We start from the raw sequence: 144,179 nt of genomic DNA, 5'->3' as shown, positions 1-144,179 counted from the left end.
TTTGACACAGTCTGGCACCCTGCACTACTCACCAAACTCTCTTCCCATGGTATTCAAGGCCATCTCCACTCATGGCTCGCAGACTTCCTCTCCTGTCGCAGTCAACGTGTGGCCCTAAATGGAGTTCTTTCATCCCCTCTTCCTGTGCAGGCTGGAGTTCCTCAAGGTAGCGTTCTGGGCCCTGTTCTTTTTCTGGTTTTCATCAATGATCTCTCGGACTCTCTGGAAAATCCTCTATTTCTCTTTGCCGACGACTCCACCCTCTGCCGTACCATCTGTCATCCCTCAGACCGGCAAGCAGCAGCTTCTTCACTCACTGCAGATCTGGATAAAATAACAAACTGGTCCAACACGTGGAACATGTCTTTCAATCCAGACAAATCTCACACTCTCACTATGTCTCTTCGAAAGGACCGTTTACAAAACCCCCCCATCCACTTTCTCAACAATCCTCTGGAAGAAGTCTTTTCTTTCAAGCTTCTAGGTCTCACTATCTGCCATGACCTTTCCTGGGAAAGTCACATTTCCAACCTCGCTTCAAAAGCCAGTCACCGACTGGGAATCCTCCGTCGTGCTAAGTCCTTCCTCGGCCCTCTTGAGCTCCTGACCACTTACAAAGCTTTTGTCCGTAGCCTGATGGAGTACTGCTCTCCCCTCTGGGCTGGTGCTCCTGCCTCCCACCTTTCTCGGCTTCACGCTGTCGAAACCAGGGCATTTAAGATCATCGGCATCTCCCGCAATGAAGCTGAGTCTTTGGGCCTCTCACTCAATCACCGCAGGTTGGTCGGTGGTCTTTCTGTCTTCTACCGACTCCTCTCCAGCCTTGCCCCCCCTGCTCTCTCTGCGATTTGTCCCCACCACATTTCCACAGGGCGCTCAAGGTCCGCCAACAACCCCCTTCTGGTAAAACTACCAGAATCTTCACTGCTCATCTTCACTCTTTCATTCCTCTTTTTTCCCGCCTTTGGAATAAACTTCCTCACTCTATTCTTTTCCATTCTTCCCTCCAGGCTTTCAAAACAGCTGTTCACCACCACCTCTTATCTTCCCCCATCCAAATCCTCGATCTTTTCTACCCCCGATAATCCACCCAAGCCCACTTCCTTCATTTCTCCTACTTTCCTTCCTGAAAGTCCCTGAAATGTCCATCTTCTCTTCGCCATGTTCCCCGTCCCATCCCCCATCCCTCTCCCTTCCACAGTTCACCTAATGTGTCTGTTCCCCACTGTTTTGTCCCTTCCACTCCCGCCCCTCTTGTCTCATGCCTCCTTGCTGTGAGTTGTGTGTTAGCTCTCATACGAGCCTCGACCAAGGTATACAAAAAAAAAAAAAAAAAGGACAACTCCACTCTTGTATTACCAACTTCCTCCACTCCCGGAGACAACATGTGGCTCTCACCAGAATCCTTTCTTCTCCTGTTCCTGTCATGGCTGGAGTACTCCAAGGCAGTGTTCTTGGTCCCATCTTATTCCTAATATTCATCAATGATCTCACTGACTCTCTGAAAAATCCTCTTTATCTCTTTGCCGATGACTCCACCCTCTACGCTCACATCCCTCATCCTTCTGACAGACAGGCAGCAGCCTTTCCCCTCTCCTAAAACCTTGACAAAACCACAAACTGGTCAAACACTTGGAACATGTCTTTCAATCCTGAGAAATCTCTCTTTCAGTCTTTCTCTCTGTCTCTCTTTCTCTCTTTCTTTCTCTCTTTCTCTCTTTCTTTTTCTCTCCCTCTCTGTCTCCCTCTCTCCCTCTCCCTCTCTCCCTCTCCCTCTCCCTCTCTCAGGACAATTCCGCAAACCCTCCCATGTACTTTCTCAACAACCATCTCAGAGAGGTTCAGTCACAAAGCCAGATGCCAGCTGGGCATTCCCCATCAAGCAAATTCCTTCCTTGGCACACCTGAGCTTCTACCCACCTACAAGGCTTTCATCCACAGCTTGATGGAATACTGCTCTTCACTCTGGGCTGGCTCCCCTGCCTCACATCTTGCTTATCTTGACACCGTGGAAACAAAAGCTTTCAACATCATTGGAATCTCTCGCGATGAAGCTGAGTCTATGGTCCTATCACTTCACCATGGCCATTAGGTCACTGATCTCTTTGGCTTCTTCTGCTTCATTTCTGGTCTTGCACCCTCTACCCTCTCCGTGCTCTGTCCCCCACAAGTATCTGCAGTACCCAGTGGTCCACCAGCAACCCACTCGTGAAACTGCTTAAATCCAGAAATACTGCTCACCTCCACTCACTTAATACCCCCCGCCCCCCCCCCCCCGTGGAACCACCTTCCATACTCTTTGGTCTCATTTTCCTATCTCCCCGTCTTCAAGACAGCTGTTCACTACCATTTCAGGTCATCCCCCATCTCCAAAGCCATGATCTTTTTATAAACGTTAAACCACCCCCACCCTCCCAAAATTTTGCTCATGTAACTATCCTGTCCACCGCTTGTGTTCTCCGCTAACCCTAATTGTTACCCGCATCCCTTGTTTGTCTGTCTCCATATACCTTCTCCCTCCACCCTGTTATTGGCTTTTCCCCTTTCTCCTGCTGTTCCCTTTGTTATGTTGTGTCTGGTCTGTTCTTTGTTCAAGCTCTTCCATGAGCCTAGACCATGTTTAAAAAAAAAAAACATACCCTGCCTGTGAAGCACCAATCCAACATTTTGCAAGTCTGGTTAGGAATTGATCTCCAACTGGACAGCTCAAAGGTCAGAATGCTACCTCTGCAGTCTGCATCATTATGTCACTCAATAATACTACAAATTCTACAGTTATGTAAACTAGCGGGCATTCCTGCTCACGGGGCTGGAGCACCCTTCTTGGCCCACCTTCGGTGGGCACTGTGCTGTGGAATATTCTTGGCAATGCACTTGATATTTCTTGTCATTTTTGAAACAAATTTTATTGATCACTACATATCATACTCTATATCATAATTTTTTCATGGTTCGGGTGGCTGGCTTGGCATCCCAATGTCCTGAGTTTACATCCTGCTCAGCTGAATTAACACCAGGTGGGGTTGACTCAGCCTGTCATCCTTCCGAGGTTGGCGAAATGAGTACCAGCTTGCTGGGTTGATTGAGTGATTCGAGTATCCTGTGTTGGAGAGGGTCCAGAATTGGGCCCAGTAGCCCAGGAGACTGCTTGCGTAGCACCGACGCTCTGTACAGAGTATGATCCCAATCGATGGCTTTCATAACTTTGAGAAGGTTCCATTATATTGAGAAATATTATATGTAATATCGGATAACACCAAAGGCGGCGCTATTTCCGCCATACATGTCCATTCAAAAAGCCTGTGAGACACCGGGATGACATTTTACAGCTAGGTCGGGATTTTAACGCTGGCTGGACAGCTTGGAGCGAGCGTGCGTACCTCTCGGCTATCCCGCCGTGATGTGGAAATTCATTGTTTTTTAACTACATTTATATGGACACACACACGCACACGCACACGCACACGCACACACAAACACACGACACACACATCGGTGCATCGGCGGCTCATCTAACGTCAGGCTTGTCGTGGAGGGAGGTTAAAGTCCCGCGATGTCCCGAGCGGCTCAACTCCTGAGGAGATGTCATGAATTAATGGTGGACAATGCGTGTGTGGGTTGAGGAGAGATACCAGAAGCTAAGCTCTGGTAAAACCAATGGGTTTATTTCCTGTACCACAAACAAACAAAAAAAACAGATGATGTAATCACGAGGAGATGATGGCGGGTTGGGAGGAAGGGGAGGCAGTTAATATAATTAATTATATACAATGAGAATAAAAATGAATCTAAAGAAACTAAGGCACCTCACACCAGACTTAGTCACAGATGGGGGAAAGAGAACAAAAAACAGATTCAGCTCTGGCGGCAGTGGGGATGAGCAGGCGATGAGGAGGACGAGAAGGAGATCAACACACACAGGCAGGTCAACGAATGGGCTCTGGGTGATGAGGAGATGAAGCAACAGGATGACCATAATGGGCAGCATTTTTATACATGACCCTAAGCATGCTGGGATGTTATTTCCGTAATTAACACATGGGTCGCACCTACTGTATGTGGAAGCCATTGTTATCAATACATTTACCCGGGTTTTTCCATTTCTATTGTCCACCACCTGTGTACGTGTGTGTATGTATGTATATATGTCTATATATATATATATATATATATATATATATATATATATATATATATATATATATATATATATATGTTGTTCATCTTTCGGCTGCTCCCATTAGGGGTCGCCACAGCGGATCATCCGTTATGATCCGCAGACTGATTTGGCACAGGTTTTACGCCGGATGCCCTTCCTGACGCAACCCTGGTCGCCTCTTACGACACAGGGATCAGGATTTGGGTTTCACCATGATTCCAGGCTGCTCTGCACCCTGCCCAGTGCAGAGCCCCCGTCCTCAAGGGATCCTCCAACCCAAGCCTCCGAGTAGCCGGATTACAGGCGCACGCCCCTACCCCCGGTCATATATATATATATATATATATATATATATATATATATATATATATATATATATATATATATATATATATATATATATATATATATATATATATATATATATATATATATATATATATATATATGTATATATATATATATATATATATATATATATATATATATACATACAGAAACGTACATAAGATTATTTGGAATCCATAACTATTCACATGAATAACGAATCAAAACCCACATTGAGATTGGCATGCAAGCATAAATGAAGCTTTGTTTAAAAATCAGTCATTCCAATAAATAGATATATCAGAAGTGTGACCACTCCTCATTTTCATAAATGCCAAGGTGAACCAATGAAAAAAGCCAAGAATTCACAAGGTTACGGAAAAGCGATGACAATAGAAAACCTATACGCCAAGAAAACCTATAGGAAACCAAGACGCCAAAGTGAACAACGAATATCCAAGATCTTGTGAAAAAAGCCAAGGAGTGGTCACACTGTATATCAGTTGTAGCTTACCTCTAAGCCGTCTAGCCTGGGTTTGTATCCCAACCCAGCTATAAACTGTCATCCCAATGTTTCACAGGCAGGGTGATTCATCAATGTGTGTGGGAAATGAAGTGATGCCATCCCTCCTATAGGCGTTAAACTAGGTGTCCCATCAGCCGGCATTGGTTGGTAGACATTAAAGATCCCAAGGCGTTGTTGAAGAAAAGCAATCGAGCTATCACCGGCACCTTGAAAAAAATTACAAATTCCGACACTAACTTCCGAGTCCGATGGTGACCTGTCCAGGATTGTGGCCTCATAAAGTAACTGCTTCAGCAGCAGCACCGCCATGCATCAGGCATGGTACATGATGATTAATTGTAGCCCACTTTCGAGGAAGTGAGGTCTATCAAAGTCACTGCCAGCTGTTTCTGAAAGTTCCAAGGCTTCTTCATGGATATCTCACAGCATGAGGTTCACAAACATTTGCCTGAGGTTGCGGCTAGATGAGATCCAATCAACTCGATACCGATACTTGGTCTCATCCTGACTTATTTGTTCTGATGGTTTGTCCAGGGCTTACCCCGTACATTTTTTCTCGAATTCTCCATCTATCAATTAGCTCATTAGTTTACGAGACACTTCCTAAAGCAGTTGGATGCAAACACCATGCTTGAGAGTCGTGTTGCGTGCGGGTGTAACAAATGATGGAGAACTAAAGTTGCACTTCCATTTCAGGTGAATACCAATAAGAGAAATCATTGAATTGGTGCAATAATGTGGTAGAAATTGGAGCCAACCACATTCCTGAATTTGTGAGGACCACTTTAGTTTTGTATCTCACCATGTTATCTCAGGTCGGTAAACCTCCCTTGTCTGCACCACTGTCACCATAAGCTAAGTAAATTTTGTCCATTTTTTTTTCAACTTACATCATTAAGAGTCCCTTTGTTGTGCTGTTATTACCTCTCCTATCCTGTGTCAGTCTTGATTTGTCTTGTTCTCCTTTTTCCAATGCTCAATGCATGTGACTGTGCACCCTTGCTTTACTTTCTCTCTCCACTCCATCTCCAATCACGTGACTGAAAGACCCCAACATGCATTGATAAGCCAAAAAGAAAAACAAAATTTTTAGAAGTCCCTAAATTCAGTCCCATGGATCAGTCATGTTTGTCTGTTTAGAAATCTACTTGTTTCCAAAGATCTTGGTTAAAAGAGAAATCCAAGCTTGTAGGCCCATTTCTCAACCAAACGCATCAGTACGAGCACCAAAAGAGATCGGGGGTTCTAAGACATGAACTTCTAAATTTCGGAGAATCGAGTCATTTGCTTAAATCATCAGAGCGGTGATGATGACAACATATATTTTGTTCCAACAGTGATCATTCTTGACCACAAGATCTTACTGCACCTGAAGAAAGGAGTTGTAATCTCGATAGGTGGGTGTCAGATGGCATAATGAGGCTCACACAGAGCCCAAAATATCTCGGTTTGTTTATTTTTTTTATTTTAGTTTTGAGGATTACGTTGTGGTTTTTATTTTAAGTCAATCACCATTTCGAGATTTTGGTGTTGACAACACATATGGTGTTTCCCACACCATCATATCTTTGCTTCATGGAGGGCTGACATAATACCTGCCTTGGAGCTGTCTAGCCACGGTTCGAATCTTGACCCAGCAATAAACTGTCATCCTGAACTTTCCAATATGTATTAATGTGTGCTGTCCATTGGAAGAATCCATCTGTCAGTGCTGGTCGTTGGTGAACATTGAAGCTGCAACGGTGTCTTTCGCAAAGAGGAGGCGAGTTATTGTCAAAACTCTGATCAAAGTATAAAATTCTTGTCACCTTCAGTCGAACACCAGATCTGGCCATTTATCGGACTAATTGTGACTGTTAAAGAAGTGCTAGTCATTGTTTGTTCCTTTAGATTTATAATTAAAAATAATAATTAAACTAGAGTTCATAGAACACCTTACCCCGCGCAGTCTTGAGAAAAAAAAAAAGACACGAGCAGGTTCTACGATTGGCAAATTTGATTGGTCGAGATGATGCATTTTGTCCAAGTACTGCTAAACAGAGGGTTTTTGGAAGTGGAAAGAAGGCGATTTTTGTTCTCATGTTGAAGTATATAAGTAAATTGAAATAAAATAAAGTTTTAAAGGCTGAGGAAAAAAGGAACTTTTATTGGATGTTTACCATCGTTGATGCACCGCCTTTTACACCACCTTATTTAACACATTAAATTAGTTCTCTGTGTTCTTTATAACCACTAAAAGCAGTAAGTTTCCTGGTTGGAATGATTTTTTAGCTCACCTGCAATGTAGTTCCGGGGAGCTTTTGGGATGGTGTGTCATCCGTCCGTCAGTTTGTCCGTCCATAAACGCTTACAACTTGTCTGAAACTACACAAACGATTTTGATGAAACTTGACCACAGCATTCATCACCCGGTATGTACCAAATCTTATTCACAGCATTAAAAAAAACAAAAAATCAGGCCTGAAAGGGGTCTACGGGGGTTTCCCCCCAAAATAAGTGTTTGCTTTCTTCTCAGAAACTACACACAATTTCGATGAAACTTAACCACAACCTTCATCACCCGTGATGTACCAAAGTTTGTTCATGCTATTTTTTTTTAAAAAAATCAGGCTCTGAGGGGGTTTACAGTGGAGTTGGGGGTTTGCACGGGTGGTTGCCCTCCCAAAACGGTTATTTGCTATAATATTGGTTCATTGGTACATTTTGCTGATTCTGTCCCACATTGACTATTATCGAAATTCTACCAAGTGAGCACCCAGAGGTATTGCCCCTATTTTCTGTTTTCTTTGAATGCTTGGCACACAAGCAGAGTTTAAAAAAAGTTACCTTACTACTCTGTGTGCATGTACAATCAGAACAAGGTTCTGTACAATTTTCCAAAGTACTGCTAATTCGTGGTCTCCAGTGTTCAAAATATAACATTCAATTGAAATTGAGCAGCTCTTCGAACACAGACTGACGTCGGTAGACAGACAGACAGACAGACAGAGACAAAATGAACCGATTGTTTAACCCCACTTTTCATTTCTTGTGCTCAGAGTAATTACACTCACTCTCTATGCCACAAGTGTGCGATGCCATCAAACACCTTGTTGTAATCAAAATAAGCATCTGAGAGTTTGATGCTCATTTAAAGCCCTTTGTGGAATGCTCTGAAGATCAAGAGGTGATTTGTTTTTTCAATTCTGTATTTTTGTTGATGATTTTCTTGAACGTTTCTTCATCAGTTGCCACCTTAAGCATTGGCTCCATTTTAATTCACTTATTTGAGGTCTTCGATATGAATGAAGAACTAGTTTTGCTCATGAAGGCTGGTGTTGCTCTGCATCAGCAGGCAGGTAGAACAATTCATGGAATAAACAGGAAGTTGATTGAGGTGCTGTATGTTCACTGAGTATGCAAAGAGCTTTCCTCTGTTCGTCTCCAACAAAGACTTAACACTCAAAATGTCAGTTTCCCTTAGCTTCCCACGACAGTTAACATACCTCAATCAACTTCGTGTGGATTTCTTCCTTTTTTTGACAAATCTCTCTCTCTCTCTCTCTTTCTCTTTCTCTCTCTCTCTCTCTCTCTCTCTCTCTCTCTCTCTCTCTCTCTCTCTCTCTCTCTCTCTCTCTCTCTGAACTATATGGCAAACCCTCCCACATGCTTTCTCTAACAATCCTCTTGGGGAGGATCAGTCACTCAAACTCCTGACTCTCACTATCAGCAGCTGAGCCATTCCAATAAGCCTTCTTTGTCTATCCAAACTCAGTCAAATTCTCTATTTTTTCTTGTATCTTCCTGCTCTTTTGTCATTCTCCCAGTTGTTGGTATATATTTGTTGATATTTTTCTTTTTTGCAGTTGTTTGGAGCTGTATTTGTTGCAATTTCATTTTCCTGTGCAGCATCTTCTTTTCACACCTGTTTTTGGGAAATTCCTTGTAAGGTGAATTTGGGATAATTTTCAGGTTTGTTGTGTTCATGTTTCTCCATAAATTGGATACGATAGTCTGTTGAGCATTTCACATACTCAGCAAGTCCTACACTCGTCGCTCTGTTCACCTGGTTTAGTTCCATCAGGCCACTCCCTCCCTCTCATCTCGGCAGGTACATTCCCGGGATGCACTGGTTTTTGTAGAACATTTTGTGGATGGTCAGGAGTGTTCTTGTTTTGATGTCTAATGTGTTGAATTCTGATTGGGGCCAGTTTATTCTTCTGCAGCTGTATTAGAACACTGGTACTGTGAGTTGGTTGATGGCTTTGATTTTGTTTCTTGGGGAGAGGTATGTTTTCAGGATCAGCCTCATTCTACGTAGGTATTCTTTGGTAATTGTTTTGTGCATTTGTTTGTGAAATATTTGGTGGCCCTCTTCTACTCCGAGGTATTTGTATGATGCCTCGTTTTCTAACTGCTGTATTGTTGTTTCAAGAGCAACGTGTGTGTGTGTGTGTGTGTGTGTGTGTGTGTGTGTGTGTGTGTGTGTGTGTGTGTGTGTGTGTGTGTGTGTGTGTGTGTGTGTGTGTGTATGTGTGTGTGTGATTATGATTCATGTGTGCATGCCTATATATATATATCATGTATGACATGTAAGTATATAATATATAACTCTCTTTATAACCACTGACTGACTGATATTAAAGATCGGTGCCTTCCAGGTGACTTAGAAAACTGAAATTGTGCGTGCTGATGGACATCGAAACCAGTACACCAGAAAAAGAAATCACAGAATCGTCGGACAACATCCATAAATGAAAACATAAATAAATGAAGAAAAAAAAAATGAAAAAAATGCAGGTGAGCAACCCGAGACAATGGGGAAGCATGTTAATTTTGTGCCGATGGACTTCGAAGTATTGGACACAATGCTGGACGGGTCGATGTATAATATGTGCATTGTGCATATATAATATGTATAATAGGTCAGGTCAGGTCAGGTATGGGAGAATGCGCTGGAGCAGCACGTCACTGCGTCCACTTTCCGCCGGTATTCCAGGGGCCTCCCTCTGGCCATACCCCAGGCAGATGCTTGGCCCATCCCCATCTCCTTGAGATGCTGATCAACCTGCTGAAACCACGAGGCACATTGTCAGCCAATTGGCCTCCTCCACTCATGAGCTGCCCTCGCTGAGAGAATCTGGTGATCAGGATCAGCATCAGGAAAACGAGCCACTAAGCAGGTAACAAATCTTATTTGAGTCTCTCTCAGCAACCGCTCATTGGACACAAAGTCCGACCAGCGATAGCCAAGGATTCTCCGAAGAGACCTGGTACCAAAGAAATTAAGTCTCTGTCTCAAATCCCTGGTCAGAGTCCAAGTCTCACATCCATAGAGCAAGACTAGAAGCACCAAGGACCTGAAGACTCAGACTTTCGTACTCCTGCACAGGTACCGGCAGCGCCACACCCCATGATCCAGTAAATCCATGACTCCCCAGGCCCGACCCAGATGTCTGTTGACCTCTGGTTCAAAAAGCTCAATGAAGCGAGTTAATTCTGGTTATGTTCCCAAATTGTTTGTTTACTCAATATAATTCTCCAAATAGTAGAAAAAGATGTTTAATGCTTTGGAAATTTCACATTTTGTTGTGTATATATGGAGAAGGAGGGAACATAGCATTGTTTGCTTAAAGTAAATATGTATATCAGCTTCGTTATAAAACTTGTTATTTCTTTAAATTATCAGATTTCACAAGAGATTTCAACACTTATTTAGTCCAGACGATATCCGATCCTCAAAACTGAAATATTTTGATGACATACTTTTATTCATCCGTGAGAGTGTATCGTGGAAACTCGTATCATGTAATGCATGAAATCACTCCAAGCTCCTAATTTAAAAACTATAGCACTTACAAAAGAGATGTATCCAGCGATTCGTAGCTATGATGAACAGGCGTTCGATAATATGAGTGAGAAAAGTGAAAAAAAAAAAAAAACTTTATCGTTAAGAAATCATTGCAGCCTGTTCCAAGTCAAGGCATGGTTGAGCAGGCCAAAAAACATGGCGGCTTCAGACCCCAGCGATGTTACCCAGGAGTTGCCTTCAGACCCCAAAGAGCAAGGTGGCCGAGGATGCACCTGATAAAGGATATATTTAATAACGCCGTTAATTATCTTCAAAAGGGGTGTTTTAATTTACCCAAACACCCAATCTTGAGTCATGCACTTCCTTGGAGTTTTCTTTGTATGCATGCACATTTTTAGACTGCTAGGTTTTATGGTTTTGAAGTTATGGAGGACACACACACACACACACACACACACACACACACACACACACACACACACACACACACACACACACTGCCACTTATTAGTGTAGATGAAACTCTATATGCAATCAACATTGGGGGAACGCATGAAATATGTAATGATTTTTTGGATTCGACCCCTGGTTTATGCCCCATTGGGTCTGGACTTGGATCACAGTGTGGTCAAATCTGGAAAAAAAATTTTTAACCCAAAATTTGATATTAGGTCATTCCTGGTGGAACGTTTTTGCCATCTTTTAACTTTGCTCTAGGTGGGAAGCGTTGGGATTTGCAATGGCGTTCCATCGACTTTGCTGTAGTTTTTTTGGTCTTTTTGTCTAGTGTTCATTCAGTGAAACTGATAATGATGATATCAACTATAGGGGTCATTTTTCATTTGTGTCATTTTTCTGCACACTCTGTTTGTGGTCTTTTTTATTTATTTATTTGTATGTGGCTGGTGGCTGCTTTGCTGCATCATTTTCTGGGTGTGTGGTGTGCTGCTGATGCAGCACCCCCTGTTCCCAGTAAGTTGGTACTAATTTTGCTGACCTCAGAAGGATGAAAGGCTTAGTCAACCCAACTGGTGTTAATTTTACGAGCAAAAATGGGCTCAAACGCAAGACCCTAAGATCTTAAGCCAGCCACCTTAAATGTTAAGCTAACACCAGGCTTGTTTATCATCTCTTTTTCGGAGTTCCTTGGTTCAATTGCTGTTTTGTACTTTGTATATTATTGGCTGTTCTTTGCTTTGATTTGGAACTGCAGTCATGAATGTGACTATTTCACTTGATACAGGCATCGATAGCACCGCGTGGTGAGATAACCTGTCATGAAGCCTCTCCACACATCGTAATAGTCCGTATCTTGGTCTGTAAAACATATATGCACAAGTTCGTCATGGTTCCAAAAGTGATTGAAATTACCTCGTAGTGTGAACATTATGAATAGATTCCGGTTGTTCAGTAAGCAGGAAAAGCAATTTACACCTTGGTGAAAACTCTTGCATCCCACACTGATCAGGATGGCAGTTTCAGCACCAAAAGCAATGCATGTAGAAACCTTTCGCACAAGGCCAAGTTATCAAACCCACTGCTGCTCCTGATAGGACAAGGTCCGAATCTGGAGTTCGTGTACGATGGTTCTGGAGAAACTGGGATCCGATAGGTTAGCCGACTCATTTTATACTTGTGTTTGCTAATTGTTCCCATTTAAAGGTGGAGAGCTTTGCGAGAGCCTGCACCTTTCATTATGCATGTACGTGCACATGTGAATGAAGCTTTCTCTGTTTGCGATGCGGAAAAAAGTTATGTGCTGATACCCTCGCCAAGTTCTAAAATTCCTGCACTAATTTACAAGGCCATTGCATCAGTGTGTTTCGGTGATGATGGAACAGAGACCAAATTTAAAGTGCATTCTTGAAATGCATAGTGTGCCGCGTCATCTTCAAATAACAAAGGTTCAGCCTCAAAACCATGAAACCACAGATGAAACTTGTTTTTCTTAGAATGTCACATCATATTATGCTCATTTTAATTGATGTTGGTTGGGCAATGGACTTGGGCCCACTTTTTTGAGAAGATACTTTCTGTATCAATGGTTTTCTTGGCTGTTAACGTGGTGGTAGTACTTGTGTCCATACTCTTTGTGTCTGTTTACCCTTCATCCGTTATCCTCCACCTATACCTGACAATCATGGACCTATTGACTGTGCTGTGCACATTTGTTTGCCAATATCGAATACATAGGCATTGCATTAAAACTGTCAAATAATTGGTAGGCACCGCAGGTCCATTGCTATTTGAAAAAGCACCACGGGTGTAGTAAGTCATGAACTTAATTAAAAATCCTTGTTTATGAACTGCAGTACAAATACTGATGTAACATTACCCAATTGTATAAAAATTGATTTTATGCGCTGACTGTCGATTCCACTTATTGATCACCGACTACTATTCGTCAAAGCTTGGGCTACTATGGAATTTAGACCCAGATGGGTTCACCTGCTTTCTGTTCCCATCTGAGCACTTGCCTTACAATGCTTTTACAGCACTTTCATGTCCCATATCCTGTATTGTGATGATTTAAGCATTGCCTCCTTATGTTGTTGTTACCCCATGCATGTGAAGCGAAAAGTGGGGTGTAGCAATTGGTTCACATCTGTCTATCTGTTTTGTCCATCTGTCTGTCTACAAATGTCAGTTTATGATCGACGATCAACTTTTTTTCAATTGAATGTTTTTATTTTGAACACGAATCGGAAAACGAACCTGTAGTTTAGCAGTACTTTGGCTCTGAAGTCGTCCCGATCACACATGTGCAGAGAGGAGTGAGATTAAAAAAAAACAAAACATTTTATTCTATCTGCCTGTCCAGTTGTCAAACAGAATTGAAAATCAATCCAAACAGGAAACTTCCTGTTTTTTAAGGACATCACAATGGACACAAACAGGCACGAATAACTAATGTAACATGTTAAATAAGGTGGTTTAAGAGATGCTGCATCAACAGTGGTAATAAATTTCGACAACCTTTAAAATCTTTATTTTATTTCAACTGAATTATATACTTGGACATTGTAGAACATAAATCGTCTTGTTGAAACTTCAAAAACTTTCCGTTTAGCAGTACTTGGAAAAATATTCATGCCCTGATGGCAGAGTAACTATGACACAAACAATGAGAATCAGAATTCGCACTATCTCATGCCTTGGGGGCAGAATAACAGTTTGAAATTCTGCATTCTGACAAATATGGTGGTGCATGGTGCTGGCACCTGTTGTGCAAGGTTCACAAACAAAACAAACATAGATTTTGCTCAGAAACACAGAGAAAGAGTCAAAAAGGCCCTTCCTCTGTCCTTTTACATAGAGCTACATGCCTTTATGGCAAAGAATATATATATATATATATATATATATATATATATATATATATATATATATCCCAATCAAGGTGTGCAAAGTTGGTGGAGACCTATCACAACAGACTCCCAGCTGTAATTGCTGTCAAAGATGCTTCCACCAAGTATTAACTCAAGGGGGTGGACACTTATCCAACCAAGATATTCTCGCTTTGTATTTTTAATTAATATTCTGAAATTTGTTGAATTTCTTTTTCACTTGGAAGTTGTGGGTTACAATGTGTAAATAAAGGTGGAAAAAGTCTGATTTAATGTAATTTAATTCCAGGATAAAAGGCAACAACAGGTGAGAATTTTGAAAGGGGGTGTAGACTTTCTATAGGCACTGTGTATAGATATTCCAAAGACAATTCACATTTTCAATGCAGACTTTGCTGCTTGTATCTCTATAAAAATGCAAATTTATTTTCACATTCTCGAGTTGACCCAAAAGGCACACGCCCTTCCCAGTTGTGTACTCAATTGCAATAAACAGGGTGAAATGTGGAGATGTAGTCGCACCAATCGGTAACTCGTCAGTGACAATCTGTAGTGTTATTGAAAGTTGTTTTATATGACAGATTCCTTCCTGACCACAGTGACACATCTTATGCATTTGAGTCTTTTCTTTATAGCCTGAATTGTATGACTCCCATCATTGCAATGCCCATTTTGAATATCATTACAAAGACAATGATCAACATCCTCCTTTCTCAACAAGTGCTCATTAATATCATCTAATCAAACTTTTTTTTTTCTATTTACTGTATATTCAATCTGAACAAAAGTATTTGCATTAAGTGGATCTTGCAGCTTCTCTGTTTTACCAGACAAGCCAAATTCCATTCTGCTGAGTGACAGAAATGGATACAAGTCTATTCGGAACAGATTTCTTGTACTTCTGCTCCAGTAATTTGACTGCAGTGCAATCCTACGGAGATGTAGAGGGCTGTATCTCTTCTAAGCTCATGTTTAATTGCCGGAGCCTATGCAACTGTTTCGCAAGAAGAGCTTTTATAAAATTTAAATTGTTCCGAGATACCCCAGAACCACAAACAGGTTCATGTGTGGCAGGCATTTCTTGTTGGTCAGGATGCTAAAGGCAGACCTAATGGAATCGGAGTTGTTGTTACCCCTCTTGTTTTTATGAGGTCAAGCCCAAGCAGTTGTCTAATAATTTTGGTTATTTCATATTTGTAGTTTTATGTAAGTTGTTGATTGAATAGTTTGAATTGGGAATTGTTAAATCATGTTACATATGTATGTTTAAGTGTGGGTATGCCCAGCCACTTCCAATTTACCTTCCATTTTGAGTAAATTTATTGGGAACGTCTCTAACACTAGGTCTGCATTTCACAGGTGCTGGACTCAGGCAGCAGAACTGCTGTGCTGTCAGGATGTTGTGAAGCAAAAAAAGACAAATTTTGTAATGCTTATAAGCATGTGGCCGACAAGCCCGTGTCAGCGTGTCAAGGTAAAAATAAATCTCAAGACTTGGTTGTACCATGCCTACGGCACACAAGCGATCACGTAGACACGATCTGAGAGACTGAACGTGTGGGGTTCAGCACCCGTCTCGGGGCCCAGAAAGCCCCAGGGTTTTTGGTTCTCTCTGGTGCATTCTCAACTGTTTTGAGACACTATTTTATAACACCGATCCAGTCGGTTATTTTCCTAGAAGATGGTATATGAAATAGTCCATGTAAAAAAAAAACATAACATACTGTACCAAAGGTCATGGTGTTTCTCAGTTATAAACCAGAAACTGATTTTTATCTTGCCTTGTGCTTTGTAATAAATGTGATGAAGATGTATTATCTTTGTAAGACAACCGAAGTACATATAACAGTTCACCGTTCACAATAATTGTTGATTTGAACAGTTCTTTTGGAGGTTCCCATTCAACACACGAAACCTTGTTCGCCAGTGTTACTTGTATCATGGATGACAGCGTACCATTTGCATGAAGACGTGAACGGGTTGGTTGTTTTCTGTTGGTAATCTACAAATTCCTCTTGCGGATTATCCATTCGTGCAAGTTGCGCAAGTTACAACTCATGTAAACTGAAGCAGGTCTGAGTAGTTTTGCACAGAAATTACACCGAGTCAAATGTACACGCTTCCTTCCTTTCGGAAATCTTGCATAGTTGAGGACACCATCATCGAAGGGCAATTTCTCTAAGGCTTGAAAAGAAACTTTCACAGAAAATGCTCTCACTTTTTGCAAGAACATCCTTTCATCAGCAACACAAACATCACGTTTATCAAGAAAAAAATTTTTTTTCATTAACTGCTTTGTTACTGTTCCAACTGTGAGTTTGGAGTCATTGAAGTGGTTTCTGGTTTGTAATATTTTCAACGTCCACCTTTGTGATATCATCTACTCTCGTGATCAAAAATATTCGCACCCTTGCAGTTTTTTCAAATAATGCACCATTTCTTCCAGAAAATTGTTGAAATTAATATATATATATATATATATATATATATATATATTTTGGTGTCCACATATTAGTGTGGTATGAAGTGTTCTTAAAAGTGGCTCCCGTAGAATTTTCATGCTAAAATTTAATTGGGGTTAAACTATAGGGAAATGATGGGGTTCAAATTTTCCTGGCCTTGGGTCTCCTTCCAGGGGGGCCTTTCTGTCCTCTCACCCCACCGGATTAGCCCCGCTTAAAATGAACTTACTTTCATAATCTTAGAGTCGTTTTAGGGGCTTTCGATGAGGCTGAATCCATTTTTGACACTTTGAAAGTGACATATACATTAATTGACCACCTGTCATGGGCAATGGAGGTGGGGGTTCCATCAATGGAGGTGGGGGTTCCATCCAATGGTTCCATCAATGAACCCTCGCCTTGTAATAAACTTGCGCTTATCTTGAGTAAATAAGAAATCAATGTGTCCGAGATTAAGAGTTGCTTGGGGGATTTTTTTTTTAATGAAGATGAGTCAATAAATGACACATCCTGAGCGATCTGTACAGTGTATCATCAAGGGACCTGACCTAAACTGAACCGTCTGATGAGATGATCCGGCGATTTTTGCACAAGTATGTTTTCCATCCTCATTGGATTGCATTGTAAAACAAACCCAATAATAGAGGTGTCCATTGTGATTGGTATTTTCAGCTCTTATTTCATATGTATGAAATTTGGTCTTTGAGGAAGATAGAATCTCTTTGAGAGACATGGGGCAAGCCAATTGAGAGAGGTGTCTGGACAGTCTGCTGAAACCAATCTTCCTTCTTTGGTTGATGCTTCACCTGACGATCAGTTCGAGTATTTTGAATGAGGAACTGGCAAGCGACGTCAACAACTTTCTCTACTTATTCGTTGCGAATTCCAGAAACTTTGAGAACATGACGGCCAAAGAGGAGATGAGTGAGGAAGAACTGGAGTAGCGGAGGATTATCAAAGTCTTCAAAGCCATCGATGAATGGCCAGTTTCGGTACTCCGTCATCTCCTCTTGTAGAATGTTTGCCATGCTCTTCAAGTGGTCACTTGTGTCATCATTATCCAGCATCGCAGAATGAAGTTCCATAGCAATGCTAATTGCTGTTGGGAGGACGAGAATGTCTGGCTCATTTTTGCGTAGAATTTTGATGAACTGGACATTAGGAAGCCATTCAGATATAAGTATTTTCAGATGCTTGCAGTAGTTTTCTGTCTCATTAACCTCAACCTGATACTTCTTCAAAATTGACAAGTATGCATCATTCACCTCAGCCATGTTTAGGGTAACATCATAGTCAGAGAGGGTGTTTTGAATGGAGAGGAGCAGCTGTTCATCACATTCAGAGTGAATGAGCTGGGCATTACTGTAATGTAATGGCGCGAAAGTGTGCTGTGCATAACGCAAGCATTTCCTATGATAGTGCTTTTCAGGAGCAGAAGCATCTCTGGTGCTCTCTTACTCAGATACACAAGTTCTTACATGGTCATCTTGAGTATTGCGTTTTATCTTCAGGAAGTTTTCACCCATGTTGTCCGAAAAAACGTGATGAAGAGGTTCTGAAGCATCGTTCGGACAAAAGCTGCAGGATGAGAACAAACATACCTGTGCCTTTGGTGTGGTTGTAGTCCTTTTAGGACGGGAAAGGACGTGGTTGTTGTCCTTCCTTCCTTTTAGGTGGGAAGAATCAGTTGCACTGGAAGGTTCCTGGGCCCCAGAACATGCAGGGGAATCAGGCCGGGTTAGTTTACCTCTGAGCCTTTCAATCATGCTTTTGTTGACGATGGGTTTCTGAAAGTCAGTATGATAACACACAGATTTGTGCTCCGCTTCAATCAAGCTTCATATCAAGCTTCATATCAAGCTGACCCAAAGATAATCGTTGATTTCAGCAAACAATTAGATCTTCAATCATATTTGGGTTATTCACCAGTCTCTTGCTTGAAGTAGCACCGTCATTGCAGATGATGCACACAAAGATGATGCAGATGATGCACATGATAGAATATTAGCATGTTCCAAAAGTTCCTCAAAATAAAACAACATTCCTAAAATTGGTTCATAATCAGTGGAGATAGACATGAGTTCAGTCCCAGATGGTGGGCTCCCAGAAGACAGGTTCGCTCCAGAATGAGATCTTGGGACAGGGAAATTTTAACCCCATCATTTTTCAATATCTAGACTCCAAATCAAACTGAAAATGCAAAAAAAATCAATTTTAGCACACAAATCCTACAGGATTACACTTCACACTATATGTATTTCTTTGGTTTGCAGTGGAACTAAACAAAAAAGCTGAAAAAAATTACTAAATCTTAGCTTATTTCACACACAAATCCTAAAATGGCCTGCACAATATTATTGGCACCTTTTAGAAGTTGTTAGAAATATTTCGATTTCAAGCAAGTGATTCTCCTTTACTTTGGAATTGAACTCCCCTGTGGTGAGTTGCAGGTGCCTGCAATATAAAAATCACTCAATCAACCAGTTTGAAAAGAGAAAAGGAGTCATTCTGTTGTTTTGTGTCATTGTGTATTCTGCTGGAGTTCATCAGGGGTGTGTACTGGCCCCCACACTTTTCAGCGCTTGTATGGACTGGATTCTGGGGAGGATGTCGGAGAGATCAAGCTGCGGTGCATCGTTTGGAAATGTCAAGATATCTGACCTTCATGTCACAGATTATGCAGTCATCTTTGCGGAGACTCTGGATATCCTTTTTGGGGCCCTCTGGGTGCTGAATGAGGAGTAGGAGCTGCTGGGATTATGGATTTCCTAGGTCAAAACTAAGATCCAGGCTTTCAATGACATCTTGGATGCTGCCATCTTGTCTGTACCTGTTTGTGGCGAGGATGTTGAGGTCACGGAGAGATTCACTTACCTCGGACGTTTGTGCTGGACGTCAGCTGCGTCAGGTACCATAAAGGTCGTTTACACCTCGTACTTTCTCTTACCTTTCTAGCTATTCTAATTTCCTTGGGTGTGTGTGTCTGATGGCACCTGTAATGTTTGCATAAGATAAGATTGTCGAAGTTTGTATCAGGTTAGCTCTTCACTGTCTTCCTTGGCAAATAATTGTATTTCTTTAGTTGCACCTCACAAATCCTTGCTTCCACCTGCTGTCCATATTGCTGCGTATTAAAAGCCTTCATTGTTCACATTCCCGTGTCCTTGCCTTAATAATAAATTGTTTATATTATAAATGCACCCAGCTTGTTCTGTCTTTTTCTCCATTGGTCCAGCAAAGTCCATGCACAGGTTAGCCGGGAAGTTCTACCCCACTAAGTTGCTCTTATTAGCCAGTGCGTACTTGGCACCTATGCTCAGCTGCCCCGATACGGTACGTTAACACAAGTACACATTGAGGGCACAAAACTCGCTTGGTCCAGTCAATCCACCGGAAACAGTCACACGCGAAGTAGTGTAACCCTGCCAGGGATGGCAGTACCAATCGGTGTTCATGGTTGCTTCGCAATCTGCCGGCGCGCAGAGTTATCTGTGCCCGGCAGCTTCAGGACCGGGTGTTCGGGAGGATTCCAAATGTTTCCCCTCATGCTCGAGCTCGAGCCCCGGATCTATCACAATATATTGGTGAAAGGTGGCAGATTGAGCACTAAACTCATAATTTATTAAAGCCTAACATTTTGAGAACAAGCTAGTTCTCTTCCTCAGAGGCACTAAGAGTGGTGCTGACACCACGTTAAGTTCCATTGGGGATGGTTTGCATTGTGGATTGGTCCAAGTCCTCACCAATCACAGTTATTCTTCCGCTTTTGTTGATGTAATTGATTGTATTGTGCTTTGTATGTGGGATACTAATCTCACATACAAAGTCCCACTCAAGTATATATGTATGTGTATATATATATATATATATATATATATATATATATATATATATATATATATATATATATATATATATATATATATATATATATATATATATAAATATATATATATATATATATATATATATATATATATATATATATATATATATATATATATATATATATATATATATATATATATATATATATATATATGCCTGGTGTGTTTGCGCAGTGGTTAGGGCAGTGGCTTGGGATCCAAAAGGTCCTGAGTTCAAGCCCCGTTGGGCCACTGAATTAATACACCAGGGGGTTGACTCAGCCTGTCATCCTTCCGAGGTCGGCGAAATGAGTACCAGTGTACTGGGCCAGTGTATACCCCGGTTAAAATAGGTGTACCATATCCCTGTGTCGTAAGAGGCGACCAGGGTTGTGTCAGGAAGGGCATCCGGCGTAAAACATGTGCCAAATCACTATGTGGATCATACGGATGATCCGCTGTGGCGACCCCTAATGGGAGCAGCCGAAAGAAGAAGATATGTTTTCAGTTTCACAAATACTGTGGCTCCACTTTTTAAAATCTCAGAAGCCCTGAATATCCACTCAGCCATAAAAAAAACTGTGCATGTAGAATTGATAATGTAATTGTTGAAGGACTGCTCTAGAGTTAATTCCAAGTGCCTTTTTGGCACGAGGGATGTGCACTATGTAGAATACCTGATTGCAAGTTTCCACATAACATAGTTGACTCATGGAATAACCGTTCAGCATGTGCAACTAATGCACCCTTGGCTGGGTTTTAGATGTGACATGAGGCATTCTGAGCAAATTTGAAAGTCTCTCCGAGACACCAGCATGTGGATCATCCAAAAAGCACACTTTGATTACATTATTTAACAATCAATTACAATACCACGTCTGTCAGAAAATGAGAGGAATGAAATCACCGGACACCTTCAAGCAGGGTCTTCTCTTAGTCATGTTGCAAGGCTCTTTCATGTGAGGAGAGGAATGGTTTATCACCTCAGAAGATGTTATCAAGCCATTGGATCAACATGAGATATGCCAAAAAGTGGACATCTGAGGAAAATGACTCCTGCTTAGGACTGATACATTCACATGACCCATCTACACAATTGGTTGCAAACTCGCCAGTGTATTACAAACACACTCCCTGGACTTCAAAGGATAAGTGTTAACGCCATCTTGAGGCGTCTCCATGATTATCGTCCTGTTCAGCATCCAAGACTTGCACCGTGACAGATCAAAGCATGCTTGCAGTGCAGCCCGCTTATACACACACACACACACACACACACACACACACACACACACACACACACACACACACACACACACACACACACACACACACATATATATTATTGCGGGCCGGGGTCGGTGGCGAGAACGACCGCTTGGTGGGGGAGGTTACGCCATCTCCCACCAGACTCCCCGGAATTGTAGCCCGTCGCTCTGGATAATTCCGTGAGCTGGCGGGTTGCTGAACCGACCATGGACGCCAATATCTCAACCGCGTAGCGTAGGGTCTGTTTGTCGAAAACCAATTTACCTAAGTAGCTACGCGATTTAAACTACCGGGGAAGCCACGCCCTCGGAACGCGTGGTCGAACCGGATTTACTCTACCGGCAGCGGTAGATTCACACTACCGACTACCGCTTTGCCACCTATCTTTCCAGCTCGTTGCAGTCGAGCGGGGCCTGCCCAGGACATCCCGGCTATAATAGACCGATTACCGGGGATGAAACCCCGCTTATACTCAGACCCGGACCATGCTAGACCAATGTAAGAAGGGACAGAAACGGACTGGGAACATTTCTAATAAATTTATTAAGAGTAAATAAAGACAACGGCAAGACTTGGCGCGAATAATCAAGCAGGGAAATATTTACAATAAGCAAAAACACTTACTCAGTTCTACTTAAAGACGGGTCCACACGCAGACACACACACAAAAAGAAAAGAAACCCCAGAGTCTTTATTTGACCCTCGCAGCCGTGAAGAGAGACAAGCTGGGGGTCAGAGTTCGGTGGTACCTGGTCGTCGGAGGGAAAGCGTGCTCTATAGTGCGGCACCTGCCAAAGGTCGTCGGTTTGGTCCCAGTCGCACGTATGGGAGTCGTGGCTCATGGCAGAGCTCGCGTGGCGAATAGTCGGGGTCCACAGAACTCCTCTCCCCGTAACAGCCACCGTGAAGAACGAACCAGACTGCTCACGGCCACCGTGAAAACTCCTCCTTACTCAGAGAGTCTCGGAGATATATCTCCTCCCACCACGGGGAGGGGCTCTTGGCGAAAAACGCCTCGCTGTCCGCCCCTCATTGGACAGGGTCCTACGGCCCACCCTTCCGGAGCGGGGCCTTGGCTCCTGCCGGGAAACCCCAACCGCTCTTTCCACGCGGGGTCAAACTTGATGAGTAACAGTATCAACATTGCAAAGGTACGTTGGTGGTGCAGCCGGTTGGCGGTGGATCGTGACGGGCCAAGGGGTCATGCAGATGGCTTGTTGGTTGTTAGATGTAAAGATTTAATAACCCAACTAAAAGAAGTCGCAATGCGCGTTTTTGATTCTCCCACTAGACAAAAGGAAAGGGATCTGACTACACATGTACTTAATGGGATAACTGACTTTTGGGACCTGCATGTTGAATGCAAATGGTTTCCAGATCCGTAACAATATATATATATATATATATATATATATATATATATATATATATATATATATATATATGTATATATATATATATATATATATATATATATATATATATATATATATATATATATATATATATATATATATATATATATATACACACACATACATGAGAGCAGTCAGGAAGAGATTTTCATATATAATATGATGATCACACACGTGTGGTGTACTTTGCAGATACAGTATGTTGTACTGCCCGTGTGCACTGGTGTTTCTATTTTTTGTCCACTATCTCTATGTTTGATGTTGTATAAGATATCCCACAATGCCCTGCATTTTTCAGAGGGAGGTATCCATTAACGATGGTTGGTCATGTGTCGGTGTAAGAAATCTGGAGGAATAGAGCTTTCACCTTAGTTCCCGTGGATAATACGCACCCAAAATTTTGATCAGATATTTTTTGGGAGAAAAGTGTGGCTTATACACAAGTAATTAGAGGTTGTGTGTGTGTGTGTGTGTGTGTGTGTGTGTGTGTGTGTGTGTGTGTGTGTGTGTGTGTGTGTGTGTGTGTGTGTGTGTGTGTGTGTGTATGTGTATGTGCATAACACACCAAAGACGACCCAAGTGTTTTCAGTTACCAAAGATGAGTATGAAGATAAATAAATAAAAATCACACATCAGAATAAGTTGAAATGTATACCTGTATTCACTGGTGGCTTACCTCACTTAATCCAACTTGTCATGCGTTGGTTTTACTTCAAAGCAAGGGCTCTCACAAATGATCTTGCACTGCAGGAAAGTACTCAGTGCATTTTGGTTTGTGGCTTTTCCTGAACTCAATGTGGATCTTGCGAATCATTGAGAAGGCTGAGGCACACTCAGTCAACAATACTGTTGGACAGGTAGAACAAGATGTCATACACTTTGGTCAGCAGGGGAAATCTGGGTAAGTTCAAAGATGTCTTTAAAGCCAAAACCTCCAGCCAGAATATGTTGATCCTTTTCAGCTGGTGCTCATTATCAGCCACAGACACAGTGTCATCATCAAGAAGTTGTAAGTCATCCCACTCTTCTTTCAAATCTTCACCATCAACTGAAGGACATCATTTATCTGCCAGCCTCAAAATACGAGTGCAGTCCATGTCTGCTTTCTTGGTGGGGTCTAGAACAATCAAGTCTGATAACACGGGATCATTGAAGGGGAAGTTCTGCATCAGCTTCAGAACAACTCCAGCATTGAATCCCCTGACGTCACTGAATAATCTCCTCCGAATTCTGTGGAAATTAGGTTTTCATCATATTGATATATCCTGACAGTCATCTGAAAATACATTTCGTCACATAATACTGAAGCTTATCGTGTTTCGTTTGGACGAATTTCGCAATCACCTTTTATTTTGAAGAAGGCAATCAATCTCAAGCAAGGGAACTCCAATCTTTGTTTCATCAGCTTGAAACACTGCATTGAAACTGTTCAACACTAGCAGTATGGGCTGCAAGAAATGTTGAGTCAGTTTTGTAAGTGCATCTTGTAATCCTCCTCCGTGGATCTGTTTCCTTGGTTTCTCAACATCAGGGTGGCTGGCAAAGTAGCTCTTCAGTGCAGGGTACTGACTTACAGTTCTGTACACACCATTTCCTATGACAATCATCTAGTTGGACAATGGTTCAGAATTTCCTGCTGGTCAACCTCAGAAGACAACTGAAGCTCTCTGTAATCTGTCGTTTTAAAAAAATTTTTAATTGCACTAAAAAAAAGGAAGAAAATGTCCACAAACCAATCATCCAGAGGAACAAAGATTTTCTTCATGGCAGATTTCATACACTGGTTTACAAGATGACCGATGAAACCCAATTCTGAACGGCTTGTGGGTTTTCTTCTTGAAGCAGGAAAGGACATTGCAGTTGTCACTGGCAAACCCAATTAGGTTCTTTCATGGTATGCTGTGTTGACTGAAAGAAAGAATGAAAAATAGGTAAACTTAACAAAACAGTCTTGCAACAAATGTATAAAGCTTATAAATAAATAAATGAATGAAAGAAAAATAAATTCATTTGTTTTGTGTGCAGCCTATGGCTGTTGGTTTGCATCATTGCTGGGAGCATGGCTATGTCACTGATGCAATGCCCCCTGCTGGTGAGGGCAGGAATCTGTAATTTGTTCAGGGTACTGGCGATAACTCACCGACTTGTCATGAAGGACACTGTGGGATCTTTGACATCCACCAACAAATGCCAGTAGACTGGACACAGTTTAAGATCCATCATAGGGATGGCACACACATTGCTGAATCTCCCTGCCTGTGAAACACTGGGTTCAAAACAAGGCTAGACAGCTTAGAGATGAGTGTGTGTACTCCCAGGCAATCCTGCCAGCCCCAAGAAATTAAAAAATAACAAGAGTGAGATCGGTTTTGCAATACATGTCCCCTGCCTGGTGTTGGCTTCGTGATTAAGGTGGCTGGGTTGGGGCCTTAGGGTCCTGAATTTGAAGTCTGTTGAGTTAACACCAGGTGGGGTTGACTCAGCCCATCATCCTTCTGAGGTTGGTGAAATGAGTACCAGTGTTCTGGGGTTATAACCATTCAGGATAACCTGCATCACAGTGGTGACCAATCCAGGACTACTCCTTGGCAGCCCGATGCACCTTTACGGCATGAAAGGACTGGTATTGTTATTATTACATGTCCCATACGGGCCCCAATGAATGTTTAGATGATAAAAATTTGTTTGTATTTAACGCACACTTAAGCCAATACCGGAACCAAAGTGAGGAAGAAGAAACTCTCTCACCCAGTTTTGGTCTATTCAGCCAAATAAAAGGAGAAACAATTTTCATTTTCTGATATGTTTTGTAGACAAGAAACAAATAAAGACAACTTGGATAACAAACCTGAGATAAAAATTAGTTTGCTTTAACGCACTCTTGAGCCAATACTGGAAGCAAAATAAGAAGAAACTCTCTAACCCACAGTGTTTCGTGCTTTTCTTGGCTTTATCTATTCATATTAAAAATATAGAAAACATGTTTCTAAAAATATAAAAAATTTACATAAAAATTCATAAAAAAAATAAAATGACGCAAAAACATGCGTATGGCTTACGTGTATATATAACACATTGTGGGTATATACCTGAAATCATTCCAATTGCACTGGGTCATGGACTAACACCCTGAGATAAAATAACCTGAGATAAAAGAAACGTAAGGTGTTGAGTCGAGGCCTGCCAATCTGTGCTGCTTCATGCAATGGCGGTGCATTGTTCTATTAGGGTGGAGTCAGGCCAGCTGTCCAGCCAATGTGTGTAAAGCATTGGGGTGGAGTCAAGGCAGCTGAACACTGACTAACGTATAATATGTGATATTTTCTATGTTTAAAAAGGGCATAACTCTAAAAAATTGATGAAACGCCCTGAAAGTTTTCTGTAACTTATCATAACAAAGCTATGTACCAAGTTTCAGTTAAATATGTTGAAGGGTATGGGGAAGAAGTCTGAAAAAACACAGGTGGGATGGATGGAGAGCAAACCTATCGTCCCCTCCAGTTAAACTGGTAGGGGACTCATATTAAAGTATAAAAAAAGTCTCGGAGGTATGTTTAAAATCACAATATTATTCAAAAAGAAGGAAAAAAATCCTGTTTAGTATTAAAATTTCTCAAGTGTAAAACCACACTGTACATATTGAAAAAATATGTTGAGCAGTTAATTACCAAGATGGAAGAAGATTGTAATGTGATGTATAAATACAAAATACTGAACATTTCTTGGGGGGGGGGGGCAACAAATTCCAACCAACCTGAAAACAGATTCAGCAGCATTGGAAATTTCTGTTCTACCTGGCACTGCTGGCATGTCCACGATTCCTGTCTTGGCAACGTTATCCTCTTCGAACACACAGGTGAGGATTTTTGGCAAGGCATTTTGTCTTATTGTTGTCGTTGATTTTGTCTATCAGAGTGAATGGTCCTGTCTTGCATCTGTCTATAACAGGAGCTGTACAGGTGGGTGCAATGTTGTCTTTGACCTCTTACAATGATAAACCTTTGCACCTTCACTCTGGGAACATAGTGTGTGTGTGTGTGTGTGTGTGTGTGTGTGTGTGTGTGTGTGTGTGTGTGTGTGTGTGTGTGTGTGTGTGTGTGTGTGTGTGTGTGTGTGTGTGTGTGTGTGTGTGTTTTAGACCTGTGAAGTGTTCAGTGATGGGTGCTCATAAGTTGTGCTCCACTATAAACTGGTAAAAACAGCATCTCCGACTTCTCATGGAAAGCAACTTCTGTTTTTTTGTTATTCTTCTTGTGTAACGTTTAGTCATCGGTAGTGAACATTTTGATGGTTGTGACTGCTTGTGGAGAACAGTGGGTTTTTTATATTTTTTTCTGCTGGAGGCGGTGGCATTTTGATGGATGGCTTGAAGACAAAGAATGTTGTGTTTATGTTCGATTTCTGCACGGAAGTGACAGGTGGGTACACTGTACACATGCACTTTTGCAAATTCTCGTTTTCTGTGAGTGCATAGCGTTGGTTGCATTATATGCTCAGCCTTCATTCAGTCTATTATTGATTTACTGATTCAACATAAATGAACCTTTTTCATTTTTTTTATTTCATTGGCACAAAATAAGTTATTCAGACGAATTCTGCAATACAGCCTTATTACCCGAAAACAAAGGAAAAGCCATACTAAATACAGGTAAACCCTTTGGGTTGACAGGTAAAATGTATATTTATAATAATAAGTGTGTGTGTGTGTGTGTGTGTGTGTGTGTGTGTGTGTGTGTGTGTGTGTGTGTGTGTGTGTGTGTGTGTGTGTGTGTGTGTGTGTGTGTGTGTGTGTGTGTGCCTCCTCCATAACTCCAAAACCACGAAAACCTAGGGACCCCAAACTTTGCATGCACACGAAGGGAACTCCAAGGAAGTGCATGAATGAAAATTGGGTGTTTGGGTTAATTTAAACACCCATTTTGTCGATAATTCATGGCCTCATTTAATTACCCTTTATCAAGGTGTCATCCTTGGTCAGCCACTGAGTCAGCTCACTGGAATCTTAATTTGCCATTTTGTTTGGCCTCCTCAACAATGCCTTGACTTGGAACAGGTTGCAATGGTTTCTGAACAATAAAATGCTCATTTGTTTTTTTTCCACTTTCCTCACTCATATCAACGAATGCCTGATTATCATAAATATGAATTGCTGTATACATCGCACTTCTTATAAATGCCCTGAGACGCCAGTATTCGTGGCTTTATTTCATTTCCACATGCGATAACTTCTAGAATCTCTTAACGTGAGGCAAATTTCAAAATGTAAACAGCAGAATTGACCTCAGCAGCACTTTCCACTGCGAAAAAAAAAGTGTTCATTTGTCCAATTTGGACATTGTTCGAGACTCTGAGCATCTCAGGGTGGTGTTCAATCATGACCAATTGGTGATCGCTAATCGCTTGTCAAGCCTGCCATTCTTTATCAACCGTTTCATTGTAATGCTTGATTTAGTGCTTAAGCCACTTGGCAAGTGCTATACAAGCTGCTTCATCATCATTGAAATTGATCTTTGTCAGGCCGTTGGTCCCATGATGATGGATTTCACAAGGTATATTGATACAGTATTGCGTCAGGTGCAAACAAAACTTCACTGAGACAACTTTGTAGGGTAAACGCGAGCACCCTGTGGCACCTTACAGCAACACCAGACTTGCATGGACATTTATTCTATTAAAAGTGGCAACATCTCAGATTGATGACATAGAATGGGTGTAGACTCGGACATGAAATAAAAATCATCACTTTGAATCCTCGTCCTCAGGTTTTACTTTCATTTTTCACTTTGTTGAAAGGCTCTCTAGAGAGATGTTCATGTGCCATGTTCCTTTGCAAGCCATGGCGATACATGGCAAAACTACCCACACTGTCCCTCTGCACTGTCCCTCTGCACTGTCCCTCTGCTAAACGCAATCAAAAATACATTGATCGACATACGGTATTGTGCGGTGCCATGGCTGCCATTCCTGATCAACTGATGTTTGTAAGCCATGGATGTAAGAGACATAGGATGGCGATGTAAATGACTTTTTAAATCACTGTTGAAAATAAAATTACAAATTGACATTCACGACGATGTTAGGTAATAATGTAAATGAAGTACAGTACATATATAAACATAACATGTGTTCCGTTGTCTGAGTTAAATTTGACAAATGTTTAAAATGTAACATCCACCTCGGAGTGGGCATGCTGAATACTGCTCGGAGATGCACCCCCAGTAAAGGATAAATAGGGTTTCTGAGGCAGCCATTCAAATGAATGGGGGAAAAGGGAAAAACTTTCTGACTCAAGCCCAAAAGCCCAAAATAGAAGATTGATTTCCTCCCCCTCCCATACAAGCAAATGTACAATTGAGACTGACTCAAGCTCCAAAAGCCCAAAATAGGAGACTGATTTTCTCCCCACCTATTCCCTTCCCTCCCGTACAAGCAAATGTAAAATTGAGACTTACTGATTAAAGCACTTCTTTCCTTTCATATTTTCATTCCACTCAAAGAGCGAACCAACGAATATTTGTCCATGTTCTACTTTGGGGAATAACTTAATTTTCTTATAACATTCATTTCCATTGAGTATATTCACAAAGAAGAACCTGGAACTTGTTTTTTGGTTTTAAGTGTCTTTGTTGAGCAGAAATGAAATAATGAACTTCTCTTAATGCTCTTATTTGACCACCTCCTGAGCCACATATCATTTTGAGATTGCAGTAAATTGTTTTTCCATTGTTCAATTGATAACCATCAAAGTTTTCAGTCCATTCAAGGATATTAATTTTTTTTTCTTTACATCCTCCAACTTACTTCTAATTAAATTTATCTGTTTATTTGTTTTATCTACTTTTACCCCGGTTGTTTCTTCAATAAGACTTATTTGATATTTCTCACATTCTTTATGTTTTCCATTTAAATACCAAGGCTGATTACATCTCCACTCTTTGGTTTGGTTATTGCTTGGTTCTATCATTTATAAATCAGCAAAAAGATGGCAGTAGCCTGTTAAAATTCCCAACCCAATATCTTAACACATACTTATAACCATAAGGGAGACTATTGATTCCATTCTCTAAAATATATCTTTTATCATCAAAAGCTCTTAATGCTTTCTTATTTATCTCTTCTGTATATAATTGATGTTTATAACTTCTTTTGTATTCATTTTTCTGTACTCTTCCTTCTTTAAGGTTAAACAGTTGTAATAATGTTTAAAGTTTATTGTTTCCTTGATTATATTTTTCTTTATTCCCTTAAGCTTCTTATCACACCTTTCAATGTTATTATTATCAATATACGTAAAAGCATAAGACTTTGATCTCAATCCTATAAATTCACTCATGACCTTCCCACCCAATTCATCTTTAAACTTACCAATAACCTTTTTATCCTTTGATGAAAACAACACATCGCCTGACTTATAATTACTTGTATCATATATCTTCTTCTTCTTCTTCTTTCGGCTGCTCCCGTTAGGGGTCGCCACAGCGGATCATCCGTATGATCCGCATAGTGATTTGGCACATGTTTTACGCCGGATGCCCTTCCTGACGCAACCCTGGTCGCCTCTTACGACACAGGGATATGGTACACCTATTTTAACCGGGGTATACACCGGCCCAGTACACTGGTACTCATTTCGCCGACCTCGGAAGGATGACAGGCTGAGTCAACCCCCTGGTGTATTAATTCAGTGGCCCAACGGGGCTTGAACTCAGGACCTTTTGGATCCCAAGCCACTGCCCTAACCACTGCGCCAACACACCAGGCACTTTTGTGTGTATATATATATATATATATATATATATATATATATATATATATATATATATATATATATATATATATATATATATATATATATATATATATATATATATATATATATATATATATATATATTATCAATCATATCCTCATATACATCACTTGTCTTAATTTCTAATATGAAACTATCTGTATCCATATATAACAATGACACATTATCCTTATACTTTGATTTTAAATTATTGTAGTAATAGTCATACATTAACGACTTTGACAAGTCAAGAATTGATGTTCCTTTATAAATAGGTTTATCCATTTTAATACTCTCTTTTTTCAAATGAATAGCACAAAAGTTCTCTGAAAACACCTCCGCTCGTTCAAAACTTGGTCTATTAATTAACTTTGAAGCCTGTTTCTAAGATGTAGCAAGTCTTATGTTTTGTTGATTCCTAACATTTTCCATAGTCTTTCCAAATACAGCATGATTCATTAATTTATAAAAGTCCTTCTCAAATTCTGTTTTTGCTTCTGTTCTCCTTTTTGTATTAAAATCAAAATATTTCTTTAACCAATGACTGTTTAAATTTCAAAATAATCACTTTATGATAATCACCTAATAATGATAATCACTTAACCATTCTTTTCTTGGACTTTCTTTATCAGGGGCATGAGGTAGGTCTTTATGTTTGTTATGAAGTTCTTCTGGATATTTTAAATCAACCTCAAAATAATATCCAACTTCAGCTTCATCCATTTATTTTTGAGAGGAGACAACAATATCTTGTAAAACTTTTTCATAATGTTTTTCTTTAACACATTTAAGTTTTCCATAAGGTAAAGATTGAGACATAGCCCACCCATACAAATTGGTAGCATCATAATACATCAGGTAAGAGTTGTCCTCATTCTTATTATACTCAGGAAGATATTTGGTATTTGCTTTAGCATATCTCTTGGAACATACTTGAGATATTCCTCCTCTTTTAGCCTTATCTATCATTAAAAGCATATCTGTATCACTGATTAATTCCAAATTTTGTTTTGTAATTTTTAACATGGCACTCCAAGCCAACTCCGGGGCTGTGTAATTGTGAACGGGGTCTAATCCATAATAATTTTTATTATGACAGACTGTTCTATAAGTTTCAAACACATCAGCCAATAACAATACATCGGTTTAAGATACAAATCATGCAATTCTACATCACTGACTAAATCTATATCTTGTTTTGTCATTTTCAACATTGCACTCCAAGCTAAACCAGGAGCTGTGATAGTGGGCAGGATCTAATCCATAACAATTTTTATTATGACAGAGTGATCTAAAAGCTTCAAACACCTCAGCTAACAATAAAACATCTGTTTTTAGATACAAATCATGATATTCTCCAAGGTTCTTTATCTTAAATATTTTCCAAATTTCTTGTGCGTGTTTATATTCCTTATCACTTATCTCTTCTTCATAAAGGTTATTATAGAAACTTTATTTTGAAGGAAGTTGTGTTTCTTTAAATCTCATAAATGAATCCATATAACCATAAGGATAAATTCCCTTACTTGTAAGAATTTTCTCTTTACTTTGAATTTCATTCCTTGTTTCAATTTCCTCTCGAGTTAGAATTCCCTCTTTAATCAGAATTTCATCTATAATCAGAATTTCCTCTTTAGTTAGAATTTCATTCTTTGTTCGAATTTTCTGTATAATTAGAATTTCATCTTCAGTAAGAATTTCTTCATTAATTTCCTCATTAATTAGAATTTCCTCTTTACTTTGAATTCTCTCTTTAATCTGAATTTCCTCTTTAGTTAGAATTTCCTCTTTTGGAAAGAATGAATTAAGATTTGGAAAAGAGCCCGTGGAGCTTAGATTTGATGCGAGATTGGCTAGTGGTGTTCCCATAAACTTGTAAGAATCAAGAAACCGAATACGAGTTATAGGTTTTGTGAATATCATTTTTGTAAATGAAATATACTTTTGACTTGTTTGTTATGGCAGAAATATTCCCTAGTGTTTTTGAAAGTTCATTTATTAATAGATGTGTATCATAGTTGGCGCTGTTGTGAAGAAAGACTGGAATAAAAGAAGGTAATTTATAATTAAGATTACAACAGGAATGAGTGGGACCTCTATATTTACCAGTAAGATGACAATGATCCCTAACTTTAGACTCCTCAATTTCCTCCTCACAAATATGACAGATATTGTTCTTTCTAAATTCTAATTTTTCTTCTTTGGTTAATGTCATCGGTTCATTTGTTTCTTTCATTAATTTAGTTAGTCTTATACAATCCTTTTCTAATCGTTTTACAAACTCTTGTGAAGCATTTTTTCCACTATAATGTTCAAGTTTATTATACTTTTCTCCAACAGATGATTTGATATAATAACAGAAACCACAAGGAATATGTTTTTGATATTTATTTGTATATGATTCTTTTGGATTAGGAGAAGCAGTATTTATCTTTTTAAGGATACACTCAAAATCAGCGTATATCACAAATGGGTGCATGATAGATTTATTATAATCTTCAAAAGAAATCTTTTCACCAGGTTTAGGCATTGTAATTACAGCTGATTTATGATTACTACAATATTTTGAATGTTGTTCTAATCGTTCTTTTGTATGAAATGAATTAAGACATCGCTTACAAGGATATATTTTGTTTGCTGTTCTGAATACCTGAGAAGAGATTAATCTTGATAAATTATTGATGTATGTGTAATGTGAATTCTTTCCAACACTAAAATATAAAAGATCAATGTGTGTTTCTTCATTTTTATAGTTGTTTGAAATTTTTAATATTTGAACTTTGTTTGTATCCGTTAATCCATATACATTAATAGAAAGATTATTCTTTTTCTCAAATTTAGGAATATCTGTTAGTGGCATTGGGAATTTAAAATCTTTAATGTCCAAGGTATTCTCATATTTCATATATTGTTTTACTCTTTCTGAATTACATTTTGGTGGATGTAAGTGAGCAAGAACAGACCAGAGAAAACATTTATTATCATTATTCTTAATATTAACTGCCTTCTTTCGTTTTATTTCTTTTGGTAATTCAATATAAGAAGAAGCTTTAAGAGGGTTTGATTTTAGAATGTGTATATCTAAAAAGATGATTTTTTTAATATTGAATCCACTTCCTACCACTGTATTATCAACATCCTCCTCTTGTCTTGATAGTTCTTCATAAACCCCACTATTCAAAAAATCTTGAAATTATGTTATAAAATGAAGATCTGTTCTCATATAAGGAGTTTGTTCTTCATCTTGTCTTTTTATATTCATTTTCACTCCCATATAAAACTTTAAAGTTTTCATTTCTTTTAATGTCTTTTTAATAAATTTTTCAACATCAGGTTTCACTATTTCAATTGATTCAACTATTGATGATTGACCGGGTTCTCCAAATTGAAAATCCTTATTTTTATATGCCCTTTAAATGCCCCATCACTGTTTTCAATATAATAGTCTCCCTTTACTTTAAAGTCATTTTTCTTGTGTTTTTGTGATTGAAGATGTCTATTATAACTACTCTTCAAAACATCCTTTGAGCAGATATCACAATGTTTTCTTTCCAACTCAAGAGGAGATATTTTATGAAATAGATTAAATGTGTGTTTGTTGGTTCGGAGGTGTTTTCTATAATGTTTATATTCGTGATTACAAACATCGCAGTACGTTGTATTCACCATATTTATATAATAAAACTTTGCTTAAACTAAAAATTTCTTGATGAAAATTTCGTTTATTTTACAGGTGAATCTGTGCTTAAACTAAAATTTTCTTGATGAAAATTTCGTTTATTTTTCAGGTGAATCTGTGCTTAAACTACAATTTTCTTGATGAAAATTTCGTTTATTTTACAGGTGAATCTATGCTTACGCTAAAATTTTATTGATGAAAATTTCGTTTATTTTTCAGGTGAATCTGTGCTTAAACTACAATTTTTTCTTGATTAAAATTTCGTTTATTTTACAGGTGAATCTGTGCTTAAATTAAAGTTTTCTTGATGAAAATTTCGTTTATTTTACAGGTGAATCTGTGCTTAAACTAAAATTTTCTTGATGAAAATTTCGTTTATTTTACAGGTGAATCTGTGCTTAAAACCATTTTATCCTCCAACTTTTTCACTTAATAAATACAATGTTTCAAGACACAAAAGACAAGTTTCAATCAATCTCTTCATTTGTTAAAGATACTGAGAAATATGTCAAGGATGTAAAATTGAACAAAGATAAATATAACAACTATTGGATAAAAACAATTATGGTGGATATGATGAGATCTTCAATTTACTTCAGTGGAAGGGCTTTTAGTATACCTGGAAGAACATCAATTAAGGTATCTCTAACAAAAGTTTCTCCTCTCCTTCTGGCAATATATTCAAAACTAGAAAAAGCAATGAAACAAGAAAAGGTATCAAAAAATAAAAACCTTATGGATGAAGCTTTAGAAAGAAAAGATAAGACCATCTGTAATATGCAAGGAGAAATTTGTATTTTTTTCAACAACCCTAAAGATATAAATCCTGATGAAATAAAGGATGTTAATATATCAGGTGAAATGACATTTCGTTCAATTGTAGTTAAGGATCATTTTAAAATTACCTTTAATATAAAAAATGTAGCAGTTGAATCTGTTAATGAAAAAATGTATATAGATATCGATGGTAATGTTTTTTCTACTAATTAAATATGAGTCAATATTCAACTGAAGATTTTGAAGATTATGAGAGTGATTATGATACCGAGAGTTTGCATTCAAACGATAGTTATGAAAGTATAGATGATTCTGAAAGTATCGAAGATGATATCGAAGATGAATTTCAGTTTAAGTAAAGTTTTACTTTATAAATATGAATAGTTTACTCGATTTTGAGCCTCTTGAATTCCATGATTCTCCATATGACCAATTTGAGAATTGTCCTGCGTGTGAAAGACGGGGATTAAACACAGAGTCAAAAGCCTATAAACAATGTATATTCTGTGATTATCTTCTAATTAATGATAATCAAAAATATAAAAAGGAAAATAATTCTTTTAGATTTACACCAAAAATGAATTACTTTACAAGATTGATTAGAGAAATGAATGTAAAGTTCGAGGGTGATAACACACCTTTCCTTACAAGGGAAGAAACTGAACGTATTAGAGAAATGTTCAAAGGATTGTTGTTATATATTATTCATGGATGTGATTTTCAGGGAAATATCAACACAAGATATTGCATAAATAAAATAATGGATTATCTTGAAATTAAACCTGAACTTAGGATAAAATACAGAGTTTCTAAAAAAGCCAATAATAAATTAAATAACCTGTTTTCCAAATATATAAATGAATGATTTTTTACCCATTTGGGAAAATAAGATAAAATTTGACAACCATAAAAATCTCCCAAATTCATTAAGATGCCTCATAGTTGGTTCAAGTGGATGTGGAAAAACCTGCTTACTTTTAAAGATGCTCCTCACTCCCAACTTTTTAGATTATGATAATTTAATAATTTTAACAAAGTCGAGTTTTCAACCAGAGTATCAACTACTCTCACAAGGTTTTAATGCTGGTCTTCAAAAAGAAGATACAATCGGTTTATTTAAACTTCAAAAAAACCTAAATGATTATAACATTGAAGATATAATTCAACTATTTTGTGATACACAGAGATGTAAAAAGAAATCAAAACTGATAACTTGTATTCTTAGTGATAATACGGATGATATACCGTCTCCCCAAGATTTGGATAAATCCAAAAAGAACCTCGTTATCTTTGATGATTGTGTTAATGAGAGAAAGCAAACGGTAATGGACAGCTACTACACAAGAGGGAGACATTCTTCTTGTAATTGTATTTATCTTAGTCAATCGTACTTTCAACTTCCTCGTCGTTCCATCAGAAACAATGCTAATACTCTTATTTTATTCAAGTTAAATTCAATAGATATAAACAATTTTTGGAGAGACAATTGTTCTACATTATGTAGTAAAAAGGAATTTGGGGATTACATGAAACACACGACTGAAAAATATAAATATATTGTTGTGAAACAAGATGAGATATTAAATGATATTTTTCAATAAATAAATGGATGCGAAAGAAAGAGCAAGAAGGTTTAGGGAACATCAAGAGTTGGTTTCAAAAGTTGTAAAACAACAGGAAGACATAAAGAAGAAACGCAGACAAAAACTAACGGGTGCAGAAGCATTTGAAAGAAAACAAGAGAAATTTTTTAAACCACTTTTAAAAACTTCCCAAGAAAAAATTATAGATGTTTCCACAGTTCCCACAATAAAATATACTCCCAGAAAGCTCCAAATGTTAAAAGATTTCAGCAAAATGACGGAGGAAGAATTAGAGCATATTGGAGAATTAGAATATGATGATGAAGGATTATTTCAACAACTGGAAGAGATGAATCGACCCCCTGATTATATTGTGAATGCTCTTCAAAACAATGAATATTCAGTGGATTCAAAAACCAAAGCAGGACTCATTCCAACAGAACAACCAGCAATATTTCATCTTGTTCAAGAAAAGGTATTGATATTTAATGATGAATTAAGGTTCTTGAGTTCTGCTCAACCTCCTGTCAAACTAACTCCAAGATTAATGTTTCTTCTCACAAAAGATGGAAGACAAGGTTCAACTGTGAGGGATGAGTCAAAGTATATTGATAAACCATTGGATATGAAAAATAATGATGATAGAGTATATATTGATCTGCTGAACACTCTAAATTATAGGGTTATTCTATCTGGTAAAAGTAGGAAGAATGAGAAGGAGAAACACATTATTCAGGCTTTAAGTATCCTTGGTTCAGGTGTTAGTTTTCTTCCAAATGACCCATCACAATTAGTTAATAGACTGTTATTGTTGTTAGGCAGTAAGAAGACTGGAAATAACAATTGTTTTAATGAAGCATCAGCCATTTTAGACCAGTTGATGAACATGAAAATAATTAATAAATATCAATATAAAGACATTTTATCTCATATTAAATAAGATGAGAAGCACAATCCTTAGTTTCAATTTCACAACAAGCGACCACACATCTTCATTCCCATACCCACTACAACTTGACACAACAAAAGAATATGAAGCATCTTTATTGTCCATGGAAAGTTATAATACCTTATTTAATATAACCGAGAAAAATGACAAGTTTCGTTATAATCCGGGAAGTGGATACAAAACGATAACAGTCTCACCCGGAGCATATGAGATTTCTCAAATATCTTCCGAAATTGCTCGTCTTATGAAAGAACAGGGTGATGAACCAAAAAATATTGTTATAGACATTCAAAAACATACTTGAAAATCAACGATTAAAGTTAAAAATAACTACAAGGTTGATTTCACAATTGATAATTCATTTAGAGAGTTATTGGGTTTCTCCTCAAAAAAGATTGAAACTAATGGGACGTTTTACAGTGATAATGTCATTCAAATATCCTCAGGAATAAATTCGGTGTTAATTCACTGTGATTTGATTGATGGTGCTTATAATGATGGAAAAAAAACAAATACAATATTTTCATTCAGCGCATACTCAACCCCAATTGGTTATAAATTCAATATGGAACCCAAAAATTTGGTTTATCTCCCTGTGTCAGGAAAAACCATACACAGAGTAAATTTTAGGATAACCGACCAAGATAATCGTATGATTTCTTTTAATGGAGAAGTTATATCCATCAGAATTCACCTACGTGAAGTTTTCCAATAAATAAATACGATGGTTATTGTGAGCAAACACGAGTTGGGAAAATATAAAATAATTACAGGGGATGGGATGTTCCTTTCCCCATACTACAAGGGTGAAGGTATGTATCTTGGTAGAGGATACTATAAACCTAAGAGACAAAGGGGTGTTGGACATCAATTTAGAGGAGATGGGATAATTGATACTCTCATGGGTATTGGTTCAACTATTCTTAAACATAAAGATCTAATTGGTTCAACTGCTTCTGCTGTGGGAAATGTAGCAGGTGCTGTAAAGAGTATAAAAGATGCCCAGAAGGAATCTCATAAATTACAAGCAATAAAAGAAATTAAGAAAGGCAAAACTCAGTTGTCCCCCCAAGAATGACAGAAAATAATTTGAATACTTGGATCAGGGTTTCAAAAGTTTTAACATCTTTTTTTCCTAAATAAATACAAGTATGGAAGCAATTGATAGTATCTATGATTTGGATGATACTATTATTATCTCAAACTCCACTAAAAAAGAAGATTACTTCAAGGTAAATGCAATAACTGGAACAGACTGGAATACGAATGGTACAAAAAGTTTTGAAATAAATAATCAACAAACCTATTTGAATCTCTCCGAAAGTTTCTTGTTGTGTAAATTTAAATTCACTAAAGCTGGGAATAACACAAACGCTACACTTGTAAATGATTTCTTCTGGAAAATGTTTGATAGTGTGCGTTTGTATATTGGAACACAAGAAGTTGAAGCGGTTGATTATGTCTCTGCTGTATCTGAAATGATGAAATTTACACTCTATACATTCAGTGATAGAATGGGAAAGGGGTCTGTCGAAGGTTTTATTCCTGATATGTCAACGGGAACAAACACAGACCCTGGATATACTCAAAAGAAAGGAGCGTATAATGATGATACAAAAGCAGAAAATAGTTTTACTGTGGCAGTTCCTCTTAAAGGTATATTTGGATTTTGTGATCATGATAAAGTTCTGTATGGTCTTAAAATTAGATTTCAACTACAAAGGAATGATAATGAAAATAGATTGCTTTTTGGTGTTGGTTATGCTTTTGGTGATCAGAATAAATTTGTAATTGAGGAAATGAGTTGGTATATCAGTGAATATACTCCTAATCTTAAAACAGAAGAGATGTTGAATAGAAGACTTAACTCAAAGAAACCACTCAGTGTATCATACCTCAAAAGAAGATGTCAACACGTTAAACTCAACCAAACTACTTACACGTGGAATTTTGGTGTTCTGGAAGGAAAGTCACGATATCTGTGGATCATTTTTAAAAAGCCAGATGGTGATACTGCGACTGATAAGAATAATGCATTGAGTGATAATGCTAAGGTGAAACAACTTCGCGTTTCTCTAGATGGAACATTTTATCCACGAGATAGATTGGAAATTAATTGGGAAAAAAATGATTTTGCTGAAGCATACAAGTCTGACCAAAAGGTGTGTGAAAGTAATGGAAATAAAGAACCTATTTTGGATATGACAGCATTTAAAAGTTTGTATACAATCTATGCGTTTGACCTGAGCACTGAAAAGGAAACTATAAAGTCTAATCGAGTGGATACTTCCCTATACATTGAAAGAGGAGAGAGTGAAGAAGTTGATACACATTGTTTGCTTTTGGAAGAAACAGAATTACAGATTAATACAGATAATGGTGTGATGATTAGTCTCACATAATTTTTTGTTAAATAAATGAGTGGCAAAGTACCAACTGGGGTATATGTTAATCAAATCAATCTTCATAAACTATCATCTTGTGTTCAAAATCAAAAGCCTTGTACGATTAACGTTAATACAATTCAGAGAAAAGGAGCAGTAAGAATTGATGTTTTGCTCACAAGAGAACAGGTTAAAATCTTGAATGACACTGGCTCACTTAAAATTAAAATGACAAAACCAATGTTGAAAAAATATTCAATAAGAGAGACGAGTGGAGGATTTCTCCCATTTCTAATTCCTTTATTTGCTGGTTTAAGTGCAGTTGGAGCATTGACGGGTGGTATTTCAACAGCGGTGAAAACTGCCAACGAAAGGAAGGCTCAACTCCAGGCTCAAAAAGAATTGGAAAGACATAACAAAGAGTTGGAGAAACAAATTAGTGGAAGTGGTGTAATTGTAGATTTTGCAGAAAAACTTGAAGGTCTGCCTGATAAAGCGAGATTGTTAGTTGGAGATATGCTTTCTTCTATTGCACAAGCAGGTGTAAAATTAATGAAAAGAGGTAATGGATTATATCTTTCTAATAAATAAATGAGCATTGATGAGTGGTTTAAAGAATTTGGAAAGAATACAACATCAAATTTACAACTTGTCAAATATTGTAAGAAATTAAAAATTCATAATGTGGTTATTTGTATGAGAGATGAATTAACAAATGTGCCGAAACATACAAAGAATATTATTATGAACTTAGAAGATAATAATGGGAATGGTTCTCATTGGGTTTGTATTTTTAATAGTCAAGACAAATATTATTTTGATAGTTTTGGTCTTCCACCACCTGTTGAAGTCATAAAATTCTTACAGAATGGTGTTTATCAAACATTTCAAGTCCAAGAATTAAATTCCAAGTGTTGTGGTCAATTATGTCTGTATGTGTTATTTCAACTCAACAAAAATAAAAAAATTTATGATATTATTTTTAATCTAATATAAATGACTTATGTTGGTAAAGATGGTTCTATCTTTGGTGTATCCCAAGAACTGGATATTGATTTATCAAATTATTACACAAAGGCACAGGTTGAACGGCATAAATATAATATAACCAAAAATATTAACATAAAAAATGCTTATAAATTAAAAAATTATCCAAGCCCGACTGACGCGAATGACTTGGTGAGATTAAGTGATTTATCACAATATATATCCTTAAATAAAACGGCCGTGTATTCCAAAGATACAGAAGTGTTGATATTATCTCCAGGTCATACAGAATTCACAGTTTGAATTAAAATACATTTTTATAAAGAAGGGCATATCGTTTGTATGAGAATAGAACAATGGGGGTATGATATGAATGATTTAGGGTATAATTGGTCATTTAAAATTAACCTCGAAGACCTGGAACAATTAAATCAGTCTCGTAAGGAAGAATATTATCCACTTGGTATCGAGAATGAGTTTTGTGGGGCCACGATTAGTAAACAACAAATAAAAGAATTTAATAAGGGTAAATATAATAATGGTTTTGCCCTTGTTTATATCATGAAAACAGAAAAAACAGGATTATATATAATAAGTAAGGAAATACAAAATGATTTAACTATGGGAAGATGGGGAGGTGTTTCGTGCCATAATATTATTCTAACATATATTTCTAATACATAAATGACAGCAAGAAGGCTTCAAGAAAATTATCATTTCTGTATCCAAGCATACCTTCAAGAAAAGGGTATTCGGTATTTTAATAAATATGTTCTACAACATAAGAATGAGGTATTTTCAATAAAAGATTGGCCTTATGCTGATGTTGATAAACCAACAACTTTAGATTTAATTAGAATGTTAAATAATGAAAAAATTATAAAGTTAAGAAAAGGTAAGGCTCTTTTAGAAATTCAAAAGACATTTTATTGGTTTCCTGTTGTTAAAAAAATTATTTTGGATACAGGAATAACAAGAAATCCTGATGAATATATGTATGATATTCTATGGGGTGTAAGCGATTCAAGGATAATAAGGGATGAGGAAGGAGTTGAAGAAGAGAGGGAAGAGGAGGAGAGGGAGAAGAAAGAGAAGGAGGAAAAAGATAAGAGAGAGAAGGAGGAGAGGGAGAAGAGAGAGAAGAGAGAGGGAGGAAAGAGAGAAGAGAGAGAGAGGGAGGAAAGAGAGAAGAGAGAGAGGGATGAAAGGGAGAAGAGAGAGAAGAGAGAGAGGGAGGAAAGAGAGAAGAGAGAGAGGGAGGAGAGGGAGGAAAGAGAGAGAATGAATAAATATCAAAATACGGAAACCAGTGAGATTAAAACAAGATTAGGGGTATTAAAGAAAATAACTCAACCCACCGAGGAGGAAAACAAGAATTGACAAGTCTATTTGCAATACTTTCGACAAGACTATTGACATCGACAAGATATGGATTTTAATTCAAGTTTTTCATTTTTTTTTCTTAAATAAATGGAGGAGAGAGTGAAGGCATTTCTAAGGATTCTTTATGTTTTAAAAATTAAGATTCAAATGTGCATGTTGGAAACTAAAAATGTTTTTGCACTCTGCAGGAATTTTTCTCATAAATAAATGAGTTATTGTCTCAAATGTAAAAAGAAAACTAATACTAAAAATATTTCATATATTAAAAGTAAAAATAACAGGGTTATGCAAAAAGGTATATGTTCGGTGTGTGGTTCAAAAAAAAATCTATTTATCTCCAAACACAAACTAGGAGGAGATATACAAAAGTTTTTATCAGGAAGTAAATTTACAACTACTGGAATACCAGGGGAATTACATCTACCAGGGTATTCTTTCTGTGGTCCAGGCACAAACTTGGATAAAAGATTAGATGAGGCAGACAATCCTAAATCCTGGAGTGAGCCCATCAATAGAGTTGATGAAGTGTGCATGAGACACAATATTGATTATGGGAATACCACAACTTTGGAAGAAAAGCATGAAGCCGATGGAGAAATGTTGTATAATTTGTCTCTGATACAAAATCCAACTTTGAGAGAAAAAGTTGATAGGTTCATCGTGAAGAAGATGATCAGTGCTAAATTGAAACTTGGACTTGGAAATTCAAAAAACTTGTAAGCTCTAATGATGTCATTAAGATTGAAGAACAATTAGCTGATGAATTACATAAACCAATATTCACAAAGTTTCAGAGAAGGAAAGTTTATTCCAAGGAAGTAGATTATATCTGGTCTGCTGATTTGATTGAACTCAATAATGATAAGGGGTACAAGTATGCTTTAACCGTTATTGATTTGAGGAGTAGATACGCATGGGTTGTACCATTAAAAAACAAAACAGGTAATACTCTTATGTTAGCCTTTCAACAGATATTTAATAAAAGTAAGAGAAAACCTAAAAAAATTGTGGACTGATGAGGGTAGAGAGTTTTATAACAAGACATTTATGAATTTTCTAAAAAATAACAGTATTACATTATACAGTACCTTTAATGAAGGGAAGGCAGTTGTTGTTGAACGTTTTAATCGTACCTTAAAAGAGAGACTATATAAAAAATTCACACAACTCAGTTCACAACAATGGTCATCTTTTATTCACGATATTGTGGATAAGTATAATGACACGGTTCACAAGTCAACAAATATGAAACCATCAGAAACATTTATAAAATTAAAATATGAAAAAGAGATTAATGTTAGAAAACCTAAGTTCAAAGTTAGTGATATCGTAAGAATATATAGGTGGAAATCTCATTTTGAAAAGGGTTATACTAAACGATGGACGAACGAACTTTTTAAAATTGTTGATGTAATAGATATGGTTCCTTGGACTTATAAGACATATGATTTGGAAGGGGAAGAGATTTTAGGTTCATTTTATTCACAGGAATTACAAAAGACAAAGATAAATTGAAATTTTTTGACTCCGCCCCTTTTTGACTCCACCCACACAAAACCCACCCACATAAACCCCACCCCACACAAGCTCCACACAAACCCCACCCCACACAAACCCCACCCCACACAAACCCCACACAAACCCCACCACACACAAACCCCACCGAAGCCCCGCCCACATAAACCCCACCCACACAAGCACCACACACACAAACCCCCCACAAGCTCCACCCATATTCATCATATTCACACAACATGATGGGTCATTGGGGGAGCGCACCTACCCCCCCCCCCACCCCCCCTCCCTCCCTCTCCTTCATGTCTTGATTCTTTTTTTGAAATTCAAAATCAAGTAATTGTAAACAAAACAAATATAATTAATCAAAATTGAAAATATTAAATATTCATTTGCGAGAATGTATAATCTTTCCCAGCAATCTTCTTCAGATGTCTTGTGATTTTGAAACTCAGACACCATATTCTGTTTTGAAGCAAAAAGTGGATAATAATTAGGTTTTATAAAGATAATTACATGGTAATATGAGTAAGCCTGGTGTTGGTTCTAAGTTCAAGCCTCGTTGACCACTGAATTAACACACCAGGAGGCCGACTCATCCTTCCAAGGCCAATAAAATGAATTCCAGTGTACTGGCAAAACCGCGTCTAAACTAATGATGCAACCAACATAAGGCGACATTCCAAAGAGAGAGTGATATTAATAAAAGAATAAATAAACAAATAACTAATTAATAATTCAGAAACATTTACCTCCAGAAAATCATGTGTTGTACCAGATTGCTTCAACAGCTTATGTTGTGTGATCGAGCTGAAAAAAAAAAATAATGAGTCAAGGGTATAGATGGAGAGACAGACAGAGAGAGGTAGGTAGAAAGACAGACAGAGAGAGATACAAAGAGACAGACAGGGAGAGATAGAGAGAGACAAACAAACAGGGAAAGAGACACACACGCACGCACGCACGCACGCACGCACGCACGCACGCACGCACGCACGCACGCACACACACACACACACACACACACACACACACACACACGTGTCTCACCATTGGTTTAATTCATTCGAGATCAGAGGCCGTGATAAGACTTCGTACCAGTCATTATAAATGTTTTTCAATTCTCTTCTAAAATCATTGACCTCTTCAATAAGAGCATTCATTTGATGCACCTCATCGTGATATGTAAACTTCACTTCTTCCAAGGACCTGCCAGGAAAAAAAATATATTTTCGCATTATCACGATTTAATTTATAATCAATTGCTTCATCGTTCAAAGAGGAAACCATACACAAACTTACCAACTATGTAGTGAGCTGTTATCTTCATCGGAAGAGAGTGAGTCCATGTCTCAGGTTTTTTTTACCATTGGTACAAGATGACAAAAAGATCAGAGGCCGTGATAAGACGTCGTGTCAGTCATTAAAAATGTTTTTCAATTCTCTTCTAAGATTATTGACCTCTTCAATAAGAGCATTAATTTCATGCACCTCGTCATGATATGTAAACTGCTCTTCTTCCAAGGACCTGCCAAGAAAAAAAAAATATATCAGAATTATCACGATTTAATTAATAATCAATTGCTTCATCGTTCAAAGAGGAACCCATACACAAGCTTACCAACTTTGTGTTGAGCTGTTTTGTTCGCGGAAGAAAGATCGCTCATGTCTCAGTTGTAAAAATGAAAATCCCGTCTGGCAGAAACTTTGTCTGGCGAATCACTTATAAGGAAACGATGAGGAGATTGCTTAATCATTGGGTGTGGCCACAGGAAATGACGCTTCGGGCGAGACAGCTTGGAAAATAACTGGGCGATATATTCTCAAATTGTATGAATCATTTTTAAAACATACTTAAAATGCCCTAAAACGATTTTGATTAAACTTATGTTTAAAAGCCTGTTCGTGTTCTGAGATAAAATAGAAACACGAGGCCTTGTCTCACAGAATAGTTCCTATTTTTTCACAGCATGACTGTCCAAAAACACTTCCTCATTTTCACAGCACGACCGTGTCAAAAAAACACTTCCTCATTTTCATGGCACGAACTGAAAACATTTGAAACAAAACTTTTTTTATGGCGTGGTTTATGCACAAAAATGATTTGCAACTCGGGCGGTGGCCAGATGACATCATTAAGAGAACTTTATCATTTCGTTATGGCACAAAAGGGGTATCTTAAAAAATATAAAGATTCAAATGTTTTGTTTTTAAATCTTTTAGATGGGGATTATTGTGCAAATAAAATTAAACTATTGAAGGAATTTGAGAATGAACAAATGTTTATAGGTTCAATGAGTGAGCGAAACAATATGCATCGGTTATTTGATAAAGAGTGTCCCGAGGCTTAGACGTTTCAGATATTTCTTTAGAATCACCTTTGACAAATCTTTATCTTATTGCATGGGTTATTTGAAAAAAAGTGTCCCCAGGTTAAAAGGGGAGACAAATAAATATACCTTGGGCTAAAAAGGGGATTTATTTTTTAGGGAAAAAAAAAAAGAAAAATTTCATTGCTGAAAATCCCCCATTCATTTACATGGGGAAAAGTGAGCCAGAATCAGTATTCTTACCCTACGTGTGTGTGTGTGTGTGTGTGTATTCTTTTTATAGTGTTCCACATAAATGGATGATAAAATGCATGCAATTGTAGAAGATCAACCCCCAAATAATCAAACTGATTGAGAACGCAATGGAGCTCTGGAATACCACATTGATATTACAACACTTGAAAAGAAAGATCGAAGTACCAGGAGTGTAGATATGGCACGGGATCTTCCAGGGGGCTTCCTTTTTCCCTTGCTGTTTCCCCTGGACCCACTGAACACCCTCATTAATGAGCATGGACATGCATGTATCCTAACATCCACTAAGAGAACTTCCAAAGAGACAATGAATGTGACACATGAACTGTACATGGATGATTTAAATGTCTTCGCACTGAATGAGGAAAAATGTAAATAGCTCATGTCAGAACATCTTGGTATGTACAGCAGTCCATTGGCACATCTGCAAAAATTTCAATATCCCCGTTCCAGAAAACTCATGTTTGACCTAATGATGCCATCGGGCGTGAACATCGAAAACAAAGCATTGCGACCGGATATAGTACTTCGGTACAAAAAAGAAAAGATAGCATTGCTAATTGAGGTGTCTGTACCGAGCAATTTTGGCCTTAGCAATGCCGAAATCAAGAAAATGATCAAATACCAGGATCTCAAAAATTAAGTCAAAAATCTTTTGGAAGCTGAAGAATGCCAATATTGTACCAGTGAGTATTGGATCAATGAAAATGATAAAGAAGAGCCTCTTCCCTGTCGTACCCAACTGCTCCTGGACTCTGTCTTTTGCAACTGAGAAGGTGGAGAAGGTTCTTTCAACCCTCAACTGAACTGCAGCTGGATCGGACAGCATCAGCTGACATGCCCTAAAAACCTTCTCTGCAGCTCTTGCACACCCTCTCTCTCTGCCGTTTTCACCCTGTCATTTGCGCTTGGTCATCTTCCGTCTGCTTGGAAATCCGCCAACATTCTTGCACTGCATAAAAAGGTGCAAAAACTCATTCCCTTAACGACAGACCAATCATCAGCAAGGTCTTGGGATTCATCATCGCAGTTGTTATGCAATCCTTCCTTTTCACCAACAACTTCATCTCGGATCATAAATTTGGATTCAGACCAGGTCACTCCAACGTGGACATTCGATTCAACTCACCCAACAATGGATCGAGAATGAATGTCAGACATGAGATCAGGGACATCTTCCCAGTCATATCTTGAGCTTTCGATACAGTCTATCATCCTGCCTTGCTCTCCAAAGTCTCTGCCTATGGCATCCAAGGCCATCTCCACACATGCATTACTGACTTCCTCTACTCTCATAGCCAATGTGTGGCACTCAATGGAATCCTTTCATCTCCTCTCCCTGTCAAGGCTGGAGTACCCCAAGGCAGTGTTTCAGTCCCCATCTTATTCCTAATATTCATCAATGATCTCACTGACACTCTGGAAAATCCTCTTTATCTCTTTGCTGATGACTCCACTCTCTGCCATGACATCTCTCATCCTTCTGACAGTCAGGCAGCAGCCTCTTCCATCTGCTCAGACCTTGAAAAAAATCACAAACTGGTGAAACACAATTTTGCTCATGTATCCATCTTGTCCACCCTTTTCGTTCTTTCTTACCCCTCATCGTTACCTGCATCGCTTGTTTGTCCGTCTCCTTTCTCCCTCCGCCCTGCTGTTGGTGTTTCCCCTTTCTCCTGCTGTTCCCTTTGTTATGTTGTGTCCTGATTTGTTCTGTATAATCGCCCTTCCACGAGCCTAGACCATGTAAATACAATATAAAACAATGCCCCAACATTCGCGGAATTTTAAAGGAACGTACCCCATATGAATAGTGGGATCTGACAGTATTGTAGTATTGTTATGAAAAATGACTTCAGAGTTAATGAGGGGTTAATTGTTCACCAGTCATCTCTTAAAGAATGTTAGCATATGTGTTTGTAATCAGAAACAATCAGAAATGGATATCTCGTCAACTCCTCGTCACCCCAAAACCTGTGTCTCTTTGGTATCTCTCAAATAACCCCGATTGTCCTTTCAAACCATACGATTGAGTTTCAACATGGCGTGTCCATGTTTGGCAGCTGCAAACCCCCACACACGCTCTGGTGAGATGGTGCTTCTACGTGTGATATTTCAGCACTGCAGGAGCACATGCGCAACACTGGTGTGGCAGATGGAGAGACCATAACCTCAGTGTCTGAGAGGGGGTGTGGGGGCTGGTTATAAAAGGCAGCGGCACTTGCATGCTGAAGATATGCAGGGAGATGCTAGATGTAGGGAGAAACCATAGAGCGACATCAGACATGCAAGATGAAACATGCATGAGGAGACATGCCAGAAGAGACAAAACAAATCGGTGTAGAAGGGCCAGAATGGCGAGCAGGGTCGAAAGGGCAAAGCCTGCTATGAAGCATATTGGCGTCTCTGCTGACCTGAACGATCAGCCTGCGTTGCGCCTCCCTGTGTTCCCACAAAAGGGAAGACCATACACACCTCCATCACACAGTTCTGTCCACTATGCTGTTTGTTGTGTGTCCTTGTCTGAGTCTGCCCACGTGAGAGTAGTCCGAGGATAACCATTGGAACCGACCCTGTCAGGTTACGTGCACCGACATGCCACATTCCCAAGGAACATGTGGGGGAGGTGAAAAATAACAATGGGGAATGATTACGAATGCTAATTGCAGAGGTAAAAGAGGGATGAGGTTGACAAGGAGCTTCCCAGCCATCCAATCCCCGCCGTTACTAACTTGGGTTGCAAAACACTTACGCTAATATTCATTAAGAGATAACTAATCAAGAATTAACCCCAAAGTCATTTTCATAATATACTAGATGATCTCAAGAAAAAAAAAGAAAGCTCCAGTGAACTATACCGCTGAGGTTGTTTGCATTGATTTTTAATAAATTTTTTCGTTGCCAGATTTGAACGAAACTTGATACTGCACACCGCAGGAGAATGGTGAGTAAGGTGGCCCTAAAATTTTTGCGCTATCGTGTACCGTTTTGGCTGTATTTCGGGAATATATATATATATATATATATATATATATATATATATATATATATATATATATATATCACATACATTGATGCATGCATACATACATACATATACAAGATGAGAGTTTTAGTAATATATAGATAGATAATTGAATACATACATATGTACAAACACACATGCATACAGCACCTCTTGAATGCTGACCGTGAACCCGTGCCATACCATCACCCCATTGATTGAAAGATTTATTTTTATTCGGTAAAAACAATATGACAACACATAGAATACAGTACAAACAAAGGGTGTTTCAAAATTTTTTTAACATATCTTTTGGAAAATATAAGGCAAAATCGATGGAGGGAAAACAAAACAAAAGGGAAACAAACACAAGAGTTGATTTTGACCGAGGATAACCCCCAAAAAGCAGATTTCCTAAGCTTATTTCAATTCTGACCAACAAGGTGAGTCATACTGCACAGTTCCTGATCAACACCCAGGTCGAAAAACCAGTAAAGACCAGTAGCTTACTGGTCAACTGGTACCAGTTGAAAACCAGTAGCCAACTGGTACCAGTAAAGCCAGTTGGTTTCTTACTGGTTTTAATATGGAAATTGGAATAGAGTGATATATTACCAGTTGAAATACAATTGTATTTAATAACTGGTATCAACTGGGACCAGTACATTGTAACTGGTATCAACTGGGAGACCAGTACATTGCAACTGGTATCAACTGGGACCAGTACATTGCAACTGGTATCAACTGGAACCAGTAAGACTTTAACTGGTACAAATATGAGCTACTGGTTTTTTCAACTGGGAAATTGGAATTATGACTGAATTTAACTGGTACCAGTTGAAACCAATAGAGACCAGTTAAAGACCAATTAGAACCAATAGAGACCAGTTGAAAATGTGTACTGGTTTTAACTGGTTTTTTGACCTGGGCAAGGGGTGGGGGCCTGCCCCATGTCGACCTCTTTTCGGCCTCTACTCCACAGTTGAGGAGGTATCAGAACTGAACCCAGGAAATAACATACTAAGGTTAAAGTGCAACTTCCGGATTATTTCCTCCGCCACTGAAAGTGGATGGAGGTCATGTTTTCACACCCATCTGTCTATCTGTCTGCAAGAAAGATATATCAAAAAGTTGTGGAGGGATTCGGAAGAAACTTGGTGAATAGGTTGGGTGTGTTGCAAGGAGGATCGTGTAGAATTTGGTGAAGATCCGGATATGGACACGAGAATTTAAAATTTTCTCAAGTGATTCTTCAGCGTTGAGAGATTGGGCCAAAAACGATATGCAGCATGGTATTTCAAAAAGTTGTGGATGGATTATGATAATAAAAACTAGTTGTCTGAGTTGGTTAGGTGACGAGAACAAGGGGATTTGATTCTGGTTCAGGTCCAGATCCACATCCGGCCTATCAGTGGGATACAAAACATTAAGCTGTTCAGCCTGGCGGAGGTATTTGCTCTCCCGAGTGCCGTTGTGGTATTGCAGTCTGTGAAAGCCGGAGAGCCACCCACTGATAAATGTAGTATCAGCTGCAACAATGCTCTCCGCAGTCAGTCAACCTTCATCGGCTTCCGAAGCTTTTTCTTTTGGCCCGACCACTCTCTTCCCACCCCCACCATGCCACTGGAAAAGGAATCAATCCACGGACGGGACGATTTTCACTGGTCATATCTTATGTTTCATATTGCCCTTGTATGATGGACCAAAAGGACTCAAGCATTATTGGTTCACGAGTCATTAAGTGACCACTATTACTGGGGCAACTTAGCCTGATATAGCATAACAATTGTGCATTTTGTGAGGAAAGCACCAAATTTGGCACACTAGTAGCCTATCATATTATGAACAGATTTGGATATTGGGCCATCTCAAATTCAGCCGCAGATGGCTGTGGCAGCCATTTTCCACTGCCATCAAAAATTTTGAGATGGCCCAATATGCAAATCTGTTCATAACATGATAGGCTACGAGTGTGCCAAATTTGGTGCTTTCCTCACAAAATGCACAATTGTTATGCTAAGTTGCCCCACTATATATTCGTTATTGGTTCACGAGTCAGTAAGTGACCACTATATTCGTTATGGGTGTGTGTCTGTCTGTCTGTCTGTCCCGAGCATAGCTCCGTGGGTTTTGATCCGATCTTGATAAAATTAGGGTGCGAGGTTTATATCATGATCGAGTTGTGTTTTCCTGAGAATGGGTGTGCTGCGCCCATTATGGGCGGAGCCACGCCCAAAAACATGTTTTTAGGGGTAGCCAGTTTCAAGTTACATCTTCTCCGAGGGGGTTTGTCGAATCTGGCAGGCGTTTTGGTACTTGGTTATCCCAATGATACCTGCATAGCCCCACAGAGCTCGATTTTTCATTTTCGTCCCAAGGTCAAGGTCACAAGGTCACGAACTTAGAAAAATGTCAAAAAAAATCAATAAATTGGGCATCGAGCTCCTAGGGTTTACAACTGTTTCGAATGAAAGTTGGTATGCAGGTAGTGCTCTTCGAGTACTACAACTTTCATCATTTACGTTTTTCCCGATTTCCGCCAGTTTGCCCGTGGCGTCCCCTCGAAGGTCAAAAAATAAAAAAAGGCGAACTGTGTACATTGCTCGTGAACCATCGCCATCTCCAGACTTGTCATACTGATCGTCCTTAATTTTTCCTTGCATTTCCTTACTTGGAGTCTTTATTTGTTTATTTATTTATTTTAATTGCCACGTTCCTGTAGTAAACTGCAAGAACAGTTTATTTGTCAAAAGTGTGAGTGAAATAAAAAAATAGTATTTCATTATGCTGTTTGTAATGACAAAATAGTGCCTGAATGATGAGGATGGATTGACGCGCTTGTGACATCAGCCACAAAGCTTCGGGGCTAATAAGGTATGCAACGTCGCCCTCTCCTGGACATCTGATGCAAAACGACGCCAGGGGAAACAAAGTATCAGAAAGTCCCTGAAAAGGAATCAATCCACGGACGGGACGATTTTCACTGGTCATAGCTTATGTTTCATATTGCCCTTGTATGATGGACCAAAAGGACTCAAGCATTATTGGTTCACGAGTCATTAAGTGACCACTATTACTGGGGCAACTTAGCCTGATATAGCATAACAATTGTGCATTTTGTGAGGAAAGCACCAAATTTGGCACACTAGTAGCCTATCATATTATGAACAGATTTGGATATTGGGCCATCTCAAATTCATCCGCAGATGGCTGTGGCAGCCATTTTCCACTGCCATCAAAAATTTTGAGATGGCCCAATATGCAAATCTGTTCATAACATGATAGGCTACGAGTGTGCCAAATTTGGTGCTTTCATGCAGATGTAACATTTCTTAAATGTATTAAAAACGATTAACACCAAGATGTGTTGTCCAATAAATATGAAGTTTAGAGTTAATTCTATGTTCCAAAAGTGAATCCTACACCACAGCCTGATGGATGATGGTCCATCTTCATCCCTAATGACAGAATTCATATGGAGAGTGTAACCCTCCCCCCCCCACACCAAAAATTAGGGAAATTACAAACAAAGCTCGACCCCATCCATCCTGTCTATACTTTCGTTGCTTTGTGTTCCCGAACGAGTCTGTCTTTGATAAAATTATAACATCACAAGTTAATGATTAAAATACCACAATGACACCAATTCAGGTGAGATGTCGTATCATGACCGTGCACAGGTGAGTACACACGCAGGTGCACAAGGTAGCTGGTGTCCACCAAATTCCATATGGAACAGTATATTTATCCAATTCCCTTAGAAACCAGGAAGCAAAGTACAATTCAAGTCTGACAGGATGGTGTAGAGGAAGCATACTTACTTACCTATGAGCTGTTGAGCTTGGGTTCTGATTCCTGACCTATCAACTCTCAGATTGGGATTTGTAGGCAGGGCACCGTCCATTACACCATCCCTCAGATAGATGTTTGTTGAGTTTGTCCCTAGTAAAGTCTGGCCAAGTAGTGCTAATCAGGTTGTTGCTTCTGCCTCTGCTTTTGATCCCGCATGCTTCGTTCTTGCTCCTTTTATCCCAGGTATCATCCTTGTCACACACCCAACCACTCCACCAAGCTTTGTCAGAATCCATCCATAACTTTTTGAGATACCCTGCTCACAGACAGACAAACAGGGGTGAAAACATAACCTCTGCCCACCTTCGGTGGCAGAGGTAATGAAAGATGGGTGCCCCATCTGCTGGCATTGGTCGGTGGATGTTAAATATCCCACGGTGTCATTTGTGAAGAACAGACGAGTTATCGTTGGCACCCTGAACAAATTACAAGTTCCTTCCACCTTCAGTTGAACGCCTGGCCTGGCCAACCAGTTCGTGAAAAAACATGGGCCAAAAATGATCCCTTGCCAATCCCACAAGGTGGAGTTATTGGGGTTGTTAAGTAAGTCGTAGATGTAAGATAATTGAAACGGAGGGAAAAACTTGGTACATAATGCCAATAACACGTGATAGAATCGCATGGTATAAATTAAATTCTCCATTGTACGGTCAGGTGTTGACATAGTACACTGTGATTGGTTGTCACGGAAGCAATCAGAAAGTGCCGCACCTGCAGAAGGACTTCTTCGTTAATATGTAGCACAATGCTGTGGGGGGGGGGGGGACATCATTGGACGAGGGTGTAGCTGTGCCACTGATCCAATGCCCTATGCTGGTTAGGGCAGGAATTTGTTCAGGGTGCCGGAGATTGCTCGTCTACTCTTGGTGGAGGACACCATGGATCTTTTAACGTCCACCAATTAATGCCAGTAGATGGGACACTTTGAAGTCCATCCGAGGGACGGCGCACACATCGATTAATCTCCCTGCCTGTGAACGATCTCATCATGAGCGCACGTGATGCATACGGAGTCAAGTCATTGTTTTAGTCTGTTTAGCTGTCAACCACAATTTGAAAATCACTTTAAACAGGAAACTAGTTGATTTTAGGGATGTAATTGAAGACACAAACAACAGACACGAAGAACTAATGTAATGTGTTAAATAAGGCGGTGTAAAAGTCGGTATATCAACGGCGGTAAACTTCTGGGAAATAAAAATTCTACAACCTTTAAAACTTTCATTCAAAATCGATTGAATTATCTACTTGGACACTGCAGAACACAAATAGTCTTGTTGTCAATTTCATAAACCTCTAGGTTAGTAGTAGTTGGAGAAAAATATTACGCCATTTTACATCATCTCGACAAATTAAATTTGACCAAGTTTGAGCCCCGTTGGCTGCTGAATTTACACTAGGTGGGGTTGACTCAGCTTGTCATCCTTCCGAGGTCAGCGAAATGAGTACCAGTGTACTGGTAGAGGGACACAGCATCAGTGGCATAGTAGTTGTGCTTCCAACAAATGATACCTACCCGGCAGCGAAGCTGCCATACACGAAAACAGAACAAGGGTGCAAGTACTTTTACAGGTTGTGATTCGAGCAGCACATTCCATCGAAAAGAGAATGGATGACATTGTATCTTACTTAATTGTATCTTACTATAAAGTTTTTTTTGTGGAGCTGGGTCGTGATTTTGATGTAGTGCCATCCATGCGTTCACAACTGGAGCAGTTTACATGTGAATTATGTGGTCAGAATACCAACGATGTCGACGAAGAACATGACCGGTTATTCTGCCTCCACGCAACAAATGAAGAAGCTCTACCGACAAACAGAGGCGGTTCAGCACCACCTGGAAAGGTGCAATTATCAGGCAGCAATCCATCAACGTATTTCTGCCCCCATTCTATTTCGACATGGCTAGACCCTGTCAGTTGGCAAATTATCAGGAGGCTACTTTGGTCTTTAGATGATGGGGTGTTGAAGTTGGTGCAGCACAACACTCGTGTCAATGAAAGAGGTGCGAAGCCAGTTTATCGGTGAATTTTCAGCCTGCAGGACATTTAAGTTCACATGCACTGAACTATGTGCATGTCTAGGCCGTGCTGACTGTATGACCACGACGACCGATTGTTCTGCTTCTCTATGGACTCTGATTGTGACGCTTCTGATGATGGGTGAAGATGCGTTAAGGTTGTGGACGGATTCACACGAAACTTGATGGATCAGTTGGGTGTGTGACGAGGACGAATTGATTTGATTCTGGTTCAGGTCCGAATACAGATCGGTGTTAATCAGTTGGATGCAAAATGTAAACTGTTCAGCCTGACGGTGGAATGCGCTCAACTGAATGCCGTTCTACTTTACATTGTAAACTTGCGATATGAATATATTCAGTAGATTTTGATGCTTGAAGCTGCATTTAATAACTGCTACACATCCATTTGTCTCGTTCTATACAGTGTGATATACAATAAATAATATACACAACCTGTGTAGGCACCGAGGTGGCGGTGGAGTAAGGTGCTATGTTCATGCACCAGCTCGCTGGTATCCTTATCAGCGTGGCGACCCGTCCAGGATTGTGCCCAATATCCAAGGAGACTGCTAAGGGAGCACCAACGCTCTGCACAGAGTATGGTCCCAATGGATGGTGATGGAGTAAGGTGCTATGTTCATGTACCAGCTGATGGTGGAGTAAGGTGTTATGTTCATGTATCAGCTGGCGGTGGAGTAAGGTACTATGTTCATGTATCAGCTGGCGGTGGAGTAAGGAACTATGTTCATGTATCAGCTGGCGGTATAGTAAGGTGTTATGTTCATGTATCAGCTGGTGGTGGAGTAAGGTGTTATGTTCATGTCCCACCTGGCGGTGGAGTAAGGTACTATGTTCATGTATCAGCTGGCGGTGGAGTAAGGTACTATGTTCATGTAACAGCTGCTGGTGGAGTAAGGTGCGATGTTCATGTATCAGCTGGCGGTGGAGTAAGGTACTATGTTCATGTACCAGCTGCTGGTGGAGTAAGGTGTTATGTTCATGTATCAGCTGGCGGTGGAGTAAGGTGCTATGTTCATGTATCAGCTGGCGGTGGAGTAAGGTACTATGTTCATGTATCAGCTGGCGGTGGAGTAAGGTACTATCTTCATGTATCAGCTGGTGGTGGAGTAAGGTGCTATGTTCATGTATCATCTGGCGGTGGAGTAAGGTACTATGTTCATGTATCAGCTGGCGTGGAGTAAGGTGTTATGTTCATGTATCAACTGACTGGAGAGTAAGGTGCCATGTTCATGTATCAGCTGGCGGTGGAGCAAGGTGCTATGTTAATGTCCCAGCAAGCTGGAGAGTAATGTGCTATGTTCATGTCCCACCTGGCGGTGGAGTAAGGTACTATGTTCATGTATCAGCTGGCGGTGGAGTAAGGTACTATGTTCATGTATCAGCTGGCGGTGGAGTAAGGTACTATGTTCATGTATCAGCTGGTGGTGGAGTAAGGTGCTATGTTCATGTATTATCTGGCGGTGGAGTAAGGTACTATGTTCATGTATCAGCTGGCGTGGAGTAAGGTGTTATGTTCATGTATCAACTGACTGGAGAGTAAGGTGCCATGTTCATGTATCAGCTGGCGGTGGAGTAAGGTGCTATGTTAATGTCCCAGCTAGCTGGAGAGTAATGTGCTATGTTCATGTCCCACCTGGCGGTGGAGTAAGGTGCTCTGTTCATGTACCAGCTGGCGGTGGAGTAAGGTGTTATGTTCAAGTATCAACTGGCTGGAGAGTAAGGTGCTATGTTCATGTATCAGCTGGCGGTGGAGTAAGGTGCTATGTTAATGTCCCAGCTAGCTGAAGAGTAATGTGCTATGTTCATGTCCCACCTGGCGGTGGAGTAAGGTACTATGTTCATGTATCAGCTGGCGGTGGAGTAAGGTGCAATATTCATGTATCAGCTGGCGGTGGAGTAAGGTGCTATGTTCATGTATCAGCTGGCGGTGGAGTAAGGTGCTATGTTCATGTATCAGCTGGCGGTGGAGTAAGGTGCAATATTCATGTATCAGCTGGCGGTGGAGTAAGGTGCTATGTTCATGTATCAGCGGGCGGTGGAGTAAGGTGCTATGTTCATGTATCAGCTGCTGGTGGAGTAAGGTGTTATGTTCATGTATCAACTGGCGGTGGAGTAAGGTACTATGTTCATGTATCAGCTGGCGGTGGAGTAAGGTACTATGTTCATGTATCAGCTGGTGGTGGAGTAAGGTGCTATGTTCATGTATTATCTGGCGGTGGAGTAAGGTACTATGTTCATGTATCAGCTGGCGTGGAGTAAGGTGTTATGTTCATGTATCAACTGACTGGAGAGTAAGGTGCCATGTTCATGTATCAGCTGGCGGTGGAGTAAGGTGCTATGTTAATGTCCCAGCTAGCTGGAGAGTAATGTGCTATGTTCATGTCCCACCTGGCGGTGGAGTAAGGTGCTATGTTCATGTATCAGCTGGCGGTGGAGTAAGGTGCTATGTTCATGTCCCACCTGGCGGTGGAGTAAGGTGCTCTGTTCATGTACCAGCTGGCGGTGGAGTAAGGTGTTATGTTCAAGTATCAACTGGCTGGAGAGTAAGGTGCTATGTTCATGTATCAGCTGGCGGTGGAGTAAGGTGCGATGTTCATGTATCAGCTGGCTGGAGAGTAAGGTGCTATGTTCATGTAATAGCTGGCGGTGAAGTTAGGTGCTATGTTCATCTACCAGCTGGCTGGAGAGTAAGGTGCTATGTTCATGTACCAGCTGGTGGTGGAGTAAGGTGCCATGTTCATGTATCAACTGGCTGGAGAGTAAGGTGCTATGTTCATGTACCAGCTGGCGGTGAAGTTAGGTGCTATGTTCATGTACCAACTCGCGGAGAGTAAGGTGCTATGTTCATCTATCAGCTGGCTGGAGAGTAAGGTGCTATGTTCATGTACTAGCTGGCGTGGAGTAAGGTGTTATGTTCATGTATCAGCTGGCGTGGAGTCAGGCACTTTGTTCATGTATCAGCTGGCGTGGAGTAAGGTGTTATGTTCATGTCCCAGCTGGCGGTGAAGTTAGGTGCTATGTTCATGTACCAGCTGGCTGGAGAGTAAGGTGCTATGTTCATGTACTAGCTGGCGTGGAGTAAGGTGTTATGTTCGTGTATCAGCTGGCGTGGAGTAAGGCACTATGTTCATGTATCAGCTGGCGTGGAGTAAGGTGTTATGTTCATGTACTAGCTGGCGTGGAGTAAGGTGTTATGTTCATGTATCAGCTGGCGTGGAGTAAGGCACTATGTTCATGTATCAGCTGGCGTGGAGTAAGGTGTTATGTTCATGTATCAGCTGGCGTGGAGTAAGGCACTATGTTCATGTATCAGCTGGCGTGGAGTAAGGTGTTATGTTCATGTATCAGCTGGCGTGGAGTAAGGCACGATGTTCATGTCTCAGCTGGCGTGGAGTAAGATATTATGTTCATGTACTAGCTGGCGTGGAGTAAGGCACTATGTTCATGTACCAGCTGGCGTGGAGTAAGGTGTTATGTTAATGTACTCGCTGGCGTGGAGTAAGGTGTTATGTTCATGTCCCAGCTGGCGTGGAGTAAGGTGTTATGTTCATGTACCAGCTGGCATGGAGTAAGGTGTTATGTTCATGTACCAGCTGGCATGGAGTAAGGTGTTATGTTCATGTACCAGCTGGCATGGAGTAAGGTGTTATGTTCATGTACCAGCTGGCATGGAGTAAGGTGTTATGTTCATGTACTAGCTGGCGTGGAGTAAGGTGTTATGTTCATGTACCAGCTGGCATGGAGTAAGGCACCCAAATTCCAAATTCCTGCCCTAACCAGCAGAGGGCATTGCATCACCAGAACAGCCACACCCTCAGCCAATGATACTACCCTACATTCGAGTGCTGTATACGATCGTAGAAGAATTGGGTGAAGCAGTGGTGAGCCAACATTAGCTGTTAGTGATGGACATATTATGATTATGATGTACCATACTTGGTGCTGCCGAAGCAGTTTCTTGGCAATGGTTAAACTGGGTGGTTTGCCATTACTTTCCCAGCAGTCGTGCCGGCATGAATTTGGAATTTGTTCATGGTGGCAGAGATAGCTCGCCCACTCTTCACGAAGAACATCGTGGGATCTTTAACGTCCACCGACTAATGCTGGCAGATTGAACGTCTAGTTTCACGTCCTTCCGAGGGTTGTTTGCCTGAAAACCCTGAGAAGTTTTTTAGAATCGTTATAGAAATGTATAAGGTCGCCAACACCATGGTAAGGACAGTGAAAGGAGACTTACAACATTTTTTGGTCGAGGTTTGTGTCCACCAGGGTTCTTCACGAAGTCCTCTCCGTTTGTGATGGTGTTGGTTGTGCTGAGTGACATCAGAGACAGAACTGTGGGATCTCGTGTCCGCAGGTGACTTGGTCATATCAAAGGAAGAGCTACAGAGAAGAGTGTTTTAATAGTAAGAGAGCTTAGAGAGGGATTTCGGATTAATGGTAGAAAGATGGAGGTTATGGTGTGTAGTCATACTGGAGCAAGAGAGGATCAACATTGGTGAGCTGAAACAAGTGGACAAATTCAAATACTTTGCCTCAACACAAGAGGAAGAGGGAGGTTGTGAAGCACAAGTCTGGGACAGTCTTCTTTTTCTCTGCCTGTGAAACACTGGGATGACAGTTTATAGCTGGGCTGAGATTGGAACATAGGCTGGACAGCTTAGAAAAAGAGTGTGCATAACGTCTCGGCCCTTCTGCTAGAGTGGGACAGAGTGAAAGCCGCATGGATAAGGTGGATGGAGGTTCGAGGTGTCATCGATGATATGAGGATTTTGAGAAGTTTTAAGGTAAAAATCGACAACACAGTCTTCTTCTTCGTTTGTATGCAGCACAAGGCTGCAGTGCAGCATCTTTGGCTGAGGGTGCAGCTGTGGTGCTGATGCAGTGCCCTCTGCTGGTTCGCGCAGGAATTTGTCATTTGTTCAGGATGCCACCGGAAGCTCGCCGACTCGTCACGAATGACACCGTGGGATATTTAACATCCAACAACTAATGCTGGCAGATGGGATGGCAGACAACACAGCGATCAGGCCAGGCATAATGTATGGTGCAGAAAAATTGGCTTTAAGAAAAAGGGAAGAGAAGTTCCTGGAGAGGGCAGAGTTCTTTTTTTTTTGTAAACAAAGTCGAAGCTCATGGAAAATGGAGATCACAGAATGGATGAGAACACATCAGAAGAAAAGGAAGAGTAGAAGAGAAGGGCCTGGGGGACACCAACAGCAGGGTTGAGGGCCAAAACAGAGGGAGATTTGGACAAATAAGGGATGTGGGGAGGAATGAGAGATGACAATTCTCAGGTGGATTGTCAGAATATCACTCAGGCAGCGGTTGAGGAATGAGGAAATACACAATGAAAGCCAAAGTTTCAAATATCACAGAAAAGATTACAGGCCAGGTTGTGGTGACTTGGGCACGTGATGAGAAAAAATTCCGGTTCTGGGTTTGGAGCGTCGAGAGGTCTCCTTAGGAGCTCTCTGCTGACGATCTCAAAGATAGGTTTCTGGTCATTATTTGTCCCGTTTTAACTGTTTATTTTTCTCACCTACATGTTCCTGTGTGTTCCTAGTTCGGTTTTGTTTCAAAAATCGTGCTATTTTGTGAGTTTTTGGCGACGTTGTCTTACCGAGTGTTTGAGGTCGAGGCGTGAGGCTTGAGGCTGACTGGTTCCCCTCGGTGTACGATCGTTTTATTTGTTTTTTCTCCCCATTACCTTCAATTTCTATCTTCCCCACTTTCCGAACGTCCCTCATTTCTCCCAACTAATCTCTATTTCTTATCTTAAAAAATTTGAAATAAAAAAAAACTTCCACCTTTCTCCTGATTCTGCTTCTTCTTCTTCGCCTCTTCTTCCTCTTATTCTTCCTCCTCCTCCTCCCCCTCTTCTTCTCCTCGATTTTTTTCCACAACACTTCCATGACCTAATCTGTTGAAAACTCTCTCAAACATTCATTATAATAACAAAGACGATATCTTGTAATGCTTCATCTTCCTCTCTCACACATGTGGCACTCTTTACTGTATCAGAATGCACTACTCTTCTGCTATTTTAACAGACTGCTCTCATTTCGACCTCTCCTTCATTCGTTGCCGAAAAAATCCAACTATTACAGCGTTTCTTCTCTCCATTCTCTGAATTCACCTTTATTGCATCCATCAAGAATTGTGTTAAATCGCATCTTTGACCGAAAACTTTTAAAAATCCCAGTTTGCTATGAATGTTCGCTTTCCATCAACCATTCTTTTTTTCCAACTTCAGTGCCAACTCACCCCTCTCACCCCTCACTCTCACTTTCAAAGCAACCATCCCACTCGTCTTCCTCCAAGCTTCCCTCTCACCTCTCTCAAAAATTCCCTCCTCACCTTTGTCCCACCTTTCATCCCCATCACTGATCCTTCTCAAAGTTGCCCCCCTCTCATCCACAAAGCTGCCTTCTTCCACTGCCCTCTCACCTCCATGTCTTCACTCCACCTCCTCAAATCCTCAACTGCCTTTTTCCTCTCTCTTGTCCCCCCCCCTCTCCCCCAGCACCACAGAGCCTTTTCTCCTCCTCATCCAGCCCCTCCCCTAGATATTCTGCAATCCCCCACACTCTTTCAACAACCCTCCTTACCTCCCCTCCTCATCCCTTGTCCTACACTCCCCTCCCCCCACCCCCTGCACCCAAAGCATCCTCCCCTACCTCTTCATGAAAAGTGTGGACCTCCAATATCCGGGGCCTTTGCTCAAACCTTTCAGATCTTTCCATGCATAGCAGGTTGCCACTGACAAACCAGACATAATCTGCCAAACAGAAACTTTCCTCCCCCAAGACGTGTCTGACTCCCAAGTATCTCTCCCTGGTTACTCCCTCCTCCGGTATGACAGACCTGAGCCTCGTCCTGGTAGAGGAGTTGCTCTCTTCATCAAAGACTCTATTCCTCACTATCCATGCACTGCTCTCACCCCCCCACCCCACACCCCCAGGAATACCTCTGGCTATGGCTTCCCCTCCACTCCCACCTCATGCTTATATGTGTACTGTACCATCCACCTAACAGTGTTGACTCCATCTACACCTCACTATGCGAAAAAATGGACCATCTTCTATCTTCTCATCCAAACTCTCTCTTCCTCTTATGTGGCGACTTCAATTGCCATCATGCCAGTTGGCTGGGTGTGGGTACCTCTCTCACCTGTCATGGCACCTCAGCATAAGCTTTCTGCGACTCATTTGGACTGACTCAATCGGTCAACTTCCCGACCCGGATCTCAACCAATGGTACTCCATCTCTTCTGGATCTGATTTTGACAAATTTCCCTGACAATATCTGTTGCTCTTCCTCCGCTCCAATCGGTTCTTCTGACCACGTCCTTGTCAAAGTGGACATCTCTCTAGCTATTATCAGAGAACCACCTCACCACCGTCGAGTCTGGCATTTCACTCAAGCCAACTGGCAGGGTCTTCAAGCAGCCATCAAACTTATAGACTGGTCTCCTATTGCTACTTTCTCCAACATCAACTCATCCTGGGAATTCTTTCAAAGAAACTTGCTCTCCCTCATGCACAGATTTATCCCCTCTCGTCTTCAGTTGTCCTATCCTTCCTCCCGCCCTTGGTTTACTGAAGCTTGTGGCGAGGCAGTTGTCCTGAAACAACTTGCCTTTGCCTCATGGAAAGCAAACCCAACTGAGGGTAATCTCAGTTCCTTCCATAAAGCTCGGAACAAGTGTGTATCTACCCTCAGGAGAGCCAGAAAACAACATCTTTCTAATCTCAAGTCCGAACTCGCAAACCTCTCTCCCTCCTCAAAATCCTGGTGGCGTTTAATCAAATCTGTTTCTGGTGTATGTTCCCCCTCCATCCCCTCCCTTACCTCAAATGGCCGCACTGCTGATTCCACACGTGATAAAGCTGAATGTCTAAACTCGGTGTTTGCAGCTAAATCTTGTGTCCTAAACCCATCACTATCTCTACCCACTTTACCCAGTCGCACCCAACTGTCCCTGGACTCTGTATCCTTTTCTCCTGACAAGGTGGAGAGCTTTCTTTCAAACCTCGAGTCAGATTCTGCAACCGGTCCAGACGGCATCAGCCCACGTGTCCTCAAAGCCTGCTCTTCTGTTCTTGCTCACCCTCTCTCTGTTCTATTCACCCTCTCATTTGCTCAAGGTCATCTGCCATCTGCTTGGAAATCAGCAAACATCACTGCCCTGCACAAAAAAGGTGCAAAAACAGATCCCTGCAACTACAGACCAATCAGCCTTCTCCCAATCATCAGCAAGGTTATGGAATCCATCATCTCTTCAGACATGAAATCCTTCCTCTTCTCCAATGGCTTGATTTCCGATCATCAATTTGGTTTCAGACCAGGTCACTCTACCCTGGATATGCTGCTTCTGCTCTCCCAACAATCGATGGAGGTCCTCAATGCCGGACATGGAATCAGAGCCATATCCCGAGACATATCACGTGCTTTTAACACAGTCTGGCACTCTGCCCTGCTCACCAAACTCTCTTCCTATGGTATGCAAGGCCATCTCCACTCATGGCTCGCAGACTTCCTCTCCTGTCGCAGTCAACGTGTGGTCCTAAATGGAGTTCTTTCATCCCCTCTTCCTGTCCAGGCTGGAGTTCCCCAAGGTAGCGTTCTGGGCCCTGTTCTTTTTCTGGTTTTCATCAATGATCTCTCCGACTCTCTGGAAAATCTTCTATATCTCTTTGCTGATGACTCCACCCTCTGCCGTACCATCGGTCATCCCTCAGACCGGCAAGCAGCAGCTTCGTCGCTCACTGCAGATCTGGATAAAATCACAAACTGGTCCAACACGTGGAACATGTCTTTCAATCCAGACAAATCTCACACTCTCACTATGTCTCTTCGAAAGGACCGTTAAGAAAACCCCCCCATCCACTTTCTCAACAATCCTCTGGAAGAAGTCCTTTCTTTCAAGCTTCTGGGTCTCACTATCTGCAATGACCTTTCCTGGGAAAGCCACATTTCAAACCTCGCCTCCAAAGTCAGTCGCCGACTGGGAATCCTCCATCGTGCAAAGTCCTTCCTCGGACTCCTGAGCTCCTGACCACTTACAAAGCTTTTGTCCGTAGCCTGATGGAGTACTGCTCTCCCCTCTGGGCTGGTGCTCCTGCCTCCCACCTTTCTCGGCTTCACGCTGTAGAAAGCAGGGCATTTCGGATCATCGGCACCTCCCGCAATGAGGCTGAGTCTTTGGGCCTCTCACTCAATCACCGCAGGTTGGTTGGTGGTCTTTCTGTCTTCTACCGTCTCCTCTCCAGCCTTGCCCCTCCTGCTCTCTCTGCGATTTGTCACCACCACATTTCCTCAGGGCGCTCAAGGTCCGCCAACAACCCCCTTCTGGTAAAACTACCAAAATCACGAATCACTGCTCACCTTCACTCTTTCATTCCTCTTTTTCCCGCCTTTGGAATAAACTCCCTCACTCTATTCTTTCCCATTCTTCCCTCCAGGCTTTCAAAACAGCTGTTCACCACCACCTCTTATCTTTACCCCCATCCAAATCCTCGATCTTTTCTACCCCCGAGAATCCACCCAAGCCCACTTCCTTTAAATTCCCTGCTTTCCTTCCTGAAAGTCCCTGTAATGTCCATCTTCTATTCCCCATGTTCCCCGTCCCATCCCTCTCCCTTCCACAGATCTCCTTATGTATCTGTTCCCCACTGTTTTGTCCCTCCCACTCCCGCCCCTCTTGTCTCATGCCCCCTTGATGTGTATTGTGTGTTCGCTCTTCCATGAGCCTGGACAAGGTATACAAAAAAAAATCAAAAAAATGATAAATCACTCAAGAAAGTATGGAATGAGCCAATTGGAGGGAAAAGATCAAGAGGAAGACAGAGATTACAATGGAGGGATGTAGTGGAAAGAGATTTGAAGAAAAAGGAAATGAGAGAAGAATGGAGAAGATGGATCTGAGTTGCTGATGCCTAACTGTTGGGATTGAGGTTTAATATAAAGAAGAAAAATAAAATGGCCATTGATGGATTGCATCAGTGTGGTACCTGCCCCTGAATCATACCTGCCTTTTCCCCACATTACTTGCCTCCCCTTGATCAGTGAATGCGAACCCAGCCATGTACCGTACCTCCATCCTTGACTTAGCTGGATCCAGAGTTGTGGCAGCATACATTGGATACTGTCCCAGACCTGCTTGCATCCCCGGATCTAGGAATCACAACTATTCCCAACAAGAACCAATCAACACGGACTTGAAAGGATTCAAGGTCATGCCGTTGCTATATCTAGCCATACGCTTTCCATTGTGAGAACCAGAACCAGTCTTGTGAAAATGATCGAATTTCATTTCCTCAAACTCACCAACCATCAAGGCCTGAGTCCTGATATCCCATGCACAAACTATGTGGACTCCTCTTTGCATGCTGATCCAACGTCATGATGATTGGAGCCAAATTGGCCAAACGACAGCACCACGCGAACAGTTGAAATGCTCTAACTTCCTTACTTTTTGACCCTTCTGGTATGTGACCCATCAATTTTACATAGCTGTCCACACTTTTGGAAGTGGGCACATTTGTTTTCAGATTCAGCAAGTCTTTAGCTATAGGAATCGAGCACACCGTTTCATACTGGGCCTTGTAGTCCGATGGGAATGTAGCTCCCAGGTGCGTGCCTCAGAAATCATTTTCTCGCCACATTTTCAGGCAGTGGCTGACATCTTATGAGTGAGATAATGAGGCCAGGCAGGCGAGTTTAGTTAGTGTTTAATGTAGTGGGTAGCTATTCTCACTTGCGCTCGGCATCTTGTCTTGCTCAAAGGTAAGAGTGATGACGCGTGCTCAAACATGATGACGAAAGCCCCCTTAGTCTTTTGTGTCACTCTTTGGCCTAGGTCTTGCAAACGGTGCATGGTGCCTGCTTCATTGTGAGGGTTTAAACTCTTAAAGGACATATACACTTGAGATCGACCTACCTGGGAGAAATGTCGGCTATTCAAGCACAATATGTAAGCATGTCTTTAAAGCGCATGGATACTCTGGAGTCTGCTCTTCCCTTAGCAAAACCAGTCTTCTTGAGCTGAGGTAATGTCTTCATGCATTTCCTCTAGAAGAAAGACCCAATAATATGTCGATACACAAACAGAATTTGAAAAGTTAAAACACCTTACCACGCGCAGTCTTGAGAAATAAGGATGTGGGTGGGATCTACGAGCGGCAAATTTGATTGGTCTTGTTGACGTAAAATGCCATAATATTTTCCAAGTACTGTGAAACGGAAGGGTTTTGAAAGTGCTCAAAAGGTGATTTGTGATCTACAGTGTTCAATTATAGTGTTACGGGTTCAGCAGCCAGGTCAGGAGGGGCCTCTCTGACCCACTTACAGACCTTTGACTCTGAAGCCGACGAGCCGCAGAGTCTGAACAGCCACGGACGCAGTCTGAGATGATTAATTTAGGTAGGGTCCTCATGTCCAATTCCCACATTGCCTTCACGGCAAATTAATCCCCCCCTCCCCCCCCCCAAATAGGGAACCGTGCTCTCGAGGTCCCATTACTATAAATCAAGAACGGCCGAGGATACCTAAGTGGGACGTCGGATAGTCAATGACAATCACGAAACAGCGTGGAAAAACTCCCATCCACTATTTACATACTTTGTCTCACCAAAAGGAGAAAGAGACGATCGGGCGGTTTGGTAAGCTTATATAAGCTTTAGCAAAAGATACATATTTACAGAGCAAAAGCAGTGTCACAAAGAAAGGTCTTACCCTAAAACACACAAACCCTAAAGTCATCCATCTTCCCACTAATGTACAAACACAGGCACTTCAATCACTCTGGGAAACAAGATGAGCAAGGGTGATAGACGGATTAAGAAAAGGAAGTGGGGGTATGGTGTTGACCCCGTCCGGCTCACGTGCAATGTACGAGGTGTAGGCAGGTGTGTGTAATGTGAGCTCTGAAAATAACTGTTGGGGACTCAGTTTATACTCCGCAACAGCTTGAGTCAATGAGGTGTGCGTGCTGAAAGATGCAAAGATGTAAGGTGCATGTGTAACAAGTGGAGGGAGAGAAGTCAGTTGTGAGGAGATTTGGTCGCAAAGGAACTGGTAACTATGCCTGCAAACCCACAGCTCTGTTATTGGTCCACTTGGTACTTCTCAGCTCCACTTCCCTAAATGCCTGATGTGGTTCACCTTGAACTCTTTGAACTGACACTGAACTGATGCTCGGGAATGGCGGTCAGAACTGACACTCGATTCTTCAGAACAGGTCTCTTGGATTCAACTCGACTCCCTCAACTCTCCCCTCTCACTCAGAACTCAGAACCTCTACTTCAAACTCAACTCTCCCAGAACTCTTTACGAACTGCTCGGCCAGGGATCTTATTGCCTTCGCCACTGGAAAGTTTAGGGCTGCGTACGAACGTCCGCTTTTTGGCATCCTGCCATGCCGATTAGCTAGCGCACTGTGATCTAGCTATTGTGATTCATCCTCGAAGCGTGATGGGCAGGATGGCTGGTACGGCTCAGGTAGCGCTGGTGGTTTGGCAGCGCAGCAACAAGAACATTCTCAGCGTTGTCAGTGACAAGAATGCTCGCAACATTGGCGGCCTGGTTCTGCGATGTTAAACGTGTACTAGGTATTCTATCGAGGTGTTACTGAATGGCTTTGTGTGGTTTGTGGTGCATTTTGTGGAGTGAATGTGGTACGGGATTAGAATCTGTAAAGAGATAAGAATGAGTGTTTTGAGAGTGAGGTATGGAGTTGGAGAATGAGGGAGAGAGAGAGCAATGGAGATAGTTCTATCTCCATTCACAATGCATCTTTCCCTTCCACTGATGCGAGGGGGGAGGTGTAATTTGGCTTAACAAAATACTATGGATGTATCTAAACTCCAGGGTCTCTTTATGTGTTGGATGCAACTCTCCAGGGTCTTCAAAAAACCGCAACAATATAATCCAATTGAAATGAAAATATAGATTTTTGAGGTTGCAGGAAAAAGACTTCCAGAAGATTACCACCTTTTGATGCAGCATCTTGTACACCACCTCGTTTAACATGTTACATTCAGTGTTCATGCTTGTTGTTTGTGTCCTTTACGACGTCCTTAAGAACAGTACGTTTCCTGTTCGGAAAGCTTTTCAATTTTTGTTTGACTGCCGGGCAAGCAGCAGAAAAATATTATCTCTCTCTCCTCTCTACGCTGCAGGTTCGATTTCCGACTCGTGTTCAAAAAATAATATTCAGTTGAAATTCAGCTGTTCGTCGATCATAAACTGACGTTTGTAGATGGACGGACAGACAGAAGTGAACCAATTGCTTAACCGCGCTTTTTGCTCCGTGTGCACGGGGTAATTATCAAAGCCGACGGCTTTGATCCCGATAGCTACTCCCTGAATGACATTCAGCCTTCGGTAGCATGAGCTGAATGATCTACAGTACATACAGATCATTGACTGTGTTCCACCAAGATTAGGAAAGTGTATGACACCCATAAGGGGTAAACTGAGGTTGGCAGGTAATGCAGTTCCCTAATCCCTCTGGGAGAGGTCCTCACTTTATATCATTCCACAGGTGTCCTCCTCTGCTCTGTTGAAACCAAGTTGGGTACACCAACAATCTAATGACCAGTCGTGGTTATAAATGTTTTGCTTTCTTCATTCTCTAGGCACTGTGGGAACCTGGATGTTTTTGTAAATGTGCTAAGTACTCCCCACCCATTGTTATCCTTCAGTGTGTACATTTCCTCAGCCATTAGCACTTCACATCCCGAAAGAAAATGGCCGGGAACTTTGAGTTGCTTTCATTTGCCAACACTTCATTTTCCTCATTGGCCGAATCCCATAATTTTCGTGAACTTATCGACGTTGTGCCTTTTATTTCCGGGCATTCGTTACTCTCTTTTTTTTTTCTTTTTTTTTTCCAGCCTTTTCACCAACAGTCCATTGAACCTTTTTGTGCATTTCCAGGTCCAAAAAATAAAGGTACAATCTTTGAGATCAGTGTTTAATGCAATTAGAGTTATCTTTTCCCAAAAGGATAACTTTCCGCTGCTCCTTGGGTTGGTTGTACTACTGGCTACTGGTGGTGGTGCATTTAGCCTTCTTCGGGGTTGGGGGGGAGGGGGGGACTGGTTGAAATTCAAAAGATCCGTATTAAAAATGAAGCACGACCAACGAGAACAGCTACTCAGCAGGTAAGGCTCAGGTCTGACATTTCACACGACACACAAGGAACTTTGGCGCAGGAGGAGGCCATTTGGCCCATTAGGCCTGCACTGCACCAACCCAACCCCAGTATTGTCACCCATCCACACACCAGCTACCTACCATGCACACAAGCTAATATCCCCCATATCCTTCTATCTCCAATGCATCCAGGTACCTATCTAAATCACATTTAAACGTATCCACCCCCTCCACTGCCACTACCTTTCCAGGGAGACCATTCCATGCATTACCATCAGGTCAGGTCAGGTATGGGAGCATGTGCCAGAACAGCGCGTCGCTGCGTCCACTTTCCACCGGTACTCCAGGGGCCTCCGTCTGGCCATCCCCCAGGCAGATGCCAGGCCCATCCCCATCTCCTTGAGATGCTGGTCAACCTGCTGCAACCACGAGGCACGTGGTCGGCTCATTGGCCTCCTCCACTCACGAGACTCCCTCGCTGAGAGAATCTGGTGAGCAGGATCAGCGTCAGGAAAACGAGCCACATGTCCATACAGCCGCAACTGATGCTCACGGACTATGCAGGAAACAAATTTCATCCGAGTTTCTATGACCATCTCTCCGACTGAAAGACCGCAACCTTAAAACTGTCCTAACTCTCATCTTCTTTACCCTCAAGCTATGACTCCTGGACATAACACTGTCCACTCTGCTGAAAAACTGCACTTCACCCATCTTGTCCACATCCTTCATTATCTTAAACATCTCGATCACAGCCCCTCCGCAATCGCCTCCTTCCTCATTTCAACCACAGTCTGCTTTTTTATATATACAAAGTCGAGGCTCATGGAAAAGCTAGAATGTAGAATGGATCAGGACATAACAAAACAAAAGGACCAGTAGAAAGAGAGGGGGGAACACACCAACAGCAGGTTTGAGGGACAAACAGAGGGACACTTGGATGAATGTGTGGTAGGGAAGAACACATGGGCTGGATAAGATGGATACATCTGCAAACTCTCAGGAATGAAAAACTGGAAACTTGGAAAGAGGTGGGCTTGGGGTGGGAAAATGGGCATATGAAGGATGAAGATTCTCTATTGGGAATGATCTGAGGTGGTGGAAAACAGCTATCTTGAAGACCTGGAGGGACGAATAAGATTGAAGAGAATGTGGAAGTTGGTTCCACAATCAGCAAAAAAAAGGAAGAACAAATGAGTGGAGATGAGCAGTGATCCTGGATTAAGGTAGTCTCACCAGATAAAGGTTGCTGACAGGCCGTACGTGCTCTATGAAAATCTCGAGGCTGAAGTGAGTGGGGGGGGGGGAGTGGAGAGCATGAAAGAGCAGTGGGTGCAAGCCCAGAAAGGAGGCATGAGACGACAGGCATACCACAAATCTGCAATATATAAGTGATCGGCCCATAGACTCAGCTTCATCATGGGAGATTTCAATGATCTTAAAGTCCTTGGTTTGTACGGCATCTAGCTGAGCAAGGTGTGAGGCAGGGGAGCGAGCCCAGAGGGGAGAGCAGTACTCCATAGAGCTGTGGATGAAGGCCTTGTAGGTGGATAAGAGTTCTGTTGTGCCAAGGAAGGACTTTGTACAACAGAAGATGCCCAATCAGTGACTACCTTTGGAGGCCAACTTAAAACGAGTGGAGTCAGCTGTGATTCCATTTGAAGTGAGGAAAGGGATTAGATGGAACGGGACCGTACACCAGGGACAGACTTAACAAGTTTCCACCAGGTTTTAGAGGAGGGAGACAAGTTTGAAACTTTATTCTCGAGGTTGGACAGATGTTGTTTTCTGGCTCTTCTGAGAGTGGACACACACACACACACACACACACACACACACACACACACACACACACACACACACACACACACACACACACACACACACACACACACACACACACACACACTTGTTATGGGCTGTGTGGATTGAGCAGAGATTGCCTTCAGTCTGATTTGCCATCCAGGAAGGGAAGGCAAGTTATTTAAAGGCAAGTGCCTCACCACAGGATTCAGTGTACCATGGACGGGAAGAAGGGTATAGTAAGATAACTGAAGACGAGATGGGATGAATAACAAGACATTGGCCAAAAATGTTTCTAAACGACTCCTTGTTTGCATCATTAGTGGCTGGTAACCGTCTCCAGTGGTTGTCGGCTCACTCCACCAGTGCACTGCAATGATTTGGTCTTCAGCCAGGGTCTACCAAGTTGGCAAGTTGCAATGACTGCAGAATGCAGGGTTTTAAATTGCTTTCCATCTGCAACGACATATTAGACAAATGGAGTACAGTGCATCTCTCAAAAGGAACTTCAATGCAATAGGCGGCCATTCGCCGATCAAAGCATGTGCTGTAGTTGCCAACATATGGTTGTTTGTCCGTTCTCCATCCTTTTTTTTCATTTATTAATGTTGAGCGTTGAGCAACGAAGCAGCATATTCAACTGAGAATCATTTTTAAGCCTTTGGTATGACTCGGTTGGGTTCAGACTGCCGACCTCCCAGGCTCCGAGCAGACGCTCTAACCATTGGGCTATTGAGTCATTGAAATACCTGCACAAAGGACTTTTGACGGGGAGTGGAAAAAGAGAAGAGAGAGAGAGAGATTTAGGGTAAAAGTGAGATGAGGGTGGGAGTCAGGGGAGGGAGGGAGAGAGAGAGAGAGAGAGAGAGAGAAGAGAGAGAATGAATATCTGCTTGTTCAGCAGTACCTTGTTAATTCAATCCCTTCCTCATAAACCTCAATGACAAGTGGGTGAGGGACCTCCTCTGCTTTGCCTGCTCTGTTTCTCTGCCAAAATGCATGAACTAACTTCAATAACACATTCTATTCCACCGCAGTTATATGATTATTGTGGATGGGTTTTTGGGCTCTTCGTTCTCTCTCTCTTTCTCCGGATGGATTGCAGAATATGCACGTATTCATGAACAACCTGGCACAGCTTGGAGATCTGATTGGCAGGTAAGGTACGGACGATTGTGTGGCAGCGTGTATTGGCTCGAGCGTCCTTGGACATATCCTCAAACTTGTAAACACTGTCACTTACCATGCAACTTGTTTTCGCTTTTGGTCTTTGTCCTCGTCAATTTTGTCAAAGCGGACACTTGCAGAGAAAAAGTCCATTGTTTTAGTAATGGCTTATGGCACCCGTAGCACAGGGTGCCAGATCTGATGAAAAAGTGCGGTGCTGCACCCGACAGCTCCCTCTCGGATCACTCTTGGCCAGACCTTCCGCTGGATCATAACACAACGGAAAGGCTCTCGGGCGCAGCCTTTTCAGCCCATTGTTATTTCAGGCTGCAGGAGGGCAGGGATGTTTGGGAGGCCAAGCGAGAGCAACGTCGGCACAGGAAAGGCAAAAGATGCTTGAACAAACAGGCTGCTCTCTCAATGATTAAACTGGATGCAGACTCAGCAGTGACAATCGCCGCACAATGAAAACCAAAATCTGAAGGAATCATGTTTTTGCAACATCATTGTGGATAGAAAAATCTGTCTTATTTTTGCTACGGGTGGTTTTGGATAAAACAAATAAGTGCAGCATCAAATTGATAGGGTCACCTTTCATCGTAGACCTGGCCTCCGATTGATGGAGCAACTTATGTTGACAAACGCATATTCAACTGAGATTCGAGTACGAATCTCACCCACTGATTGTATCATGCCGCTGCTCATTGGAGCTAGGTGCGCAGTGGCCAGCTCTTTTCAATAGGCATCATGGGATCTCTAACATCAATCAGCTATAATGCTTACTGATGTGCCATCCGGCCTGAAGTTCCTTCTGACGGATGCTGTACGAATTGATGCATTAAACTTCCTGCCTGCGAAGCACCAAGGTGACGGTTTATCGTCGGGTCAGCAATCAAACTCAGACTAGATAGGTCAAAGGCAAAGCGCACTACTTCTGAGCTATCACGTCAACCCACATAGCCACTTAGAATTGCCAATGACAGTTTTAGGCCAGGGAGGATGGTTATACAGGGGTAAGGTGGTTCACCCACACCTGGAATTTGCCCAGGGGGTACTTGCCAAAAACTGCTTTTTCTTGTCAATGGAACCGTAGGATTTATAACTACCTTGCACTGCTAGTTTAGCATCATCTTTAAATTAAAGCATGCTACACCCTGCAGCGCTGTAATAGATTTCAATAGAGTCTGAATTCATGCGTGATCGAAGCCAAGAGGTAATCTCACTAGAGCTGTGTAATCATGCCACCCTGAAATAATAACTCGACATTCCATGAGAGACACACCTGGGTTTCATTTGAAGAAGTGGTTCCTGCTGTTTCTCAGCATAGATAAGAGAGCAGCTATCATACATCTACATTCCACGCTCCATGTGCAGAAAGGACACTGAACATGAGAAAAATCCGAAGACTTTGGTGGGTCTCGATCTGGCTTACTCACATATTGTCTGTTGTCAAATGTCGACATTGATATGTTACATATTTCCAAGCCAGCGGGAATTTTTTTGTATACAGATTTCAGGTTCATGGAGGAACTAGAACGCAGAATGGACCAGAACATAACAGAACGATAAAGAACAGTGGAAATAGAGGGGGGGTGGGGTAATGGGGTCATATATCAACAGCAGGGGAGGTGGACAAAATAGAAGGAGAGGAAGAAAATACATAGGGAAGAAAAAGAGCAAGGTGTGCAGGAGGACACAGGAGGTGAACAAGCTAGATACAGGCTCAAACCCACAGTCACAGAAGTGGGAAAGAAAACTGGGGAAGAAGTAGAAATGGAACAAAAAACACAGCAAGTTGGTTCCACGGTAGAGTGGGGTGGAGACAAAGCTCAGCAAGGGCAGAGGGTGCAAGAGCAAGACAAGAAAGGAGGTGGTAGGAGACTGAGAGACCACTGGCCTGTCCGTGTTGTAAAAGTGACAAGCCCAGAAATTCAGCTTCATCGTGAGAGATGCTCATGATTTTGAAGGCCTTGGTTTCCACGGAGTCAAGCTGAGCAAGGTGTGAGTCAAGGATGCCAGCCCAGATGGGGAAAGCAGTAAACCATCAGGCTGCTGACGAAGACCAAGTTAGTCGATAGGAGTTCAGATATGCCAGGGAAAGACTGCATGAAGGATGATACTCAACAGTTGATTTTGGAGGCCAACTTCGTTTTCAAGTTTTCCCAAGAAAGATCATGTCTGATGGTCAGGACTAAGAGTTTGAGTGACTTTCTTCAAGAGGTTTGTAAAGGAAGTGGATGGGAGGGTTTTTCAAGATGGTTCTTCTGGAGAGAGGGTGGGATTTGTGAGGAATGAAAATCGTATTACAAGTGTTTGACTGACTCGTGGTTTTATCAAGGGTTAGCGAGGGATAGGACTGCTTTCGTGTCGATCTGAGGGAAGATATATGCTATGGCAGAGGGTAGAGTCATCAGCAAAGAGATAAAGAAGATTTTCCTAATAGTCAGAGTGATCGTTGATGAAGACTACGAACAGGACTGGGCCCAAACCACTGTATTGGAGCACTCCAGCCTTGACAGGAAGAGGAGATGAGAGGGTCCCATTGAGTGCTGCATGTTTACGACAAGAGTAGAGAAGTCGTTAGTCCACGTGTCGAGGTGGCCTTCAACACCAAAGGCTGAGAGTTGGGAGAGCAAGGTGGGGTGTCAGACTTTCTAATCCAAGTGACAAGGTTAGAAGCTGCAATCACCCCTGAAACAGGGAGCAACATATGACTTGTGCATTAAGTTTGGGCCCTTAAAAATTCAATAGTTATTTTTTAACTTCCAGATAAGTAAACACTTTCTGGGGGGATTTAGGTGTTTACTGGTCTCATCTCAGCACCTAATTCATGGTGTTTGGATGCCAAATCGGAGCTCTCATATGAGCCTTGACAATGTATAGCAAAAAAAATAATTGAAATCGCAATTGCACTGTATTGATTTTTCCAGTTTTTCTTCAAAAAATTTTTGGTATACATAGTCGAGGCTCGTGATAGAGCTAGTTCGAGTACACCAAACGGATCGGGACACAACAGGACAAAAGGAGTAGTAGAGAGAGAGAGGGGGAAACACCAACGGCAGATTTGAGGGCCAAGATAGAAGGAGACGTGGACAAACAATTGGTGTGGGGAGGAATGAGGGGCAGGAGAGGATGCATATGGTGGATGCAGAGGGACACTCCAAAGAAGGAAAACTGGAAATTTGGAATGAGGAGGGATTAGGGTGGGGTTAACAAGGGTAGAAAAGATCATGCTTTTGGATTGGGGGTGATCTGAGGTGGTAGTGAACAGCTGTCTTGAAGACCTGGAGGGAAGAATGACATTGAAGAAGATGTGGAAGTTGGTTCCATATGTGGGGGAAAAAAGAGGAAATAATGAGTGGAGGTGAGCAGTGATCCTGGATTTAGGTAGTTTCATCAGAATGGGGTTGGTGGTGGAGCGTGTGTGTGCCTTGCAGAAACCTGTGGGGTAGTGGAGGACAAAGCACATCGAGAGCAGAGGATGCAAGGCCAGAATGGAGGTGGTGGAGGACAGAGAGACTGGCCTGTCTGCAATTGCGAAGTGACAGGCCCATAGATTCGGCTTCATCATGGGAGATTTCAGTGATCTTGAAAGCTTTGATTTCCACAGCGTCAAGCTGATCAAGTTGTGAGGCAGGGGAGCCAGCCAAGAGAAGAGAGCAATACTCCATTAAGCTTCAGATGAAGGCCTTGTAGGTGGATATGAGTTCAGGTATGCTAAGGAAGGACATTGCACGATGGAGGATGCCCAGTTGGTGTCCGGCTTTGGAAGCCAACTTTGAAATGTGTTTTTCCCAAGAAAGGTCATGGCTGATAGTGAGACCCATGAGTTCGAATGGCTGAACCTCCTCCAAGGATTGTTAAGAAACTCGATGGGAGGGTTTTCCAGAAGGTCCTTTCAGAGAGTGATTGTGAGAGTGTGAGATTTGTCAGGGTTGAAACACAAATCCTAATTGTTTACTAATATCCTTGTAATTAACTTCAAAACACACTGATCTCCTTGTTTTGCAAGCTCCTCCATAAGCCTTAAACACTGTCTGAACGAGAGTTTGTAAGGCCTAAGTCACATTTGCCACGGTGGTCGTGGGGTCGACAAAATCTACGGCCACCAGCAATTATAAGGTGGCCGCAGTATTTCCACGGTCACACAATGTAGCAGTCACATCTGTTTTTATTTTTCGGGGAGCCGCACGGCGTATTTAGAAATTGTGGAGACCGAAAACGTGGGGGTGCCATACGGTCTTTGATTTGATGTCGCACGGTGACCTTAGGGCGTCCCTGCGGCGGCCATAGAATTTTATAGGCAGACGCAAGGTGCCCGCAAGACGACCGCAGGGGGAACGCAGGGGGGCCCTAAGGCAAACGTGCGGCCAGACAGACGGTAACCAGTGGGTTTATTTTTTTTGTTTGTTTGTTTTTTTTTACCAATTATTTTGTTTCGGCTTGTCGAATTGCTACGGCGAACGTAGAAATGAAAAAAGTTATAACTCCTCGTTATAATTCCACGGCGACCCCTACGGCCTGTAAAATATAGCCAAACGGCGTAGGGCCACCCTGAGGCCACCACAGAAACTCGCGGCCGCCGCACGTTTCTGTCAATTCAGAGGGGGTACGGCCGCAGTATCCTCGCCGTAGAGCAAATGTGACTTAGGCCTAAGCACGTTACCCCCACTCTGTCTTGAGAAATGAGGACATGGGCGGGGTCTACGAGCGGCAAATTTGATTGGTCGTGATGACATAAAATGCCGCAACATATTGTCCAAGTACTGCTAAATGGAAGCGTTGTGAAAGTGGCAAAAAGGCGATTTGTGTTCAATAATGAAATAAAATAAAGGGTATTAAAGGTGGAATAAATTAAAAAAAAATCCAGAAGTTTACCGCCACACCTTATTTTAACACGTTGCATTCGTTCTTCGTGCCTGTTGTTTGTGTTCTTTATGACGTCTTTATAAACAGTAAGTTTCCTGCTTGGAATGATTTTTAATTTTGCTTGACTGTCAGACAGCATGGTGAGGGAAAATATTGTCTTCCTCCTCTCTGTGCATGTGCGATCGGGACAAATTTGTAGCCAAAGTACTGTTAAATTACTGGTTCGTTTTCTGATTCATGTTCAAAATATAAAACTGCATTGAACTGAAACTAAGTTGTTCCTCGATCATAAACAGACATGTAGACAGACAGACAGACAGACAGACAGACAGACAGACAGATGAATCAATTGCTTCACCCCGCCTTTCACGTCACGCGCGTGGGGTAATTATTCAAGTAAGAGCATTTTTCATTGCCATGCTTAATTGTACCCTTGCTGGTATCTCCTATGATTTCTCATGAGGTCTGAAAGAGACTTCCTGATATTTTAATCACATCTCATGACAAACTTTTGTTAGAGTAATCATTTAAATTGCTTTGCTTATTGACTTCTGTGGGTGTACTTTACCATGTGCGTTCAAATTTTTCAATTGGTGTTCCCAGGCTGTGTCGACGCGACATCTGGAAATCATTATAACTTCTCAAATTCGGAGGCTGAAAACAGTAAAAACGCTCCGTCGCTCCTCCATGAGAAAGAAAAGATTCCACCATAACCTGAAAAAGCTTTCATGCCTGCATCTGGAAATGTTTGAACATCAAGATGGTACCACCCAGGTAGCCCTAAACCAAGCAACTTCGTGAACGTGACCCTGGTCCTCACTCCTAACTCTGCGGTACGGTCAACGCAACCTTTGGCGATAGTTTTGCTTACACGGTATAATTAATATGTGATATCTTTGAATGAAAAAGTGAACTGTCTAAAGTTTGACTTCAGAAACAACCAAAGCAAAGATAATGTGGCTAATCATAGCCCTCGACCTAAGCAAGAGGCACATGTTTAGTAAACATACAGGAGAAAGGAAACATTTCCAAGTGTAGAAAGGTCAGTTTTACTTTCTGTGATTGGTTGAACTGTCGTTCTGCTAAAAATAACAAACACGTGAATGCACCCTGTGGTCCAAATAAAAAAATAAAATGGCGAAACCCCATATTTTTCTCAAAAGGCTGTTGGCTTCTCGGTAAATGCCAATTTTGAGTTAGAAACACTGGCTTCTTGTTTGAGACGATCATTTGCCCAATCATACAACAAATAATCCTAAATTTGCCCGTTACATGTTCAAAGCTGAGAAACAGATGTACCAGCACACACTTCAAAAGATCCAATGGTAGTTGGGGAACATTTCATTTGAGCCCCAGAGGGGGTGAAATTGATTTCGCAAACACAGAGTGACCTCTTCATTGGTGTTTAACCCCAAAATCGTCTGGCTTGGTCCCTACAAATGAAATCAGCTCGGAGTTCATTTCAGTCTTAACCAATGAGGGAAACAGAAGTGATGCTGTCGATTTCAGTGTTGGTTGGAAACGTAATGAGCAAATCCTAGGAACCAACACCACGAGAGAAAAACCGAATTATCCACTTCTACTCACTGCTAAAGGTTGATGACTTTGTCTAGTTTGAACGGTGTCACATAAGCTGTTAAGCTTGAGTGCGGGTGGATACGGGCACTAGTTCAAAAAGAAGCAAGAAATGGTACATCACCAGTTGACCAATTTGGCATCGTGTCCGCAAAATAATATGATTCACTCAATGGTGCGGGTGTCATAAGTATCCGGTGCCCGTGGGAATAAGTTGCTCTTCAAAAAGGGGTACGATAATAGAAGTCCCGCAGTTAAAAGGAGTGAAAGCCCACCGTAGATGGTGAGCCGTGACGTGGCCCATGGTACGGAGCTCCGTCAGGCAAGAGAGGACATGCTTCGCTGAAGACAGGACTGCGAATGTGGTTTAACTCCAGTGTACTCCAGAGAACTCCCGTAAACTTCAGTAAACTTCTGTTTAACTCCAGTAAAACTCAAATCTGTGAATCATTTACATGACAGTGTTAAATAGTGAGCTTCCAGTCAAGGAGGTATCGTCACCCTTCAGTTGAACCTTTCCTTTCTGCTCATGCCTGAGGGGGGGAGGGGGTCCCAGAGTTCGGTAGTCATGTGGGGCAAGATGATTGGTTTGAAGCTAGATGAGAAACCATGCCTACAATATATATATATATATATATATATATATATATATATCTCTCTAGTGCAGCCTGTGGCTGCTGGTTGCATCATTGGTTGGGATGTGGCTATGCCACTGATGCAGTGTCCCCCTTACCAGTACACTGGTGCTCATTTTGCCGACCTCGGAAGGATGACAGGCTGAGTCAACCTCCTGATGTATTTTAATTCAGTGGCCAACAGGGCTTGAACTCAGGACCCTCGGATCCCAAGCCACCACCCTAACCACAAAGCCAACACCAGGCTTACACTACTGCTATTGGTTGGACAATTAAATGGAACAAAATTCATGATTTAAAAGTACTCACAAATTGGCACCAATGAAAAATACACTACACCATGAAGGAAGCTTCATTGGACAATATGTTTTGCAAATCAAATTGCACTAAAACTGGTCAATGCCCACCCTTTAAAAACAAGCTCAAATGAGCTCATATCCTCGTCCTCTTAATGATGATGTCATAAAAACGAATATGACGTCATTGTGATGTATCAGGTTTGCGATAAATTATCTGTGCTAATGCCCAGCTTGATTCCCGCAAACAAAATTCAAACAGCTTGCCTAGTTTCGGAGATAATGGTAAAGGCGATTTCAATTAGCGGAGATATTTTGACGTTTATCCTCGGAGATTATCACACGTGCGGGAGGGGGAGCTGGCAATGGCGGAGGGACGGCGACACAGAAATGGATGCACAGGGGGGTTTATACTCGAACCCTACAACAAATGCACTGACACAACCACTTAAAATGAACACATTTAATGAAAATTGACAAATATTTGCAAATATCAGAATATAACAATGCATGAGGGAAATTAAAGTCTGAGTCGAGGTGCCTCGACACACAGACTTAAATACAAACAAAGGGGAAACAAAATAAAAGAAAACCCCTCCTTCATTGTGCCACTGAGCTTGGCCCAGAGATGGTCTTTGTGGAACTTGGAATTGAGGCGCGTCTACTTCCATGTGTAGACACGCGCAAAATGGCGCCAAGCCGCTCCCTCACAGTGGATACGTTTGTACATCAGGAAATTCGTGAGTGGTATTCAACACCAAGACTCAGAAACCCTGTGCAGCTGCTTCGTGCATCGATCGTCCTCACCGACCTGCGATTTGACATACACGAGGCTTAGGGTCCGTTTCTCACGACCCAACCAAGAGCCAAAGGCTAGCGTCTTGCTTCACCACGCAAGCCAAATCACTTCAACACGAACACAAGAATCGTGCCATCTTCTTCATGTGTCAAAGGAAAGGTCAGATCAGGTATGGGAGCATGCGCCGGAGCAGCGCTTCGCTGCGTCCACTTTCCGCCGGTACACCAGGGACCTCTGTCTGGCCATCCTCCAGGCAGATTGCCTGGATACGGTCAATCGTTGACCTTTGGTGTAAAGCCTGACTGCTCTGGACGCTGGTGCTCAAGCAGATGGTGGCAAATCTGATCAATAATTATCCGAGGAAAGACCTTGCCCGGCACTGAGAGCAGCATCACCCCACGGTAGATGTTGCAGTCTTGGCGATCACCCTTCCCTTTCCAGAGAGGGACAACAAGACCCCTCTTCCAGTCAGTTGGGATGATCTGAACTCAATATAAACAAATCTAAAACCATGCCGTGGGACTAATGACTCACCCTGTAGATTCCTTGTGAAAATTCCGTCATATTTTGTCCAATACTGCAAAACGAAAGGTTTTTGAAAGTGCCAAGAAGATGATTTGTGTTCTGCAGTGTTAAATTAATAATTCTGCAGATCAAGGATATAATTAAATTGAAGTAAAATAAATATTTTACAGGTTGTAGGAAAAACGTTTGGAACTCTTTAGCTGCTGATGCAGCGTCTTTTACATCACCTTATTTAACATGTTACATTAGTAATTCTTGCCTGTTGTTTGTGTCCTTGATGACATCCTTAAAAAACAGTAACATTCCTGTTTGGAATTATTTTTCAATTTTGTTTGATTGGCAGACAGGTAGATTAAAATAATTGTCTCACTCCTCTCTGCCAATGCACGATTGGGACAAATTCAGAGCCAAAGTACTGCTCAACTACAGATCCCAAATCAACCATCCCAACCATGAAGCCAACACCAGGGTTACCATGTTTGATGATTGCCAACAACCCGACTAATGATCTGCAAAGATGGTTGTAAACTACAGAATAATAGCGAGACTTGGTTGCATCAGATCACGGATTCTGCTGCTGTTAAACATGCAAGGACACACACACACACACACACACACACACACACACACACACACACACACACACACACACACACACACACACACACACACACACACACACACACACACACACACAACTTTGGCACAGGAAAAGGCCATTCGGCCCATCGTGCCTGTGCTGCACCAACCCCAGAAACGCAAGTCCAGCAAATGTTCACGCACCCCTCGATCTCCAATGCATACAGGTACCTATGTCATTCCCATTTATACCTATCGACCCCCTCTACTGCCACCACATTTCCACAGAGACCACGCATTATCTCCTCTCTGATTGGAACACCCATGTGATGATGATGATGATGATGATGATGATTGATGAAAGTCAATTGCTCAATTTCCAAGTTATTGCGCAGAATTACAACACTGTTATCCAAAGTTATCATAGTATAATAACAACAGGTGACATATCAAAATTGTAACGTCACCCACATCCTCATCGGATTAAAAAGTTCATCAAACATCAGCTTTTACCAGGAATTTCAGTTTGTATTACAGTTTTTACATGCGTAAACACTGCGTGACATCAACGGGGTGAGGTCGATTATCGAGTCGCACCAGATAAAGGGTGTTCAATGGGGGAAGAGGACGACATGGGAGGAGGGTAAGAATGTGCTGTCATTTAAACTGTTTTCCTCGCTCAGTAGAATCTGCTGTTTGGGGTAATACGTTTCCATTTTGGAAAATTTGAGCCATACTTTGTTACACAAAGTTCTTCTATACAAAAAAAACACCTGTATCTGAAATGATTTCCCCAAAAAGTAACTAGAAGGGCATTCGGTAGAGCGCATACCTCCACCACGCTGATTAGTTTACGTTTTGTATCCCTCTGATAGGCCGGATCTGGATTCGGACCTGAACTAAAATTTAATCGGCTTGTTCTTGTCACCAAACCAACTCGTCCACCAAGTTTAGTCCGAATCGGTCCATAACTTTTTCAGCCATCATGCTCTCAAACAAACAAACAAACAAACAGACAGACAAGCCGGTAGGCGACATGGGTGGTCGCTACATAATTGCATACTAGTCATACAGTTTTTGACGGATTGGGTTGAAAATTTTTGACAAAGAGCTTGATTGTAGTGCGCATAAAAGCCTGGAAGCCGATTTTTGATTTTCGAAAAAATTTTTTTTAAGGATTTTTCAAAAATTTCAAAGTTCCGTTGCTACGCAATGGTGGTGTCCATAGCAACGGTGCTCAAAAGCATAGACCTAGATCCTGGTATGAACCTACCTGTCAAGTTTCATCAAAATCGGTTGATCCTCTGGCCTCCAGAGCCGTCCATTACATACAAACACGCAAACATATATACAGACAGACGGAAAAAGTGAAAATAAGTGTACTCTCGCGACCACCCAACAAGCCGGTAGGCTACATGGGTGGTCGCTACATAATTGCATACGTCATACCGTTTTTGACGGATCGGGCTGAGCATTTTTGACAAAGAGGTTGATTATAGTGCGTATAAAAGTCTGGAAGCCGATTTTTGAAAAAATTGTTTTTTTAGGATTTTTCAAAAATTTCAAAGTCCCGTTGCTCAGCAACGGTGGTGTCCATAGCAACGGTGCTCAAAAGCATAGAACTAGATCCTGGTATGGAACCTACCTGTAAAGTTTCATCAAAATCGGTTGACTTCTCTGGCCTCCAGAGCTGTCCATTACATACAGACATACAGACAAACAAACATACATAAAGACAGACGGAAAAAGTGAAAATAAGGGTACTCTAGCGACCACCCAACAAACATACATACAGACAGATGGAAAAACTGAGAATCAGGGTACTCTAGCGACCACCCAATACTCGAGCGACCACCCAACAGACCGACAAAAAGGTGTGAAAACATAACCTCCATTCACCTTCGTTGGCGGAGCAGGTAACTATCGATGTCAGTTTTGATGTGCTCGCAGGTAACCAAATACTGAATGTAAAGACTCTCTTCGATATCACTGACAATATCTTCCACGACGCTGAATGAAGTTTACAAAAGGCCTTGATAAACTGATTTGCTGCAGTTGCTTTTACTTCAACAAAATATTTTATCTTATCTCGAGAATAACACAATTTTGGCATCGTCTGATTTTTGGATGTTACTGGTTCAGCTATTGGTTTTAACCTCTTAACAGAATGAACAACTAAGAGCTTTGCATAGACCTAGTGAACCCAGAATCTTGACGAGGTGCTCATGAAAAGTTCAAGGGTAAAAATAAGTGAGCTTATTATAACTACGACTACAACTACTACTATTAGCAGCCCCAATTATTCGCACCTTGTAGGGTTTGCCAGGGAAAAATTGTTGGTACAAGTCTTTCACGAGCCGGCTGGCCAGGCCTGATGTTTGTCCGGAGCTGGCTTAAGCAGGAATTTGTCATTTTGTCCTGGGTGCCGGAGATGACTCGCCTGAACTTCGCAAGAGACACCACTGGATTTTTAAAGTCCACCAACGATCGATGTTGGAAGACGGGACCTCCGGCTTAACGTCCATACTCCCACGGCATGCAAAACACCACGATGGCAGTTTGTAACTGGGATTTCATTTGCAGGAGATACACGAGGTAGATAAATGTCAACCGAAATCAGTTTGGGGTTCTTAAGCGACCAAGTCATCTCGTGGTTTTGGTGATATTGCTGCTATTTATTTACCTCCACTCAACCCGACCTCTTGATGCTCATAACTCCCTGCAATATCTTTAATTTTGACCATTTCTAAATGCATGTCACACTTTTCTCAAGGAGTGAGGTCCAACATCAATAGGGAGCTCACTGATTGGAGCCGCTGAGTGATATGTTGACTTTATGACCGAGTAGTTTGGAAAAGGCACCCCGTAAAACTGTGCCGTGATAACATTTTGTACACTTTTCCGACTATTGTTTTGTAACATTGATTTTGCCTGAGAAAGCCTCGCCCATGTTTGACATGCACTGTGGAAAACACGACAGACCATCCGTGTGTGTGTGTGTGTGTGTGTGTGTGTGTGTGTGTGTGTGTGTGTGTGTGTGTGTGTGTGTGTGTGTGTGTGTGGGTGTGTGTGTGTGTGTGTGTGTGAGTGTGTGTGTGTCTGTGTGTGTGAGAGTGTGTGTGTGTGTGTGTGAGGGTGTGGCTGGCCGATCTCCCCAAATGCGTGTTTCAAAAGGTGGAACAGAGCTCTCCCATGTCTCAAAGTATGTGTGTGTGTGTGTGTGTGTGTGTGTGTGTGTGTGTGTGTGTGTGTGTGTGTGTGTGTGTGTGTGTGTGTGTGTGTGTGTGTGTGTGTGTGTGTGTGTGTGTGTGTGTGTGTGTGTGTGTCGTTGGTTGTTATCTTCACATGTGTATTTTAGAAGGTGGAACAGAGTCCTTCCAGAGCATGGGTGGATTTAATGGGGATTCTGGGGGTCTCAACACCTCCCCCCCCCACCCCGCCCAACCAAGAAATCATGAACCAAATCCCCAAAAGGCAAAAAAAAATTTAGATACTAGTGCATGCCCATACGTGCAAACAACAAAAAAAACTTTCAAACCGCGTGCCAGAAACTACAACCACACAGGTTGTTCCTTCGCTCTCACGTTCTCGAGACAACCACACTTCCCCACACAGAGTTAATTAAAATCAAGTTTACCTCCCTGTCTTTGCTTGCCATGACATTCGCTGCCATGTAACCGGCACAGCCCGTGACGTCATCATCGGCCGGCCGCGCACCGGCCTCTGCAGCCACGCCTACGCAGCAACGTGTCATGTCATTGGTTGGTAAATAAATGGCCGCAGCAACGTGTCATGTCATTGGTTGGTAAATAAATGGCCGCAGCAACGTGTCTTGTCATTGGTTTGGTAAATAAATGGCCATAACTTGGGAAGCACTTGTCCGATTAATATCAAACCTTGAAAAGACAAATCCTCGGGTCCCCAGCAATATAGCTGGAAAGTTTCAATTCGATCGGAACAGTGGTTGTCGAGAAACAGCGGTCACAGACACACACACACACACACACACACAGATTGCTGGAATTATAGATAGATAGATATTTAACTTACCTTACCTTGGGCACCTTCCCTTGTGTCAGCCTTCTTGGTTGCTTTGTGTGGCTTATTCGGTGAGAAGATCATGGGAGGTGTCAATGTATTTATATAATCGGAGCTACCTGGGTTTAGTTGATTAGAGGAGAGCTGATTGGCTATTCACAGGTGAGAGCCTCCATTCACAGGTGAGAGATGTGGGTGGGTCTTTCTTTATTACTTACATATTGACTGCTTTTGACATTTGCATGTGGTACATGCTGGGAGCCTTATTGGTATGCATTGCTGTCTGAGCTATCGCTGATGATTTGCCAATAAGCGAGGAAACCAGTCCAGTAGCTGAGGGAGTGTGTTGCATTGAGATTCTGACGTGTACCATTTGTGAATGTCTTTATAGCTGTGGAGGAACTCTGGGAAGGGTTTCAAACAGCAGCACGATTAATGGTGCACTTACACACACACACACACACACACACACACACACACACACACACACACACACACACACACACTGCACATACACACGCCACATCCACTTTCCACTGGTACTCCAGGGGCCTCCGTCTGGCCATCCCCCAGGTAGATGCCTGGCCCATCCCCCATCTCCTTGAGATGCCGATCAACCTGCTGCAACCCGATGGCACGTGGTCAGCCCATTGGCCTCCTCCACTCACGAGACTCCATCGCTGAGAGAATCTGGTGAGGAAGATCAGCGTCAGGAAAACGAGCCACATGAACAGACAGCCACAGCTCATGCTCACGGACTATGCAGGAAACAAATCCCATTTGAGTCTCTATCAGAAACTGCTTGGTGAACACAATGTGTGACCAACGATAGCCAAGGATTCTCTGAAGAGACCTTGTACCAAAGGAATTAAGTCCCGATCTCAGATCCCTGGTCAAAGTCCAAGTCTCACATCCGTAGAGCAAGGCTGAAAGCATCAAGGACCTGAATACTTGGACTTTCATCCTCCGCACAGGTACTGGGACCCTGTGATCCAGTGAATCCATAACTCCCCAGATGTATATTGACCTCTGGCTCACAGCCAGCAGAGACATAAATATCACTGCCAAGGGAAGTGAATCTCTGTGACCTCAACGTCCTCACCACAAACAGGCACAGACAGGACATCAGCATCCAAGATGTCATTGAAAGTCTGGATCTTCATTTTGACCCAGGAAATCCCAGCAGCTCCAACTCCTTATTCAGCACCTCGAGGGCCACCAAAAGGATATTCAGAGTCGCCGCAAAGATGACTGCATCATCTGCGAAATCAAGGTCAGAGATCTTGACATTCCCAAACAATGCACTGCAGCTTGGTCTCTCCAACATCCTCCCCAGAATCCAGTCCATACAAGTACTGAAAAGTCTGGGAGCCAGTACACACCCCTGATGAACTCCATTAACAACTGGAAATAAGTCAGAGATGGTACCACCACATCTCACAGCACTCTCAGTACCAGAGTAGAGTTCAGACATTAGAGTGATCAGTTTTGGTGGCACCCCACGAAGACCTAGAATCCTCCAGAGGGCATCCCGATTCTCTGAATCAAACGCTTTACAGAGATCAGCATAGGCTGCAAGCAGCCACTGCGGAAAGTCTCATCTGTGTTTGGTGAGGACCCGAAGTGCAAGGATACGGTCAATCGTTGACCTATGTGGTGTAAAGCCTGACTGCTCTGGACGCTGGTGCTCAAGCAGATGGTGGCGAACCCTATCAAGAATTATCCGAGCAAAGACCTTGCTCGGCATTGAGAGCAGCATCACCCCTCGGTAGATATTGCAGTTCTGGTAATCACCCTTCCCTTTCCAGAGAGGGCACAAGACCCCTCTTCCAGTCAGTTGGAAAGATGCCTGTGTTCCTGACAGAGCACAAAACTGCATGCAACGACATGAGTACAGCATTTCCACCAGCCTTGAGAAGTTCACATGGATGCCACAGATCGCAGGAGCTTGACTCAACTTCAACCAGTTCACCGCAGCATGTTTTTTTCACAAATGAAGGTTGATCAGAGTTGATTGGAAGGTCAGCAATAGGGAGAGTAACACCCTTGACATCCAACTCAACAGCTGGTGGATCAGCCTGGTACAGCCGCTCAAAGTAACTGGCCCAGCGGGCCTTCACTTTGGACTCCTCTGTCACGAGCCGACCACCCTCCGCTCCAACTGCAGTGCACCAAGAGATGGTGTTGGAGGAACGTAATGCGTGAATTCCCCTGCAAGCAGGATGAGAATCACTTGACCACAGGTGATGCTCTCCCCTCTCACAGACATCCAGTTTATGCCCCAACTCCCTGAACAGCTCAGCTCTACCATTTAAGCATGGTCCTGTGACCCTGGTCAATAGTATCCAGTGTCCCTTGAGAGACAAAATTCTTCTTCGCCCTCCGATGAGTTTCAAGACATCGACCATCAGCATCAAGGATGGTGGCCTTGAAAGCACTCCACAACTCTTCAGGATTCCATCAAGTATCCAGACCCCCAAATCCCCACTTAGCCTGTTCGCAAACTCCTCAGCTACGCTCTCATCCTTGAACTTGCCAGCATCCAGCTGAGGCTGGGATGGTACCATTCTCCTGGATTTAAGCTGCAACTTCAGAGTTGCTGCAACAAGCCTGTGGATGGTATTGAGGAACTGAGCACTCCGTTAGACCCTGCAGTTCTGGATCATCTTCCAGTGACAATCAACAAGGACATTGTCAATATCCTTTGGCAAACCACCATCGTTGGAATACCAAGTCCAGCGATGAGCCTGTGGACGCTGAGACCATGAACAAGCCACCCTAATTCCATGACTTCTGGCAAAGTCAAGGAACTTAGTGCTATTCTGGTTCACAGTTCCAGACCCATGGGGACCAACACACACCTCATAACCATCCCTATCAGTTCCAGTCATTGCATTGAATTTCCCTAAGACCTGAACATTATCCTTCCTGGGGCAATGATCAACCACAGTCTCGAGCATGGCATAGAATGAGACCTTCAAGATGAGATCACTTGCCTCAGTCAAAGCATATACAGAGACCAGAGAAACGACACCCAAGGAGTGATGAATCCTCGTCTCACAATACGCTCGTTGACCGGTGTTACCTCAATTATCATTGGAGTGAACTTATTGGACACACCGACAGCAACTCATTGGGCATGGTAACCATCAGAGTGACCAGACCAAGAGTTGCTGGAACCACCCGCCATGATCTTTCCACTATCCGGTCTCCGAACCTCAGAGAGTGCTGCAATACCGATGTTCTAACGATTGAGCTCAGATGATAACAGAGACAGGTGATCATCCTCTCTTCAGGATAGGTCATTCCAGGTGCCCACCCGAAGGGACTGCCTCAGGTTAACCCAAGGAGACTGCTATCTGTTGGATGACACCACAGCACCACTCCGCCACACACCACAGCAATCTGACCCATGAAGTTTACCCCGTGCTTTTCCTCCTATCATCAAAGATTGGGGGTCCTGAAGGCTTTGCCCCCAATGCCGTCAGCCGGTGAGCTGCCCTGCAAAGGACCGCAGCACACGAGGTACTCCCACGGAGTGGATTTTGCTCACACGAAATTCTGAACGCTCAAGACCAACCAATATACTTGAAAAATCTTCGATTTTCACAAGTAACAAACAGATGCAAACAGAATAACAAAGTCGACCAACCAATATTCTTGAAAAATCTTTAAATTACATGTGGATGTTGAAAGATTTTTTTTTTTAATATTAGAAAAATCTTTCATTTGTCAAGTAACAAGGAAGATGTCATGCAGAACACAATATTTTCAAAATCCCAAAAATAAATTTGAAGTTAACAATAATTGGTGGTTGAATTCGGTGACCTGATATGCATATCCCCTTTAAATTGCAAATCAATTGGGAAAAAATTGAGGATTTTAGAAATTGCACCGAAGTTGTTTAAAATTGCACCTAAGAAAATTGAGGACCATTGGCCGATGTTATCCTCAAAATGTTTGGTGATTTAATTCAGTGACCTGATATGCAAATCCTCTTCAAATTTCAAGTCAATCGGATGAAAATTTGATGAATTTAGAAATACGGCCGATGATGTCGACTTTTTGGCCGATGTTGACCTCAAAAAAATTCACCGAGCAGCGTTGTCGAATCCGGCATTTCACTCAGGCTGACAGGCAGGGTATTCAAGCAGGCATCAACCTTCTCGACTGGTCTCCCATCACTACTTTCTCCAATATCAACTCGTCCTGGGAATTCTTTCAAAGAAACTTGCTCTCCCTCATGATGTTGATTTACAGATTTATCCCCTCTCGTCTTCAGTTGTCTGACCCTTCCTCCCGCCCTTAGTTCACTGAAGCTTGTGGCGAGGCAGTTGTCCTGAAACAACTTGCCTTTGCCTCATGGAAAGCAAACCCAACTGAGGGTAATTTCAGTTCCTTCCATAAAGCTCGGAACAAGTGTGTATCTACCCTCAGGAGAGCCAGAAAACAACATCTTTCTAATCTCAAGTCTGAACTCTCAAACCTCTCTCCCTCCTCAAAATCCTGGTGGCGTCGAATCAAATCTGTTTCTGGTGTATGCTCCCTCTCCATCCCCTCCCTTACCTCAAATGGCCGCACTGCTGATACCGCACGTGAAAAGGCTGAATGCCTAAACTCGGTGCTGCATCTAAATCTTGTGTCCGAAACCCATCACTTTCTGTACCCCCCTTACCCAGTGGCATCCAACTGTCCCTGGACTCTGTGTCCTTTCATTCTGACAAAGTGGAGATCTTGCTGTCAAACCTCGACTCAGATTCTGCAACCGGTCCAGACGGCATCAGCCCACTTGTCCTTAAAACCTGTTCCTCTGCTCTTGCTCACCCTCTCTCTGTTCTATTCACCCTCTCATTTGCTCAAGGTCATCTGCCATCTGCTTGGAAATCAGCAAACATTACCACTCTGCATCAAAAAGGTGCAAAAACAGATCCCTGCAACCACAGATTAATCAGCCTTCTACCAATCATCAGCAAAGTTATGGAATCCATCATCGCTTCAGACGTTAAATCCTTCCTCTTCTCCAATGGCTTGATTTCCGATCATCAATTTGGTTTCAGATCAGGTCACTCGATCCTGGATGTGCTGCTTCTGCCCTCCCAACAATGGATGGAGGTCCTCAATGCCAGACAGGAAATCAGAGCCATATCCCTGGATATATCACATGCTTTTGACACAGTTTGGCACCCTGCACTATTCACCAAACTCTCTCTCTCTCTCTCTCTCTCTCTCTCTCTCTCTCTCTCTCTCTCTCTCTCTCTCTCTCTCTCTCTCTCTCTCTCTCTCTCTCTCTCTCTCTCTCTCTCTCTCTCTCTCTCTCTCTCTCTCTCTCTCTCTCTCTCTCTCTCTCTCTCTCTCTCTCTCTCTGGTATCCAAGACCATCTCCACTCATGGCTCACAGACTTCCTCTCCTGTCACAGCCAACGTGTGGCCCTAAATGGAGTTCTTTCATCCACTCTTCCTGTCCAGGCTGGAGTTCCTCAAAGCAGCGTTCTGGGCCCTTTTCTTTATCTGGTTTTCATCAATGATCTCTCCGATTCTCTGGAAAATCCGCTTAATCTCTTTGCTGATGACTCCACCCTCTGCCGTACCATCTGTCATCCCTCAGACTGGCAAGCAGCAGCTTCTTCACTCTCTGAAGATCTGGATAAAATCACAAACTGGTCCAATATGTGGAACAATCCTCTGGAAGAAACTACTTTCTCAACAATCCTCTTGAATAAGTCCTTTCCTTCAAACTTCTGGGTCTCACTATCTGCCATGATCTTTGCTGTGAAAGCCACATTTCCAACCTGGTCTCCAAAGCCAGTTGCCGACTGGGCATTCTCCATCATGCAAGGTCCTTCCGTGGTCCACTTGAGCTGCTGACCACATACAGAGCTTTTGTCCACAGCCTGATCAACTGCTCTTCCCTCTGCGTTCGTGCTCCTGCCTCAGCTTTCTCGGCTTCACACTGTGGAAATCAAGGCATTGAGGCTCATTGGTATCTCCCGCGGTAAGGCTGAGTCTTTCAGCCTCTCATTCTCTCAGCACAGGCAGGTCGGTGGTCTTTCTGTCTTCTACCATCTCCTCGCCTCCCCCCCCCCCCGCCTGCTCTGTCTTGTCTGATATATGTCCACCCCCCCCCATATTTCTGCAGGGCACTCAAGGTATGCCAGCAACCCCCTTCTGGTAAAAACTACCAAAATCAAGAATCACTGCTCACCCTCACTCTTTCATTCCTCTTTGTTTCTGCCTTTGGAACAAACTCTCACACTCTCTTCAATCCCACTCTTCCCTCCAGGCCTTCAAAACATCTGTTCACCACCATCTCTTATCTTCCCCCAGCCAAAACCACGATCTTTTCTACCCCCGTTAATCCGCCCCAAACCCACCTCCTTCAAATTCCATGCTTTCCTTCTGAAAGTCCCTGTAGTGTCCGTCTTGTTTACTCTCTATACCCTGCCCCATCCCTCTCCCTTCCACCGATCTCCTCATGTCTCTGTTCCCCACTGTTTTGGCCTTCCCTCTCCTGCCCCTCTTGTCTCATGCCCAACTTGTGCATTGTGTGCTCGCTCTCATACGAGCCTCAACAATGCATACAAAAAAAAGAAAAAGTTGAATTCAGTAACCTGATATGCAAATCCTCTTCAAAACGCAAGTCAATAGGATGAAAATTGAGGATTTTAGAAATTCAGCCGATGTTGTCCTTTTGGTCCATGTTGAATGACCTCAAAAATAATAGGTGGTTGAATTTATTGACCTGATGTGAAAATACTGTTCAAATTTCTACTCGGTTTGATAAAAATTGATGATCTGAGAAATTTGACATTGTTGACCTTTGACCTATGTTGACCTCAAAATCAATCGGCTTCTTGCTGATGACTAAATCTACCATGTGGTGAAGTTTCGTGAATATTGGTTTTAAAATGTGACCTGTAGGTGAATGACATACAGACAAACAAACAAACAAGAAAAAGACATTGTGCAGAGCATGATACTTGCAAAATCCATTAAACAAATTTGACCTAAAAAATAATTGGTGGTTGAATTAAATGACCAAATATGCGACTCTTCAAATGTCAAGCAAATCAGATTAAAATTGACAATCTTAGCAACTTGGCCTATGTTGACCTTTTTGCCTTTGTGGACCTTCAAAATAATTGGTGGTGGAATCCAGTGGCCTGAAATATAAATCCTCTTCAAATTTCAAATCAAACAGATGAAAATTGAGGAATTCAGAAATCTCACCTCAGTTGTTGACCTTTGACCTATGTTGATCTTTTGACCTCAAAAACAATACGCTTCTTCCTTATGACAAACTCTACCATGTAGTGAAGTTTCGTAAAGATCGGTTAAAAATTGTGACCTGTAGGCGACAAACAAACAGACAAGCCGGTAGGCGGCGATGGGTTGCCGAGCATGGAAACGATAAGATATAGAGCAAAATGGATGTCATACAGTGGATAGGGAATCACCTTAAGATTACGCATATCAAATCTCATCCAGTTCCATCTCCTGATAACTACTCGGTATCCATTTGAATGAAAAGTACCGAAAAAGCGGTTTGAAATCGTAAATCCCCAAAGTTCGAGGGGGTGTGGGTGAACAAAGATCTAAATCGAAAATCCGGCTCGATCGTTTGTGCACAATGTATTCCAGACGATTAGTGTGAATTTTCATGACCATCCGACCATAACCCTAGGAGGAGTAGCATTTGGTGCGAAGGCACCTCCAGCTCTCGCATATTTTCGATTTTTGCACTAATTGATTGACCTTTGACCCCTGACCTAAGCGAAATCAGTCAATATGTCCTGAGGCAAAGTTGTAGTACTCATTGAGTACCATGAACCTGCAAAGTTTCATTCGTATCGATGCACTCACCTGGTCGCTCGGGGGCCTTCAAATTTCGCCAAATTTGGCGAATACCCTAATTGTAGGGGGCGCTGCGAATAAAGTATTCCATATATCGCAAAAAACGGAATATGTTTGATAGAGCATCAACTGTAGATCATTCGTGCCAAATTTCATAACCCTACGTGTGACAATGGCTTTCGGAATTGATTTCGCGTGAACGGTACAGATTTTGAAGGTTTTTCGGTTTTTGCTAGGGAACCAAAGCGTCCCTAGCAACCATCACAATTTCCAAAGCACTAGGTCATAAGATGTACCTACCACCCGAGTTTGGTCAAAATCGGCCCACGTTTACGACCAATTATGCTGATGACAAACGAACAAACATCCAAACAAACAAACAGACAGAATTACTGACAATAAGGGTCACCTATTTCGGCGATCTAACAGAATAACAAAATCGACAAAACAATATACTTGAAAAATCTTCGATTTTGCGAGTAACGAGAAAAAGTCGTGCAGAGCACGATACTTGCAAAATCCACCCCCTCCTCTCCAAAGGTGCCCGTGGATACATGACATTGTCAATTTCATTAAGATTAAAATTCACATTCTTAATCAAAGTTCAGGTCAATGAGATGAAAACTGATGATTTTTCAGACTGAAATTGATGATTTTAGAAGTTTGACCTTTGACCTTTTGACCTCAAAAATAGTTGGTTTCCAAATTCAGCGATGAAATTTGCAAATCTTGTTCAAATATCAAGTCAATCAGATGAAAATTTACGATTTTGCAAACAAAATTTGATGATTTTAAAAGTTTGACTTTGAGTTGAGCTTTGACCTTTGGTCCACAAAAATAGTTGGTTTTCTAATTCAGTGACGCAGGCTTATGCAAATCTTGTTCCAATTTTAAGTCAATTGGATGAAAAATGACGATTTCAAAAATTTAACCTCAAGATGACCTTTGATCTCAAAATCAATAGGCTTCTCCATTGAGTCTATCTCTGCAACTTGGTAAAGTTTGTGAGCTGTAGGTCACACCTGTAGGCGAGCGTGACCGTGACTTAGAATTGCGCAAAATTTCTATTGTGCAAAATACTTGCAAAATCCATAAAACAAATTTGACCTCAAAAATAATTGGTGGTTGAATTCATTGACCAAATATGCAACTCCTCTTCAATCTTCAAGTGAATCAGATGAAAATTGACAATTTTAGAAATTCGGTCTATGTTGTCCTTTTGGCTCATGGTGACCTCGAAAATAAATAATTGGTGGTTGAATTCATTGAGCAAATATGCAAATCCTCTTCAATGTTCAAGTGAATCAGATGAAAATTGACAATTTTAGAAATTCGGTGTGTGTGTGTGTGTGTGTGTGTGTGTGTGTGTGTGTGTGTGTGTGTGTGTGTGTGTGTGTGTGTGTGTGTGTGTGTGTGTGTGTGTGTGTGTGTGTGTGTGTGTGTGTGTGTGTGTGTGTGTGTGTGTGTGTGTGTGTGTTTTGTTCATAAGGCATAACTCTGTCTTTGTCTCTGTCTCTGGACATATCCGGACGGTGGTTATGTCTGGAAGGTGTTTGTCTCCGGACTTCTCTGAGCGGTGTTTGTCTCCGGCCAGCTTGGCTCCAGACGCATCCCGGCGGTAATTAATGCTCCACCGCACATCTGCCTTCCCTTCCTCTCTCCTTACACTGTCTTTCCTTCCCCCACTGTTCCTCGCTCTTCCTCTCTTTCACCCCTCTCTCCCTCTTCCCTCCTCTTTTTCTCGCTCCCCTCTTTGGTATTCCAATCATCAAAGTGACGGGTGGTATTTGTTTGTACTCCAATATAGCGGAAACCCAAATCAAAACATTAAAGCTCCATTCCTAAACCAAACCCTAATGCCGGCCACACCCCGTTAATTTCCCCATCCACACCCTTTTGAGGTCTTTAAAAAAGTAAAGCACAAAGCTTTTCGGTGTGCTCCCTTCAGGTGAAATTCACACAAAGTGAATGAGGTAAAGAAGAAAAACAGTCCACTCGACACCGATCAACAAGGTCAATTCCAATTGGATGTTCTCCACCGATGTGTCATCAACTCCCAACGGTCTCGGTGGGAGGAGCCTGTTCAGTGTTCAGCTCTCCAATTGGAGGTGGCAGAGTTTGAGGCGGAACCCCAAAGGTTGTTGTAGAATCCTCTTCATCAACATCTGTGATCGTGAGATGAGTTCGCGTTCCTCTTTTTTTGCACAAATAAGCAAAGCGAGTTGAAAAACTCTTTTTGCCGACAAAACATCGGATCCATGGAATAGATAAATATTGCTTCAAGTATTCGGAGATGTGTTATACTTCGTCCTCATCTCAATATCTTGAATGCATCTCATCTCAATATCTCAAATAGGTGTGTAGTGGACTGTTTTTCTTCTTTACCTCATTCACTTTGTGTGAATTTCACATGGAGAGAGCACAATGGAAAGCTTTGTGGTTTTCTTTTTAGTCTGTTTTATGGCAATGTCCTTCAAATGGTTCTGCTTATGTCTATATTAAAGTTTTGTAGTTACAATCATCTTTTTAATCAATGAGTCATTGTATCAGAATGATGGAGCACATACAGATAGAATGAGTGATTAATTCATATTGTAAGTACAGTACTGCACAATAAAACCGGTATATTAAGAGTTTAAGAACGAATGCTTCACTGTGGAGGGATAAAACGACTTTCAGGCCACCCTGTACACAAATATTACATACCATTATATAATTACATATTATACATGGGATGACGACACAATGAAAACTGAAATGGGCTTGTTTAGTACCGAACGCGGTTGCCATGACAACAATGCTTGCAGCGTCACAAAGACCATCGTCGGGATGCATTGTGTGTTTACATTTAGACCATTCCGCCGCATTCGCTGCTACGATGTGGACGTACCTTGTTGTGCTCTTGAGTTTTTTCGAAGAATTTCAAGAAGATATGTTTCCGGCACACCTGCAAGTGCGTCCTGAAGTGTGGACGATAAGGAAGTCTTACCAGGTAAATGGGAAACGGAGAGAAAGACCATCGCTGATGGATAGAGGGTAAAGGGTTAAAGATCCCAGTGATTGGTATGAAAATGAAGTTATAGGAAGGGAGCAGATTGTGATCAGATTGTGAGCAGAAATAAATAATGACGGTTTGATGACGGTGTAAACTTACATCTCGTTACAAGGAAACCACACCTGTTCTGGAATGTACGATCGAATTGGTGGGCCTGGGGTCAGAACATCAGGTTTCAATTTCAGTTTGAAAGGATCCCATTTCCGGATTGTGATGAAGGATATTGATTCCTGTTTTCATTGAAATCACATTAATTTATTAAACTTGTTATTTCCGTGTCCACAGATCTTTGAGGAAGGTTCTGTTGTCGGCCCGATGGACGTTGGAGACCTCGTGTCGCTGTGGGGCAGATTTGAACATGCTGTCGGGATCATCTCCATGGTGACACTTATCATCAACTTGCTTTGGGCGATATACTTATGGAGGAACAAACGGCTTCGGTAAACCTCTTCACAAGTCTTCATTTTATGATTGATCTTCAGATTAAGAACGGCAAACTATGATCCCGATGGACCTCTCGACTGATGAATATGTTGTTATTGGAGTTTGTATACCTGGTGGTACTCTGATACATTTGCACGATGCAGAGAAATGTTCTCTCAAACGAAGTTCTGGTGATTCTTGTGTGTTCACAGAAAGGACAAGAAAGTGGATGGAGAAGATGAGGCTGATGGGGAGGATGAGGATGTGGAAGATGATGATGACGACGATGACGAATGTGACTGTGAGGATGGAGACGACGGATGTGATTGTGACGATGACGATGACGGATGTGATTGTGACGACAATGACGAATGTGTTTGTTCCGATGACGATGACAGATGTGACTGTGACGATGACGATGACGGATGTCATTGTGAGGATGACGATGACGGATGTCATTGTGAGGATGGAGACGACGAATGTGATTGGTCCGATGATGATTCTCATTGAGGACAAGGGACACCAGGTTCGCAAGGGAGAAGGGGGGAGGGGGAGGCTTTATTTTGTGTTGTCCAACTTCCAGGAGTTTGATTTCATTTTCGTGATAGTTTTTCCAAGTAGTTTTCGATTAGATAAGGTTACCAGCACAGTGTGCCCACCCTCTGGGTGGGTTGAGTTTGCACATCACCTGCTGAAAAGAGAAGTCTGTGTTGCAAAAAGACTATTTTGATGTTTGAGTGGTTTGTGTTTGAAGGGTTCTAAAGGGGTCGAAGCAGTTCAAAGGGTGTAAAGGTTGTACAGGATAGAAATGGGTCTATGGGGTCTCAACGGGTCTAAATGATCTGCCGGTATATATGTCGAAGGGGTCAAAGGATTTACGGGAGTTTAAAGGGTCATGCGGAGTCTACAGGTCTTAAGGGTCAACAGGGTCGAAATGAGCAACAGCAACAACAGAAGCAGCACGGTGTTGAGGGGCTGCAGGAATAGCAGAACCTTCATTGTGATCACAGGCTGCAACAGCAACAGAAACAACATGTAACTGAAGGGCTGGACCAGCAACAACAGAAGCAGCACGGTGTTGAGGGGTCATACTACATGCAGGACCTTCAACAGGTGAGCACTCTTCAATACTTTACGGCAGTTGGGGTGACCACATTCGGTGCAAACACAGCAAACCCCAAGATCGTGTTGTGAAGCTGAAAAACATTTTGCCACTTGTTCTTTTATAGACATTGCTGTTAATGCTTCTTTCTTTGAAGAAGAATGTTCTTAATTGTGGAGATAATTGTAATTATTATTTTGGTGGGAAGGTAACTTATTGACATGGTCATCGCCACGCAGGATAAATCACAAGAAGTTTAACTCCCCTCGATTGGATTATTCATCTTTTCGTTGTTCCCTGTTCCATCAGTGCATTCCCTTCTGTGCCCTTTCCTGAACAAGTTATCAAACTGATGAAGATATCAGTGTGTTTAATGTTTTATGTTTTTCTTGTTTTTTTTTTCCAAAGGCCCCTCCAGAAGAGGTGCTCGTTAACTCCCCTCCACCCTCTCGAATGAAACCATCCTACCCGTTGGAATGTAAGTTGCCAAAATTCTTGCTTTACATTACAAATGATTTCAAACTTTGTATAAACTAAATGTTCTTCACCCCTATCATGTCCCATTCTGTCTGTGTCTCAGAAGCGTTGGGAACAAACGAATGTTTTGCTGCACTCTCAGCCAGACAAGCACCAAACAGATCATCCAATTGGTGAAAGTCTGGCACGAGTGTTAATGTAACCGTATACAAGTCGGTGTGTACAACTGGATGATCATTAAAATTAACGAGATGACCCATGATGATCATTGGGTTCCCATTGTGACAGCGGTTGATGAAAAAATCATTTCAAGAAAAATAAAAGATAGCTCCATCGAACTATACCGCTGAGGTTGTTTGTATTGACTAAATTCTCCCGTACTTGACTGAATCGGGAATTGATTTGTTATTTTTTTTTGTTGCCCGATTCGACCGAAACCTGATACTGCACACCGCAGGAGAATAGTGAGTAAGGTGGCCCTAAAAATTTGCGCTATCTTGTACCGTTTTGGCTGTATTTCGGGAACATACATGTATAAATATATGTAAACATACAAGATGAGAGTTTCAGTAATATATAGATTAAATCGATGAATGTTGGTCGTTAAATCGAAGCAGGTCGGATGTCACATGGCAATTTTCCAGCTTCTTCCTCACTTCATCTGCCGTGACCAAGGCGAGTGGATTCTCTCCGAAACATCTCCTTCACCAACGAATAGGAAGTCCAGCTTTTTTCAATGACAAACTTTCACTGTATTCAAATTAATTGTTTGGAAAACTTTAATTAAAACCCAATGGGACTTTGTGATGAAGAAAATCAAGATGTGAAATTGAAGGCAAAAGAAAAGGAAAATTGAACTGAGATACAGAAAGCAATGGAGAGAGTACAGTGTTTCCAGGATTGTGTTGGAAGGCATGATAATGATGAAGATTATGATGACGGTGATGTTGAGTGGTTTTCACTTCCTTTTGCTGATATGTTTGCAGAGACCCACAAAACGAGTTCCACCTTGACCCAGCATATGAGTTCTACCTTAATGACCCACAAAACGAGTTCTACCTTGATGACCCACAAAACGAGTTCCACCTTGATGACCCACAAAACGAGTTCCACCTTGATGACCCACAAAACGAGTTCCACCTTGATGACCCACAAAACGAGTTCTACCTTGATGACCCACAAAATTCGGGAAAATGAGGAAAAGAGTTTTGCCTTGATGGCTCAAAATGTGAGACCTACCTTTGGAGACTCGAAAAGTGGTTTCTATCTTGGAGACCTTTGGAGTTCCCAACCTACCTATCCTTGTCGTTCTTGGTTGGATGGTGCTTGATGAGTGGTAAGTTCAGGTGATTAATAATTATTAATGAAATTATATATTATTTAATTCGATATTTGACATGTAATGTATTTATTTATTCTTTTTCAGCAATATCAAGAAAGTGCTGGGAAGACCTGAGATTTCTTGAGACAAATTTACAATATATCTCCTCCTTTCCACTTCTTCAAACTTGAAAGAACTGAAACTTCATTCTTAAGACAGAACCGGAAGAAAAGAAAAGAAAAAAAAAACTTTGACTTGAAAGACTGTATTGACCGTGTACTGTTATTGAACGACTTGAAAAAAAATTATTAAACTTTAAAAAAAGAATCATTCGTTGAGTTGTTTAAAAAAAATTGTGCAAAAATGATTTATGATCTTGGGATTAGAGTTGGGTTTGGGGTGTAAAGGTTAGGGTTGGGATTGGGTTTGGGGTGTGAGGATTAGGGTTTGGGTTTTAATGTTAGGGTTAGTGTTGGGTTTGGGGTGTTCGGGCTTGGGTTTGGGTTGTTAGGGTTTGGGTTTGGGGTGTTAGGGTTTGGGTTTTAATATGAGGGTTCGGGTTGGGTTTGGGGTGTTAGTGTTTGGGTTTGGGCTGTTAGGGTTTGGGTTTGGGGTGTTATGCTTTGCGTTTGGGTTGTTAGGGTTTGGGTTTGGGGTGTTAGGGTTTGGGTTTTAATATGAGGGTTAGGGTTGGGTTTGGGGTGTTAGTGTTTGCGTTTGCGCTGTTAGGGTTTGGGTTTGGGGTGTTATGCTTTGGGTTTGGGTTGTTAGGGTTTGGGTTTGGGGTGTTAGGGTTTGGGTTTTAATATGAGGGTTAGGGATGGGTTTGAGGTGTTCATGTTTGGGTTTGGGCTGTTAGGGTTTGGGTTTCGATGGAAGGTGAGGGATGGGCTTCATTTTCTTCTTTTATTGTGAGTTTTGTCTTTTGTAATTCCTGTGAATAATATAAAGCTAAAATCTCTTCTCCTTTAAAACATATCGACAGAGGTCTGCAAAAGTATTCACCCGCAACCAATAATTCCACATTTAAAAGAATTACGAATAATGCAGAAACAATTTTTCCAAATGAACTTTTGTATTCATAACTGAAAATATCAAACTAAATACTGTTATGAGTCAATCGGTCAATGTAAAAAATTAAATCTTGTCATATTTTTGTATATAATCTTGGCAAATGCATTTACATTCCTCTAAATAGTATTTAGGACATAAAAAAAAACATGTTGCCAGTTTTTCTATTTGGTCCCGGGGTGATTTCTGAGCAAAAGTATGAAAAAAAATTTTAGTTGCCGTAAAAATATTTTTAAATTTTTGGGGAGCCAGACATTTGGCAAATGCATTAAAATGCATTTCAATTCATCCAAATTATCTAGTACAATACAAAAACAAATATTGCCAATTTTTGTTTAGGTATTTTGTGCCCTCAGATTCAAAATATGGTTAGATTGTTGAAAAATTTAATAACACAAAATACTACACTAATTCTACCAACAACTGATATTTTATGATCTTCGGTAACATACTGGGCTGCAGTCGTGGATCTAGGAAATTTCAAGGGGGGGGGGCGTCGGGCTCGACTCACGAGTGCCGAAGGCACGAAGTCCGTGAGGGAGGTCTGGGGGTCCTCCCCCAGAAATTTTTGAAAAATAGGCACCCGGAAATTCGTTTCTGTGGCTTGCTTGAGGCTCAGCAGAATGTCGAGCAAAGCTGGAGTGTATATGTGAGAAAATTTGGCATTTTTTTTGTCTGTGTGGGGGCCCTGTGGGGGGGGGGGGTCGTGCTTTGGTCGTACCCAAAGACTCTACTCAAGTTCTGTCTCACAGGCCCTGAGCTGGCACACCTCTCTGCAGAGACCGAAAGACTGGCTGCACTATCGAACAGTGTTATAGCACATCAACACCACTGCCTCTCCCAAGCCAAAGTTCGTCGCCAGGAACGAGCTATTGCACAGCTGAAGACGGTGCCAGCACAATGCAACATCTTAATGGGGTCCAGTACTGAGCCTGATCCCCAGGCCATGACCAGCTGCATGTTCAAGCTCCTATCAAAGGAGATACTACCCAACAATGCCAAAGAGAGAATCCTGTCAGCAGAGCAGGTTGGCATGGGTACCTATCTGAGATTCGTTAAAGAACGGCTGACTGGCAATGAAAACCTATGGTCCAAGATGACAAAGGTCAAACTGCTGTCTTGGAGTGCATCTGCAAAAGAAATCAACCTGAATGCTGGCTCCGAAGCTGATACTGAAGGCAACATCATCACTCTTTGCCAGGATGCTGGTGATAGCGCGGTCATCAAGAGAGGACATTGATTTGGAAGCAGTGATTGGCACTCACGAGTTTGCATACACAAACCGGGTGTTGATGAAACCAGATGGATCGATCCACCCAACAACTGACAAAAGCACAGTAATCCACCTGCTGGATGAAGAGAAGGGGTGCTGTCTCATAGTCGATGGAATGGCAGTCTTGCAGGAGTTGATGGCGGTCAAGAACTTCAATAACTGCAGTGACCTTGGCACATCATATGTCAAGATCATCGACTCAAAAGCTCGAGGCTATAACCAAGTGAGGGTTATCGTTGATAACTATACCAAAGTATCTTCACTGAAGGAAGGCACAAGAGAACGGTGCAGAGGCAAGTCAAAGGGAATCCAATCCAACATAGTACAAGATTCAACTTGCATCAGAGACAAAGGTACTTTTCTCGCAAGCAACGACACAAAGGATTCACTCACTCTGTACCTGGCTCAAAAACTCATCGACATGAGTACTGCTGGGAACCTGGTGACCGTGGCATGCAGTGGTGTCGTGACAAATTCCGACTGCCCTGTCTCTACAGGTGTGAGCACACATGAAGAGGCAGACACTCTCATGATTCTACATGCGGTGGAAGTTGCAGAAACAGGACTCAGAGTCCACCTCTACTCCCAAGACGCTGATGTCCTCCTCCTGGCTCTTCGCAGGGTGCCACAACTGGGCATCGAACCAGCAGTAATCATGGGCACCAATGAGCGCCGTCACAAAGTCATGCTGAAACCAGTCTGTGACCAACTTGGTCCAGATAAAGCATCTGCTTTAATAAACTGGAAAGCACTGACCGGTGCAATACAACTGGACACATACAAGGAAAGGGCAAAAATGGATGCTTCACAGCATTCCTTGCATCAAGCCCCACGGTACTTGCTGCACTGGCTGGGCTTGGAGAAGGAGCAGAACCGTCCGCTGAAGTGGTCAAGGGCTGTGAAGAGTTGTTGTGCGCACTATTCTGTCCAAGACGACTCCACATCACCCAGGCGAAGGACCTCAGGTGGCACCTCTTCAAACTACTGAAGCCTGAACAAGGAGTGGACAAACTACCACCTACCCATGGTGCTTGGTTAGAGCATATCAGGCGAGCACATGTACAGGCGAGTGTTTGGTTACAGGACCTGGTCCTAGATCCAGTCATCCCCAACCCTCTGGAGCTTGGATGACAGCAGCAAGATGGTCAACTGGTGCCAGTGCTGACCGAGGAAGCACCAGCTCCAGATGCAGTTTTGCAGCTGACGCGATGCAGCTGTGCATCCACAGACAGGACATGCTCAGGCAGGTGCTCTTGCAGACACCACAATCTTGTCTGCACCGAACTCTGCCACTGCACGGGAGATGAGGACAAATGTCACAACACACAACCCACTGTAATTGGACAAGATGAGGAAGAGGAGTAACGTAAGGAGCAAGGACTCAGGTGTAAATATATGTGGTTTGAAGTGGGACACATTGGTTCACAATAGGAGTGACTGATGTTTGCAAAATTCTTAATGCGACACTTTGTCCATTGGAAATTCAAATGCTCATCTTTTTGAGACTCCATGTGCTGGTACTTGTCGTGAAGAATTATACATTAATAGCATTTAACTGCACAATATTCACACACAGGGACTCATGACTATATGGAAACATACTCTCATCGTGGATTGGATCATCCTGATCATTTTAAGGGGTCACACGGTATACTTACTAAAGAAACTAAATTTTTGGTCAAATATTATCGCATTTTTCACACCAAAGTTTATTTTGTACCAAAAATGACCCTGGGACCACACAGAAAAACTGGCAACAACATTTTTTTCTGATCAGTGATGTATTTAGATGGAATTAAACACAGTTGCCAAGATTCTATATGAAAATTTGTTTTTTTTTACATTGACCGACGGACTATATAGCTGAAGGAGATTACATGTCAGGAATACCTGCAAAAAACATGTACAAATCAAAATTCACTGGTTCCGAAAGCATTCACCCCTTACATCAGTACTTGGTGGAAACACCTTTTACAGCAATGACTGCTATGAGTGTTTTTGTGTCGGTCTCCACCAGCTTTGCACAGTGAGCTGGTGACATCTTTGGCCATTCTTCAAGTGAAAATTGCTCTCGTTCTGCCAAGTTTGATGGGGATCGTCGATGGACTGCAATCTTCAAGTCTCGCCATTAATGTTCAATCGGGTTCAAGTCAGGACTTTGCATGGGCCACTCAAGAACATTAATTTTTTTCTGATTCAACCACTCCAGTGTGGCTTTATCTGTGGGCTTCAGATCATTATCCTGCTGAAATGTGAATCTCATACCAAGTTTCAGATTCATGGCTGACTCAAGCAGGTTTTCATCGAGGATTCTCCTGTACTTTGCACCGTCCATTGTTCCTTCTGTCCTGACAAGCTTGCCAGTCCCTGATGATTAAAAGCAACCCCATAGCATGATGCTGCCCCAACCATGCTGGACAGTAGGGATGGTGTTAACTGTGTCATGTGAAGTGTTCGTCTTGCGCAAAGATGTACTGCTTTGAATTTAGACCAAAATTTTCAATTTATGACTCGTCTGACCATGAAACCTTTCTCCACATGCCTACAGTATCATTAAGATGCTTTTTCGCAAACTCCATAAGAGCTTTTAGATGCATCTTTTTCAATCATGGCTACTTTATTATCACCTGTCCATAGAGGCCAGTCTTGTGAAGGGAACGAGATGTTGTTAATTGATGAACACTGACTCCCATCTCGGATATAGATCCTTGCCGATCTTTCAAAGTCATTGTTGGATTTACAGTGACATCACGCACCAGTTTCCTGCTTTCCCAGCTGCTGAGTTCGGATGGGCGACCAGATATGGGTAGAGCCTGAGTAGTATGATACGTCTTTCACTTCTTAATGATGGAGTTCACTGTACTCAGAGGGATAATGAGTGACTGAAATCTTCATATAACCCTCTCCTGAACAGTGCTTCTCCACCACTTTATGTCTGACTTATTTGGAAAGCTCCTTGGTCGTCACGCTTGCCTTGTTGGCAGACAAAGTGAGTTGCACCTTAAAACTCCTTAGATAAGTTAGGGAGATTCAGTGACCTGAAATTTATATCCTCTTCAAATTTCAACCCAATCGAATGTAAATTGCGCATTTTAGTAATCTCACCTCAGTTGTTGACCTTTGACGTATGTTGATCTTTTGACCTCAAAAACAATACGCTTCTTCCTTATGACAAACTCTACCATGTAGTGAAGTTTCGTGAAGATCGGTTAAAAATTGTGACCTGTAGGCGACAAACAAACAGACAATCCGGGAGGCGGCGATGGGTCGCCGAGCATGGAAACTATAAGATATTGAGCAAAATGGATCTCATACAGCGGATAGGGAATCACCTTAAGATTATGCATATCAAATCTCATCCAGTTCCATCTACTGATAACTACTCGGTATCCATTTGAATGAAAAGTACCGAAAATGCGGTTTGAAATCAGAAATCCCCAAAGTTCGAGGGGGTGCTGTGGGTGAACAAATATCTAAATCGAAAATCCGGCTCGATCGTTTGTGCACAATGTATTCCAGACGATTAGTGTGAATTTTCATAACCATCCGACCATAACCCGAGGAGGAGTAGCATTTGGCGCGAAGGCACCTCCAGCTCTCGCATATTATCGATTTTTGCACTAATTGACCTTTGACCCCTGACCTAAGCGAAATCGGTCAATATGTCATGAGGCAAAGTTGTAGTACTCATTGAGTACCATGAACCTGCAAAGTTTCATTCGTATCGATGCACTCACCTGGTCGCTCGGGGGCCTTCAAATTTCGCCAAATTTGGCGAATACCCTAATTGTAGGGGGCGCTGCGAATAAAGTATTCCATATATCGCAAAAAACGGAATATGTTTGATAGAGCATCACCTGTAGATCATTCGTGCCAAATTTCATAACCCTACGTGGGATAATGGCTTTCGGAATTGATTTTGCGTGAACGGTACTGATTTTGAAGGTTTTTCGGTTGTTGCTAGGGGACCAAAGCGTCCCTAGCAACCATCACAATTTCCAAAGCACTAGGTCATAAGATGTACCTACCACCCGAGTTTGGTCAAAATCCGCCCACGTTTACTACCAATTATGCTGATGACAAACGAACAAACATCCAAATAAACAAACAGACAGAATTACTGACAATAAGGGTCACCTATTTCGGCGATCTAACAGAATAACAAAATCGACTAACCAATATACTTGAAAAATCTTCGATTTTGCGAGTAACGAGAAAAAGTCGTGCAGAGCACGATACTTGCAAAATCCACCCCCTCCTCTCCAAAGGTGCCCGTGGATACATGACATTGTCAATTTCATTAAGATTAAAATTCACATTCTTAATCAAAGTTCAGGTCAATGAGATGAAAACTGATGATTTTTCAGACTGAAATTGATGATTTTAGAAGTTTGACCTTTGACCTTTTGACCTCAAAAATAGTTGGTTTCCAAATTCAGCGATGAAATTTGCAAATCTTGTTCAAATTTCAAGTCAATCATATGAAAATTTACGATTTTTCAAACAAATTGATGATTTTAAAAGTTTGACTTTGAGTTGAGCTTTGACCTTTGGTCCACAAAAATAGTTGGTTTTCTAATTCAGTGACGCAGGCTTATGCAAATCTTGTTCCAATTTCAAGTCAATCGGATGAAAAATGACGATTTCAAAAATTTAACCTCAAGATGATCTTTGACCTCAAAATCAATAGGCTTCTCCATTGAGTCTACCTCTGCAACTTGGTAAAGTTTGTGAGCTGTAGGTCACACCTGTAGGCGAGCGTGACCGTGACTTAGAATTGCGCAAAACCTCTATTGTGCAAAATACTTGCAAAATCCATAAAACAAATTTGACCTCAAAAATAATTGGTGGTTGAATTCATTGACCAAATATGCAACTCCTCTTCAATCTTCAAGTGAATCAGATGAAAATTGACAATTTTAGAAATTCGGTCTGTGTTGTCCTTTTGGCTCATGGTGACCTCGAAAATAAATAATTGGTGGTTGAATTCATTGACCAAATAAGCAAATCCTCTTCAATTTTCAAGTGAATCAGATGAAAATTGACAATTTTAGAAATTCCGTGTGTGTGTGTGTGTGTGTGTGTGTGTGTGTGTGTGTGTGTGTGTGTGTGTGTGTGTGTGTGTGTGTGTGTGTGTGTGTGTGTGTGTGTGTGTGTGTGTGTGTGTGTGTGTGTGTGTGTGTGTGTTTTTTTGTTCATAAGGCATAACTCTGTCTCTGTCTCTGTCTCTGGACATATCCGGACGGTGGTTATGTCTGGAAGGTGTTTGTCTCCGGACTTCTCTGAGCGGTGTTTGTCTCCGGCCAGCTTGGCTCCAGACGCGTCCCGGCGGTAATTAATGCTCCACCGCATATCTGCCTTCCCTTCCTCTCTCCTCACACTGTCTTTCCTTCCCCCACCCTTCCTCGCTCCCCCTTCCAACTATCTCCTCGCTCTTCCTCTCTTTCACCCCTCTCTCCCTCTTCCCTCCTCTTTTTCTCCCTCCCGTCTTTGGTATTCCAATCATCAAAGTGACGGGTGGTATTTGCTTGTACTCCAATATAGCGGAAACCCAAATCAAAACATTAAAGCTCGATTCCGAAACCCAACCCTAATGCCGGCCACACCCCGTTAATTTCCCCATCCACACCCTTTTGAGGTCTTTAAAAAAAGTAAAGCACAAAGCTTTTCGGTGTGCTCTCTTCAGGTGAAATTCACACAAAGTGAATGAGGTAAAGAAGAAAAACAGTCCACGAGACACCGATCAACAAGGTCAATTCCAATTGGATGTTCTCCACTGATGTGTCATCAACTCCCAACGGTCTAGGTGGGAGGAGCCTGTTCAGTGTTCAGCTCTCCAATTGGAGGCTGCAGAGTTTGAGGCGGAGCCCCAAAGGTTGTAGAATCCTCTTCATCAACATCTGTGATCGTGAGATGAGTTCACGTTCCTCTTTTTTTGCACAAATAAGCAAAGCGAGTGGAAAAACTCTTTTTGCCAACAAAACATCGGATCCATGGAATAGATAAATGTTGCTTCAAGTATTCGGAGATGTGTTATACTTCGTCCTCATCTCAATATCTTGAATGCATCTCATCTCAATATCTCAAATAGGTGTCTAGTGGACTGTTTTTCTTCTTTCCCTCATTCACTGTGTGTGAATTTCACATGGAGAGAGCACAACGGAAAGCTTTGTGGTTTTCTTTTTAGTCTGTTTTATGGCAATGTCCTTCAAATGGTTCTGTTTATGTCTATATTAATTTTTTGTAGTTACAATCATCTTTTTAATCAATGAGTCATTGTATCAGAATGATGGAGCACATACAGAGAGAATGAGTGATTCATTTATATTGTAACTACAGTACTGCACAATAAAACCGGTATATTAAGCGTTTAAGAACGAATGCTTCACTGTGGACGGATAAAACGACTTTCAGGCCACCCTGTACACAAATATTACATACCATTATATAATAACATATTATACATGGGATGACGACACAATGAAAACTGAAATGGGCTTGTTTAGTACCAAACGCGGTTACCATGACAACAATGCTTGCAGCGTCACAAAGGCCATCGTCGGGATGCATTGTGTGTTTACCTTTGAGAACATTAAGACCATTCCGCCGCATTCGCTGCGACAATGTGGTCGTACCTTCTTGTGCTCTTGAGTTTTTTCGAAGAATTTCAAGAAGATATGTTTCCGGCACACCTGCAAGTGCGTTCTGGAGTGTGGACGATAAGGAAGTCTTTCCAGGTAAATGGGAAACGGAGAGAAAGACCATCGCTGATGGATAGAGGTTAAAGGGTTAAAGATCCCATTGATTGGTATGAAAATGAAGTTATCGGAAGGGAGCAGATTGTGATATTAATTAAATAATGACGGTTTGATGACGGTGTGAACTTACATCTCGTTACAAGGAAACCAAAACCTGTTCTGGAATGCTCGATCGAATTGGTGGGGCCTGGGGTCAGAACGTCAGGTTTCAACTTCAGTTTGAAAGGATCCCATTTACGGATTGTGATGAAGGATATTGATTCCTGTTTTCATTGAAATCACATTAATTTATTAAACTTGTTATTTCCGTGTCCACAGATCTTTGGGGAAGGTTCTGTTGTCGGCCCGATGGACGTTGGAGACCTCATGTCGCTGTGGGAGAGATTTGAACATGCTGTCGGGATCATCTCCATGGTGACACTTATCATCAACTTGCTTTGGGCGATATACTTATGGAGGAACAAACGGCTTCGGTAAACCTCTTCACAAGTCTTCATTTTATGATTGATCTTCAGATTAAGAACGGCAAACTATGATCCCGATGGACCTCTCGACTGATGAATATGTTGTTATTGGAGTTTGTATACCTGGTGGTACTCTGATACATTTGCACGATGCAGAGAAATGTTCTCTCAAACGAAGTTCTGGTGATTCTTGTGTGTTCACAGAAAGGACAAGAAAGTGGATGGAGAAGATGAGGCTGATGGGGAGGATGAGGATGTGGAAGATCATGATGACGACGATGACGAATGTGACTGTGAGGATGGAGACGACGAATGTGATTGTGACGATGACGATGACGGATGTGATTGTGACGACAATGACGGATGTGATTGTGACGATGACGATGACGAAGGTGTTTGTTCCGATGACGATGACACATGTGATTGTGACGATGACGATGACGGATGTCATTGTGAGGATGGAGACGACGAATGTGATTGGTCCGATGATGATTCTCATTGAGGACAAGGGACACCAGGTTCGCAAGGGAGAAGGGGGGGAGGCTTTATTTTGTGTTGTCCAACTTCCAGGAGTTTGATTTCATTTTCGTGATAGTTTTTCCAAGTAGTTTTCGATTAGATAAGGTTACTAGCACAGTGTGCCCACCCTCTGGGTGGGTAGAGTTTGCACATCACCTGCTGAAAAGAGAAGTCTGTGTTGCAAAAAGACTATTTTGATGTTTGATTGGTTTGTGTTTAAAGGGTTCTAAAGGGGTTGAAGCAGTTCAAAGGGTGTAAAGGTTGTACAGGATAGAAATGGGTCTATGGGGTCTCAACGGGTCTAAATGATCTGCTGGTATATATGTCGAAGGGGTTAAAGGATTTACGGGAGTATAAAGGGTCATACGGGGTCTGAAGGTCTTAAGTGTCAACAGGGTCGAAATGAGCAACAGCAACAACAGAAGCAGCACGGTGTTGAGGGGCTGCAGGAATAGCAGAGCCTTCATTGTGATCACAGGCTGCAACAGCAACAGAAACAACATGTTACTGAAGGGCTGGACCAGCAACAACAGAAGCAGCACGGTGTTGAGGGGTCATACTACATGCAGGACCTTCAACAGGTGAGCACTCTTCAATACTTTACGGCAGTTGGGGTGACCACATTCGGTGCAAACACAGCAAACCCCAAGATCGTGTTGTGAAGCTGAAATACATTTTGCCACTTGTTCTTTTATCGACATTGCGGTTTATACTTCCTTCTTTGAAGAAGAATGTTCTTAATTGTGGAGATAATTGTAATTATTATTTTGGTGGGAAGGTAACTTATTGACATGGTCATCGCCACGCAGGATAAATCACAAGAAGTTTAACTCCCCTCGATTGGATTATTCATCTTTTCGTTGTTACCTGTTCCATCAGTGCATTACTTTCTGTGCCCTTTCCTGAACAAGTTATCAAACTGATGAAGATATCAGTGTGTTTCATGTTTTATGTTTTTCTTGTTTTTTTTTTTTTTTCCAAAGGCCCCTCCAGAAGAGGTGCTCGTTAACTCCCCTCCACCCTCTCGAATGAAACCATCCTACCCGTTGGAATGTAAGTTGCCAAAATTCTTGCTTTACATTACAAATGATTTCAAACTTTGTATAAACTAAATGTTCTTCACCCCTATCATGTCCCATTCTGTCTGTGTCTCAGAAGCGTTGGGAACAAACGAATGTTTTGCTGCACTCTCAGCCAGACAAGCACCAAACAGATCATCCAATTGGTGAAAGTCTGGCACGAGTGTTAATGTAACCGTATACAAGTCGGTGTGTACAACTGGATGATCATTAAAATTAACGAGATGACCCATGATGATCATTGGGTTCCCATTGTGACAGCGGTTGATGAAAAAATCATTTCAAGAAAAATAAAAGATAGCTCCATCGAACTATACCGCTGAGGTTGTTTGTATTGATCAAATTCTCCGGAAGAGTACTTGACTGAATCGGGAATTGATTTGTTATTTTTTTTTTGTTGCCCAATTTGAACGAAACTTGATACTGCACACCGCAGGAGAATGGTGAGTAAGGTGGCCCTAAAATTTTTGCGCTATCTTGTACCGTTTTGGCTGTATTTCGGGAACATACATATATAAATATATGTAAACATACAAGATGAGAGTTTCAGTAATATATAGATTAAATCGATGAATGTTCGTCGTTAAATCGAAGCAGGTCGGATGTCACGTGGCAATTTTCCAGCTTCTTCCTCACTTCATCTGCCGTGACCAAGGCGAGTGGATTCTCGCCGAAACGTCTCCTTCACCAACGAGTAGGAAGTCCAGCTTTTTCAATGATAAACTTTCACTGTATTCAAATTAATTGTTTGAAAAACTTTAATTAAAACCCAGTGGGACTTTGTGATGAAGAAAATCAAGATGTGAAATTGAAGGCAAAAGAAAAGGAAAATTGAACTGACATGCAGAAAGCAATGGAGAGAGAGTACAGTGTTTCCAGGATTGTGTCGGAAGGCATGATAATGATGAAGATTATGATGACGGTGATGTTGAGTGGTTTTCACTTCCTTTTGCTGATATGTTTGCAGAGACCCACAAAACGAGTTCCACCTTGACCCAGCATATGAGTTCTACCTTAATGAACCACAAAACGAGTTCTACCTTGATGACCCACAAAACGAGTTCTACCTTGATGACCCACAAAACGAGTTCCACCTTGATGACCCACAAAACGAGTTCCACCTTGATGACCCACAAAACGAGTTCCACCTTGATGACCCACAAAATTCGGGAAAATGAGGAAAAGAGTTTTGCCTTGATGGCTCAAAATTTGAGACCTCCCTTTGGAGACTCGAAAAGTGGTTTCTATCTTGGAGACCTTTGGAGTTCCCAACCTACCTATCCTTGTCGTTCTTGGTTGGATGGTGCTTGATGAGTGGTAAGTTCAGGTAATTAATAATTATTAATGAAATTATATATTACTTAATTCGATATTTGACATGTAATGTATTTATTTATTTTTTTCAGCAATATCAAGAGAGTGCTGGGAAGACCTGAGATTTCTTGAGACAAATTTACAATATATCTCCTCCTTTCCACTTCTTCAAACTTGAAAGAACTGAAACTTCATTCTTAAGACAGAACCGGAAGAAAAGAAAATTAAAAAAAACTTTGAGTTGAAAGACCGCATTCACCGTGTACTGTTATTGAACGACTTGAAAAAAAATTATTAAACTTTAAAAAAAGAATCATTCGTTGAGTTGTTTAAAAAAAAATTGTGCAAAAATGATTTATGATCTTGGGATTAGAGTTGGGTTTGGGGTGTAAAGGTTAGGGTTGGGATTGGGTTTGGGGTGTGAGGATTAGGGTTTGGGTTTTAATGTTAGGGTTAGTGTTGGGTTTGGGGTGTTCGGGCTTGGGTTTGGGTTGTTAGGGTTTAGGTTTGGGGTGTTAGGGTTTGGGTTTTAATTTGAGGGTTCGGGTTGGGTTTGGGGTGTTAGTGTTTGGGTTTGGGCTGTTAGGGTTTGGGTTTGGGGTGTTATGGTTTGGGTTTGGGTTGTTAGGGTTTGGGTTTGGGGTGTTAGGGTTTGGGTTTTAATATGAGGGTTAGGGTTGGGTTTGGGGTGTTAGTGTTTGGGTTTGGGCTGTTAGGGTTTGGGTTTGGGGTGTTATGGTTTGGGTTTGGGTTGTTAGGGTTTGGGTTTGGGGTGTTAGGGTTTGGGTTTTAATATGAGGGTTAGGGATGGGTTTGAGGTGTTCGTGTTTGGGTTTGGGCTGTTAGGGTTTGGGTTTCGATGTAAGGTGAGGGATGGGCTTCATTTTCTTATTTTATTGTGAGTTTTGTCTTTTGTAATTCCTGTGAATAATATAAAGCTAAAATCTCTTCTCCTTTAAAACATATCGACAGAGGTCTGCAAAAGTATTCACCCGCTACCAATACTTCCACATTTAAAAGGATTACGAATAATGCAGAAACAATTTTTCCAAATGAACTTTTGTATTCATAACTGAAAATATCAAACTAAATACTGTTATGAGTCCATCGGTCAATGTAAAAAAATTAAATCTTGTCATATTTTTGTATATAATCTTGGCAAATGCATTTACATTCCTCTAAATAGTATTTAGGACATAAAAAAACATGTTGCCAGTTTTTCTATTTGGTCCCGGGGTGATTTCTGAGCAAAAGTATGAAAAAAATTTTTAGTTGCCGTAAAAATATTTTTAAATTTTTGGGGAGCCAGACTTTTGGCAAATGCATTTAAATGCATTTCAATTCATCCAAATTATCTAGTAAAATACGAAAACAAATATTGCCAATTTTTGTTTAGGTATTTTGTGCCCTCAGAGTCAAAATATGGTTAGATTGTTTAAAAATTTAATAATACAAAATACTACACTAATTCTACGAACAACTGATATTTTATGATTTTAGGTAACATACTGGGCTGCAGTCGTGGATCTAGGAAATTTCAAGGGGGGGGGCACCGGGCCCGACTCACGAGTGCCGAAGGCACGAAGTCCGTGGGGGAGGTCTGGGGGTCCTCCCCCATAAAATTTTGAAAAATAGGCACCCGGAAATTCGTTTCTGCGGCTTGCTTGAGGCTCAGCAGAATGTCTAGCAAAGCTGGAGTGTATATGTGAGAAAATTTGGCATTTTTTTAGTCTGTGGGGGGGCCCTGTGGGGGGGGGGGGTCGTGCTTTGGTCGTACCCAAAGACTCTACTCAAGTTCTGTCTCACAGGCCCTGAGCTGGCACGCCTCTCTGCAGAGACCGAAAGACTGGCTGCACTATCGAACAGTGTTATAGCACATCAACACCACTGCCTCTCCCAGGCCAAAGTTCGTCGCCAGGAACGAGCTATTGCACAGCTGAAGACGGTGCCAGCACAATGCAACATCTTAATGGGGTCCAGTACTGAGCCTGATCCCCAGGCCATGACCAGCTGCATGTTCAAGCTCCTATCAAAGGAGATACTACCCAACAATGCCAAAGAGAGCATCCTGTCGGCAGAGCAGGTTGGCATGGGTGCCTATCTGAGATTCGTTAAAGAACGTCTGACTGGCAATGAAAATCTATGGTCCAAGATGACAAAGGTCAAACTGCTGTCTTGGAGTGCATCTGCAAAAGAGATCAAACTGAATGCTGGCTCCGAAGCTGATACTGAAGGCAACATCATCACTCTTTGCCAGGATGCTGGTGATAGCGCGGTCATCAAGAGAGGACATTGATTTGGAAGCAGTGATTGGCACTCACGAGTTTGCATACACAAACCGGGTGTTGATGAAACCAGATGGATCGATCCACCCAACAACTGACAAAAGCACAGTAATCCACCTGCTGGACCGAAGAGAAGGGGTGCTGTCTCATAGTCGATGGAATGGCAGTCTTGCAGGAGTTGATGGCGTTCAAGAACTTCAATAACTGCAGTGACCTTGGCACATCATATGTCAAGATCATCGACTCAAAAGCTCGAGGCTATGACCAAGTTAGGGTTATCTTTGATAACTATACCAAAGTATCTTCACTGAAGGAAGGCACAAGAGAACGGCGCAGAGGCAAGTCAAAGGGAATCCGATCCAACATAGTACAAGGTTCAACTTGCATCAGAGACAAAGGTACTTTTCTCGCAAGCAACGACACAAAGGATTCACTCACTCTGTACCTGGCTCAAAAACTCATCGACATGAGTACTGCTGGGAACCTGGTGACCGTGGCATGCAGTGGTGTCGTGACAAATTCCGACTGCCCTGTCTCTACAGGTGTGAGCACACATGAAGAGGCAGACACTCTCATGATTCTACATGCAGTGGAAGTTGCAGAAACAGGACTCAGAGTCCACCTATACTCCCAAGACACTGATGTCCTACTCCTGGCTCTTCGCAGGGTGCCACAACTGGGAATCGAACCAGCAGTAATCATGGGCACCAGGGAGCGCCGTCACAAAGTCATGCTGAAACCAATCTGTGACCAACTTGGTCCAGTTAAAGCATCTGCTTTAATCAACTGGCACGCACTGACCGGTGCAATACAACTGGACACATACAAGGAAAGGGCAAAAAGGGATGCTTCACAGAATTCCTTCCATCAAGCCCCATGGTACTTGCTGCACTGGCTGGGCTTGGAGAAGGAGCAGAACCGTCCGCTGAAGTGGTCAAGTGCTGTGAAGAGTTGTTGTGCGCACTATTCTGTCCTAGACGACTCCACATCACCCAGGCGAAGGACCTCAGGTGGCAACTCTTCAAACTACTGAAGCCTGAACAAGGAGTGGACAAACTACCACCTACCCATGGTGCTTGGTTGGAGCATATCAGGCGAGCACATGTACAGGTGAGTGTTTGGTCACAGGACCTGGTCCTAGACCCAGTCATCCCCAACCCTCTGGAGCTTGGATGGCAGCAGCAAGATGGTCGACTGGTGCCAGTGCTGACCGAGGAAGAACCATCTCCAGATGCAGTTTTGCAGATGACGCGATGCAGCTGTGCATCCACAGACAGGACATGCTCAGGAAGGTGCTCTTGCAGACACCACAATCTTGTCTGCACCGAACTCTGCCACTGCGCGGGAGATGAGGACAAATGTCACAACACACAACCCACTGTAATTGGACAAGATGAGGAAGAGGAGTAACGTAAGGAGCAAGGACTCAGGTGTAAATATATGTGGTTTGAAGTGGGACACATTGGTTCACAATAGGAGTGACTGATGTTTGCAAAATTCTTAAGGCGACACTTTGTCCATTGGAAATTCACATGTTCATCTTTTTGAGACTCCATGTGCTGGTACTTGTCGTGAAGAATTATACATTATTAGCATTTAACTGCACAATATTCACACACAGGGACTCATGACGATATGGAAACACACTCTCAGAGTGGATTGGATCATCCTGATCATTTTAAGGGGTCACACGGTATACTTACTAAAGAAACTAAATTTTTGGTCAAATATCACATTTTTCACACCAAAGTTTATTTTGTACCAAAAATGACCCTGGGACCACACAGACAAACTGGCAACAACATTTTTTTCTGATCAGTGATGTATTTAGATGGAATTAAACACAGTTGCCAAGATTCTACATGAAAATTTGTTTTTTTTTACATTGACCGACGGACTATAGAGCTGAAGGAGGTTACATGTCAGGAATACCTGCAAAAAACATGCACAAAGCAAAATTCACTGGTTCCGAAAGCATTCACCCCTTACATCAGTACTTGGTGGAAACACCTTTTACAGCAGTGACTGCTATGAGTGTTTTTGTGTCGGTCTCGACCAGCTTTGCACAGTGAGCTGGTGACATCTTTGGCCATTCTTCAAGTGAAAATTGCTCTAGTTCTGCCAAGTTTGATGGGGATCGTCGATGGACTGCAATCTTCAAGTCTTGCCATTAATGTTCAATCGGGTTCAAGTCAGGACTTTGCCTGGGCCACTCAAGAACATTCATTTTTTTTCTTATTCAACCACTCCAGTGTGGCTTTATCTGTGTGCTTCAGATCATTATCCTGCTGAAATGTGAATCTCATACCCAGTTTCAGATTCATGGCTGACTCAAGCAGGTTTTCATCGAGGATTCTCCTGTACTTTGCACCGTCCATTGTTCCTTCTGTCTTGACAAGCTTGCCAGTCCCTGATGATTAAAAGCAACCCCATAGCATGATGCTGCCCCAACCATGCTGGACAGTAGGGATGGTGTTTACTGTGTCATGTGAATTGTTCGTCTTGCGCAAAGATGTACTGCTTTGAATTTAGACCAAAATTTAAAATTTCTGTCTCGTCTGACCATGAAACCTTTCTCCACATGCCTACAGTATCATTAAGATGCTTTTTCGCAAACTTCATAAGAGCTTTTAGATGCATCTTTTTCAATCATGGCTACTTTATTATCACCTGTCCATAGAGGCCAGCCTTGTGAAGGGAACGAGATGTTGTTAATTGATGAACACTGACTCCCATCTCGAAAATAGATCCTTGCCAATCTTTCAAAGTCATTGTTGGATTTACAGTGACATCACGAACCAGTTTGCTGCTTTCCCAGCTGCTGAGTTCGGATGGGCGACCTGACATGGGTGGAGTATGAGTAGTATGATACGTCTTTCACTTCTTAATGATGGAGTTCACTGTACTCAGAGGGATAATGAGTGACTGAAACTTCATATAACCCTCTCCTGAACAGTGCTTCTCCACCATTTTATGTCTGACTTATTTGGAAAGCTCCTTGGTCTTCACGTTTGCCTTGTTGGCAGACAAAGTGAGTTGCACCTTAAAACTCCTTAGATAAGTTAGGGAGATTCAGTGACCTGAAATTTATATCCTCTTCAAATTTCAAGCCAATCGAATGTAAATTGCACATTTTAGTAATCTCACCTCAGTTGTTGACCTTCGACCTGTGGTTGATCTTTTGACCTCAAAAACAAAACGCTTCTTCCTTATGACAAACTCTACCATGAGCTGAAGTTTCGTGAAGATCGGTTAAAAATTGTGACCTGCAGGCGACAAACAAACAGACAAGCCGGTCGGCGGCGATGGGTCGCCAAGGATGGAAACTATAAGATAAAGAGCAAAATGGATGTCATACAGCGGATAGGGAATCACCTTAAGATTATGCATATCAAATCTCATCCAGTTCCATCTACTGATAACTACTCGGTATCCATTTGAATGAAAAGTACCGAAAATGCGGTTTGAAATAGGAAATCCCCAAAGTTTGAGGGGGTGCTGTGGGTGAACAAAGATCTAAATCGAAAATCCGGCTTGTTCGTTTGTGCACAATGTATTCCAGACGATTAGTGTGAATTTTCATAACCATCCGACCATAACCCGAGGAGGAGTAGCATTTGGCGCGAAGGCACCTCCAGCTCTCGCATATTATCGATTTTTGCACTAATTGACCTTTGACCCCTGACCTAAGCGAAATCGGTGAATATCTCCTGAGGCAAATTTGTAGTACTCATGGAGTACCATGAACCTGCAAAGTTTCATTCGTATCGATGCACTCACCTGGTCACTCGGGGGCCTTCAAATTTCGCCAAATTTGGCGAATACCCTAATTGTAGGGGGCGCTGCGAATAAAGTATTCCATATATCGCAAAAAACGGAATATGTTTGATAAGCATCACCTGTAGATCATTTGTGCCAAATTTCATAACCCTACGTGGCATAATGGTTTTCGGAATTGATTTCGCGTGAACTGTACCGATTTTGAAGGTTTATCGGTTGTTGCTGGGGACCAAAGCGTCCCTAGCAACCATCACAATTTCCAAAGCACTAGGTCATAAGATGTACCTACCACCCGAGTTTGGTCAAAATCCGCCCACGTTTACTACCAATTATGCTGATGACAAACGAACAAACATCCAAATAAACAAACAGACAGAATTACTGACAATAAGGGTCACCTATTTCGGCGATCTAACAGAATAACAAAATCGACTAACCAATATACTTGAAAAATCTTCGATTTTGCGAGTAACGAGAAAAAGTCGTGCAGAGCACGATACTTGCAAAATCCACCCCCTCCTCTCCAAAGGTGCCCGTGGATACATGACATTGTCAATTTCATTAAGATTAAAATTCACATTCTTAATCAAAGTTCAGGTCAATGAGATGAAAACTGATGATTTTTCAGACTGAAATTGATGATTTTAGAAGTTTGACCTTTGACCTTTTGACCTCAAAAATAGTTGGTTTCCAAATTCAGCGATGAAATTTGCAAATCTTGTTCAAATTCCAAGTCAATCATATGAAAATTTACGATTTTTCAAACAAATTGATGATTTTAAAAGTTTGACTTTGAGTTGAGCTTTCACCTTTGGTCCACAAAAATAGTTGGTTTTCTAATTCAGTGACGCAGGCTTATGCAAATCTTGTTCCAATTTCAAGTCAATCGGATGAAAAATGACGATTTCAAAAATTTAACCTCAAGATGATCTTTGACCTCAAAATCAATAGGCTTCTCCATTGAGTCTACCTCTGCAACTTGGCAAAGTTTGTGAGCTGTAGGTCACACCTGTAGGCGAGCGTGACCGTGACTTAAAATTGCGCAAAACCTCTATTGTGCAAAATACTTGCAAAATCCATAAAACAAATTTGACCTCAAAAATAATTGGTGGTTGAATTCATTGACCAAATATGCAACTCCTCTTCAATCTTCAAGTGAATCAGATGAAAATTGACAATTTTAGAAATTCGGTCTATGTTGTCCTTTTGGCTCATGGTGACCTCGAAAATAAATAATTGGTGGTTGAATTCATTGACCAAATAAGCAAATCCTCTTCAATTTTCAAGTGAATCAGATGAAAATTGACAATTTTAGAAATTCCGTGTGTGTGTGTGTGTGTGTGTGTGTGTGTGTGTGTGTGTGTGTGTGTGTGTGTGTGTGTGTGTGTGTGTGTGTGTGTGTGTGTGTGTGTGTGTGTGTGTGTGTGTGTGTGTGTGTGTGTGTGTGTGTGTGTGTGTGTGTGTGTTTTTGTTCATAAGGCATAACTCTGTCTCTGTCTCTGTCTCTGGACATATCCGGACGGTGGTTATGTCTGGAAGGTGTTTGTCTCCGGACTTCTCTGAGCGGTGTTTGTCTCCGGCCAGCTTGGCTCCAGACGCGTCCCGGCGGTAATTAATGCTCCACCGCACATCTGCCTTCCCTTCCTCTCTCCTCACACTGTCTTTCCTTCCACCACCCTTCCTCGCTCCCCCTTCCAACTATCTCCTCGCTCTCCCTCTCTTTCACCCCTCTCTCCCTCTTCCCTCTTCTTTTTCTCCCTCCCCTCTTTGGTATTCCAATCATTAAAGTGACGGGTGGTATTTGCTTGTACTCCAATATAGCGGAAACCCAAATCAAAACATTAAAGCTCGATTCCTAAACTCAACCCTAATGCTGACCAAACCCCGTTAATTTCCCCATCCACACCCTTTTGAGGTCTTTAAAAAAGTAAAGCACAAAGCTTTTCGGTGTGCTCTCTTCAGGTGAAATTCACACAAAGTGAATGAGGTAAAGAAGAAAAACAGTCCACTAGACACCGATCAACAAGGTCAATTCCAATTGGATGTTCTCCACTGATGTGTCATCAACTCCCAACGGTCTTGGTGGGAGGAGCCTGTTCAGTGTTCAGCTCTCCAATTGGAGGTTGCAGAGTTTGAGGCGGAGCCCCAAAGGTTGTTGTAGAATCCTCTTCATCAACATCTGTGATCGTGAGATGAGTTCGCATTCCTCTTTTTTGCACAAATAAGCAAAGCGAGTGGAAAAACTCTTTTTGCCGACAAAACATCGGATCCATGGAATAGATAAATGTTGCTTCAAGTATTCGGAGATGTGTTATACTTCGTCCTCATCTCAATATCTTGAATGCATCTCATCTCAATATCTCAAATAGGTGTCTAGTGGACTGTTTTCTTCTTTCCCTCATTCACTGTGTGTTAATTTCACCTGGAGAGAGCACAACGGAAATGTTTGTGGTTTTCTTTTTAGTCTGTTTTATGGCAATGTCCTTCAAATGGTTCTGTTTATGTCTATATTAAAGTTTTATAGTTACAATCATCTTTTTAATCAATGAGTCATTGTATAAGAATGATGGAGCACATACAGATAGAATGAGTGATTAATTTATATTGTAAGTACAGTACTGCACAATAAAACCGCATATTAAGAGTTTAAGAACGAATGCTTCACTGTGAAGGGATAAAACGACTTTCAGGCCACCCTGTACACAAATATTACATACCATTATATAATTACATATTATACATGGGATGACGACACAATGAAAACTGAAATGAGTTTGTTTAGTGACGAACGCGGTTACCATGACAACAATGCTTGCAGCGTCACAAAGACCATCGTCGGGATGCATTGTGTGTTTACATTTAGACCATTCCGCCGCATTCGCTGCTACGATGTGGACGTACCTTGTTGTGCTCTTGAGTTTTTTCGAAGAATTTCAAGAAGATATGTTTCCGGCACACCTGCAAGTGCGTCCTGGAGTGTGGACGATAAGGAAGTCTTACCAGGTAAATGGGAAACGTAGAGAAAGACCATCGCTGATTGATAGAGGGTAAAGGGTTAAAGATCCCATTGATTGGTATGAAAATGAAGTTATAGGAAGGGAGCAGATTGTGATATTAATTAAATAATGACGGTTTGATGACGGTGTGAACTTACATCTCGTTACAAGGAAACCACACCTGTTCTGGAATGCTCGATCGAATTGGTGGGGCCTGGGGTCAGAACGTCAGGTTTCAACTTCAGTTTGAAAGGATCCCATTTACGGATTGTGATGAAGGATATTGATTCCTGTTTTCATTGAAATCACATTAATTTATTAAACTTGTTATTTCCGTGTCCACAGATCTTTGGGGAAGGTTCTGTTGTCGGCCCGATGGACGTTGGAGACCTCATGTCGCTGTGGGAGAGATTTGAACATGCTGTCGGGATCATCTCCATGGTGACACTTATCATCAACTTGCTTTGGGCGATATACTTATGGAGGAACAAACGGCTTCGGTAAACCTCTTCACAAGTCTTCATTTTATGATTGATCTTCAGATTAAGAACGGCAAACTATGATCCCGATGGACCTCTCGACTGATGAATATGTTGTTATTGGAGTTTGTATACCTGGTGGTACTCTGATACATTTGCACGATGCAGAGAAATGTTCTCTCAAACGAAGTTCTGGTGATTCTTGTGTGTTCACAGAAAGGACAAGAAAGTGGATGGAGAAGATGAGGCTGATGGGGAGGATGAGGATGTGGAAGATCATGATGACGACGATGACGAATGTGACTGTGAGGATGGAGACGACGAATGTGATTGTGACGATGACGATGACGGATGTGACTGTGACGACAATGACGGATGTGATTGTGACGATGACGATGACGAATGTGTTTGTTCCGATGACGATGACACATGTGATTGTGACGATGACGATGACGGATGTCATTGTGAGGATGGAGACAACGAATGTGATTGGTCCGATGATGATTCTCATTGAGGACAAGGGACACCAGGTTCGCAAGGGAGAAGGGGGGAGGCTTTATTTTGTGTTGTCCAACTTCCAGGAGTTTGATTTCATTTTCGTGATAGTTTTTCCAAGTAGTTTTCGATTCGATAAGGTTACTAGCACAGTGTGCCCACCCTCTGGGTGGGTAGAGTTTGCACATCACCTGCTGAAAAGAGAAGTCTGTGTTGCAAAAAGACTATTTTGATGTTTGATTGGTTTGTGTTTAAAGGGTTCTAAAGGGGTTGAAGCAGTTCAAAGGGTGTAAAGGTTGTACAGGATAGAAATGGGTCTATGGGGTCTCAACGGGTCTAAATGATCTGCGGGTATATATGTCGAAGGGGTTAAAGGATTTACGGGAGTATAAAGGGTCATACGGGGTCTGAAGGTCTTAAGTGTCAACAGGGTCGAAATGAGCAACAGCAACAACAGAAGCAGCATGGTGTTGATGGGCTGCAGGAATAGCAGAGCCTTCATTGTGATCACAGGCTGCAACAGCAACAGAAACAACATGTTACTGAAGGGCTGGACCAGCAACAACAGAAGCAGCACGGTGTTGAGGGGTCATACTACATGCAGGACCTTCAACAGGTGAGCACTCTTCAATACTTTACGGCAGTTGGGGTGACCACATTCGGTGCAAACACAGCAAACCCCAAGATCGTGTTGTGAAGCTGAAATACATTTTGCCACTTGTTCTTTTATCGACATTGCGGTTTATACTTCCTTCTTTGAAGAAGAATGTTCTTAATTGTGGAGATAATTGTAATTATTATTTTGGTGGGAAGGTAACTTATTGACATGGTCATCGCCACGCAGGATAAATCACAAGAAGTTTAACTCCCCTCGATTGGATTATTCATCTTTTCCTTGTTACCTGTTCCATCAGTGCATTACTTTCTGTGCCCTTTCCTGAACAAGTTATCAAACTGATGAAGACATCAGTGTGTTTAATGTTTTATGTTTTTCTTGTTTTTTTTTTTTTCCAAAGGCCCCTCCAGAAGAGGTGCTCGTTAACTCCCCTCCACCCTCTCGAATGAAACCATCCTACCCGTTGGAATGTAAGTTGCCAAAATTCTTGCTTTACATTACAAATGATTTCAAACTTTGTATAAACTAAATGTTCTTCACCCCTATCATGTCCCATTCTGTCTGTGTCTCAGAAGCGTTGGGAACAAACGAATGTTTTGCTGCACTCTCAGCCAGACAAGCACCAAACAGATCATCCAATTGGTGAAAGTCTGGCACGAGTGTTAATGTAACCGTATACAAGTCGGTGTGTACAACTGGATGATCATTAAAATTAACGAGATGACCCATGATGATCATTGGGTTCCCATTGTGACAGCGGTTGATGAAAAAATCATTTCAAGAAAAATAAAAGATAGCTCCATCGAACTATACCGCTGAGGTTGTTTGTATTGATCAAATTCTCCGGAAGAGTACTTGACTGAATCGGGAATTGATTTGTTATTTTTTTTGTTGCCCGATTTGAACGAAACTTGATACTGCACACCGCAGGAGAATGGTGAGTAAGGTGGCCCTAAAATTTTTGCGCTATCTTGTACCGTTTTGGCTGTATTTCGGGAACATACATATATAAATATATGTAAACATACAAGATGACAGTTTCAGTAATATATAGATTAAATCGATGAATGTTGGTCGTTAAATCGAAGCAGGTCGGATGTCACGTGGCAATTTTCCAGCTTCTTCCTCACTTCATCTGCCGTGACCAAGGCGAGAGGATTCTCGCCGAAACGTCTCCTTCACCAACGAGTAGGAAGTCCAGCTTTTTTCAATGATAAACTTTCACTGTATTCAAATTAATTGTTTGAAAAACTTTAATTTAAACACAGTGGGACTTTGTGATGAAGAAAATCAAGATGTGAAATTGAAGGCAAAAGAAAAGGAAAATTGAACTGAGATGCAGAAAGCAATGGAGAGAGTACAGTGTTTCCAGGATTGTGTCGGAAGGCATGATAATGATGAAGATTATGATGACGGTGATGTTGAGTGGTTTTCACTTCCTTTTGCTGATATGTTTGCAGAGACCCACAAAACGAGTTCCACCTTGACCCAGCATATGAGTTCTACCTTAATGACCCACAAAACGAGTTCTACCTTGATGACCCACAAAACGAGTTCTACCTTGATGACCCACAAAACGAGTTCCACCTTGATGACCCACAAAACGAGTTCCACCTTGATGACCCACAAAATTCGGGAAAATTAGGAAAAGAGTTTTGCCTTGATGGCTCAAAATGTGAGACCTACCTTTGGAGACTCGAAAAGTGGTTTCTATCTTGGAGACCTTTGGAGTTCCCAACCTACCTATCCTTGTCGTTCTTGGTTGGATGGTGCTTGATGAGTGGTAAGTTCAGGTGATTAATAATTATTAATGAAATTATATATTATTTAATTCGATATTTGACATGTAATGTATTTATTTATTCTTTTTCAGCAATATCAAGAGAGTGCTGGGAAGACCTGAGATTTCTTGAGACAAATTTACAATATATCTCCTCCTTTCCACTTCTTCAAACTTGAAAGAACTGAAACTTCATTCTTAAGACAGAACCGGAAGAAAAGAAAATTAAAAAAAACTTTGAGTTGAAAGACCGCATTGACCGTGTACTGTTATTGAACGACTTGAAAAAAATTATTAAACTTTAAAAAAAGAATCATTCGTTGAGTTGTTTAAAAAAAATTGTGCAAAAATGATTTATGATCTTGGGATTAGAGTTGGGTTTGGGGTGTCAAGGTTAGGTTTGGGATTGGGTTTGGGGTGTGAGGATTAGGATTTGGGTTTCAATGTTAGGGTTAGTGTTGGGTTTGGGGTGTTCGGGCTTGGGTTTGGGTTGTTAGGGTTTAGGTTAGGGGTGTTAGGGTTTGGGTTTTAATATGAGGGTTCGGGTTGGGTTTGGGGTGTTAGTGTTTGGGTTTGGGCTGTTAGGGTTTGGGTTTGGGGTGTTATGGTTTGGGTTTGGGTTGTTAGGGTTTGGGTTTGGGGTGTTAGGGTTTGGGTTTTAATATGAGGGTTAGGGTTGGGTTTGGGGTGTTAGTGTTTGGGTTTGGGCTGTTAGGGTTTGGGTTTGGGGTGTTAGGGTTTGGGTTTGGGTTGTTAGGGTTTGGGTTTGGGGTGTTAGGGTTTGGGTTTTAATATGAGGGTTAGGGATGGGTTTGAGGTGTTCGTGTTTGGGTTTGGGCTGTTAGGGTTTGGGTTTCGATGTAAGGTGAGGGATGGGCTTCATTTTCTTATTTTATTGTGAGTTTTGTCTTTTGTAATTCCTGTGAATAATATAAAGCTAAAATCTCTTCTCCTTTAAAACATATCGACAGAGGTCTGCAAAAGTATTCACCCGCAACCAATACTTCCACATTTAAAAGGATTACGAATAATGCAGAAACAATTTTTCCAAATGAACTTTTGTATTCATAACTGAAAATATCAAACTAAATACTGTTATGAGTCCATCGGTCAATGTAAAAAAATTAAATCTTGTCATATTTTTGTATATAATCTTGGCAAATGCATTTACATTCCTCTAAATAGTATTTAGGACATAAAAAAAAACATGTTGCCAGTTTTTCTATTTGGTCCCGGGGTGATTTCTGAGCAAAAGTATGAAAAAAAATTTTAGTTGCCGTAAAAATATTTTTAAATTTTTGGGGAGCCAGACTTTTGGCAAATGCATTTAAATGCATTTCAATTCATCCAAATTATCTAGTAAAATACGAAAACAAATATTGCCAATTTTTGTTTAGGTATTTTGTGCCCTCAGAGTCAAAATATGGTTAGATTGTTTAAAAATTTAATAATACAAAATACTACACTAATTCTACGAACAACTGATATTTTATGATTTTAGGTAACATACTGGGCTGCAGTCGTGGATCTAGGAAATTTCAAGGGGGGGGGGAGTCGGGCCCGACTCACGAGTGCCGAAGGCACGAAGTCCGTGAGGGAGGGCTGCGGGTCCTCCCCCAGAAAATTTTGAAAAATAGGCACCCAGAAATTCGTTTCTGCGGCTTGCTTGAAGCTCAGCAGAATGTCGAGCAAAGCTGGAGTGTATATGTGAGAAAATTTGGCATTTTTTTGGTCTGTGGGGGGCCCTGTGGGGGGGGTCGTGCTTTGGTCAAACCCAAAGACTCGACTCAAGTTCTGTCTCACAGGCCCTGAGCTGGCACGCCTCTCTGCAGAGACCGAAAGACTGGCTGCAGTATCCAACAGTGTTATAGTACATCAACACCACTGCCTCTCCCAGACCAAAGTTCGTCGCCAGGAACGAGCTATTGCACAGCTGAATACGGTGCCAGCACAATGCAACATCTTCATGGGGTCCAGTACTGAGCCTGATCCCCAGGCCATGACCGGCCGCATGTTCAAGCTCCTATCAAAGGAGATACTACCCAACTATGCCAAAGAGAGCATCCTGTCAACAGAGCAGGTTGGCATGGGTACCTATCTGAGATTCGTTAAAGAACGTCTGACTGGCAATGAAAACCTATGGTCCAAGATGACAAAGGTCAAACTGCTGTCTTGGAGTGCATCTGCAAAAGAGATCAAACTGAATGCTGGCTCCGAAGCTGATACTGAACGCAACATCATCACTCTTTGCCAGGATGCTGGTGATTGCGCAGTCATCAAGAGAGGACATTGATTTGGAAGCAGTGATTGGCACTCACGAGTTTGCATACACAAACCAGGTGTTGATGAAACCAGATGGATCGATCCACCCAACAACTGACAAAAGCACAGTAATCCACCTGCTGGACCGAAGAGAAGGGGTGCCGTCTCATAGTTGATGGAATGGCAGTCTTGCAGGAGTTGATGGCGGTCAAGAACTTCAATAACTGCAGTGACCTTGGCACATCATATGTCAAGATCATCGACTCAAAAGCTCGAGACTATGACCAAGTGAAGGTTATCTTTGATAACTATACCAAAGTATCTTCACTGAAGGAAGGCACAAGAGAACGGCGCAGAGGCAAGTCAAAGGAAATCCGATCCTACATAGTACAAGATTCTACTTGCATCAGAGACAAAGGTACTTTTCTCGCAAGCAACGACCCAAAGGATTCACTCACTCTGTACCTGGCTCAAAAACTCATCGACATGAGTACTGCTGGGAACCTGGTGACCGTGACATGCAGTGGTGTCGTGACAAACTCCGACTGCCCTGTCTCTACAGGTGTGAGCACACATGAAGAGGCAGACACTCTCATGATTCTACATGCGGTGGAAGTTGCAGAAACAGGACTCAGAGTCCACCTCTACTCCCAAGACGCTGATGTCCTCCTCCTGGCTCTTCGCAGGGTGCCACAACTGGGCATCGAACCAGCAGTAATCATGGGCACCAATGAGCGCCGTCACAAAGTCATGCTGAAACCAATCTGTGACCAACTTGGTCCAGTTAAAGCATCTGCTTTAATCAACTGGCACGCACTGACCGGTGCAATACAACTGGACACATACAAGGAAAGGGCAAAAAGGGATGCTTCACAGAATTCCTTCCATCAAGCCCCATGGTACTTGCTGCACTGGCTGGGCTTGGAGAAGGAGCAGAACCGTCCGCTGAAGTGGTCAAGTGCTGTGAAGAGTTGTTGTGCGCACTATTCTGTCCTAGACGACTCCACATCACCCAGGTGAAGGACCTCAGGTGGCACCTCTTCAAACTACTGAAGCCTGAACAAGGAGTGGACAAACTACCACCTACCCATGGTGCTTGGTTGGAGCATATCAGGCGAGCACATGTACAGGTGAGTGTTTGGTCACAGGACCTGGTCCTAGACCCAGTCATCCCCAACCCTCTGGAGCTTGGATGGCAGCAGCAAGATGGTCGACTGGTGCCAGTGCTGACCGAGGAAGAACCATCTCCAGATGCAGTTTTGCAGATGACGCGATGCAGCTGTGCATCCACAGACAGGACATGCTCAGGAAGGTGCTCTTGCAGACACCACAATCTTGTCTGCACCGAACTCTGCCACTGCGCGGGAGATGAGGACAAATGTCACAACACACAACCCACTGTAATTGGACAAGATGAGGAAGAGGAGTAACGTAAGGAGCAAGGACTCAGGTGTAAATATATGTGGTTTGAAGTGGGACACATTGGTTCACAATAGGAGTGACTGATGTTTGCAAAATTCTTAAGGCGACACTTTGTCCATTGGAAATTCACATGTTCATCTTTTTGAGACTCCATGTGCTGGTACTTGTCGTGAAGAATTATACATTATTAGCATTTAACTGCACAATATTCACACACAGGGACTCATGACGATATGGAAACACACTCTCAGAGTGGATTGGATCATCCTGATCATTTTAAGGGGTCACACGGTATACTTACTAAAGAAACTAAATTTTTGGTCAAATATTATCGCATTTTTCACACCAAAGTTTATTTTGTACCAAAAATGACCCTGGGACCACACAGACAAACTGGCAACAACATTTTTTTCTGATCAGTGATGTATTTAGATGGAATTAAACACAGTTGCCAAGATTCTACATGAAAATTTGTTTTTTTTTTTACATTGACCGACGGACTATGTAGCTGAAGGAGGTTACATGTCAGGAATACCTGCAAAAAACATGCACAAAGCAAAATTCACTGGTTCCGAAAACATTCACCCCTTACATCAGTACTTGGTGGAAACACCTTTTACAGCAATGACTGCTATGAGTGTTTTTGTGTCGGTCTCCACCAGCTTTGCACAGTGAGCTGGTGACATCTTTGGCCATTCTTCAAGTGAAAATTGCTCTCGTTCTGCCAAGTTTGATGGGGATCGTCGATGGACTGCAATCTTCAAGTCTTGCCATTAATGTTCAATCGGGTTCAAGTCAGGACTTTGCCTGGGCCACTCAAGAACATTCATTTTTTTCTTATTCAACCACTCCAGTGTGGCTTTATCTGTGTGCTTCAGATCATTATCCTGCTGAAATGTGAATCTCATACCCAGTTTCAGATTCATGGCTGACTCAAGCAGGTTTTCATCGAGGATTCTCCTGTACTTTGCACCGTCCATTGTTCCTTCTGTCTTGACAAGCTTGCCAGTCCCTGATGATTAAAAGCAACCCCATAGCATGATGCTGCCCCAACCATGCTGGACAGTAGGGATGGTGTTAACTGTGTCATGTGAAGTGTTCGTCTTGCGCAAAGATGTACTGCTTTGAATTTAGACCAAAATTTTCAATTTATGTCTCGTCTGACCATGAAACCTTTCTCCACATGCCTACAGTATCATTAAGATGCTTTTTCGCAAACTCCATAAGAGCTTTTAGATGCATCTTTTTCAATCATGGCTACTTTATTATCACCTGTCCATAGAGGCCAGTCTTGTGAAGGGAACGAGATGTTGTTAATTGATGAACACTGACTCCCATCTCGGATATAGATCCTTGCCGATCTTTCAAAGTCATTGTTGGATTTACAGTGACATCACGAACCAGTTTCCTGCTTTCCCAGCTGCTGAGTTCGGATGGGCGACCTGATATGGGTGGACTCTGAGTAGTATGATACGTCTTTCACTTCTTAATGATGGAGTTCACTGTACTCAGAGGGATAATGAGTGACTGAAATCTTCATATAACCCTCTCCTGAACAGTGCTTCTCCACCACTTTATGTCTGACTTATTTGGAAAGCTCCTTGGTCGTCACGCTTGCCTTGTTGGCAGACAAAGTGAGTTGCACCTTAAAACTCCTTAGATAAGTTAGGGAGATTCAGTGACCTGAAATTTATATCCTCTTCAAATTTCAACCCAATCGAATGTAAATTGCGCATTTTAGTAATCTCACCTCAGTTGTTGACCTTTGACGTATGTTGATCTTTTGACCTCAAAAACAATACGCTTCTTCCTTATGACAAACTCTACCATGTAGTGAAGTTTCGTGAAGATCGGTTAAAAATTGTGACCTGTAGGCGACAAACAAACAGACAAGCCGGGAGGCGGCGATGGGTCGCCGAGCATGGAAACTATAAGATATTGAGCAAAATGGATGTCATACAGCGGATAGGGAATCACCTTAAGATTATGCATATCAAATCTCATCCAGTTCCATCTACTGATAACTACTCGGTATCCATTTGAATGAAAAGTACCGAAAATGCGGTTTGAAATCGGAAATCTCCAAAGTTCGATGGGGTGCTGTGGGTGAACAAATATCTAAATCGAAAATCCGGCTCGATTGTTTGTGCACAATGTATTCCAGACGATTAGTGTGAATTTTCATAACCATCCGACCATAACCCTAGGAGGAGTAGCATTTGGCGCGAAGGCACCTCCAGCTCTCGCATATTATCGATTTTTGCACTAATTGACCTTTGACCCCTGACCTAAGCGAAATCGGTCAATATGTCCTGAAGCATAGTTGTAGTACTCATTGAGTACCATGAACCTGCAAAGTTTCATTCGTATCGATGCACTCACCTGGTCGCTCGGGGGCCTTCAAATTTCGCCAAATTTGGCGAATACCCTAATTGTAGGGGGCGCTGCGAATAAAGTATTCCATATATCGCAAAAAACGGAATAAGTTTGATAGAGCATCACCAGTAGATCATTCATGCCAAATTTCATAACCCTACGTGGGAAAATGGCTTTCGGAATTGATTTTGCGTGAACGGTACTGATTTTGAAGGTTTTTCGGTTGTTGCTAGGGGACCAAAGCGTCCCTAGCAACCATCACAATTTCCAAAGCACTAGGTCATAAGATGTACCTACCACCCGAGTTTGGTCAAAATCCGCCCACGTTTACTACCAATTATGCTGATGACAAACGAACAAACATCCAAATAAACAAACAGACAGAATTACTGACAATAAGGGTCACCTATTTCGGCGATCTAACAGAATAACAAAATCGACTAACCAATATACTTGAAAAATCTTCGATTTTGCGAGTAACGAGAAAAAGTCGTGCAGAGCACGATACTTGCAAAATCCACCCCCTCCTCTCCAAAGGTGCCCGTGGATACATGACATTGTCAATTTCATTAAGATTAAAATTCACATTCTTAATCAAAGTTCAGGTCAATGAGATGAAAACTGATGATTTTTCAGACTGAAATTGATGATTTTAGAAGTTTGACCTTTGACCTTTTGACCTCAAAAATAGTTGGTTTCCAAATTCAGCGATGAAATTTGCAAATCTTGTTCAAATTTCAAGTCAATCATATGAAAATTTACGATTTTTCAAACAAATTGATGATTTTAAAAGTTTGACTTTGAGTTGAGCTTTGACCTTTGGTCCACAAAAATAGTTGGTTTTCTAATTCAGTGACGCAGGCTTATGCAAATCTTGTTCCAATTTCAAGTCAATCGGATGAAAAATGACGATTTCAAAAATTTAACCTCAAGATGATCTTTGACCTCAAAATCAATAGGCTTCTCCATTGAGTCTACCTCTGCAACTTGGTAAAGTTTGTGAGCTGTAGGTCACACCTGTAGGCGAGCGTGACCGTGACTTAGAATTGCGCAAAACCTCTATTGTGCAAAATACTTGCAAAATCCATAAAACAAATTTGACCTCAAAAATAATTGGTGGTTGAATTCATTGACCAAATATGCAACTCCTCTTCAATCTTCAAGTGAATCAGATGAAAATTGACAATTTTAGAAATTCGGTCTATGTTGTCCTTTTGGCTCATGGTGACCTCGAAAATAAATAATTGGTGGTTGAATTCATTGACCAAATAAGCAAATCCTCTTCAATTTTCAAGTGAATCAGATGAAAATTGACAATTTTAGAAATTCCGTGTGTGTGTGTGTGTGTGTGTGTGTGTGTGTGTGTGTGTGTGTGTGTGTGTGTGTGTGTGTGTGTGTGTGTGTGTGTGTGTGTGTGTGTGTGTGTGTGTGTGTGTGTGTGTGTGTGTGTGTGTGTGTGTTTTTTGTTCATAAGGCATAACTCTGTCTCTGTCTCTGTCTCTGGACATATCCGGACGGTGGTTATGTCTGGAAGGTGTTTGTCTCCGGACTTCTCTGAGCGGTGTTTGTCTCCGGCCAGCTTGGCTCCAGACGCGTCCCGGCGGTAATTAATGCTCCACCGCACATCTGCCTTCCCTTCCTCTCTCCTCACACTGTCTTTCCTTCCACCACCCTTCCTCGCTCCCCCTTCCAACTATCTCCTCGCTCTCCCTCTCTTTCACCCCTCTCTCCCTCTTCCCTCTTCTTTTTCTCCCTCCCCTCTTTGGTATTCCAATCATTAAAGTGACGGGTGGTATTTGCTTGTACTCCAATATAGCGGAAACCCAAATCAAAACATTAAAGCTCGATTCCTAAACACAACCCTAATGCCGACCAAACCCCGTTAATTTCCCCATCCACACCCTTTTGAGGTCTTTAAAAAAGTAAAGCACAAAGCTTTTCGGTGTGCTCTCTTCAGGTGAAATTCACACAAAGTGAATGAGGTAAAGAAGAAAAACAGTCCACTAGACACCGATCAACAAGGTCAATTCCAATTGGATGTTCTCCACTGATGTGTCATCAACTCCCAACGGTCTCGGTGGGAGGAGCCTGTTCAGTGTTCAGCTCTCCAATTGGAGGTTGCAGAGTTTGAGGCGGAGCCCCAAAGGTTGTTGTAGAATCCTCTTCATCAACATCTGTGATCGTGAGATGAGTTCGCATTCCTCTTTTTTTGCACAAATAAGCAAAGCGAGTGGAAAAACTCTTTTTGCCGACAAAACATCGGATCCATGGAATAGATAAATGTTGCTTCAAGTATTCGGAGATGTGTTATACTTCGTCCTCATCTCAATATCTTGAATGCATCTCATCTCAATATCTCAAATAGGTGTCTAGTGGACTGTTTTTCTTCTTTACCTCATTCACTTTGTGTGAATTTCACCTGGAGAGAGCACAACGGCAATGTTTGTGGTTTTCTTTTTAGTCTGTTTTATGGCAATGTCCTTCAAATGGTTCTGTTTATGTCTATATTAAAGTTTTATAGTTACAATCATCTTTTTAATCAATGAGTCATTGTATCAGAATGATGGAGCACATACAGATAGAATGAGTGATTAATTTATATTGCAAGTACAGTACTGCACAATAAAACCGCATATTAAGAGTTTAAGAACGAATGCTTCACTGTGAAGGGATAAAACGACTTTCAGGCCACCCTGTACACAAATATTACATACCATTATATAATTACATATTATACATGGGATGACGACACAATGAAAACTGAAATGAGTTTGTTTAGTGACGAACGCGGTTACCATGACAACAATGCTTGCAGCGTCACAAAGACCATCGTCGGGATGCATTGTGTGTTTACATTTAGACCATTCCGCCGCATTCGCTGCTACGATGTGGACGTACCTTGTTGTGCTCTTGAGTTTTTTCGAAGAATTTCAAGAAGATATGTTTCCGGCACACCTGCAAGTGCGTCCTGGAGTGTGGACGATAAGGAAGTCTTACCAGGTAAATGGGAAACGTAGAGAAAGACCATCGCTGATTGATAGAGGGTAAAGGGTTAAAGATCCCATTGATTGGTATGAAAATGAAGTTATAGGAAGGGAGCAGATTGTGATATTAATTAAATAATGACGGTTTGATGACGGTGTGAATTTACATCTCGTTACAAGGAAACCACACCTGTTCTGGAATGCTCGATCGAATTGGTGGGCCTTGGGTCAGAACGTCAGGTTTCAACTTCAGTTTGAAAGGATCCCATTTACGGATTGTGATGAAGGATATTGATTCCTGTTTTCATTGAAATCACATTAATTTATTAAACTTGTTATTTCCGTGTCCACAGATCTTTGGGGAAGGTTCTGTTGTCGGCCCGATGGACGTTGGAGACCTCATGTCGCTGTGGGAGAGATTTGAACATGCTGTCGGGATCATCTCCATGGTGACACTTATCATCAACTTGCTTTGGGCGATATACTTATGGAGGAACAAACGGCTTCGGTAAACCTCTTCACAAGTCTTCATTTTATGATTGATCTTCAGATTAAGAACGGCAAACTATGATCCCGATGGACCTCTCGACTGATGAATATGTTGTTATTGGAGTTTGTATACCTGGTGGTACTCTGATACATTTGCACGATGCAGAGAAATGTTCTCTCAAACGAAGTTCTGGTGATTCTTGTGTGTTCACAGAAAGGACAAGAAAGTGGATGGAGAAGATGAGGCTGATGGGGAGGATGAGGATGTGGAAGATCATGATGACGACGATGACGAATGTGACTGTGAGGATGGAGACGACGAATGTGATTGTGACGATGACGATGACGGATGTGACTGTGACGACAATGACGGATGTGATTGTGACGATGACGATGACGAATGTGTTTGTTCCGATGACGATGACACATGTGATTGTGACGATGACGATGACGGATGTCATTGTGAGGATGGAGACGACGAATGTGATTGGTCCGATGACGATTCTCATTGAGGACAAGGGACACCAGGTTCGCAAGGGAGAAGGGGGGGGAGGCTTTATTTTGTGTTGTCCAACTTCCAGGAGTTTGATTTCATTTTCGTGATAGTTTTTCCAAGTAGTTTTCGATTAGATAAGGTTACTAGCACAGTGTGCCCACCCTCTGGGTGGGTAGAGTTTGCACATCACCTGCTGAAAAGAGAAGTCTGTGTTGTAAAAAGACTATTTTGATGTTTGATTGGTTTGTGTTTAAAGGGTTCTAAAGGGGTTGAAGCAGTTCAAAGGGTGTAAAGGTTGTACAGGATAGAAATGGGTCTATGGGGTCTCAACGGGTCTAAATGATCTGCGGGTATATATGTCGAAGGGGTTAAAGGATTTACGGGAGTATAAAGGGTCATACGGGGTCTGAAGGTCTTAAGTGTCAACAGGGTCGAAATGAGCAACAGCAACAACAGAAGCAGCACGGTGTTGAGGGGCTGCAGGAATAGCAGAGCCTTCATTGTGATCACAGGCTGCAACAGCAACAGAAACAACATGTTACTGAAGGGCTGGACCAGCAACAACAGAAGCAGCACGGTGTTGAGGGGTCATACTACATGCAGGACCTTCAACAGGTGAGCACTCTTCAATACTTTACGGCAGTTGGGGTGACCACACTGGGTGCAAACACAGCAAACCCCAAGATCGTGTTGCGAAGCTGAAATACATTTTGCCACTTGTTCTTTTTTCGACATTGCGGTTTATACTTCCTTCTTTGAAGAAGAATGTTCTTAATTGTGGAGATAATTGTAATTATTATTTTGGTGGGAAGGTAACTTATTGACATGGTCATCGCCACGCAGGATAAATCACAAGAAGTTTAACTCCCCTCGATTGGATTATTCATCTTTTCGTTGTTACCTGTTCCATCAGTGCATTACTTTCTGTGCCCTTTCCTGAACAAGTTATCAAACTGATGAAGATATCAGTGTGTTTAATGTTTTATGTTTTTCTTGTTTTTTTTTTTTCCAAAGGCCCCTCCAGAAGAGGTGCTCGTTAACTCCCCTCCACCCTCTCGAATGAAACCATCCTACCCGTTGGAATGTAAGTTGCCAAAATTCTTGCTTTACATTACAAATGATTTCAAACTTTGCATAAACTAAATGTTCTTCACCCCTATCATGTCCCATTCTGTCTGTGTCTCAGAAGCGTTGGGAACAAACGAATGTTTTGCTGCACTTTCAGCCAGACAAGCACCAAACAGATCATCCAATTGGTGAAAGTCTGGCACGAGTGTTAATGTAACCGTATACAAGTCGGTGTGTACAACTGGATGATCATTAAAATTAACGAGATGACCCATGATGATCATTGGGTTCCCATTGTGACAGCGGTTGATGAAAAAATCATTTCAAGAAAAATAAAAGATAGCTCCATCGAACTATACCGCTGAGGTTGTTTGTATTGATCAAATTCTCCGGAAGAGTACTTGACTGAATCGGGAATTGTATTGTTATTTTTTTTGTTGCCCGATTTGAACGAAACTTGATACTGCACACCGCAGGAGAATGGTGAGTAAGGTGGCCCTAAAATTTTTGCGCTATCTTGTACCGTTTTGGCTGTATTTCGGGAACATACATATATAAATATATGTAAACATACAAGATGAGAGTTTCAGTAATATATAGATTAAATCGATGAATGTTCGTCGTTAAATCGAAGCAGGTCGGATGTCACGTGGCAATTTTCCAGCTTCTTCCTCACTTCATCTGCCGTGACCAAGGCGAGTGGATTCTCGCCGAAACGTCTCCTTCACCAACGAGTAGGAAGTCCAGCTTTTTCAATGATAAACTTTCACTGTATTCAAATTAATTGTTTGAAAAACTTTAATTAAAACCCAGTGGGACTTTGTGATGAAGAAAATCAAGATGTGAAATTGAAGGCAAAAGAAAAGGAAAATTGAACTGAGATGCAGAAAGCAATGGAGAGAGTACAGTGTTTCCAGGATTGTGTCGGAAGGCATGATAATGATGAAGATTATGATGACGGTGATGTTGAGTGGTTTTCACTTCCTTTTGCTGATATGTTTGCAGAGACCCACAAAACGAGTTCCACCTTGACCCAGCATATGAGTTCTACCTTAATGAACCACAAAACGAGTTCTACCTTGATGACCCACAAAACGAGTTCTACCTTGATGACCCACAAAACGAGTTCCACCTTGATGACCCACAAAACGAGTTCCACCTTGATGACCCACAAAACGAGTTCTACCTTGATGACCCACAAAATTCGGGAAAATGAGGAAAAGAGTTTTGCCTTGATGGCTCAAAATTTGAGACCTCCCTTTGGAGACTCGAAAAGTGGTTTCTATCTTGGAGACCTTTGGAGTTCCCAACCTACCTATCCTTGTCGTTCTTGGTTGGATGGTGCTTGATGAGTGGTAAGTTCAGGTAATTAATAATTATTAATGAAATTATATATTACTTAATTCGATATTTGACATGTAATGTATTTTTTTTTTTTCAGCAATATCAAGAGAGTGCTGGGAAGACCTGAGATTTCTTGAGACAAATTTACAATATATCTCCTCCTTTCCACTTCTTCAAACTTGAAAGAACTGAAACTTCATTCTTAAGACAGAACCGGAAGAAAAGAAAATTAAAAAAAAACTTTGACTTGAAAGACTGTATTGACCGTGTACTGTTATTGAACGACTTGAAAAAAAATTATTAAACTTTAAAAAAAGAATCATTCGTTGAGTTGTTTAAAAAAAAATTGTGCAAAAATGATTTATGATCTTGGGATTAGAGTTGGGTTTGGGGTGTAAAGGTTAGGGTTGGGATTGGGTTTGGGGTGTGAGGATTAGGGTTTGGGTTTTAATGTTAGGGTTAGTGTTGGGTTTGGGGTGTTCAGGCTTGGGTTTGGGTTGTTAGGGTTTAGGTTTGGGGTGTTAGGGTTTGGGTTTTAATATGAGGGTTCGGGTTGGGTTTGGGGTGTTAGTGTTTGGGTTTGGGCTGTTAGGGTTTGGGTTTGGGGTGTTATGGTTTGGGTTTGGGTTGTTAGGGTTTGGGTTTGGGGTGTTAGGGTTTGGGTTTTAATATGAGGGTTAGGGTTGGGTTTGGGGTGTTAGTGTTTGGGTTTGGGCTGTTAGGGTTTGGGTTTGGGGTGTTATGGTTTGGGTTTGGGTTGTTAGGGTTTGGGTTTGGGGTGTTAGGGTTTGGGTTTTAATATGAGGGTTAGGGATGGGTTTGAGGTGTTCGTGTTTGGGTTTGGGCTGTTAGGGTTTGGGTTTCGATGTAAGGTGAGGGATGGGCTTCATTTTCTTATTTTATTGTGAGTTTTGTCTTTTGTAATTCCTGTGAATAATATAAAGCTAAAATCTCTTCTCCTTTAAAACATATCGACAGAGGTCTGCAAAAGTATTCACCCGCTACCAATACTTCCACATTTAAAAGGATTACGAATAATGCAGAAACAATTTTTCCAAATGAACTTTTGTATTCATAACTGAAAATATCAAACTAAATACTGTTATGAGTCCATCGGTCAATGTAAAAAAATTAAATCTTGTCATATTTTTGTATATAATCTTGGCAAATGCATTTACATTCCTCTAAATAGTATTTAGGACATAAAAAAAACATGTTGCCAGTTTTTCTGTTTGGTTACGGGGTGATTTCTGAGCAAAAGTATGAAAAAAAATTTTAGTTGCCGTAAAAATATTTTTAAATTTTAGGGGAGCCAGACATTTGGCAAATGCATTTAAATGCATTTCAATTCATCCAAATTATCTAGTAAAATACGAAAACAAATATTGCCAATTTTTGTTTAGGTATTTTGTGCCCTCAGAGTCAAAATATGGTTCGATTGTTTAAAAATTTAATAATACAAAATACTACACTAATTCTACGAACAACTGATATTTTATGATTTTAGGTAACATACTGGGCTGCAGTCGTGGATCTAGGAAATTTCAAGGGGGGGGCATCGGGCCCGACTCACGAGTGCCGAAGGCACGAAGTCCGTGGGGGAGGTCTGGGGGTCCTCCCCCATGAAATTTTGAAAAATAGGCACCCGGAAATTCGTTTCTGCGGCTTGCTTGAGGCTCAGCAGAATGTCTAGCAAAGCTGGAGTGTATATGTGAGAAAATTTGGCATTTTTTTAGTCTGTGGGGGGGCCCTGTGGGGGGGGGTCGTGCTTTGGTCGTACCCAAAGACTCTACTCAAGTTCTGTCTCACAGGCCCTGAGCTGGCACGCCTCTCTGCAGAGACCGAAAGACTGGCTGCACTATCGAACAGTGTTATAGCACATCAACACCACTGCCTCTCCCAGGCCAAAGTTCGTCGCCAGGAACGAGCTATTGCACAGCTGAAGACGGTGCCAGCACAATGCAACATCTTCATGGGGTCCAGTACTGAGCCTGATCCCCAGGCCATGACCAGCTGCATGTTCAAGCTCCTATCAAAGGAGATACTACCCAACAATGCCAAAGAGAGCATCCTGTCGGCAGAGCAGGTTGGCATGGGTGCCTATCTGAGATTCGTTAAAGAACGTCTGACTGGCAATGAAAATCTATGGTCCAAGATGACAAAGGTCAAACTGCTGTCTTGGAGTGCATCTGCAAAAGAGATCAAACTGAATGCTGGCTCCGAAGCTGATACTGAAGGCAACATCATCACTCTTTGCCAGGATGCTGGTGATAGCGCGGTCATCAAGAGAGGACATTGATTTGGAAGCAGTGATTGGCACTCACGAGTTTGCATACACAAACCGGGTGTTGATGAAACCAGATGGATCGATCCACCCAACAACTGACAAAAGCACAGTAATCCACCTGCTGGACCGAAGAGAAGGGGTGCTGTCTCATAGTCGATGGAATGGCAGTCTTGCAGGAGTTGATGGCGGTCAAGAACTTCAATAACTGCAGTGACCTTGGCACATCATATATCAAGATCATCGACTCAAAAGCTCGAGGCTATGACCAAGTTAGGGTGATCTTTAATAACTATACCAAAGTATCTTCACTGAAGGAAGGCACAAGAGAACGGCGCAGAGACAAGTCAAAAGGAATCCGATCCAACATAGTACAAGGTTCAACTTGCATCAGAGACAAAGGTACTTTTCTCGCAAGCAACGACACAAAGGATTCACTCACTCTGTACCTGGCTCAAAAACTCATCGACATGAGTACTGCTGGGAACCTGTTGACCGTGGCATGCAGTGGTGTCGTGACAAATTCCGACTGCCCTTTCTCTACAGGTGTGAGCACACATGAAGAGGCAGACACTCTCATGATTCTACATGCAGTGGAAGTTGCAGAAACAGGACTCAGAGTCCACCTCTACTCCCAAGACACTGATGTCCTACTCCTGGCTCTTCGCAGGGTGCCACAACTGGGAATCGAACCAGCAGTAATCATGGGCACCAGGGAGCGCCGTCACAAAGTCATGCTGAAACCAATCTGTGACCAACTTGGTCCAGTTAAAGCATCTGCTTTAATCAACTGGCACGCACTGACCGGTGCAATACAACTGGACACATACAAGGAAAGGGCAAAAGGGATGCTTCACAGAATTCCTTCCATCAAGCCCCATGGTACTTGCTGCACTGGCTGGGCTTGGAGAAGGAGCAGAACCGTCCGCTGAAGTGGTCAAGTGCTGTGAAGAGTTGTTGTGCGCACTATTCTGTCCTAGACGACTCCACATCACCCAGGCGAAGGACCTCAGGTGGCAACTCTTCAAACTACTGAAGCCTGAACAAGGAGTGGACAAACTACCACCTACCCATGGTGCTTGGTTGGAGCATATCAGGCGAGCACATGTACAGGTGAGTGTTTGGTCACAGGACCTGGTCCTAGACCCAGTCATCCCCAACCCTCTGGAGCTTGGATGGCAGCAGCAAGATGGTCGACTGGTGCCAGTGCTGACCGAGGAAGAACCATCTCCAGATGCAGTTTTGCAGATGACGCGATGCAGCTGTGCATCCACAGACAGGACATGCTCAGGAAGGTGCTCTTGCAGACACCACAATCTTGTCTGCACCGAACTCTGCCACTGCGCGGGAGATGAGGACAAATGTCACAACACACAACCCACTGTAATTGGACAAGATGAGGAAGAGGAGTAACGTAAGGAGCAAGGACTCAGGTGTAAATATATGTGGTTTGAAGTGGGACACATTGGTTCACAATAGGAGTGACTGATGTTTGCAAAATTCTTAAGGCGACACTTTGTCCATTGGAAATTCACATGTTCATCTTTTTGAGACTCCATGTGCTGGTACTTGTCGTGAAGAATTATACATTATTAGCATTTAACTGCACAATATTCACACACAGGGACTCATGACGATATGGAAACACACTCTCAGAGTGGATTGGATCATCCTGATCATTTTAAGGGGTCACACGGTATACTTACTAAAGAAACTAAATTTTTGGTCAAATATCACATTTTTCACACCAAAGTTTATTTTGTACCAAAAATGACCCTGGGACCACACAGACAAACTGGCAACAACATTTTTTTCTGATCAGTGATGTATTTAGATGGAATTAAACACAGTTGCCAAGATTCTACATGAAAATTTGTTTTTTTTTACATTGACCGACGGACTATAGAGCTGAAGGAGGTTACATGTCAGGAATACCTGCAAAAAACATGCACAAAGCAAAATTCACTGGTTCCGAAAGCATTCACCCCTTACATCAGTACTTGGTGGAAACACCTTTTACAGCAATGACTGCTATGAGTGTTTTTGTGTCGGTCTCCACCAGCTTTGCACAGTGAGCTGGTGACATCTTTGGCCATTCTTCAAGTGAAAATTGCTCTAGTTCTGCCAAGTTTGATGGGGATCGTCGATGGACTGCAATCTTCAAGTCTTGCCATTAATGTTCAATCGGGTTCAAGTCAGGACTTTGCCTGGGCCACTCAAGAACATTCATTTTTTTCTTATTCAACCACTCCAGTGTGGCTTTATCTGTGTGCTTCAGATCATTATCCTGCTGAAATGTGAATCTCATACCCAGTTTCAGATTCATGGCTGACTCAAGCAGGTTTTCATCGAGGATTCTCCTGTACTTTGCACCGTCCATTGTTCCTTCTGTCTTGACAAGCTTGCCAGTCCCTGATGATTAAAAGCAACCCCATAGCATGATGCTGCCCCAACCATGCTGGACAGTAGGGATGGTGTTATTTGTGTCATGTGAAGTGTTCGTCTTGCGCAAAGATGTACTGCTTTGAATTTAGACCAAAATTTTCAATTTATGTCTCGTCTGACCATGAAACCTTTCTCCACATGCCTACAGTATCATTAAGATGCTTTTTCGCAAACTCCATAAGAGCTTTTAGATGCATCTTTTTCAATCATGGCTACTTTATTATCACCTGTCCATAGAGGCCAGTCTTGTGAAGGGAACGAGATGTTGTCAATTGATGAACACTGACTCCCATCTCGGATATAGATCCTTGCCAATCTTTCAAAGTCATTGTTGGATTTACAGTGACATCACGAACCAGTTTCCTGCTTTCCCAGCTGCTGAGTTCGGATGGGCGACCTGATATGGGTGGACTCTGAGTAGTATGATACGTCTTTCACTTCTTAATGATGGAGTTCACTGTACTCAGAGGGATAATGAGTGACTGAAACTTCATATAACCCTCTCCTGAACAGTGCTTCTCCACCACTTTATGTCTGATATTTGGAAAGCTCCTTGGTCTTCACGTTTGCCTTGTTGGCAGACAAAGTGAGTTGCACCTTAAAACTCCTTAGATAAGTGAGGGAGATTCAGTGACCTGAAATTTATATCCTCTTCAAATTTCAAGCCAATCGAATGTAAATTGCGCATTTTAGTAATCTCACCTCAGTTGTTGACCTTTGACGTATGTTGATCTTTTGACCTCAAAAACAAAACGCTTCTTCCTTATGACAAACTCTACCATGTAGTGAAGTTTCGTGAAGATCGGTTAAAAATTGTGACCTGTAGGCGACAAACAAACAGACAAGCCGGGAGGCGGCGATGGGTCGCCGAGCATGGAAACTATAAGATATTGAGCAAAATGGATGTCATACAGCGGATAGGGAATCACCTTAAGATTATGCATATCAAATCTCATCCAGTTCCATCTACTGATAACTACTCGGTATCCATTTGAATGAAAAGTACCGAAAATGCGGTTTGAAATCTGAAATCCCCAAAGTTCGAGGGGGTGCTGTGGGTGAACAAATATCTAAATCGAAAATCCGGCTCGATCGTTTGTGCACAATGTATTCCAGACGATTAGTGTGAATTTTCATAACCATCCGACCATAACCCTAGGAGGAGTAGCATTTGGCGCGAAGGCACCTCCAGCTCTCGCATATTATCGATTTTTGCACTAATTGACCTTTGACCCCTGACCTAAGCGAAATCGGTCAATATGTCCTGAAGCAAAGTTGTAGTACTCATTGAGTACCATGAACCTGCAAAGTTTCATTCGTATCGATGCACTCACCTGGTCGCTCGGGGGCCTTCAAATTTCGCCAAATTTGGCGAATACCCTAATTGTAGGGGGCGCTGCGAATAAAGTATTCCATATATCGCAAAAAATGGAATATGTTTGATAGAGCATCACCTGTAGATCATTCATGCCAAATTTCATAACCCTATGTGGGATAATGGCTTTCGGAATTGATTTCGCGTGAACGGTACCGATTTTGAAGGTTTTTCGGTTGTTGCTAGGGGACCAAAGCGTCCCTAGCAACCATCACAATTTCCAAAGCACTTGGTCATAAGATGTACCTACCACCCGAGTTTGGTCAAAATCCGCCCACGTTTACTACCAATTATGCTGATGACAAACGAACAAACATCCAAATAAACAAACAGACAAAATTACTGACAATAAGG

The 144,179-nt window shown here is 41.9% G+C and overlaps 4 protein-coding genes and 2 long non-coding RNA genes across 14 annotated transcripts; 5 read left to right on the top strand and 1 right to left on the bottom strand.

Moving 5' to 3' along the window:
• Positions 1-44,849: 44,849 nt before the first annotated feature.
• On the bottom strand, positions 44,850-84,368 carry LOC147020649 (uncharacterized). 2 transcript variants are annotated; one of them, XR_015061915.1, is made up of 4 exons: positions 84,004-84,368; positions 45,511-45,736; positions 45,259-45,417; positions 44,850-45,018 (listed from the first exon to the last, which is right to left on the bottom strand). It is a non-coding gene; the product is annotated as an uncharacterized LOC147020649 (long non-coding RNA). The 2 variants fall into 2 exon arrangements; XR_015061914.1 differs by having other exon boundaries at positions 45,011-45,417.
• On the top strand, positions 72,620-100,659 carry LOC147020648 (uncharacterized). Of its 4 annotated transcripts, none has more exons than XR_015061913.1 (6): positions 72,620-72,817; positions 97,334-97,488; positions 97,684-98,584; positions 98,982-99,051; positions 100,037-100,386; positions 100,477-100,659. XR_015061913.1 is itself a non-coding variant. In XM_085896183.1 (3 exons), the coding sequence occupies exons 1-3, from the start codon at positions 96,782-96,784 to the stop codon at positions 97,979-97,981; spliced, it is 657 nt and encodes a 218-aa protein (XP_085752309.1). In that variant the 5' UTR covers positions 96,437-96,781; the 3' UTR covers positions 97,982-98,779. The 4 variants fall into 4 exon arrangements, 1 of the variants encoding a protein (XP_085752309.1); XR_015061910.1 differs by lacking the exon at positions 72,620-72,817 and adding an exon at positions 96,437-96,985; XR_015061911.1 differs by lacking the exon at positions 72,620-72,817 and adding an exon at positions 96,437-96,985 and having other exon boundaries at positions 99,154-100,386.
• Positions 100,660-109,079: 8,420 nt separating this feature from the next.
• LOC147020647 (uncharacterized) lies at positions 109,080-113,123 on the top strand. Of its 2 annotated transcripts, XM_085896721.1 has the most exons (6): positions 109,080-109,452; positions 109,792-109,946; positions 110,142-111,037; positions 111,440-111,509; positions 112,503-112,852; positions 112,942-113,123. In XM_085896721.1, exons 1-3 carry the CDS (start codon positions 109,339-109,341, stop codon positions 110,437-110,439), a joined length of 567 nt encoding a protein of 188 aa, XP_085752847.1. In that variant the 5' UTR covers positions 109,080-109,338; the 3' UTR covers positions 110,440-111,037; positions 111,440-111,509; positions 112,503-112,852; positions 112,942-113,123. The 2 variants fall into 2 exon arrangements, with proteins under 2 accessions (XP_085752847.1, XP_085752848.1); XM_085896722.1 differs by lacking the exons at positions 112,503-112,852; positions 112,942-113,123 and adding an exon at positions 111,612-111,893.
• Positions 113,124-121,666: 8,543 nt separating this feature from the next.
• Positions 121,667-122,933, top strand: LOC147020646 (uncharacterized). Its single transcript, XM_085896720.1, has 3 exons — positions 121,667-121,917; positions 122,256-122,410; positions 122,606-122,933. The coding sequence occupies exons 1-3, from the start codon at positions 121,714-121,716 to the stop codon at positions 122,901-122,903; spliced, it is 657 nt and encodes a 218-aa protein (XP_085752846.1). The 5' UTR covers positions 121,667-121,713; the 3' UTR covers positions 122,904-122,933.
• Positions 122,934-123,063: 130 nt separating this feature from the next.
• Positions 123,064-125,535, top strand: LOC147020645 (uncharacterized). 3 transcript variants are annotated; one of them, XR_015062101.1, is made up of 4 exons: positions 123,064-123,500; positions 123,901-123,970; positions 124,961-125,283; positions 125,374-125,535. It is a non-coding gene; the product is annotated as an uncharacterized LOC147020645 (long non-coding RNA). The 3 variants fall into 3 exon arrangements; XR_015062100.1 differs by having other exon boundaries at positions 124,073-125,283; XR_015062102.1 differs by having other exon boundaries at positions 123,901-125,283.
• A 7,322-nt stretch (positions 125,536-132,857) lies between these two features.
• On the top strand, positions 132,858-137,510 carry LOC147020644 (uncharacterized). Of its 2 annotated transcripts, none has more exons than XM_085896181.1 (5): positions 132,858-134,340; positions 134,678-134,832; positions 135,028-135,924; positions 136,324-136,393; positions 137,383-137,510. In XM_085896181.1, exons 1-3 carry the CDS (start codon positions 134,137-134,139, stop codon positions 135,323-135,325), a joined length of 657 nt encoding a protein of 218 aa, XP_085752307.1. In that variant the 5' UTR covers positions 132,858-134,136; the 3' UTR covers positions 135,326-135,924; positions 136,324-136,393; positions 137,383-137,510. The 2 variants fall into 2 exon arrangements, with proteins under 2 accessions (XP_085752307.1, XP_085752308.1); XM_085896182.1 differs by having other exon boundaries at positions 136,496-137,510.
• The last annotated feature ends 6,669 nt before the right edge of the window (positions 137,511-144,179 follow it).

The sequence above is a fragment of the Eptatretus burgeri genome, chromosome 9, assembly GCF_056783735.1.
Source record: "Eptatretus burgeri isolate ZD-2024b chromosome 9, Ebu_testis_v1, whole genome shotgun sequence".
NCBI lineage: Eukaryota > Metazoa > Chordata > Myxini > Myxiniformes > Myxinidae > Eptatretus > Eptatretus burgeri.
This window is presented reverse-complemented; position numbering and strand designations above follow the sequence as displayed.

What these genes read in the sequence shown, in the direction of transcription:
- LOC147020648 (XM_085896183.1), top strand. Translation starts at nt 96,782, where the DNA reads ATGACAACAATGCTTGCAGCGTCACAAAGACCATCGTCGGGATGCATT. An exon ending in CGATAAGGAAGTCTTACCAG is followed by an intron (nt 96,986 to 97,333) that starts GTAAATGGGAAA and finishes CCGTGTCCACAG; the next exon opens with ATCTTTGAGGAAGGTTCTGT. An exon ending in TGGAGGAACAAACGGCTTCG is followed by an intron (nt 97,489 to 97,683) that starts GTAAACCTCTTC and finishes GTGTGTTCACAG; the next exon opens with AAAGGACAAGAAAGTGGATG.
- LOC147020647 (XM_085896721.1), top strand. Translation starts at nt 109,339, where the DNA reads ATGTGGTCGTACCTTCTTGTGCTCTTGAGTTTTTTCGAAGAATTTCAA. An exon ending in CGATAAGGAAGTCTTTCCAG is followed by an intron (nt 109,453 to 109,791) that starts GTAAATGGGAAA and finishes CCGTGTCCACAG; the next exon opens with ATCTTTGGGGAAGGTTCTGT. An exon ending in TGGAGGAACAAACGGCTTCG is followed by an intron (nt 109,947 to 110,141) that starts GTAAACCTCTTC and finishes GTGTGTTCACAG; the next exon opens with AAAGGACAAGAAAGTGGATG.
- LOC147020646 (XM_085896720.1), top strand. Translation starts at nt 121,714, where the DNA reads ATGACAACAATGCTTGCAGCGTCACAAAGACCATCGTCGGGATGCATT. An exon ending in CGATAAGGAAGTCTTACCAG is followed by an intron (nt 121,918 to 122,255) that starts GTAAATGGGAAA and finishes CCGTGTCCACAG; the next exon opens with ATCTTTGGGGAAGGTTCTGT. An exon ending in TGGAGGAACAAACGGCTTCG is followed by an intron (nt 122,411 to 122,605) that starts GTAAACCTCTTC and finishes GTGTGTTCACAG; the next exon opens with AAAGGACAAGAAAGTGGATG.
- LOC147020644 (XM_085896181.1), top strand. Translation starts at nt 134,137, where the DNA reads ATGACAACAATGCTTGCAGCGTCACAAAGACCATCGTCGGGATGCATT. An exon ending in CGATAAGGAAGTCTTACCAG is followed by an intron (nt 134,341 to 134,677) that starts GTAAATGGGAAA and finishes CCGTGTCCACAG; the next exon opens with ATCTTTGGGGAAGGTTCTGT. An exon ending in TGGAGGAACAAACGGCTTCG is followed by an intron (nt 134,833 to 135,027) that starts GTAAACCTCTTC and finishes GTGTGTTCACAG; the next exon opens with AAAGGACAAGAAAGTGGATG.